General features: G+C 41.2%; 4 protein-coding genes across 5 annotated transcripts; 3 read left to right on the top strand and 1 right to left on the bottom strand.

Annotated features, from left to right (window-relative positions):
• The first annotated feature begins 322 nt into the window (after nucleotides 1-322).
• myo15aa (myosin XVAa) lies at nucleotides 323-40,326 on the top strand. Its single transcript, XM_042393828.1, has 68 exons — nucleotides 323-4,034; nucleotides 4,128-5,035; nucleotides 5,270-6,157; nucleotides 6,599-6,681; nucleotides 6,997-7,060; nucleotides 7,281-7,390; nucleotides 7,894-7,968; nucleotides 9,929-10,019; nucleotides 10,180-10,185; nucleotides 10,585-10,688; nucleotides 10,808-10,871; nucleotides 10,966-11,079; nucleotides 11,191-11,352; nucleotides 11,823-11,936; nucleotides 17,237-17,295; nucleotides 17,615-17,738; nucleotides 17,932-18,027; nucleotides 18,117-18,248; nucleotides 18,358-18,483; nucleotides 18,796-18,873; nucleotides 19,020-19,177; nucleotides 19,363-19,408; nucleotides 19,507-19,631; nucleotides 19,735-19,852; nucleotides 19,959-20,134; nucleotides 20,678-20,762; nucleotides 20,992-21,045; nucleotides 21,165-21,246; nucleotides 21,673-21,809; nucleotides 22,514-22,609; nucleotides 23,092-23,327; nucleotides 23,677-23,867; nucleotides 24,312-24,384; nucleotides 24,624-24,815; nucleotides 24,948-25,063; nucleotides 25,613-25,707; nucleotides 27,056-27,197; nucleotides 29,230-29,616; nucleotides 29,848-29,912; nucleotides 30,197-30,328; nucleotides 30,477-30,537; nucleotides 31,011-31,158; nucleotides 31,269-31,362; nucleotides 31,488-31,608; nucleotides 31,729-31,844; nucleotides 32,083-32,142; nucleotides 32,579-32,654; nucleotides 32,812-32,927; nucleotides 33,122-33,240; nucleotides 33,581-33,722; nucleotides 34,187-34,298; nucleotides 34,485-34,559; nucleotides 34,999-35,201; nucleotides 35,465-35,571; nucleotides 35,713-35,776; nucleotides 35,985-36,057; nucleotides 36,246-36,319; nucleotides 36,473-36,555; nucleotides 36,690-36,820; nucleotides 36,903-36,997; nucleotides 37,238-37,315; nucleotides 37,516-37,612; nucleotides 37,730-37,890; nucleotides 38,146-38,279; nucleotides 38,469-38,602; nucleotides 39,092-39,225; nucleotides 39,582-39,722; nucleotides 39,879-40,326. The coding sequence occupies exons 1-68, from the start codon at nucleotides 323-325 to the stop codon at nucleotides 39,978-39,980; spliced, it is 12,867 nt and encodes a 4,288-aa protein (XP_042249762.1). The 3' UTR covers nucleotides 39,981-40,326.
• Nucleotides 40,327-41,879: 1,553 nt separating this feature from the next.
• On the top strand, nucleotides 41,880-75,603 carry llgl1 (LLGL scribble cell polarity complex component 1). Its single transcript, XM_042393832.1, has 24 exons — nucleotides 41,880-42,428; nucleotides 45,816-45,913; nucleotides 56,811-56,892; nucleotides 56,990-57,150; nucleotides 57,252-57,398; nucleotides 61,273-61,435; nucleotides 61,950-62,085; nucleotides 62,569-62,623; nucleotides 63,409-63,563; nucleotides 63,774-63,994; nucleotides 65,176-65,243; nucleotides 66,852-67,026; nucleotides 68,423-68,527; nucleotides 69,412-69,704; nucleotides 69,883-70,033; nucleotides 70,142-70,280; nucleotides 70,416-70,729; nucleotides 70,839-71,030; nucleotides 71,181-71,253; nucleotides 71,598-71,712; nucleotides 72,183-72,247; nucleotides 73,124-73,259; nucleotides 73,360-73,442; nucleotides 75,198-75,603. Exons 1-23 carry the CDS (start codon nucleotides 42,348-42,350, stop codon nucleotides 73,436-73,438), a joined length of 3,204 nt encoding a protein of 1,067 aa, XP_042249766.1. The 5' UTR covers nucleotides 41,880-42,347; the 3' UTR covers nucleotides 73,439-73,442; nucleotides 75,198-75,603.
• Nucleotides 75,604-77,873: 2,270 nt separating this feature from the next.
• Nucleotides 77,874-92,429, bottom strand: flii (FLII actin remodeling protein). 2 transcript variants are annotated; one of them, XM_042393830.1, is made up of 31 exons: nucleotides 92,323-92,429; nucleotides 90,835-90,945; nucleotides 89,228-89,299; nucleotides 88,889-88,969; nucleotides 88,408-88,655; nucleotides 88,128-88,231; nucleotides 87,685-87,860; nucleotides 87,261-87,418; nucleotides 86,738-86,822; nucleotides 85,984-86,131; nucleotides 85,684-85,814; nucleotides 85,448-85,555; nucleotides 85,125-85,229; nucleotides 84,772-84,951; nucleotides 84,575-84,657; nucleotides 84,288-84,362; nucleotides 83,948-84,031; nucleotides 83,621-83,792; nucleotides 83,344-83,451; nucleotides 83,041-83,232; nucleotides 82,740-82,838; nucleotides 82,458-82,547; nucleotides 82,171-82,310; nucleotides 81,834-82,065; nucleotides 81,502-81,656; nucleotides 81,314-81,374; nucleotides 81,090-81,218; nucleotides 80,587-80,693; nucleotides 80,346-80,451; nucleotides 79,835-79,900; nucleotides 77,874-79,716 (listed from the first exon to the last, which is right to left on the bottom strand). In XM_042393830.1, exons 1-31 carry the CDS (start codon nucleotides 92,383-92,385, stop codon nucleotides 79,582-79,584), a joined length of 3,804 nt encoding a protein of 1,267 aa, XP_042249764.1. In that variant the 5' UTR covers nucleotides 92,386-92,429; the 3' UTR covers nucleotides 77,874-79,581. The 2 variants fall into 2 exon arrangements, with proteins under 2 accessions (XP_042249764.1, XP_042249765.1); XM_042393831.1 differs by lacking the exon at nucleotides 92,323-92,429 and adding an exon at nucleotides 91,713-92,196.
• Nucleotides 92,430-93,287: 858 nt separating this feature from the next.
• desi1a (desumoylating isopeptidase 1a) lies at nucleotides 93,288-98,357 on the top strand. The gene is made up of 6 exons (XM_042393833.1): nucleotides 93,288-93,803; nucleotides 94,137-94,158; nucleotides 94,665-94,734; nucleotides 95,894-96,003; nucleotides 96,536-96,658; nucleotides 97,625-98,357. The coding sequence occupies exons 1-6, from the start codon at nucleotides 93,713-93,715 to the stop codon at nucleotides 97,713-97,715; spliced, it is 507 nt and encodes a 168-aa protein (XP_042249767.1). The 5' UTR covers nucleotides 93,288-93,712; the 3' UTR covers nucleotides 97,716-98,357.
• The last annotated feature ends 23,539 nt before the right edge of the window (nucleotides 98,358-121,896 follow it).

Here is a 121,896-nt window from a genome sequence, read left to right as displayed (position 1 = left end):
CACTGATGGCTGAGATTCCGACTCCATTACTAGATCGTGTTTTGAAGCACTGTGGTTTGTGTTTGTCTCAGTGTGCATTATAGAACAACTGACTTGGGACAGAGTGTGCTTCAGTGTGTGCTTCTGGGGTGTCAAAAGAGATGGATCAGATGCAGGAAAAAGGAGAGAAGACATGAAAGAAATTGGGAATGACAGGATGCTGCTACTATTTGGACTCTTCTCAAGAGTACATATCAACACTGACATTGATACAGGCCTGCTTTAGCACATTTTGGGTTCTTGTCCTTCCTCTTGTTTAGAATGATTTGAGGCAGGAGACATCATGCCACCTAAAAAAGGTGACGCAAAATCAGCTGCCAAGAAAGGCAAGACAGAGGAGCCCAAGAAGGGAGGAAAGGAAGATAAGAAAGGAGGGAAAGATGACAAGAAAGGAGGAAAGAAAGTGGAGGAACCAGTTAAGGGGAAGGGGAAGGATGATGCAAAGACAGGAAAGGGAAAGAAACCTGTCAGTGAGTCAGAGGAGGGGTCAGAGGAAGAAGAAGAGGAGATGAAGACTGAAGAAGAGGGTGAAAACACCGAGGAAGAGGTAGTAACCAAGAAAGGGAAAGGGAAAACAGCACTGAAAGGTGCATCCAAAGCCATGGTTGTGAAGGGTTTTAAGCCCCTTCCTAAACATTCACGTCCATCTGATGATAAGGGGGAGGAAGAGAAAGGGAAACCGGTGAAGAAAGGGATGGGTGCAATAAACCTGAAAAAGATGAGTGATGTCCACATCAAAGGAGCCTCCAAGGCCATGATGGGCTTTGCATCAGAGGGACAGAAGAAGAATGCAGCAGCACCAAAAGTACAGAAGACAGTAGATGCGAGGAGTCACCTCAAAGGAGCCTCCAAAGCCCTCACAGGCATTAAAGGAAAGTCCTCTCCTTTTAGCATGCCTTCTAAACAAAAGCAGCCTGAGAAAGCAAAACCAAAGAGAAACTTTAAGAGCACTTCCCATCTATTCATTCGCCTCTCCAAGAAAAAGAAACCAACTGCTGGTGGTAAACCACTTCTAGGCGCCAGCAAGCTTTTTTCTGGGTTTGGGGCTAAATCCTCTTCCGCTGACAAAAAGCTGGGTCTGTCTGGCTTCAGCCAATTGAATAAAAAAGACAATGACGCAAAAGAAACCACACCTCCTAAAAAGACAGTAAACCTATCCAGTTTAGGGGCGAAGGGGAAAATGGCAACAGAGGCAAAGGGACTGGGAGGGAAGTTCAAAGGCATGTTTGGGAAAAAGAAAGCAGGATCAGAGTTTAAGACAAAAGGTTGGATGTTAGGAAGGATAGCTGCAGCAACTAACTGGTTGACAGGAAGGTTCCTAACTTCTAAGGGCCAAGGTCGGCTGGGAGTACGGGCAGGAGGACGTGAGCGAAAGCACCTGTCATTTACTAACAGGGACACTAGAGGGAGAGAAACACATTATTACAATGAGGCCTATGAGTATGATGATGATGAGTATGGATATGAGGAAGATTACCACAGCAGTTGGAGACCTAGAGGCTTCCTGAGACGTCCCCAGACCAATGACCCATATGGAGAGGAAATGGATTACTATGACGATGATGAATGGGAAGATGAATATGGTTACTATGATGAAGAGGGCAACTTTTATTATGATGATGAGTTTTACTATGATGATGACGAGGATTACTACAGTTACCCGTATGGCTATTTTGATGATGAGTATGAAGATTACTATGGGGATGAAGGGATGGAGTATTACTATGGTGAAGATGGAATGCTGTATGCAATGGAGCCAGAGCCATATGGTTACTATGGTAATGCAATGGATGGTTTCTATGATCCATATGATCCTGAGCTGTATGGAGATTACTTTGACCACGTTATGGATTATAACTATGAGATGTCAGATCCATATGGCATGATGAGTGGTGGTTATGATGTTGTTCCAGGGTTATACAATGACCCAATATTGGGATATACAGACCCTGCTGCTATTTATTACCCATACCAGCAACCTTTCTATATGGATGCTGGGCTGGATCCAGCTGAGACAGGACAGCTACTTGGACAGGAGCAGCTCTCTTACCCTCTTGCTGAGCCATTTTCTGCAGAGCAGTTCAGAGTCCCCAGGCCCCAGGTTAGGCTATTTGGAAAAGACAGACTAGAGGTGGAAACCCTGCCACCTCCTCATCATCATCATTCTCGTCCCTCCTCCCCAATGTTTCCCTCTCCCTCCCCAGCTCTTGCCCTCAATAATATGGCTATGGTGTCAGATATACAATATGAGCAGCCCCTTCCCACATACCTTCCTGCGCAGCCCCACTGCCCCACTGTTATGAACCAACAACAAACCCCTATTATTCCTATACAAGCCCCCATGCCAACAGCTGGGATCATTCAACAGGAACAATTCCCTCTCCCTCAGCCTTCTTTTGCTGTTTCCCCCAGTCATTTGTCCCCACAACAATTTGCCTCCCAAGTATACCAACCCTTCCTCCCCCAAGACCCGCATATGTTCCAAATTGGGCAAATGTCACCAATGGTCCCACCAGTACAGCCACCAATGCCTCCAATGATGCATTCACCACTGCATTCGCCAGTGGCCTCACCAAGGCCAGTGCGACGAATGAGTCCCCTTCCATCCCCACAGCTATCACCCAGGCCAGGATCAACTAGGGCAATAGCACCTCCTTCACCCCGCCTCTCATCACATAATATGGACTTCCAAGCAGGCATCCAGCCAGACCCCTACATTTCTCCCCGCTTACATAAAAGACGGCTCACCCAGCGGGCCTCAATGTCAGGCCAAAGGCCAGCTTCCCCACTTGGCAGGCGGAGACCACCCAGCCCACCTGCTTCTCCATCACACCACAGGAAAGGGATGTCAGTTAGAGCTCAGCCATCTCTAGCAAGAGGGAGGGGGGGATTTGGGTTGCGCAGGGCTCCATCAACTGTCCGACCCCAATCCCCACTTTCTAGCCCCCTAGCTTCACCCAGGGCATCGCTGAGGAAGAGAACAAGCCCACCACCTTCCCCAAGACTCTCTTTCAGGCAGCAACCCCCTCCAGATGCAGTGCCTCTGCCATCTACCAGACCTCATTTGTTCCAAGGCAGAAAACAAACATCCAAGATGAGGCATTCACCATCTCCTCCTCTACCATCCCCACAAAGACGGAGCCCTCCTCTACCTGAGAGAGCCCAGTCTCCCCCTCAAGCCTTTCGCCCCACCTCCCCCCATCATCCTCCTTCTCCTTCCCCATCTCGTATCACCAGTCGCCCTCTCCCCACCCGATCCTCTACTCGCAGGCTGAGAGGTGGTGCTGGAGGTCGAAGTCATGTGCCCATGGGGGCGGTGAAACCCTCCCCAGCTAACCCATACCTACAGAGACGCAGTAGACATGGACCTCCTGTCACTCAACATGTAGCCCCTTTCAGGTCCTCTATCCATAGTGGCCAAGCCCCTCCCTCAGGACAGATGGGAGATGTAGCTGGAGCCCCCATGCTAGCCAGGACAGGCTCCCGACCTACAGGGTTAAGGGAATCAAAGCGAATTGGTACTCCCCAAGGGGGTTTCCACAGACCTGTAGGTAGGGGGCAGCCACTAGTCCGTATGCCCAGAAATCAGCCTTCTCTTCCATCTAGACAGTCATTCAGAGCACCTCCTCCAGGGCCTCCTGTCTCTCCACAGCTTCCATTGAAACGGAGTGGCCCTCTTTCTCCCCAACCATCAGTGCGTAGGCTGCAGAGTAGACCTCAATCTCCACAACCACTGCAGCGTCCATCCCCCCTGCCCTCCCATTCAGCCTATCCTATGCACCATCTATCTCACCCACCCTCTCCCTTGCCCCACAGGGCTATGAGTCCCCAAAGTCTAGGGCCAACATCTTTTCAACCTCCAGTAGCTCACCCTAGTCTTTCCCCTGGTACCCCCTTTCCACCATCTCAGAGTATCACCCAGCATGACTACACAATGATGGAGCCAGGCCCATCCCCAATGCTTGCAAATGCTTTACCACAGCCTCGGGTTGTTGGTGCCCCCTTTCCTTCCTCTCCTCTTCCTTACTCCACCGCTGGTTACTCCTCTCCTTTACAGAGACCCTCCACTCCTCAAACACAGCATGAAGTCTACCCCCAAAACCTCCCTCCACCTGCACCCTCATCACCTTATCTAGGACACATGCTCCAGAACCCTTATTTGCAGAATGTTAGCAACACCACACCTTTACAGAGAAGCACTTCCCCCATACATGGTGGGGATGGGGAGATATTAGCTGATGTACAGGCAAGCCAGGAGATGAGCCCATATGCCACTTTTGGTCTATCCAATGCTTTAATGCAGAACTCCCGTCTGCGCAGTGCCTCCTACTCATCTCCTCTACAACGCAATGCCAATGTCTATACAAATGTCCTCACACCCCCTCATGCAGCAGCACCTCCTGTCCCCTCTGTCCCCTCCTCCCCCAACTTGTCCTCTGCTATGCTTACCTCCCAGCTACGTAATGCTTCCTTTGCCTCACCCCTTCAGCGACACCTCTCCCCCATGTCCCACGCTTCTCCTGTTGCTCCTTCCACCACATCTCAACAAGGGACTATCAGAGGTACCTCCCCACTTCTCTCTGGTGGACTGCAGACCTCCAAAATCCAGGGATCCATGTTCAGGCTTCCAGGTGGCACTTTGACAATGTCCCAGATCCCTGTTGAGCCCCCAGTAACCATTGATGGTGGGGGCGGTGGTGGGAGGCCTTCACCCACTGTGCTTTCCAATGCCCTGCAGAATCAAAGCCTACGTCAGGCCACTTATCGACTACCTGATGGCTCACTGGTCACTAGAACTGAACCTGCAGAACCTTCCTCAGGTCCATCTCCCCTCTCCTCCTCTATGCTGTCCTCTGCCTTGCTCAATCCCAGTTTGCGACAGGCCACATATCGTTTGCCTGATGGTACTCTAGTAACCAGGACAGAGCCCACACCTGTTCCCTCCCTTTCCTCACCTATGCTTTCCTCTGCACTGTTGAACCCCAATGTACGTAAGGCCACATACAGGCTGCCAGATGGAACTTTGATTACAAGAAATGAGCCAGTAAATGAGCCTGTCACAACCTCCTCCTCTGTACTCTCCTCTGCTCTTCTCAATGCTAATGTACGTAAGGCCACATATAGGCTGCCAGATGGAACTTTAATTACAAGAAATGAGCCAATGCCCGAGCCTGTCACAACCTCTTCTTCTGTGCTCTCCTCTGCTCTTCTTAATGATAATGTTCGTAAGGCCTCTTATCGATTACCAGATGGTTCAATTCTAACACATCCAGGAGGGGAGACGCAGAATCCTGAGAGTGCAGTATCATCCCCAGGGCTATCTAGCGCCCTGATGAATGCTAACCTGCGTAAGGCAAAGTTTCAGCTCCCAGGTGGATCATCATTGTTTTCACAGAACCAAACCCAAGTTCCCACCTCTGCCTCCTCCGGGCCTGCCCTCTCTGGTGCCTTGCTAAACACCAACATCCGTGGTGCCTCTTACAGACTCCCAAACACATCACTATTGATGCAACCTGGTTCTGCTGATGCCACCGAGTCACGCTCCCTCGACCTTTCCAGTGCTCTCCGCAACCAGAACCTCAAATCTGCCTCTTACCGTTTGCCAGAAGGAACTTTGATGACCCACCCCCAGCCCTCTTCTGCATCCCGATCACTTGACCTGTCTAATGCTTTGTCAAAAAATCCGAACCTTCGAGGGGCAAAATACCGTCTCCCAGATGGTAATATCATGACACGGCTAGGTGCCCCTAGCACCCCGGAACCCCGCTCGTTAAATCTCTCTGGTGCCCTGCAGAACCCTCACCTCAGGGGGGCCTCTTACCGCCTACCCTCCTCATATGCTGTAGTGTCACCCCAGGTCCAGGGATCTGGCCCTGAACAGCACTGGGCACATGGCCCTGGAGTTGAAGCTTTGGGTTTGCAGCAAGATGCGGATGTGTGGGGTGCAGAGAGGGTTCTACCTCATGGGACAGTGCAGAACCTCAATAAGTGGTCCATGTATAGAGACGGGGAGCTGCTGGACCCCCACAGCCTTATGGGAGAGGGACATGTGGGGCATGAACAAGGGGAGTGGAATCTCAGCAGGGAGGGGGAGCCACAAGGGCACTGGTTTGACAAGGTAAAAAAAATCTTGAATTATATGACATCTCACATTTCAAGAAGGCACAATAGCAAAAGTTGTTGGGCACTATACTGTAAAAATGTTTTTTTATGATGTAATCTTACTGCTGCAAGTGTAAGATTATGGTGAAAACCAGACACAGTTGCAGATTTTCAGTAGGGGATGAATAATCAAAGAGATCAGGTTATTCTAGTGTCTTAATCATATGTTAATGATGTTTAAAATAACTGAATGTATCATTACAATGTGATGGGCACAATGAATAAACAAGACAAAACACATTTCTTTGGTCAGAGAAGGGTCAAAATCAACATTAGAATAAAAAAGAGAAAGAATAAATATTTCCAAGTGAGTGAATGTGTGCATGTATTTATGCATGAAGAGCAGGGCTATGTATATGAATGTCTTCGTCCTTCAGTGTGTGTGTATGTATTTTAGATGTACTCAATCAGAAGCCTGCCCACCATGGCTCACCGGGAGCAACGTGAGGAAGATGGAGTGGAAGATATGACACAGCTAGAGTAAGTAGAAAGAGAAAATACTACTGCATATACAATGTGCTCAGTGGGATGCCTTGCAAACCAACAACTTGTTTTTGAAGCCTCAAAGACATGATGGATTACAAGATTCTGGATGAGTTTTATAGAAGCTGGAAAGAGTATTGTTGTGGTGGTGAGACATGACTATGATCGAGGGGATGGGTAAAATGCTTTTTGAAGAAAAAGGCCAGTATTGAATCCAGCACAGTGCAAACATGCAAAAATGTTTCGGGTGGTTGAGTGATTTAAGAAATTCTGTAATATCCTTAAATATCTTTGTCTTATTGCTCTGTCTAGAGAGATGCATGAAGGGGCTGTTCTGCTGAACCTGAGGAGAAGGTTTGAGAGGGAGCTTATTTATGTAAGTGTCTTTTTAAAGCTTGCATCCAGCAGTAACAACCTACACACAACCATTATACCTTTGAAAATTTCTTGAACCTATAAATGTAAAGTCAGATTTGTTTGTTTTGAGTTTGTGTGTTGATTTTACAAACTTATGTCTTCATCTCTCAGTTTCTCTTTTTTTAAACTTCCATTTCTTTCTCTTCTTCTCTATCTCTTCATTCCTTGTTTTCTTTCAGACATATATAGGTAGTATTCTGGTTTCTGTGAACCCATATAAGATGTATAACATCTATGGGACAGACATGGTGCTGCTGTACAAGGGTCATGCTCTGGGAGAGCACCCTCCGTAAGTCATTCTCACTCTCATACTGTTATCATAAATTCATTTCAATTATCGTGAAATCAAGGGATAGCAAAGCTGGTTACAAACTGAAAGTTAGAAATGTCAGTACATCATATTTTAAATACAACAGAATAGAAAATTTTGTTAATTGAGTTTCATCATCACCACGAATTAGTAATTATCATGTTCAATCCAAAAGCTCTTTGTTTGCTTTAACAACAAAAAAAAGATAAATTAAAGAAAAATCAAGAAAATAAAATAAGACAGATGATATTAAAGAAATGGAGAGGGGAAGGGAAAAATAAAAAAAAATCAAGGTGTAAAGGAAGCTGACAAGTAATAAGTAAAGAAATCAAGGAAGGAAAGAATTATGCAGGTAAATTACAATTATTAAGGATGAGAGAATAAAAGAAAATAAATACAGAGGACAGAATGGAAAGGACAGGATATAAAGAAATGAGGAAGAGTTTCAGTTAAGTCTGATGCAACTACTCCTTCTCCTTCAGGCATTTGTTTGCCATAGCAAACGCTGCTTATTCCAAAATGATGGATGCCAAACACAACCAGGTCATAATAATCAGGTAAGAGGCTGACATCAAAGTGCACATATTAAACATAGATTTCAAGTGGGTTTTCACTCTTTAAATTCTATTCATCACTTCATATGTGGCTGCAAATATTCCTTGCTGTTAATCATACATTACACCTGATATAGATTGATACATAGATGTTTTTTTACATGAAAATCTTGCACAGTGCATCAAGATATGTGCCTTTTGTATATCCTTAGAAACGTTTCAAGGTTATGTAACAGCTTAAGCTCAGTGTACACAATGTCCATGAAGCTTCTTGAACAGTCAGGTTTCCATCTCCACTTGGATTAGTGTTTGTAAATTCATGAGTGTCTGTCTGTGGTTTACTGGCCAGCAAACTTAAGACAAAACCTTCCCTCACTCCTCTCGTGCTTCATCTATCTGTCACCTAGGCGCCTTATTTCATTGTTAAAACACATATATACTCAGAGATAGCAGACATATACAGTACCTGCATTCAAATGTGAAATAATACACACATACACAGTACATCTACACGCATGCACATGCTTGTGCTTTTAGAAATGACCAGAACCAATCATATGAAATACACGGACACGTCCACACATGCACACACTCACACACACCTGGAACACTCAAGCCGTATTCGGAAGGAGACACCTGTAAGGAAAGCCCAGTCAGGTCTGGGCCAGGAACAGATTATGTTGCGGAGTGCATATGTGTGGACCCTGTTTGTGTGTGTGTCAGTGAGTGCGTGTTAAGGGGTAACTGAGGTCTGGTGTACAGTGACCAATAATGGCCTGGATTTTAGCTAACCAGCCCGTGAGTTGAAACCTTATGCTGGAATGTGGTCAAGGTGCCAGTGTCCCTAAATACACACACACACACACACCTCTGCCCCCCCTTTTGACTAAGCCCACATAATGATGGTATTTAGCATTAAGCTGTTGGCAGTGGTGCATGTGTGTGTGACCGTTTCAGGTGGTTTAACGGAAAAGTGGAATTGAGTCCTTACCTAATGCAAGATTAGCCTGGTCTCACATCACTTAGTAAATTAAAGCAAAGACTCTGCAAGCACATGTGTAGGAAGGTGAGAAGGATCAAATAATGGACTCTTAAGTGATTATTAAAAGCCGAGTGCAGTGGTGCCCAAACTGCGGATAATGTTCGCACTTTGGCCTTCGCAAGCTTCTACTTTGCTATCAAAGTAACTGGATTTTCCGCTACTTTATCTTTTAGCAAATAAGATTTTTTCAGCTCAGTATGCACATTGAAAAAAGTTTATCCTGCATTTTGGACTCAGGACCATGAAAGAATACTAATTTTGTCATGAGGGAATCCAAAAAAGTATGTCGAGACAGCTGCCTGCCATCGTTGTTTCAAATGTTGTTTTTTTTCTTTATTACAGTATTTGATCTGAATAAGGCACCAGCATAAACAGCTTGTCAGGTTCTAATTTCAAGATGTGACCAACCATCATTTGGACGTTTTCTGTTCACTTTATTTTTAATAGTTAAAAAATAATGATAGTTAACTTAATGCTTGTAACTGAACTCATCACTAGTGTCTGAAATGTTGTATGAAATTTCCTCTTTTGGCTGTTTGAACATAAAATTTTACTATACCAATAAAGGTTTCAAAACGTCACTGCCCTAATTTAGTGATTTTGAGTTTGTTTTTTTTTAATATAAAAATCATCCCACTTTTTAAGTTAAAAAAAAACAAAAAAAAACAAATGAAAAGAAAACATTGTAAACCTATTGGATTGCTGAAAAATGCATTGTCACAGAGCTGAAAATAGGCCGTTTTTCTTAGCTCATGAACAGTTGATAGTTTAGAGATACACGATTTTCATGCAAATATAAAAGCTGTGACCTCTTCAGGTCAGCAAAGGACTGTGACAAATCATTATATATACTGTATAAATCACTGAGCCATGTTGATGGGTGTTATCTCTGTCCAGTGAGTGTGTGTTACTGTGTTTCAGTGGGGAGAGCGGGTCTGGGAAAACAGAGGCCACCAAACTAGTCCTTCGCTACCTAGCAGCAATACATCACAAATGCAATCTTGCGCAACAGGTACACACACACATCTTGACACACACAAACTGCTGCCAGCAGATTTGGATACTTGTAAGCACTCACTCAAACACACACACCTGTCTTGAAGGATGACTAATGTCTCGGTGTTTCCTTTTTTCTATGTCTGTGTATCTCTGCTGTCTCTCCTTGGGTGCAGATTGAGGTAGTCGGGTTCCCTGCATGACTTGTGCTTTACATTTTACAACTCATCTTCACATATGGCCATAAGAATAGCAGGTTGCTGTGTTTTGCTGTGGTGTGTGACAATATTCATTAGAGATGTTGTGTTTTCTTGTGAATCTCTTTTTTCTTAGACTTGCTTTAAACTATCTGACTGACCAGGAATAATGGTCTAATTTAGCTAATGTTTAATCTCAACTGATCATTAAATATTCTTTAATTTGACCATATTTGACACAGAAACAACTTGCATTTTAACATTTATGCTATGGACTGGTCTGCTTTAAAATGGTGGTACTGTCATAGCAATATAACAGCATACTGTATTTGTCACCCAGCAGATAGAGGTTGTTGAGTTACTTTGTGTTTGAATGTCTGGTAGATACTTGAGGCAGCTCCTCTGCTGGAATCTTTTGGAAATGCCAAAACTGTACGGAATGATAATTCCAGTCGCTTCGGGAAATACATTGAAGTCTTTCTGGAGGAGTGAGTATGAAATAAATACACAAAGGTCTCAGTCTCTGTTCCCATCTCTCTCCATCTGTTCTGTAATCTAACTCTAATCTTGCTTTTGTGTTCTCTTTTCTCTTTCACTCACTGTCCAGTGGTGTGATTAGTGGTGCCATAACCTCTCAGTACCTACTGGAAAAGTCCCGCATCGTCTTCCAGGTGACACATGCAGACACATACGCGAGATGACACTTTGTATCTTATACTTTTCTGTACATGGACGTGTCGAGGTAAATGTGTGTTTCCCTTTCAGGCCAAAGATGAGAGGAACTATCATATCTTCTACGAGATGCTGGCAGGTCTTCCCTCGCAGCAGAAGCAGGCTTTCTATCTACAAGAGGCTGAGACCTACTATTACCTTAACCAGGTAGGAAGACAAAGTGCAGCATAATTGGGAAATCTTCCTCAGGGTGTTAATATTTGTGAGAAAGACTTTTCAGAAACATTGTTTTTGTTCATTCTCTCTCTCTCCATACAGGGAGGGGATTGTGGGATAACAGGAAAGAATGATGCAGAGGACTTCCTGCGTCTGCTTGCTGCCATGGAGATCCTCCACTTCACCCCTGAAGACCAGTCGGCCATCTTTAGACTTCTGTCTTCCATACTGCACCTGGGCAATGTCTATTTTCAGAGATATGAGGTAATGCTTCCAAAGGTATCTTTCTTTATATCTTTTAAAAAATATATATTTTCTCTTTTTAAAGAAATTTTCTCCATAAGCCTTCCACATGACATGCAGAGCATAATGCTTGTAGATTCACACTGCACTGTATCTGTACAGCACACCCTCTCTGCATCTTTCTTTGTTATTGATATTGGAGATGATTCAGGCAATTGAGATGCCACTGTACATATGTCATATACATGTATGTATATATTTATAGAACATTTTGGGTGTATTTTGGTCATCATGTCATAAAACAGCTATGTTAAGTGACTTATATGAAAATAATGAACTAATGATGAGAGATGAACTAAACTTTACTGTGAAAATTAGTTCATAATGACCATGAACAGAAAAAAAGCATAAGCCTTACTTAATTAGAGCAGGATTATTCCTGGCACAACAATCAGTATTTTTTGTCTTTCTATTTCCCTGCTGCACTACAGGCTGATGGCCAGGAGGTGGCGTCAGTGGTGAGCGCTCAGGAGATCAGAGTGGTGGCAGAGCTGCTGCAGATCTCTCCAGAGGGACTACAGAAAGCCATCACCTACAAAGTCACGGTCAGTATCAAACTGTGTTTCATATGCATGTGTAATAATATTTCAGTAATAATATTTCAGTATCTATATGGACAACTCTTCCTGTAAGATTAGCCTAAAACGCCTATCCAAGTAAACTGAAAGCTGTTCTTGAACCATTTGGACTACACACATGGTTTTGGTCTCTTTTGAAAGGTAACACTCAAGTTTTTTCCCCAACAGTCAGAATCACTGTAAGTGCTACTGGCATTGGGTAATAAGAGAAGTTTGAACACACTGAAGTTTTTTATTTTCGCCTGAATATTTTTTTGCAAACAGATGCCTGCAGATGACTATAGCTGGGACTTATTAGCTGGAAAACACAGAACACAATGGGACCAAAGTATGAAGACTCAGATTTGATAACCATAGGAAAAGGAATATTTTACACGTTTTTCTAAGGGTATATTTAGGAGTTTTCCAAACTAGGCCATTTGGAGACTCCAAAGGACCCTTGGGGACCGTGGTCACATACCTAAGATAAAAAGGCTACTAGTCTTGAACCCTCGAACGCACAGTCATTATTTTGGGCTTTATAGCTGGATAGAGGACGAAAATGGGCATACATCACTTCCCTATTGTCAGAACGACCAGCAGCTGTGTTGGATTTTGCACATCCAACAATTTAAAAAAACCCAGCAACACCCAGTTTACGATTTCCTTTGCTTCCCCAAAGAGCAAAGGACAGTAAAAAGGAGATCTGTGGCTTCAGGCCATCTGCAGAGATTATGAGAATGGTAAACTGTGGGATACATCTGTGGCAAACACGTCATCACAGTTAAAGTCAAAAGTTATAATGTTAAAAGTCAAAGTAGTGAACGTTGATGCTGCATTGAAAGTGAAACAAAAATCTGATATTACAGAGAACATTAAAGAACAAATTACAACTAAGGAATAATAACTCAAGGTTTGTTTGCAGGAGAAATGCGGCTTTAGAATATGAACATAAGGCAACTGGCAATCCTTCTTAGACATGAAAAAAAAAAATTTCCAAGTATTTGGTCAATAAAGTGACTTGAGTTATGAACTTAGATGAATAGGTAATTAGGGGAAATACACTTGCTGACCTGCCTGACCTCTGACCTGCTTGCTCTGTGGCCATACTGCTGCTCTCGCCTCCCTGTCAGCCGGTAGGATGTGCTCTGCAAAGCTTACATTCAGCTCCTTGCACACTGCAGAGCCCTTGATCAGATGCCAGAGCTCATCTCTGAAGTGTCTCATGGTGAACTGCATGACGACACGCCAATGTCTGCCTTCCTCCTTTATGCCCAGCTGATGTACTGAGTCAACAATGCTGTCGAATTTGTCAGTCAGTGACACCTTCTCTCTTGTGTTTTCATTTTCTTGCTCCTTGCGCCCACGCAGTTTGAAATTCCAGTGGTGTTTATAACACTCAAGCTGCAGGACTCTCTCAGACTGGCATTCTCTGTCTCGATTTTTGTAACCTCTTTTTCCAAAGTAACAGTTTAACTCACAGTCTTTTATTTCTTCGATGTTTAACCCCACACTTTTGGCCACTTCTGCAATCATGACAGTGTTGTGCTTCGTTTGCACATTAAGCTCTTGTATCATAGCAGGGAGGCTGTTGGATTGTTAAAGTGCATGCAGAAACAAAAAATAATTTCTCTTACTCTATGAAAAGAGGATACATATTTAAACCTCCCAAAAAAACAAACTTGTTGGAATTATAGTTTATTCTACCAGTGTCCAAGGACCAGATACTATTCACTTACCAAGGCAGAGGTGCATGAAGCATTATAGTGAATAATCTACTGAGGACACATAGTGATTCTTATTGGTAGAGAGGATTAGCCAAGAGCCTGATATCCTGAAAACTTTTGTTGTATGGTGCACTTAGCTAGAAAAGGTCCTCCACCAGAGGGAGTCAGGAGCACAGGACAACCACACAAGTAGATCAGTGACAGTAGCTTTGCCTCATTCTTTTCTTTCATTATTTCACTGTGTGTGGGATGAACAGGTGTGTATCCTTTGTGTCGGGGTAAACAGTGAATATGTGAGAGAGACATTGGCATACTGCCATGTTACCTCCCTGTCAGCATTCAGTCACCTCAACTTGAGTGACTGACAGAATAACAAATAAATAAGATATCCCTTGACTTAAGTAGCAGCAAAGTCTAACCCATCAAGAACTAACTATTTCAGTAGGAAATGAAAGTGGGAAAGAACAGGAAACCATGCACAGCTAAAACCTAAAAACTTGTTGTTGCTTACCCACTGTCATATAAAATAAAGCTGAATACTTGATTTTTTCTTTAAAATGTATAAATCAGTGGTTGATAAGTGCTCTTTGTTTGGATAGGCTTGTTGTCCACAGTCATCATTGATTAAATATTGTTAGAAGCATCATAAGACTCTTGGGACAACTGGAATCTATTCATTTTTTAAACTGGACTATGACAAATCTTGGAGCCAAGTCAAGTCAATTTAACAAATATCACAAATCACAAATTTGCCTCAAGGGGCTTTACAATCTGTACAGCATTCGACATCCTCTGTACTAAGACCCTCGAGCAAATTATTTATTACGAACCTTAATGCCGGTGCATCCAAAAGTTGGTGGCAGAAACAATAATAAACACCTATTTTATGATACGATTCTCACCCTGAGTTTTGTATTGTTGATTTTCACATCCTTTAAATAGTCATAATTAATAACATCAAGCATCGACTGCAGTTTCATCCACCTTGACACCTCTTTCAATCTACCTTACACATCACTCTGTCTTTGGGTTTCAGATTTCATTTACCAGTTTCCGTATGTGTCAAGTGTCTATCTTCTTCTGACCTCTTGCTATACCCTCATTCATTCATTCATTATGTTTTGAAACACAAATCTCAAATCAAATCTGACCTCATTTAGAGCAAAGCTGCTGGCCTGATTCTGTTTCCATGTGTGTCTGAGTGTAACTCAATCACCTCATAAAACAAAACAGTTTCACATTGATTGACTCTATAAGTCAGCATTGATTAGTATGGCCTATCACTTACACCAGATCTGTAACACACAAACAAGCATGAAAGTAAATACTTATACACAGTCACACACATCCCATAGACATAAGTACATACACACACTATTTACACATGAACACTATTGTAGTTTGCAGAGTAATGCTTCTGGCATCTCTTGAGTTCTTGTGTTCACAGCCTGTCACATTTATTTTCTATAAATAGCCACACACAGCAGAAGTGACACTTGTAATATCTTGAGGGATGCTTAAAGGAAAAGCAGAATTCACAGATTAATACTGTACAGATACTCACAATTTGTCTCACATCTTAGGAAGTCATTTGAAAACAGCAGCTTTTGTAGATAACCGGCCTCACTGGATTTTGTTTCCGCTATTAAATCAGCTGAAGACATGACACTCACATTAAAAAATCTTTAAGGACACATGAATAAAATGAATTGCTGTATTGTATTCCTTTGATTCAGGCAGAGTTTTCTGATGGTATTCATATTCATTGTTAACAGGATGGTTATCTAAAGCAGGACTTCAACCAGATTTAGTCTCCTTGAGAAAAAAAAGGCATCTAAACCATACCAGCTCTAGGCATGCAAGCAAAATAGGGACTATCCCTTTGGAATGGGTCATAAAATCAATCAATCAATCATAAAAACAATGCAGTGAATGAATTGACTATGTTTTCAACCAAATAAGTGTTGTAGTTTTCCGCCCACTGTATTTTCCTTGTTGCTTAATTTACATCAGCAGCTGACAAAGTAGAAATCCTGGAAAGTGGGGAAAAAAATCTTTCAGTTACCCAAACTCTCCTCTTGATAATCCTTTTTCAAACTATATTCTCTCATATCCCAGTCTGATTGAGCAACATCTTGTTTTACAGTCTGTTTTAAAAGAAGAGCAGAAGGAACAGATCCACTTGAGATGAGATGGAGAGAGAGAAACAGGAAGAATGAACTTAAAGTACATCTAATCATGGCACAACTTGTGTCATCCACGTACATATGCTCTACGCAAAGAGTCTTTTGTTTAATTGAATTTCTAATCACAAAGGTGGTTCCTATATGTAACAGGAGAGGAGTCAGCCTTGCCCAGTCATTTCCTTTGGCTGGATTAGGTGTGTGTGTGTTTTTTTTGTGCGTGTGCGTGTGTGTGTCTGTGTAAGTGTGTGCATGAGTGAAGTGCATTTATGCAAGATAAGGTCTCAAGTCTCAAAGCATTCTTTATCTGATTGGAAGTAAGTCCCAGACAGTAAGAGAGTAAAGCAGAAAGTTATGAAGGAAGCAGAGGAGAAGACAGCGAGGTAGAGTGGAAATGTAAGGAGTGAAGCAGATGAGAGAAAGTGGGGTGAAGTGAAGACAAAATAAACTAAGCTGCATGTTGAGGTTTGCCACTTTAGTGTAGTGTGTACATTTAATAATCAAGCCCCTAACCCTATGTCTAGTTTAGCTAAACAGGACTATTTTAATCCCTTTACAGGTTTAATTGGGCTGTAACAAAATATGTGGCAATCAGCTCTGCTTGCAGCACACAGCACCTAACATACTGTACCTGAGCTGTGGTGTCAGGCTGCAAGGATAAAATAATCCTCAAGGATGCATTTTTGATGCATTAGACATTTTATTTGTCCATAATGTGAGGATAATAATCAGGCTGCAGAACTCTACTATTTACTATTTATACTAGCAGTATGCTTTGACAAATAAACTTACAAAAGGCTTTAAAGGTCAAAGAGTTTCTTTACAAAATCCCTATATAAAAAGCAAAAAATACAGCATTTAAAGAACCTGCACACCCACACAGGTGTTTTCAATCACTCTGGCTGATTAGACTGTTGGAGTGAGATGATGCTATATCCAGGGAATCACATTTGTGTCACCAAACTCAAGCCTTTTTTTCAGAAGTCACAATAAGAAACGCACATGTGTAAATAATAAAATGAATGATGGCTGAATTTCATGTAACTGCTTTAGTTTCAGAGTCCTGGTATTGTACATGCTGGCTCCCTGTCTCAATGTCGTGACTTACTGGGGCACTTAAATATAATGGAGCCATCGTTAATGTGATCACTAACACCTGTGAAGGGGCTGTCAATCAAGCTCAGTCTGCACACATACAGTCATAATCAGGCAACATAAGTGAAAACACCTTGGGTGTAGTATGGGGGTTTAAATATTAAAATTTAAACATTAAGCAATAAAACATGTTACTGAAATTGTTCACCCAGTTCGCTCCTCTACATCCAATGTGTTGCATAAATGACTGCTGTGTTGCTAAACCCTCCTGTCTTCTTCACAGGAGACAATGAGGGACAAGATCTACACCCCACTGACTGTGGAAAGTGCTGTAGATGCCAGGTGACTAGACACTTACATACCCAACATGTATGAAAAATAATTATTTTTCCTCCAGTTGTATGGCTCATATAATACCATGGAAACTTGAAAGGAAAATACCGCTGAATGAGACATTTTGTTCCCATTAAAAGTATTTGTTTTTTGGTAAACTGACATGACATTCTGTGTGCCTGTTTCCATAAAAATACTTTCCCTGATTCCTAATCTGTGATGACAGTCCGATTCATATTTAACCAGAAAATATGCATGAGTTCTTCCATCCAATATTTCTGTCCCACACTCTGTCTGTCTTTTACACACTAATCTTTCTCTCCTCCAGAGATGCTGTTGCCAAGATCCTGTATTCGCTGCTCTTCCACTGGTTAACAGAGAGGATCAACGCTCAGGTGTACCCTCGCCAACACACTCTCTCCATCTCCATCCTGGACATTTACGGATTTGAGGTAAATTGGCTTTCTCATGTGTTTGTCCTCCTCCGACACAGACAGAGCATCTTATCACCTTTCAGTCACTTTCTTGTGTTACACGATAGAGAGACAGACTCCAGAATAATCACTCTTTAGTCGTGTAGATGAGACATTGAGAATCACTAGCCACGTGTGTGTGTCTGTGTGTGTGTGTGTGTGGGAACAACAGGATCTGGCCTTCAACAGCTTTGAGCAGCTTTGCATTAATTATGCAAACGAGTACCTGCAGTTCTTCTTCAACAGGATCGTATTCAGGGAAGAACAGGTGAGTGGACGTGCACACACCTGCAGGGACACTCAATAACACACATACACACTCCTCACATTGTATTGTATGTGATGATCTCCGTGCAGGAGGAGTACAGCAGGGAACAGATTCCCTGGCAGGACATCCCATTCAGTGACAACCAGCCCTGCATCGACCTCATCGCCTCTAAGCCTCATGGGATACTGAGGATTCTGGACGACCAGAGCTGTTTCCCACAGGTGGAGGACGGGAGAGAGGAAACTTAAACATGAACACACTTGCATATATGTCATACAGACAGATTCAGTTATTGCACATGTCATTTAGAGTCTGCTGATTTGTTGCTAGGCGACGGACCACACTTTCCTCCAAAAGTGTCACTATCACCATGGCAACAACCCACTGTATCTGAAGCCAAAGATGCCCCTCCCAGAGTTCACCATCAAGCACTTTGCTGGCCGGGTCACCTATCAGGTACACAGCTTCTCATTGGATCATCTCAGTTGACAAAACCTGCTATTGGCCAGCCAGTTGGCAATAAAATGGATTTGATTGGTTGGCATCCATATTTGTCTTTCATAGCATTGTATCTGTACAAAGAGTTTTGGATGTTTAAAAAAAAAAAAAAAAACATTGATGAAAAGGGTTGAAAAGTGTGTGAAACTTTTGATCAAATTCACAACTATCTACACAAGCTAATCAACCTCATAAAACCTGCTGGAAGAGAGGGAATCCTCCACTGATCTCTGACAGGTTTTCCAATAATTTGTGATGTCATCGATTCAGGTTCACAAGTTCCTCGATAAAAACTACGACCAGGTCCGACAGGATGTCCTGGACCTGTTCATTCAGAGCAAGAACAAGGTGAGAGGAGAGGAGCATCTTCATGTCAACATATGAATGAATGGTCATGTTACTCCTAAAGTCCTAATCCTAATAAACATAAACCACCGCGGTAAAATGTGTGAATGTTGTGTGTGAACATATGTGTCTTATTTGTGTGCGTCCAGATGGTGTCAAACCTCTTCATGGTTCACGCAGAGCTCATGGGTCAGCAGAAAGGAGGTCACATGAGGAAGAGCAGCACAGTCACCAGAAAATACCAAGCTCCCACCGTCAGCAACAAGTTCCAACAGTCTCTGCTCGAACTAGTGGAGAAGATGGAGAGGTAAAATAGAGAGAAATGGAGATATTTACTTTTAGAAAATAATTAATAGCACACAATCACTGTTCGCAAACTAGCACAATTTCTTTGAATGATTTCCTTACATTAATGCAAATTAGTTGCATTAAAATAAAGAAAATAAGCTGACATTATTGCTCACTTGGTTTACTTTTATTCTTCCATTTCAGGTGCAACCCTATTTTTGTTCGCTGCATTAAGCCAAATAATATGAAGGTATCTTTTTTAAACATTCTGTGTTTCTGACACTGATCATTTGCATGCATGATGTTTTTGAGCATACTTCTATGTGCATGTATACATCTGTGTTTTAGCAACCAGGTGTGTTTGAGGACGACCTGGTCAGCAGCCAGCTGCGACACTCTGGTGTCCTGGAGACCATCAGGATCCGCAGAGAGGGATATCCTGTCAGAATGCCATTCTACGTCTTCCTGTTCAGGTAACACACATACAATTTTTAATCAGCGGGTGGTGGTAAGCTATTTTGGTGCCTCTTTTAAGCAATAAAAAGTATCCCATGCATGTGAATGTGTCATCCTCAGGTATAAGTCCCTAGTGGGGATTCGAGAGCTTCCAGATGCAAATGGAGAAAACTGTGTGATAATGCTCAGTAAACTGTGTCCTCTCACACCAGGAGCCTACCATGTTGGCGTCACAAAGGTGAGGTTCAATTTATGCTGTATGTGCATTTTTAATTTTTTTTTTTTTTAATGATGCATATACTGTATATGAATGTGACACGTGTGTGTGTTTGTGTGACTGTCAGTTGTTTCTGAAGGAGGACATCTACCAGTTGTTGGAGTGCAAACGGGAGCGCTGCCGTGATCTGGCCGCTCTCACCCTGCAGCGTTACACCCGCATGTTCTTCGTCAGGAAACGCTTTGTGGCCTTTCGCAAAAAGATCATCGGGCTGCAGGCGCAGTGCCGAGGCTTCCTCACAAGGTGCATCATCAGCTTCTTTGGTTATCTTACAGTTTCATAACAGATGAACTGATTTATATTGTGATAAGCATTAAAAATAAATGACAGTACCTGTAAGACAGATACAAATACAGTACTTCAGTCACTTTTACTATGTTAAATATACACTGTAGCAGTGAGAAAGACACCAGTAGGGATCTTAAAATCTTAGTAAATATTACGTTACTCTTTTTAAGGACAGTGTGTAACTCAACTACAGTGGTAAAAACAGGTTTTGTAAAGCAAATATGGATTGTGCCTTAAGGAGAATGATCCCTGGAAACAGTCTTATACCCAAAATGTAAATTCCTGTTTATTAGAATAAAACTTATTTAGAAACTATGAATTTTAATCCTAACCAATAACACTGCTAGCATTTTAACAGTGACTTCTATAGCAAAAAATTTGTTGCTTGGTTATAAAGTCTGTTTGGTTTCTTAGGAAATTGGATCAACACAAATCTTGAAGTTAGGTATAAGACATGTGTTGACAGTGAGAAAATTAAATTTCCATTCTGACGTCTAGGAAGCGCTATGTGAAAATGAGGGAGAGTCTGGTTCGGTTCCGCTCCCTCGTCCACATGTACGTCAGCCGCAAGCGATACATCAAGGTACATGAAGTCTGCTTTAAAACATAATATTTTCTTTCCTATTGAGGGGACGCAACTTGATGACAGTCCTGTGAATCACTCATATGTGTGCTGTCTGATAACATCTGTAAATAGTTTAGCATAAATTGCACATTTAGACTTATTCCAGTTTTGTGCTTTTGCATCTACTTGTCCTGGATTGAACTGCAAATATTCAGTGTATGATTTTTGTGATCTGTTTTGTGATCAGATGAAGTTTGAAGCCCGGAGGAAAGCTGAAGAGGAGAGGAGGAAGAGAGAGATGGTAAGATGGAAGTTTTGAATTTCTTGTGTCTCTTACATTTTTTTTACAAAAATCAGTTTTAAGATTGTTCCAAATCCACTGTCATTTTGCAGATTAATTAAAACCGGTAACTCTTTCAGGAGCTGACCAAGAGGGAGGTGGTGAATGTCACACACTTGGTGATCCCTGCAGAGCTGGGTGCTTTACTGCAGACAGCAGGAGGTCTGTAGATGTCCGTCTGTCTGTCTGTCTGTTTGTCTCTCTTGCCCATTAGTGCTCATCACATGATGTACATACATATTATTCATCAGCCAAATGATGTTCAGTTCTATGAATGTGTCTCATCTCATCAGCACTGACAGTGTCAACTCAAGAAATGATTTGAGTAGTCAAGACAGAGTGAGACAGGAGCGGCTTTTTAGTTAATAAATAAACCATACAGTGAAAAATAACGACCCTAATGGCATTTAAAAAAGGACTTTGAAACAACTTCATGTCATAAATAACATCTCTAGTCATCTTACCAATAGAAAGTAATACAGTATATGTTCATATATATATTTCTAGTTGTTTAACTTCAGTTTTTGGTAGTTTTCACGCTCCTGTTTGTTTGCGTGTTGACCTTCATGTCTCTCTCTCTCTCTGCAGTCAGGAGGGAGCTGCACTCAGACTGCTTGGCTCTGCTTCAGGCTCCACATATCCAGGAGTCCTCCTCATATCAACTCACTCTGCCTCTGGACATCAACAACTACCCGTTCTACCGCTTTGTACAGATCTACTTCAGGGTGAGATGTATATCACTATACTTACAGTGTTACAGCTAGCGTCATGTATAACGTACTGTATATTTTCCTTTTAAACTGCCTTGTGGGTGTTAAACTGTCCTGTAAAAAATGTTACATATCCACTGAAGTCACTACCAGAGTGGAACTGATGAATTAGGACACAAATAGAAACATGACACTTATGTCAAGGAATTTACCTCTTATTGATAAATGACAGCACTAGCAGCACTAACATGGATCAGATACAGCAGTTTCATGTTGTTGTTATTGTTGGACTTGGACTATTCTTGCTGCACAGTAGCCTAATGTTGTTTTTTTCCCTGGAACTGATGCAATGCCAGACTGTAAAACTCTAGCCAAAGTCATTAAAGCATGCAGCCTAGTCCAAGAGGTGGTGATGTATATCTACTGAGAGTTTACTCTGACTCTGCTGGTATGCTAGTCCTGTATGACACCAGGCAAGAAACATGAAACCATTTAAATTTTACTTCAAAGGATCTTTATGGATTTCCTGCATCATATACAACAAAATTACCTTTTTTGGTAAGAAGTGAGGGAGGCCTGTTCCCCTGCACTAGCCCTACTTCACTCTTGTATTAAAGCAACCTGAAGTGGATTTGTTTCTAAAATCATGTAATATTCATGTAAGATATGTAGATTTTAGTCTGCTTCCTAAAAACACTGTAAATCTTTCATCATTGTAGGAACCAAAGTTTGGGATGTTGATGGCCCCTCTGGAGTCACCTCTGACCCGTGTAGAAGAGGACCTGAGAGAGGAAGCGCTGGAGCTTTTCATCATGGTAAGATGACCTCATATAAACTCTTTTCTTAAACTTCATTGACTCATGGATCTGGAATTCATATTCTTCCAGCACTGCACTACAGTATTTTACAATAATACAGATTTACACATCAGGGACAGTCTCCAGTGGCTCGCTTGCTTCTGCTGCCCAGATTTATCATCCAGCCCCGTGTTCGGTGTCTTTGTTGTTGAAAGAAATAAAACAACCATCCTCCATTGAAATAACGCTGCTATTCTTTTACCAACTAATAGAAAAGAAATTAAACATGAAATCAGTACACATTGTGACATCGCGTAGCGGGAAGGACATTAAAAATGTATTTTAATAGCATTTCCCTCTTGTCATTGCCAAATATAAATCACAACAAGGCAGAAATACACACAAACAATAATATAAAACACCCTATGAGCCAATAAGATATCACACAATCTAACAAGAGTTAGTCATGATGGTTTTTGCCTTCATTCTGATTGCTTCAGGTACTACGATTCATGGGGGACCCTCACCTGAACGGGGCGCAGGAAAACATGTTTGGGAATTACATCATCCAAAGGGGCCTGTTGTCTCCGGGGTTACGGGATGAGATCCTGGCTCAGGTTGTCAACCAGGTGTGGAGGAACATGAACGCTGACAACGCTGAGAGAGGCTGGCTGCTGCTGCTGGCGTGTGTCTGCAGCTTCGCCCCATCGCCCAAGATGGACAAATATCTGCTGAAGTAAGAAATCACTTCTTACACACGAGTACAGAATCATACCGATGAGAATCTTCATACGCAAGAACATGCAAATGGGGGTTAGATAGTAACTTAAAATTTTCTTTTTTAAAATTGAAAATCAATTTAAAAGAAATATAAACAGAACAAAACAAAATTTATGGAAACCTCCTCAACTTTGAAAATGAATGAAAATGATCAAATTACATTACATGATTTAGGTAATCCCTTTAAACATGGTACTACTACTGATACGTAACATGATTAATAACTGTAATGATAAACATAAACAAAAAGTGGTTGGGGACAGGTTTAGTTCAATGGAAAAAAAAATTTGTCGTTTCCTCTCCAGGTTTGTTTCTGACCACGCCCCCGCTGGTTGCCAGGCGCTGCTTCAACACAGACTCATCCAAGCCAATCAGAAGACACAGATAGGCTCAAGCTCCGCCCCTGAGACTGCACGCACCTATCCACTGTCACTGCTGGAGTGGACAGTCAATAGGAAAAAAGCTAACATGGTGTTGCATGTGCACTGTTTTGACGGTAAGCTTTTTTTTAACAAGACGAACAGGACAATGATGTCACACCAGGTTAAACTGCTCACTATGAAAACTACAACAAATCAAAAGCAATCGCAGCAAAAATCTTCCAAAATTTACTTTGCTTTCATATCTCACACTTTATTTCAAATGAGCACAAAAAAACAAGTTCAAGTGAACACAGCACTCAAAGAAAAGCAAGGAGTGCTGCGTGTCAGGCACTGTTGGCATCACTTTTATTGAGTGGGATCAATTACAGTCCCTGATCATTGATTATTCATTGCCAGTCAGGATCAGGTGATGGAACTTCAGGGCTCTCTGTGTGTGAGTTGCGCAATTTAATGCATTTTGCCCTTTAACACTCAACATTTGATGTGATTTCAAAATCACAATGGAAATAAACAAGTGAAGATGTTTGTTGATCTTATTGGTTCATCTCTGTCTGTAGGAGGGTCATTCCTGTGTCCCGTCCATTCATGGACCAGCGGAGAGGATTTGGCAGGAGACATCCTTCGCCACAGGTACTAATATGATAGTGATATGGTTCTTTTTCAGCTCAAGGTTTTGCTCAGATACTTCTGTGTAGTGGTATGTCCAATTTTTGTTTATTCAATGTTAATTTATCTGTTATATTTGTAATCTTAATGTCAATTAAACCCTTCATAATATTTACTGTTCTGTATTGTATTGTACAGTACAGAAAGCCTTGAGTACACTATGAACAGGTATAGGCTGGTATTTGAAGTGTGTGGTCTTATAGGGGAGTGTCTGACTGGTGGAGGGGGAGCTCAGTTCTGATGAAGGAGCACGGCCAGTGGGTGGAGTTAGCGGGTCATGACTATGTGATGGACCTGATTGCGGACCTGGAGCTTCCGACTGACTTCCCGAAGCAGAAGAGCTACTTCGTCATCAGCACCAACAATCCTGCTAGAGTCCGAGCTAATGCCAGCCTGTCAGTATAGAAAGGACACACACACTGTCACCACGTGCAGTACAGTACACGCATAAATAAATATTAGAAGTGAAGTGTAGATATTACATTTCATATAATTACAAAATAGACGATTCTTCTTTCCTCTGTCAGTGCTTTGTTTGGCAGTGGATTTGACTCAGATGAGGAGCTTCCTCCTTCCTTTCCTCTCAGCAGCAGCAGCAGACCAGCCTACAGTCTACCTGACTCTGATGGTTACTACAGCCATGGTACACACACACACACACACACACACACACACACACACAAATATGTCCTCCAATTTACTACTTTATATACAGTGCCAGTCAAAAGTAAAGATTGTACACACTTTCTCATTTAAGAGAATGTGAGTGTTTCCAACCTTTTGACTGGTACTGTGTGTGTTCATAAGAATATGCAGACGTCATACTGTAGGTTTATTGTAATGTAATAATTTGTTAGTTTTTTATGACAATTTCTTTCAATTTTTGATATGGGCAGCAGAAATGTATAAAATGATTAAAAAATGGAAATCCACTGGCCAAAATGTGAACCCTTCAATATGTAATAATTTGTTCTATCAGGAATATATGGTAGTATGATCCCTCTTCATTACCCAATTTTTACCCCATTATTAGACTATATCTGATTATCTGCAGACAATATCCTGATGCAAAACTAGAAAAGCTAATCTAATATTATTTCAGTTAGATAATTATTATTTCTGCTTAGTAAAAGCACTGAACATTAGGTGCAACAACATGTTTAAAGCCACTCAGCTTTCTGTCTGTGTCCAGTAGAGTCAGATGCTTTCAGTGACGGTCAGACACAGAGAGGAATGGATCGCTACCTGGACAGTCTGTTTGACCCTGTGTTGTCAGACAGCAGCATAGTGAGTATTGACACTGATCTACAGTAAACAACACATTTCAACTATACTTTCCTTTTTTTTGTTTTGGAAATACATAATTGATGATTTGATAATTGATTAAAGTTTTAAAGATTTAAGTTATTTATGTAGTAAAGACGACAAACACTGACTGGTCCCAGCTTGACAGATGTGAACATTTGCTGTTTTTCTCAGTTTCATATCATTTCAAATTTGGGTTTTGGACTATTGCACAGTCAAACAAGCCATTTGAAGATGTCACCTTCTGCTCTGGGAACATTTGATTGACCATTTTTCACATTTTCTGAATTAATGGAAAAAAATCTGATTAATACATCATGAAAATGATCATTAGCTGCAGTCAGGTCTTGCTCCCTCTCTACCTCATCTGTCATCTGAGTGTGAACGGAGGGGAGTATTGATGGACGGATTGAACATGTGATCCATGGCTTCTGTTTGTGTATGAATGGGGTAGACATGATCGCCCGGCAGGAGGGATGATTAGGTTACCGAGCAATCTACCGTATTTGACTGTAACAGCAGGCAGCATGCATGCACAGCTCTCTGGGGATTTTGCTAATCAGTAAAAGAAAAAAAGGCAAAAGGTTCTGTCATTGGGAGGAAGTGGGGAGAGCGTACAACCCATGCAGGTATGTTCAGGGCTTTGACCAAGAGTTCTGAAAGACACTGAAACAATGTAATATCCGTAATTGGTATTTTGTGAGCATTGGCTGCAAAAAGATTTTTTTCCAGTGTCTTTGTTTTTACATCTGCTGTCAAGTCAGTGTGGGAGACACAATGATATCCTTTATCTTGTTTCTCTTTGATGAAGTTTAAGTTTCTGCAAGGGACACTTTATTCTTTGACTTGTCGCTAATCATGTTGCTATTTGCATATTGAGCTGCTGCTCTTTGCAATGTAACAAGCATTTTCCAAGGAAAAGAGCTATTTGGTTTTGTTATGTTGGGACAATGAGGTCTATCATGCTGCAGAAAATGTTGCAGATTATTGTTTTGTGTTTATGAGTTTATGCCATTTATATGTTTTCATGTATTTATGTATGTGTGTGTGTGTGTGTGTGTGTGTGTGTTGGAGCATCTCCTCCAGTGCGTACGGTACTTCCTGGGGAGTATTTAGTTCCTACAGCTTTACTGACTCACTCAGAGAGGGTCTGAACCAACCAATACAATACACTCCCTCTCTCTTCTTCCTTTACTCTCTCTCTCTCTCTTTCTTATACGTACACTTTTTGCCCCACTCTTCATGTCTGTCAAACTCCACTTTCTCAACATCTGTAACCATCCTTTCCCCTCCGCTGAATCTCCGTTACTTGCTTGTCTCTGCCCATCAGGACATGGAAAAGACTGGAAGTTTGTCAGCGAGGATGAAGGGAGGAGGAGGTATAGGTATCACAGGAGGAGGAGGAGGAGGAGGAGAGGGGGAGAGTTATTCGGCTCCCAGTCGGCCTTATCCACCAGGAATACACCCTGGAGGTAAAACATCTGTGTGTTTCCTGTTTAGTTATGTTTGATCTTGGAGCAGTTTGTTAGTGTCCGTTAGTGTTTCCCTGGATTTGTATTTTTGTCATTCATGTCTTTCTCCTGTGTTGAACCGCAGGCTGTTGCAGACTCAAATATTTGCACTTGACCCTTTATTTTATCTTTCTTCTTTTTTATCTCTACTTTTCATCTCCAGCCCTTCTGTTGTCACGCCATCCATCCATCTATTCATCCTCTGTCAAACTCTTTCTCTCCACACTGACATCAATTATTCAGCTTCTTCTAAGTGGGTCTTAAATCGTCTGCGTTAGTGTCAGGTTGATAAATTGTTTTGCCTCCTTTCTCACAGCAGAGCTTCCGCTGAACCTTCACTTCCAAGTATTGATATCAAGTCAACAGCAAAAATGAACAAGCTAATAGAGAGACAAGTACAGAAATGAAAACTAATCATGTAATGCAGTTTCCAAATGCTTTAAAGGTTTCAAAACAGCTGATAAAGTCATCAGCAAAAGTAATTCAGCCATCATAAAAAAGGTGAAAAATGATTTTAAACAAAAAACAAAAGATCATTATTGTAATTATTTCCATATTGTGTCAAGGTGAAGGGTAATGTGTCTGTGTGAGTCTGAACATGACTGAAGTGTAAAGGTTCAGCAGTATGGTTCACCAACCTTAATCTGCCGCTTAGAGGCTGTAATGAGCAGCCTGACCTCATAGATAATGCATAGACCGCCATTCACTGTAACCACAGATGTCTCCTTTACCCTTCGTCTATAGGCACCTGTCACTCTCATTCTCTTTCTCTCGGTAAATGTTCTTTGTCTTGTTCTTTTCTTAATCAAGCACACTCACGCTGTCACTCAGTGTCTGTGTTCATTTTGTTACTGCTGTTTTGTTTGCATGTGTAAAGGTAAAGTTTTACATGTGACAGATGTATCACGTTCCAAACATCTGAAAATATTTATTAGCTATCTCTCTCTCTTTTTTTCACCAGTGGAGCAATAATTTTCTCCTGCCCCTTTTACTGTCTGTTCTTCACTCTGTCTTTGGGAAATCTGAGTGTTTTCAAGGTTCTCAATGTGCAGGTGTCAAGTTTTATGTCGCCCCTCATACCACAGACAGTCTTCTATAGAGTTACTAATCCATACTGGACAATGTGTAGTAGAGAGAGCAACAGCAGTGATGAGTGACAGGAAGAAAAAGGGATGAAGGAAAGGCTGCCTAAACTTTATTTCTATGCACACTATGCACCTGTGCATATTGTGTACAAATGAGTGTGTGAGTAGAAATGCTTCAAACTATATAATGAAGTTGTAGTGAAGTGTGTAGTAAAAATGGCGACACGGCCGTCCGAAGGCTACTACACAGTTTTCTCAGTCAATTTTAGAGAGTTTCATCAGGTATGGTATTGATATAGCATGGTATGGTAACCCTTCACCTGACTCTTCAAGTGCATTTTATAAGTGCGTGTGTGTACGTGTGTGCTTATTTGAAAAACATTGTTTTATGTATTGGATGTGATATATAATATGATTAAATTGATTTCAAATGTATAACAGGTTGCAGTGGTATTCAATACATGTTTTACAAACCGTCATGTATCTACTTCTTGGGGTCATGAGGAACCATCATGTTATTTGTAGTATGTCTGGACATTTCCTTTTCTTTTTTCATTATAAGGCCACTCCTAATCCTAGTATATCAGTTTAATACTAATCTCATTTACAGCTGTTATGTAATAAACTAACATATTGAGGGGAAACAAATTTGCACATCAAAAATAAATCCTTAAAAATATTCTCATCATATTTCTATTTACCAGTGAGCAGCAATTATTTAATAATTAATATATCTGTTGTGGGATTGTGTTTGGAGACTGTGTCACTCTCGTACAGTGAAGTGTTGATTGGCTTGTCAGGTCTTGTCTGTCCTGGATGACAAAACCAATTAAATCCATTTAAGACAGAGACATGCAGGCGACACTGTTCCTAACTCTTACCCTGTTCCCTGCCTGCTGCTCCTCAAGCTGTGCCAGTGCTTCCAGTAGCAGGAGGAATGATGCCACCCATACCTGCCATGCCAATCCCCTCCCACCATCATCACCATGAACAGCAACAGCAACAGCAACAACAGCAGCAGCAGCAACAACAACAGCAGCAGCCACAACAGTACCACCAGTACCACCAGTACAACCAGCCCCAACACCCCTACCAACAGGCTTCTTCCACCACCACTCCTGCCACACGTGTTGCACCCAACCCGTCATCCACTCACGCACCCTCTGCTGCCCCCGCTACTGTTACAGATGCTGATGTAGCATCCCATGTCACTGGTGTCCCCAGTTTGCCCGGGGTGCCCTCGCTCCCTGCCACGACTATGGTTCCAGGCTTGCCTGTGATGACAGGTGTGCCAGGTACAAAAATCACATCTGAGTTAGGTTTTTACCAGCATGTGTGGCCTGAAGGATTTGGGCATGATGGAGTTACCATAAATTCACTTCGTATTATATAAAAGCCTCTGCTGTGTGGTCTGTTTGAAGCGGAGAGGTCTACTGGGTGTATTTCAGTGGACTGTGTATGCTTCTACTGTTTTTTAATAATTTTTACTACATGGAGTCTATGTTTGTATTTTTATACCTCTCTAGGATCGGAGCAGGCAGTACTGACTCAGCAGCAACAGGCCATCATCAACCAGCAAGCTATCATTCTGGTCTGTCACATATCTTTCCTCTGAACAACTGCATTAAAGCTACAGTTAGTTAAAGCTACTAGGATTCAGCCAGCGGCCGGTTAGCATAGCTTAGCACAAAGACTACAAACAGGGGGAAACAGCTAGCCTGGCTCTGTCCAAAACAATTTAAACAAATCCAATTGATGAAGACAATTGACGAGAATTAACGTTAGATCAGTTGATACTAAGTGAAGTATTTACTTTTAGTCAGTTATAAATCCTAGCTAAAGGATTTTTAAAATATAAGTGTGTGTGTGTTGCAGGCCCAACAGATGACCATGCAGGCCATTGCAATCCAGCAGCAGATGTTGTCCTCCTTCCCCCCCGTGGCCCCGGCCCCCCAGTCTCCACCTTTACAGCATCACTCGCAGCCACGCTCCCACACACCCAGCCCTGTAAATGAGCACACACATACAGCCCATCGTGCTGTGGAGATGCATGAACACACATGTGGCGACACCTGCCAACCTATATGTACAAATCAGAAATATTGTCTTGCAAATAAATGCATACCCAGCTTTATCACTTCCTGTCTCACTGCAGACCAGAGAGAGAGAAGATTCACCGTACAAGCCTAGTCCTGCTGCTGTTCAGCGAAAAATGAGTATGTTTTGCACTCCCTGGGTTGAATTAACATGAGCATTTGTGCTATGTGGTGCGAATGTTATGATTAATGCTTCAGGATGCGTTATGATTTTCTTGCGGGGTTCTCTGAACTGAAAAGCTACTCAAGTAAAAGAAGTGGAAAGAAAACACTGATTCATCGTGACACAGTGCTTTGAAGCCTACTGCATCAAATTGAAAAGTTGGGATTGACTGAAATATTAGTACTGACAGCTGTCCACCTTGACTAAATCAATTACAGCTGCTTTTACAATTTACATCTTTAGAGCTGTTATATTTTTTGCGAGTATCAACATTATTCAAATTGAATGATTCAGTTTGTGGACATTATGCAAATTTTTTGATGCATGAAATCCCTGAAGAAATAGCTGAAATTGAATCCAACTGTTGTTGAATTAAGTGATTGGACATAGTATTTATGTGTGCTTGATCTAATAGAAAGTTCAATTCCAGGTCCAACGCGTCGCCCTCCTCCTGAGGACATGGTCCGATCCAGTGTGAATAACACCGAGCGCATGGAGCCCAGCCATGACATCAAAGACATCATCAAACAGCACCAGCCTGCTGGCACAACAACTTCTACTGGACCTGCCACACAAAAGTAACACGCACACATTACACACACACATGATTTACTAGCTGAATAGACTGAGGAGATTTCAGTGGTATTTTGTCTGTCAAGTTATTTTCATCTTTTTCGTGTGTGTGCAGGAAAGATGATGGAAAAATGTTTGCAAAGAAGCCAGATCCTCATGATGAAGCCATGGAGATCCTTAAAGACCAGATGGCAAACCCACCACAACCGGTACCCCACCTAACACACACACACACACACACACACACACACACACACACACACACACACACACACACACACACAAACACACACACACAAGCTAAAACAATCTCTGACCTTTTTTCATGTCTCAGAGTCAAAGGAAGCCTCCATCCTCCCAACCCAAAGAAGAGGTAGGAATTAAGGTTACCAAGACGACCAAGCCTCGCCCTGTGGGGCCAACCAGCTCCAACATAAGCCCTGCCCCTCCTCCAGGTGAGTTTTTCACATACTTTATAAATCCCCAGGAATAAACTGCAGAATGACAGACATACTTTTACTAATTTCATACGTGCATGTAAAGAAGAACTCTGTTTAAAAATAGTTTGTGTACAGTTTCTAGAGAGTTGCCAGTAGAGGAGGAGATCATACAGACTCAGCTCCACAGCAGGACTAGTGATGAATATTACACGTATACTAACGTCCCCTGGAAACTCTACATGAGGAAAGAGGTGTGTTTCATGCGTCCACACAGACACACACAAACACAGATGGATGAGACTAATACACATTGCCCTGAAATTTAACACAGTTACAATGAATTGCATGCTCGAGCTGTAATACCAATACCTTCTACACAGATCATCTTCTGCTGAACATTTAACTATATTACAATGCTTTAATATATTCATGTTTTATAATTATTTACTTATATAAATATTTCTATTGTCGATCTGTTTTGTTTTCCAGGTGTTTTATCCTAGAGAGAACTTCAACAATCCACTGATTCTGGACCTGATCTTCAGACAGGTTGATCTATGTATTCATTATTTATTTACATTTACCTCGTTTTTATGTAATTCATGTTAGATTTATTTGTTTATTTATCAATTTATATACAAGTATTTCAGGTTTAGTTTTTCATTCTAGCAGAAGCCTCAGATCATCTTTGTGTTTATGGTTATTATGGAATAAACTGGTGGTTTATAGCACAATAACCATATGGTGGTAATGATTTATTGACAATAAAATGCTAAACGTTGTATTTTAAATTAAATTAAAGGGTACACTTTTAGGTACTCAGTTTCATGTAGTCCTTGTAAAGCACTTTGTAATGTCTGGGTGTGATAATAACTATATAAATAAACTTTATTATTATTATTATGATTATTAATGCTCATACTCATTTATAGCAGCAATAAATATTTTCCATCAGAGTTCATATTCCTGTTCATGTGCTCTGCAGGTTGTACATGATACCTTCTCTGAGGCCTGCATCCGTATCACTCAGGAGGAGAGACAGAAGATGAGAGCTCTGTTTGGTATGAACACAAATCCTTCAAGGACTTTACATTGTGTAAAAATGTATATAAAAGCATTTTTATAACTCCACTTATGCAGGGTTTTGCCCCTCAGACGTCACTTCGCTCACTGGGTTCAATACTGTAGCTTAAACTCTTTCCTTGTTTTTTTAAACAGCGGAGAACAAGGTGGATCAGGTTTCAGGAACTCATGATGAGAACGTGAAGAAGAAAGTGGTCGCCATGGCAAGAGACTCGTGGGAGATCTACTTCTCCCGCCTCTTTCCAGCCTCTGTGAGTTCTTGTCTCTTTCTCAACATTTATTGAATTCAATATGAAGCCAAAGCCAACTAAGTTCCCACTGTGAATATTACATTATATTACATTCTTTTTCCTTCACTTGGTGTGTAGGACTTTTAATATGCTTTTATTTGACAATTTTCATAAGTGCCTGTACTTAGTTTCATATGTGTGTGTGTGTGTTCCAGGGCAGTGTGGGGACAGGAGTGCAAGTGCTGTCTGTGTCTCATAAAGGCATCAAGCTGCTGAAGATGGTGAAGAGCAGCTCCACGGCTCCAGATTACTTCAGAGTGCTGAGGCCTTACAGGTGGGACTCATAGACAGATTAACATGTACAGAGTATGTGTGATGTCAGCCGTAGGTAACCAAGCTAAAATTATAACTACACCTTTTCAACCTTCATACATTATTATCAAAACATCATTTTTAAAAAATGCCGCAAAGACGCACATTAGAAGAGGTGGAGTTAACTAAAAGAGCAGACTGTGCTCTCCTCATTCAAATAAAGGGTTATAAAATGTCAAATGACCTTATTCAACATTCACAACATCCTGTGCCAAGTGCTCAAGTGATTTGACCTCAGACCCCTCTCTTTTCTCTGTGACTTTATGTCGGCTTCCCGCTTTTGCATACTACTTCCTGTGCAGCTACTCAGACATCCTGTTTGTGTCGATTCCATCCAAGAACATGCTGGAATTCAACCTGATCAGCGAGAAGCTGATCTTGTTCTCCGCCAAGGCCCCGCAGGTCAAACACATGATCGACTACTTCCTCACAGAGCTCAAGAAGGTCAGAGGGCTTTTGTGTGAATGTGGGCATGTCTGCATATGTCTGTGTAGGTCTGGAAGTCCAACATATTTATACAAAACATATTTATATGTATAAGTGTATATTTTACGTGACACAACTGGAAATCAATAAGAGTAATTTTATTTATGTAGCACATGAGGAGCACAAAGTGATTTCTAGTGGGAGGGAAAATCAAACTGGTTTTTGTGATATTCTCATAAAAAAATAGACCTGTCCTGAACTTATTACCTACAACATGATGTTAAAACACAATTTAAATAAATTCTTAAATTGTTATCATGTTGTGACAGAAACAGAGGTAATTGTCTCAAACTCCACACACAAATGTAACCCAGTCCAATGTGATGACCTTGTTTTGGCTCACATCTCCCCCGGCTGCCAGTCACAGTGGACCGCTGCAGAATTTGCAGCATGTTGATGTCAACATGTCATGTCTCTGTCAGGACTCAGAGTATGTGGTGGCAGTGAGGAACTACATTACTGAGGACAGGACTCTGCTCAGCTTCCACAAAGGAGACATCATAAGACTACAGCACATGGATGGGCTGGAGGCGGGTGAGACAGACACACACACACACACAATCACTAGTATTGAGGACATGCACAATATCTCTATTCACTTGCTCTCTGCTTCTGTGAGTCATGTACAACCTGTCTCTGCTTCTCTGTGCTTCATGCCATGACTATCACTGTGTGTGCACATGTGTCCATATTTGTGTGTGCATATGTGTGTGTGTTCAGGCAAATATTACGGCTGCATAGTGAGGAAGAAGGTCATGCTTCTGGAAGAGCTAAAGAGAGACACTCCTGAGTTTGGTGGGTTTGACAGCCTGGTGAGATCTGCGTGTGTGTGTATGTGTGTGTGTGTGTTTGCTTTGCTGTTTGCCTTTTTCTTTTTTACTGGTTGGTTTAGGTTTACTGTGATAATAAGCCAGTACGTCACTCAACCCATCGGCTCCCAGGTATTTATCCTCATATAACTGTAGGGACATATCCCTAAACTAGCAGTGCCCTGCCCAAGGTGGCGTCTATGGTAAGATGTTATGATGCTTTTAAGTCAGCCTCTGTAGCCTCTTAGCTTCTTCTGCTTTCACTTAAGAAGTTTATTTCAGTTGGTTGCAGTTTGCGTGTTTTGCATGTGACATTTGTGGTTTTGGGTGTAACACTTGATGTGTGTCTACGTTCGTATATGAACCTCTCAGTGATTGTACATGTGTGCTTGTGTGTGTGTGTGTGTGTGTGTGTGTGTGTACAGGCTGGCGGTTTGGGGCTGTGTACGGGAAGTCAGGAGTGTTTCCCTGTGAGTACGTCCGACCTGTGGCCGCTCCAGACTTCCTGGTTCTCCCTGCTGAACGGCTGGAGCCTCGTGACAGACAGGGACGGGTTGCCGCCTCAGCTGCTGTTGCTGTAGCGATGGGCTCAGCAATAGCTGCCCATGAGCTTGATCTCTCCACAGAGGTGCAGACCAGGAAGTTCTCACTTACATTATGGCTGCATTTTTCTAAAATATTGTCCAAAAAAGAAAAATGATGCCTTTTATCAGCTTCTACACTATAACAGCTGCTCTAATACCCCTAGATTATGGTATCAGCCACTGTTTATACAATATATGTTGGAATGTTTTGGCTTGCAGAAATGGAAATGTTTTGTAGATTTAGTGTTCCCTTAAGCGACACAGCTACTTAGCTTATTTTTACTGTGGGTGTATGTGTGTGTATCAGGTGGTGAATGAGATCGGCGAAATGGACGATCTGCCTCTGCACAGCAGCCAGTACCACATGGCTGAGTTTGCCAAGAAGTACTTCAGAGAGGCGCAGAGGAACAGGAGGTCAGACACACACACACATATACACCTAAAGGTCTAAAGCTCAAATTGGTCGTCAAATTCGACAAAGTAAATGGACATATATACACACAAATGCACTGACACAACTGTGAACCGCTTCTGATCACTGTATTTTTCCAACAGTGATCAGAAAGCCAAAAAGGGGAAGGAGGGCAGAGACCCTGTTGACATGGTCAAATTCTCCAAGGTAGGACTCCCTCAAAGCAGAATCATGACAAAATGCCCATGTCTTCATATTCCTATATATGTTTATCTTAATTATTGTGTATTGCACTGCTGCACAAAACTGTGAGCGTGTTTTTCTTTGGTGCTTCATTCTCATAATTTACTAAACGCTAGAGATCTGAATGAAACATTTCAGGTTTTACTTCCTCGGTATGTGTTTGTTTCTCCAGTCTCCAATCCAGGAGTCTCTGATCGACTTCTCAGACAGCGGGATGAACAGAGTGGCTGCTGACATCTTCTTAGGTGAGAGGAGAGTAAAAAAGGAATGGATGGTGGAAGAGAGGAAGATTAAGAAGTAGTTAATGGCTACAGATATTATTATTTTAGACTTTTAGGTGACTGTTGGAGCACAAAATATGTATGAAGTATACAGAGAGCTTGACACATCTTTTGTTTCAATAACTGATTTGTGTCCATGTTTTTTTGTCCAGCTATAATGAAGTTCATGGGAGACTTCCCACTGAAAGGTCTGACTGAACAGGACCTCGTCACCAGTATACTGAAGGTACATACACATGAACAAAATGTGTACAGTAAGCCTGAAACAAACTCCACTGTTGATTTTTTTGTTTTCACTGATGCTTGAACTCATTCACGTGTGTCTGTGTGTACATGTGTATCTGTACATATTTGTCACATATTAATTCTCTAAATTAAGTTAAGTGGTGATCATGGTCTGATGAAGGATGAAGCCTATTGCCAGGTGATGAAGCAAGTCACTGCCAACACCAGCTCCAAACCGTAAGACTCTTCAACATTTTATCAGTGCTGGCACGCTTCATGGTGAACAGCCTGCGTGGAGTGAGAGAGTTTGTACTAAAGTGGTCCGTATAGAGATGTTTATTTGTAGTTGTGTGCGTGCGTATTTTGTGTAGGGACAGTTGTCAGAGAGGATGGAGGCTGCTGTACATCCTGACAGCTTTCCATCGTTGCTCTGATGTGATGAAGCCATTCCTGTTGAAGTTTCTGCAGGATGCCTGTACCAGCACCGGGGTGCAGTACCAAGGTAGACGATCTATCCATCCATCCATTCATCTATTGATTCTCAGTGATCCAAGTGTTGACTGGCTGCTGATCTTAATTGACAGGTATTGCCAAGGCATGCGAGCAGAATCTGAGGAGGACTTTTCAATATGGCGGGCGCGTACAGTATCCCAACAGCATGGAACTGAAAGCTATGCTGGTTAGTCTCTAAGTCCATGCATTTAACCTTTTGTAATGGTCAAATGTATCATGGAAAACATTTCTGCATCAATCATTAAGAAACAGCATGTAGATATTTTCAACCAAGGTTATAGATACTTTTCTACTTAAGGCATCTGTCATGTTTAAATGTGAGTTTGTTTAGCAGCTGCTTTCCTGCTCTCAGTAACAACTGTACTCGCAATGTGACTGCTCCCCCTGACTGGCTGTTTGTGCACAGGCTGGGCGGAGCTCCAAGAGACAGCTGTTCCTGCTGCCAGGTGGAATTGAAAGGCACTTGAAAATCAAGACGTGCTCTGTGAGTGGCATACACACACATAAAACACAGTGAAATGATATTGTACTGATTCTGAAGGAAATCATCATACTAGTGTGTGACATTGTTAGACCAAATAACAAGTAGACTGTAGTTGTTGTACATAACAAAACATGGATGCTGCATCTGTGGACCAACATGCTGTAAGAATTGCTCATTGTGTGTGTATTTATTCATTTTAGGTTGCGTTGGATGTCATTGAGGAGCTTTGCTATGAGATGGGCCTACACAGGGTGGAGGCTTTGGATGAATATGCCATCTTTTTGGTCACACACAGAGGTAATAAGGATCCAGCTTGTCAGAGTGAAGATCTAAAATGCAAACACTCTTAACAAGGTCCAGCATTTCATATAGTAACACATAAATAAATGATTACTAAACTGTTTTTCTGTGTAGGTCAGAATGTGCGTCCCCTGAACAAGCGTGAGTACATCCTGGATATTGCTACAGAGGCAGAACCAGTGGACGCCAACTACAGTCTGTGGTTCAGAAGAGTCATATGGAGTCTGGCTCTCAAACTTGACAATGAACTATATGTCACCATGCACTATAACCAGGTACAGATCTACCGTATGAAATGAAGAACAGCTCAGAGTCTGACACAGCTCTGGCAGTATACAAAATCTTTGGCTCAAATTCTTGCTGTGGTGTTATCACATTATGGAGGAAGATATTACTTCTGTAGTCCTTATGTAGTAAACCACCTGACTGACTATGAAAATGTAGATTTTACATTTCCATAAGTAAATGAATGGTGACATACAATGTAATAAACAACAACAAAAACTGCATCGTCTGTGTCTCTGTCCAAGGTGTTACCAGACTACCTTAAGGCCTTGCTGAGTGTGGTTCCTCAGGGTAAGGCCAGTGAACAGCATCTGCAGCAGATCGCCAGACTGGCTGCCCTACAGCACCGTGCCAAGGACACCATCTACCTGCCCACCATGTAAATATACACTGTTTATCTATGGCGTGCCACAGCTGAACCTACACAAACACATACAAAGTCACACATATATACTTACTCAGAGAACACCAGCTAGCATGCATCTGTATAATATATAACTGCTGCCTCTGAGGTATCCTTGGTTTGCTCTTGGTGTGTGTGTGTGTGTGTGTGTGTGTGTGCGTTTAGCCGTGAGCTGCAGGAGTGTGTCCCCTCACAGTTCTACAGCAAACAGGGTCCACAGCAGTGGCTGAATATGGCAACTCAACACATGCAGCAGGTCCAGCCTTTAAACCCACACCAGGCCCGTGCACAGTTCCTTGGTAAGACTGCAGATCTCTCTCTCTCTCTCTCTCTCTCTGTGGTGTTTCTCAAAGTAACACACAGTTTGTAAAAGTAGTCTCCACATATGTCCCTCATAAGTAATGGAATAGCCAAATTTGAATCCCAAGTAATTGTTTTTAGGGTAAAAAAAATCAAAAATTGTATAGGATAGTGATGAAGACATAAATTGTTTCAAGCTACACTGACTTCATAATAATAATAATAATAATAATAATAATACATTTTATATATACAGCGCTTTTAAAAGGCACTCAAAGATGCCTTACATAGATAAACATATTGACTAAAAGAAGTTACATACAACAACAACAGAGCAGCAGGAAATACACATTGTTAAAAGTAGGAAAGAAATGCAATAAAAGAGAATAAAAGACAAGAAAGACATCCTGAACAACACAAAAATAACTGACTCTTGGCTTGAACGTGTTGGCAGATTAGCAATGATCCTTTGTGTGTTTTTCCCCCAGGTCTGGTCAGTGCCTTCCCCATGTTCGGCTCCTCCTTCTTCTACATCCAGAGTTCTAGCTCGGCCTCCATCTACGCTCCGTGCATCCTGGCAGTAAATCTGAATGGACTGCACTTTCTTAACAAGGATACCCATGTATGTCACAATCACACATAACCAGTTGTGTAATGTTGTGAAAGCTTCACATTCCAGGACCAGCTGGAAGAATATGGTAGTGGGCAGCTGGATGTGTGTAACAGTGTGAGGACTGCACTCATTTGACTTTCCCTTGGGTCGATTTTAATTAAAATCAAACTACTGTAATAATTAAATTATTTCAAAATAAAACATTTGGCTCCCTCTGCTGGTTACACTGTTTGCTGTCCTCTACTGTCCTTCTATGTGTTTTGTAATTTCATAACCCACAAACCACACATAAGAGGAAATACAGCATGAAAGTGTATGTTTGTATGTGTATTCATGCATATGTTTGGTTTTGTGTGTGTGATTAGGAGGCCATGGTGCGTTTCCCTCTGAAGGAGGTCCAGTCAACTCGCACTCAGAGACCAACTTCAGGCTCCAGTTACCCGTACGTGGAGATCATGATAGGAGACCTGCTCAACCAGCGCATCACACAGCTTCAGCTGGAGCAGGTGTGTGTGCATGAGACAGACAGAGAGTTGATCAAAGAGATGTGATTAGAGAGCTGTGTTTACAACGTGTATGTGTAATTTTTCTGTGCATTTCACTCATCTTAAGTAGCTTAAGTGTTTCTATGTTTTTGGTGTGTGTGTGTGTGTGTTTTCCAGGGCCTGGAGCTGTGCCGAGTCATTGCCATGCACATGGAGAACATGCTATCTGTCAGAGAAAAGAGACTCACTTTGCCACCAAGCGAAATCACTCTGCTATAGCACAAACACGCACATGCACACACAGACAAATCACACCTTATGCCTCATTAATGTACTGTATCTACCTCTATTTTAAAAATAGAATATTTTTGATATTTAAAGCCCATATGTCTGTAATATGATGAATATATGGTGATGTATACAATTAAGTCTGCAACTGACAGAGATTTTCATTACGAATCAATCTGACAATTATTTTCTCCATTAATCATTTGGTTCATAAAATGTCAAAAAATTGTGAAAAATGATGATCACAAATCACCACCCAAGTTGACATGTTTAAATTGCTTGTTTTGTCCAACGAACAGTACAAAACCCAAAGATAATCTGTGCACTATCATAGAAGACTGAGAAAACCAGGAAGTATTCACATTGGAGAAGCTGGAGCCAGTGAATTTTTGGGTGTTTTTGCTTTTAAAAAATGACTTAAATGATTAATCAATTATTAGAATTGTTGCTGATTAATTTCCTGTTGATCCATTAATTAATTAGCAAACTAATCATTTCAGCTCTTTACTCATATTTAGGTGTTACACCCACAGCATTAAGTACATAAAGTACAGACAGGCACATTATTCACTCATCTTTCAGAAACCAAGAGTCAGACTTGAATACATGTTACAGATTGGACTCATTTATGTTTTTAGTTTGACATTTTAAGTTAGAACTGCTTAAGATCTTGTCTGCCATGGCTGCTTTCTAGGTCTGAGACTATGATGGATAAGGCTTCTTTAAAAGCACATCCCCACTTCTGAAGAATAGTATGATTTCATTAGCCTTGATCCTTCAGCAATATTGAATTTAAATAGCTGTGGTTTTGCATTGAACTGCATTGCTGCCAACAGTTGTTTCCCAGGCAGAGTATGTCGCTGTACAAATGAGCATGAACTGCATAATGAATACCAAGTACACTTTAGTATAACCTTATCTTTGCTTTAACATTAGTTGATACTTGTGGTTTGACATAATGTGTCATTTTTCATTAGGTTTGGGCCTATATGTGTAGTTTACAAACATTCTTTGTGAACCCATGAGATATTTTTTAAGTTGCTTTACCATTCAAAATTCAAACAAGAGAAGGCAGCCACAGGAACAAGCCACAAATTGAATTAATTCTCTTATTTTCTTCCCTTGCTATGAAATCAAGGGAAAGACACAACAGGGAACATATTTGGGGGGATACACTTTTTGGCCACATCACCGAATACTTTGCACTAAGTAAAATAATTATTTATATAATGTATTTTTGATTGTAAATAGCTATTGTACATAATAAATGCATGTGAATAATGTTGTACATTAAAGTTTGTAGCATAAATTATTCTGGTGTGTGAATTTGTCCCACTTCTACCCTTGTAAATTCAGTCAAAACAAGGAACCTAGAAAACCACTAATCTGACTGCTCACCTGGACTTTTATTATTTATTACATTGTCCATTGTATTTCAGATTCATATTTTGATAGATTTGTAGATTATTCAGGTATCAACATTTAGTACACTCACTTCTGACATCCATGGACAATCATGCACCTTACTACCATAGCAATATCCACTTGACCATCCTATTCTTTCTGTTATATTTATTAGATTAGTCAGTTATTGTATATAATTTAGCTGTTAATTACATTTGTTTCCTTTACCTTTTTTACTGTCGAAGTGTCCTTGAGCAAGACACTGATCTATCTATCTATCTATCTATCTATCTATCTATCTATCTATCTATCTATCTATCTATCTATAATTAAACGTAATGATAATAAGAAAACGTCATCCCAAAATGTTTTATTATAATTACAGACGTAAAACATCTTTAACAGTTTTCAACAATTGATTAAGTTCACTTGGTTTGCCGTTATTAACTGCTATTGGCTAGTTACTGTCTGACAGTTTGATTTTATATACCGGACTCACCGTTCATCCTCACATATTGCAGCATTTCGGTGGGACGTTCACTCGGTGCGTCCTGTGCTACAAACCGAACACCCCTCTCCGGAGCGCTTGACTGTGTGGGCGTTTCTGACTAAATTGCTCGCAGATTTCTTGGCTTTCATTGGTTAACAACAACGGGGTCCGTGTGAACCGGGAGGAGGAGGAGGGGAAGGGGGGCGGGGGACTGTGGTCAAACCCACCGCGACCTAAACAGCTCCAGGAGGGAGAGGAGGGAGGAGAGCCGCAGCCCGCAGCAGCAGCAGCAGCAGCAGCAGCAGCGTCGCAGCCTGCCAGCCCCGCTTTCAGCCTGCATGGGCTAGTCGTTTAGCTAGCTTATTAGCATCGCCCGACTACGCCGCACCGCCTCTCCTGCCGCCGAGGTTGTTATCTCCGTGTTTTCCTCCCCAGTCCCGTCTCCCCCCCTGCCCGGCTCCAAGATGATGAAGTTTAGGTTTCGTCGGCAGGGCACCGACCCGCAGAGAGAGAAGATAAAACAGGAGCTTTTCGCCTTCAACAAGGTAAAGTAACGGGACGGAGGAGAAGGAGGCAGGGGAGCGAGGGTTTCCTCCTCTTCTCTCCTCTTCTGCTGCTCCCCAAAAACCAAAGCTAGTCTTCTTCTTTTTTTTTCTCAAAACGGGACCACATTTGAAGTAGAGCACTCTCTGCAGCATTTGTCCTCTCTGTCGCTGTTTCTGTCCTGCTGGTGTCCAGCTACAAACACACATTAGCTGTAAACTGGTGCTGATGGTTTGTAGTGCAGGCTGGACTTGCTTTGTTGATGTGTTTCAGTTGTTTTCACGACCGCGTTAATTGGCGTTTATCCAAACGAGGCCCGCGTTTGAAGTGAACTCTGTGATACCATCAACAACTGATTATGCCAGTGATAGGGATTATTATTATGATGGGATAATCAGGGCTGCAGATTACCAAGATTAGTTCAAGTTGTTTTGCAGCAGTTTTTATGCTTCATGTGAGTAGTGTGACCCATATTTCAGATATTGATCAGTGGGATGCAGCTGCAGTGACAGTTATAACTCTCGTGCCCCTTTTTTAAAAATAGGTTTAGATCAAATTAACACTATTTTTTATGCATTCTGAGCAAATGAATTACATCTGCCTCTGTCAGTGAAAAATAAAAGTGCTTGCAGGATTCCTAAAGAAAACATGAAGCGAATGTAAACAAAAAATAAATACAGATGGTGAACATTCTCTGATCCTACTAACTTGGATTTCACATGTTATTCCAGTTTGTCAGTGCTTATTTTTTCATGTCAGGGTTTTTCGTGGAGGAAGACGAGCTGGTCAACATGCAGAGCTTCCAGGACACTTCTCTGTGCAGTCACGATGTCTGCCAATAGAAGCTACTGCAACATTTTATAATGCAAAGATTTGCAGATGTCTTCTCCTCGCTGTAGCTCAGAACTCTCCTTGTTTCAGTTTTTAGGGTCTGCGGGGGAAACAGAAATGAGTGTCAGGTTTCATGCAGCTCAACTCTGGCATCACATCCACATGGATATAAACCACTTCATGTTTAGTCAATCTCAGCTTCCTGTGCTTATCTCAGAAGCTCGAGTTAACATTGTCAGCCTTCCTCGTCGGCCAGTGCTGAGGTCCGTTTAAGAGCTCCGGGGCTGAACAAATTTCAGATCCACTTTCAGTTAACTGCATGTTGTCACCTTGACTACTGTTGCTAAACTGGTGGGGGACTAAAAGTAGGCTGCAGCGCCCATTTGTCAAGTCCGTGGAATGTATTGATACACGTGCATATCAAATATCAGTTTCAGGTAATCTTTTCGGATGAGCTGCGACTCGGTCAGCGGGGGTCTACATTTATATAGACTACTGTGCAAAGACAAACCGGTTGAGCGCTGCTGTGGCCTTGAACTTGGGTTAGTTGAGGCCGCTGTCTGTCTGCACAGTGTGTCACTCAAAAAGTGGAGCAGAGTGTTTCAGAGAGCAGGGTTGCCCAAACTTTTTGATGTTGAAAGCCACAATTCATCACGTACAGGGGCTGACAGGACCAAAACAACCCTGCTAGACTAGATTATCTAGAAATGCAATGCTCATAATGTGGGATACAAGCGAGGAGTGCTCCTTGATTATGGCGCCAGTGTTTTTCTCTTCCGATCAGAACTCTAATTAATGACAAATAAATATTTATTATACACAAGAGAAGCCTGCCTTCTCTTTTAATGCTTTGGCTAACGGCCTGAGTATTTATAAGGCTTCCAACAGTACAAATCAATAATTCAAATAAACACTTGAACTTGGCAGGCACTGAAACAACACAACAACACACACAAGCATATTTACTCTGCTGCTCACAAATGTCGAGCGGCTCGTCATGGCTTGTGGGGTCACACTTGTCCTGGTTGACCATCCCAGTTAGGAATTGATGCATTTTACGCCATGTTTGCATTTTAAGTATCAAAAGTGGCTCATGAGCCTTCGCCAAAACCCATCTTCACAGTTTGGTGCACTTTCCAACTTAGATCTGCAACGATTAGTCAATTGATTGATTAGTCAATTGACAGAATATTAATTGGTAACTGTTTGGATAATTGAGTAATCATCTAGTCTTTTTTTCCCCTCTGTGTTGAACATGAGAACAGACCGTTGATAGGACCAGGATTTCAGCGTCACATTGTGTAAAATCTTACAGATTTCAACTTTTAAATCATTGTGCAAGCCAACATCATGATTATTGAACGATTAGTTGTGCAGCCTTAATAAGTTTTATGTAATCAAGACACATATTTTGGTTTGCTGTGTTGGTTTTGAAGGGTTAACTGGTGAGTCGCTTCATGTCAGAATGTATCGAGGTGATGAGTGACAGCAGCAACAGAAAGGGGTTCGTTCCTTAACGGTTGAAAACTCATAGATATAAAAGTATCATTGCACTCAAAGTAGTGTATTCTGATTGGCTGAACGGTGTATCATGTCCAAAGTCCATGAACTGTTTGTTGCACTGTGACAACACACTTTTTTTTTAGGGTCAGGCACCAGCTGCCACAACTATCACAGAGGTGGTCTCTCAACAGGAGTGTTACTTTGATGTGACTTTATCTGTGTATGTGTGTGTGTGACCAGACCGGTACTTAAAAGAAGGAAAGAGTCGAGGTTAATGTCTTACCTCATAACTGAGTCCCAAGTAGGCCTGCAAGTAATTATTATTTTCTTGATAAACTGATTAGTTGTTTGATTTGTTTCCTAAAGGCCAAGATTCAATCTAAAATGTCTTGTTTTGTCCACAACCCAAAGATATTCAGTTCATAGGGGACTAAAGAAACCAGAACATTAAGTTAGAACCAGAGAATTTTGGCAAATGGCTCAAAACGATTAATTGATGATCCAAATAGTAGGCGATTAATTTTCTGCAGCTGTAGTCTCGGGCTAAATAAGTCATTTCCAGATTTCTTGGTCACAGAGCCTGGTCAGGGGTCCTTGGTGGCAAAACTTGAAAGACCCACTTGACCTTTTTAAAGCAGATTTAGGTTCATCTTCCTACAAGGTTTTTGCTCTTTTTTTTCCTCTCTCTGTAGATCTAAATGCTTTCCCAGCTGTCTCGTCCTCTCCTAACAGGGACAGGAGGAAAAGCTGTGAATTTATGTTAATCCCATTTAACAAGTTCTGCATGGCGTTGCAATAAAGCAATGCTGCTGCCATCGGTGCTTTTTAAGAACTTTCCTCAAACTTTATTAAGGGAATCCTCCCTTTTAGACGCCTCACTGACTATACAGTCTGACAGCCATAAAAAACGCGCACACACACACACAGACAGACATGGCAGGGTGTATCTTAGGGGAAAAATGTCAGACAAATGAATCTGGGTGTTTTTCATTTCATTGTCTTCTATCTTGTCTCTTCGGTTAATCTCTCTCTGTCTGTCTGTGTTTCTCTCATAGACTGTGGAGCATGGGTTCCCCCATCAGCCCAGTGCTTTGGCCTTTGACCCCAAGCTGCAGCTTATGGCCATCGGCACAAAGTCAGGAGCCATCAAAGTGTATCCTTTTATCATCGTGAAGCTGATGCATCTAACAGATTCAGGTTTTTTTTTTTTTTTTTGCAGGGGCCATCAGTCACAGTAAGGCTGGAATTACCAATTCAAGTGTACTCATATAACAGTTTTCAATAAGTAGTCAGAATTACATATAATTTAAACTGAGAATAGCTATAAAACCCAACGACATGGAACCAGATGTTTAACCAATCAATCAGCCCACAATCCAATAGTGGTTGTACTGCAGTGATCAAGAAACACAAATCAGAGGCGAGCGATCATGAGAAACGAAATACGAACTTACGTTTTGAAAACTGTTACGTGTATAATTAAACCAATTGTACAAATTTATAGTGATGATATATTTTTTAGATAACATTGACTATGTGTCCCTAAACTCAGCCGACTACGACTCGCACGAGAGAGAAAGAAACGATCTAAGAAACCCTCTGAACAGTTGAGTACAGAAACTGTCTTCCACTTGTGTCAGTTTACATCTTTGAAGTGCAGCTCTGTTTATCTCTCCATCATCTCTGCAGCGCAGCTACAGTGCCGTCTTCCGCTGGTTTGTGGGTAACGGGGGGTCAGCGCTTCATGCATCTGTCATACTCTTGATTTCATCTCCTTTAGCGTCTCCTGCGCGGGTGGGTGGATGAGAACTACTGAATCTTTCAAATTTGACAGAGCGCCGTGTCTGCACATAGAGTCCATGATATTTTGTGCTGTGTTGTTTTAGCACTTTCTGACAGTGCTGTTGGTTTTTTTTTCTTGCTCTGATGATGCCTCATAGTGAGGAAATACTGGTAGTTGTATCTGCAGCCGTGCTGTTTATATAACTTCAGTTCAGCGTTGCTCTGGGTGCTTTCTGTCTCTGTGGGAAGTTTGTCCGTCAGCACCATTCACTTCTAAGCTAATGGTAGTAGAGGAACATACTTACTGGAGAAACTGAAGGAAGACATTTAAATTATGTCTCAAACTGTCCTTTTGTAAACATTGATAACGTTACATTTACAGTTTTTCTGTACATTGGACATTTCAGGTGCGGCTCACTTTTAGAGTAATTTCCAAACAAGTGTTTTAGATAATACGGTTGAAATTGGGATTTGTTTACCACCTGACATCTGACTGTTTGTGTTCCTGCCCTGCTGCACTGTAGTTACAGTGCTGTCTCTATAACCCTACATCACTGCAATTAACTTTGTAAGATATTATCATAGCCAATAGGACTGTTGGCTAGAACTATGAAAATAAGGCCAAAAAGCAAAACAAAAACAGCATCATCATCATCACATGCGCCATTTGGCAGATGATTTCTGAGACTCAAAAATACCACCAATGCATTTCTTAGTGTGTGGTCAGCAGGACCTCCAACACCCGGCAGTAACAGTGCAAGACTCGTGTCGTTTGGAACGTTGAGGGAGGGAAGTTGCACCTGAAACAAGTATCGGTTCGGCTTGTGAGATGCTTTCCAGCAAATGCATAGTTTGGCTTAGTGTGTCAATGACACGTGTGTCAAAAAAAATCCCAGCAGAGGCTCACGCACTGTCCACATGACACAACTCCGACATGTTTATTGATCTCTCTTATCTCCGTCATCAGTCTGCTGCTGTGTTATTGTGAGTAGGTGTCGTTGATCAGTGTTAGGGTTTTACTTTTACTTTGTTTACTGATCAAGCTGGTGGAGTTTCAGCTCAGATTTATCTTTAGAAGAAGAAGAGCTTTGATGTTTTGAAGCGTATGTTAAGTGTGTTTCTTTTGCATGTTTGCCTCACATGTTTCATATTTGTCTCGCATGTTTCGTCTGCGAGTGTGTAAGCTGCAGAGAGGAGCATGTAACAGGATTTATCAACACAAACATGCCAGTGTTTGGATCTGAATGTATGTTCATAGCAACTGTGTATTGTTGTTTAGTCAGTGTGTACACATTTAGAAGCGTGTGGGAAGGGAGGCTGGGTGTATGTGTGTGTATGTATATGTGTGCGTGTTTTACGTGCAGATGCATCAGACTGGAGAATCAACTCTTTGAGATGCAGCTTTCAGAGAGAGAGAGAGAGAAGGAGAGAGAGAGGGAGGGGTGGAGAGAAAGGCTGGTACTACCAGGCACTTGCACTCCAGAGAGAGAGATGGATGGAGGGAGAAATGGAGGAGGGGAGAGATGGAGATAAACGGAGGCCACGAAGACAAGGGAGTGTGAAAGAGATGGAGGGGGAGGAAAAATAACTCAACTACACGGTTACATGGCTATACCTAGCGCAAAAGTCCCAGCTGCAGCTGGAATTTCTTGGAAAGTTGGTGTAAAACTGCTGCAGAGTCAAGAAATGTACACCCTCTCTGGGAATATCTGGAAATTATACAAATGAGTAATTTTTCAGGACTATAACAGAATTTTGTATCTTGTTTCACACATTCATTGCATTAGATCAGTGGTTACCAACACCCAACATGAGGGTCGGGACCCCCCAAAAGGTCCCAAGATAAACCTGTTTGGTTGCGATCAAAGGCATGAGAAAGGAAAACACAAAATTATATTCATTTTTTCTTTCTTCCTTGTAAAATAGTGGATAATTTTCACCTCGCTAAGCCTCTTAAATCATCGAGGTGAAGCGGTTTGAGTTGGAAAAATAGTCTTTTGTTGAACTCCTGGCGAAGGGTCGCTAGTAAACATCACTTTGCGTTCATGCCAGAAAAGACCGGGAACAACTGCATTAGATCACTTTGGAGCTGTTGTCATACACAAGCCAAATTGGAGTGGAAACCATCTTAGAAACAACAACACAAACCAGGCAGAAAGAGTGGTTTTAGTTTGTGAATGGTTTGGTTTTTGTTGTGAAGAATCCATGGGTCTTTATATCAGGGCAGAGTGCACCTTAGTTTTTCCAGAAAATCATGTTCAGTTGAAAAGATAGCCTTCATTTTTTAACAAGTATGGTTTTTTTGTGTGTGTGCCTTCACATTCCCTGATAATCTCGCAGACTCACTGACTTGGGTTTGACCTAAGCCACACACACACACACACACACACCCACACACACACACACACACTTAAAGTCTGTAGTGTCAGATGTGTGGTTCAACGCTCACACACAACATGACGCCTGTGTAGTGTACAGTGCGTGTTGAGCAGCAGAAGTAGATCAGAAGTCGGGACAAAAAAACCCGAAGAGAATGTCTGCTCGAGTAGAGATGTGGAGTTTATTGACTCTTGTTACAAAGGAGGAGTGGAGAACTGCAAAATTAGCGGTACTTGAGCGTGTTTTTGTTGTTCAAACTTCTGTTCTCTGCCCTGGCATGATTTCTCCTCCTCTTTTCAGCCTCGCGCTCGAATTTTTCACTTGTTCTTTTTTCTTTTCTGCTTCCCTCACTCTCTGTGTGTGTTTATAAAGGCAGAGTCATATTACGCCCTGAGAGTTTCTGCTTTGACCACAGACTGGGGCTCAGCAAAGGGAATGGGACAATGTGGTGGTGGGGTTTTTTTCGTGCGTGTGTGAATGTCGAGAGAGATAATGTGTGGGGGTGGTGGGGCGATCTTGAGGAGTCTGTCTCCTGTCGTGGAATGCATGTTGCGCTGCCCTGGGTTAACCCTCCCTCTGTGTGTGTGTGTATGTGTGTGCGTGCAGATTGGGTGAGAGCTTTGTTGGTGAGTCTAGTCTTAATAAAGGGAGCTTTTGAATTGGTTTCCAAGACAACCAGCGCAGTTGCCTGGGATGAGAAGTGCTTGCAGACCGGAGAGCTTTAAAAGTCTGTAGCTCGGCATATCTGACATCAGGATTTGTTGGTTAAAATGCGTTTGTTATGGGTAAAAAGTTCAGAAATCACTGCTAACACACACACACACACACACACTCATATCTGTGGGCTATAACTGTATGAAATTGCTCTGCTACAACTTTATCTGCACAATCCAATACGTGCAGAATCACACTGAAACTCTGTGACCATGAAGCTCCAGTATCGATGATCCAACAGCCAGAGGACGAGCTAATATTTACACACACACACACACACACACACGCAGCAGAGCTTTGATCTGTGTGTTTGTGGGTGTGTTCCAGCTGTCAGCTCTCCCTCTGTCTGTCTGACATCCTGTTGGTCACACACACACACACACACACACACTCCACACTGCACGGTCACCCCGTTTTATGTCGATTCATCAGATTTTGTCCCTCAACAAGTCGCTAACGCCGGAATGCGTTCGCCTGTAAAATCAGAAGCTTTGTTATCTCTCTATTTTTAATCGACATTTCTTCATGTTTTGCTGGTAGCTCACCGGGTTTTGCAGTCACTGTGATGTCATCAGGTCGCAGCTGGTCTGAAATTGCTGGGAAATGTGTACTTTCACACTGTGAGTCATGTGTGACAGCGCGGCCGAGTATCGAAATGAACGGTGAATGAATATCATTTTGAAAATTCATCTTTTCATCTTCCTTCGCATGGTGAGCTGAGAAACTGACCGTGACAGCTGCTTTAACTTAATGCGAAGGAATCTTGCCTCTTTTTTTTTTTTTTCAACCACAAAGTCAACACATTTTCTGTTGTTTTGTGGTGAAAACAGTAAATTCTCCATGTGCTTGTTTGGGTGTGTTTTTTTTAGTACCACACAATTCCTTTCCAATTGTAATACAGCTACAGCATTTCCTGTCCTCTCCCCCAACAGTTTCCAGCTTTTGATTTGTCCCAAGTCAAATTAATTTGTTTTGATGCTTAGCGGCACAGACTGCGGTTTGTATGGAGGCTCGTCTGTGGAAAAAAAAAAAAAAAAAAAAAAAATCACACGTTATGTAACCTGCTTTATTTCTTTCAGTTTAGCTCGACTCTGATTCACACTTTTAAATTCCTCTCATCCTTCACCTCTCCCTCCATCTTTCTCCTCTTGCCCACACACTGCCTACTCTGCTATCTCTGATAAATAAAGCACTTTCTCTCTCTCACTGCTCACTATCTTTGCTCCTCTATTCTTGTTTTCTCTCGTCACGTCTCTCTTTGCTTTGTTTCTCTGCCTCCCTCTGATTTTATTTCTCTCTGTTTATCTCTCTGTCACTCAGTCCCCTGACTATAACTCGTCCCTCATTGATATTCCTGGAGAACGGCAGGACCTTTTAAAATTCCCTCCTCTTCGCTGCTCTCTCTGTCTTGTCATAACTCACCCTCTTCTTTCCGCCGGGCCTCCTTCTCCTCCACCCTCACCCCCCACACCTACACACACTTACAGTTGAATGGACACACACTCACACTCATGCTCGCCCAGTTTTTCGGAGGGGGGTCCGCGTCGGGATAAAAGGGTGTGTGGGCTCACCGAGTCGGACAGAGTGGATCGGTTGTTGAATGGGAGAGTTGAGGAACAAAAAGGCGAGGAGGTGGACGAGAGGAGTACAACAAAGAGAACGCTCATCCGAACTGACAGATCAAAGTTGTGTAAAAATAATCAGTCCCTGAAGAGCTGAATGAGCGAGGATGGATGTAGTAAAGCAAGAGAAAGTCCATCTTTAGTGTTGGAGAAGAATAAAATGTAGAGTAATAGTATCTACATACTTGCTAGCTGTATCTTTTAAAGATGTAATAATATTAACTTCATTACATTGTCGTTTAAAATGTAGATGACAGTTTTAGTTTGTCATGCCCGTCAACAAAATCATTATAATTCATCCTCTGGAGACTATGAAAGTTTTTTGCATTACAGTCAAACATTGTGTAGTATTTTGTAGTGTTTTGTCGCTGATTTGAAAGTCAAGTATACTTCCCGCTGTGCTGTCGGTGGAGAGCACGCACTAAACAAGTGGGACAGAAAGGGGAGTGTGGGAGGTGGGGAGGTACGAGATGAGGGAGAGGATGCAAATGAGACGGGATTGTTTCTCTAGTGGGTGGGTGGAGTTGTTTGGCATGTCTCGTTGTAGACTGCTTTTTGCCAGACGTCTGAAGAGTTTGTGATTATGTGTGTGTGTGTGTGTGTGTGTGTGTGTTGCTATGTGTGTAAGGAGGAAAGGGAGTCGGGGGAAAACGCTCGCAGATGATGACTCAGAAGTTTAGATCGAAACCTATTTAGCTTGTTTTGTCTGAAGTCTGGCGTTAAAACTTCTCTTGGGTTTTAAAAATGTTGTGGCACAGACTAATTCTCTTTCTGTGCGTGTGTGTGTGTCTGTGTGGTCATCTTATATGTTCATCCTTGGGTCAAGCAATTCATCCTTCCTGCCTGCCTATTCCTATCTTCTGTCGTGTGTGTGTGTGTGTGCGTGTGTGTTAGCGAGTGTGCTGGCTGTTGTCTGTGTGTCCGCATGGAGGACAATGCCTTCTGTTTGTCTGTATTCAGACCGTGAAATCGCTTTATCCTTGCTAACGCTCTCTCTCTGCATCACCGGGCAATCGCACTGTGTGTGTGTGTGTGTGTGTGAGTGAGGAAGAGACAGTGATTCAGTGATTATGAGTTACTGTAGGCCTCCATTGTGTGCATTTCAGGGTTCTCTGGTGAGCAATGCAGCAAATCTTTGCCTGTTACACAGTCAGAGCGTGCAGGTTGATTGAATCGTTTCCTTGCACGGAGCATCACGGTTAAACCAGTGTGTCATTCAACAGGTTGCACAAAGATTCAAGTCTCCCATGTTGAATAAGATTCAGGGGGGAAAGAGGGTGGGCTAATCCGACATCTCTGTTTCTTGTTTTTGAACCTTTTATTTTATTTTTTAAGGACGTCTGCTGTCTCTGTTGGGTATTTCACTGCTTTTATGAGATGAACTGCTGAGTTTCTGTGGTTCATTTCATAGCTTTTTATTGATGCTTTTCAATTTTAATTTCCAAACTGGATTGAGGAGGCTGTTGAATTACTGCTTTGAGTCAGTGTTTCCAGCTCTTTACCGACTATTGACCTCACTGCCTTTTGGCCTTTTGTGTTCTGGCCTTGTGTGTGTGTATGTGTGTGTGTGTGTGTGTGTGTGTGCGTGTCTGTGGAAGACGCCTCTGATGTTCCTTCCTGGCGAGGCATCCTGAGAATTTGCAGCAGCTCCTTTCATCTGTCATTGCTGTTTTTTTTGTTTTTTTTAATCCTGATCTCTTAAATTTAGCCACGTCTTTATGTGGCATGTTTGAAATGAAGGGGAGTGTTACTGCATTTTTCATGTGTCCATTTTTCATGCCACTGTCCAACCAGAATCTCCCCTCGACTGATGATTTGGTCCAAAACAAAATGAATCTAAAAGTCTTTCATTTCCCAGATATTTGCTTTGGATATTCATGGTCCCCAGAGGAGGAGTCCTAATGTTTCATTAAGCCAATCTGACCTGTATTACAGTAAACCATCAATCAACACATAAAATAAATCTAATGGGGGGATTGCCATGTGTGACATATTCTGAGTATGTTCATGCTCCTCAGAGGATGAAACCTTCCCATGTGGGTAACTGTAATCAACACTGCAGCCTCTATGGGTCACTAGTGACACTTCAGACTTTTAGCCTCTTGTCTACTCATATTAATTCCAGTCAATCCCTTTCTAATCAGTTTATGTCTGATTACACTGCTTTGTCCTTTTTTCATGTTGGAATTTACTTGCTGTGCATGATGACCTCTTCATTATGCTGACTGGGCATAACAGACTGACTGACACAGAGTACAGGTAATAGGATTAGGATAATAATAGGATTGTTTTTTTGTCAGAAAAACCTGGATGCATGCCTACACAATGAGAGCAATAAAAGTACTTAGATAGGCAGCTAGAGGTGATGGCAACGTTTAGATAGTTTAGAAAAATATAAGCTACTTGCATTAAATTGATGTTTTAGTTTGTGTTAAGCTGCTAATGTGCACAAAGCTACTAGCCACTAGCTCACCATCGTCCCCTTTGTGTGAAAACAATGTTAATGCTCTGAAAATTGCTGTAAATCTCTTTATCTTTCTGTCAGTCACAGGGTGAAGTTCATGGTTAACCAGAGGTCAGTGTAGACTGGAAGCAGATTGATGAGGCTGCGACTGCATGTGTTTATTTGTGTGAATTGTAATTATTTATACTGTACATGCCAGCAAGGTTATATATCAGCGTTTAACAGCGAGGACGGGAGTGTGACACATTTTTACACGTTTATTATCTGCCCACTTCTATTGAGGAATTGTCGGCCAATGAACAGACCCCCTTGGGGGGGAAGGGAGCTTAATATAGAGGAGACACACATGCACACAAACTTGTAATGAGGTTAAAGCAAAAGGGGACTCCATCTACTGTACAGCTGTCCCTTGTGAGGAGGTGATGACATCATCACCGGGGAATCCCTCTACCAGCTGTCTTCTGACATCACCAGGACCAGGAAGCGTGTGTGTGTGTGTGTGTGTAGTGTGTGTGAACAATGTGCCACAGTTGAGCTGTTGGTGAGGTTTTGCAGTTGTCCTCATCACACCCTGGATTTGTTTGTCCTGCCTCTTAATAGCACTAAAGGTCTCTGCCCTGCTTTACAACTTTTCTGCTGCCTGTCTGGCATAATTATTTGGGGTTTGTGTGGAATGGCAAAGTTTGAAATTGGAGATGGTAGTGGCCTGGTTGCTGTCAGAGGTACTACAGACCAGCCAAGTGTCAAGGTTCTGACATAGTCTTAAATAGTCATTAGTGGTTTTATTTTTCTCCATGCACTGACAGCTTTCTTTGCACTCTTTTTTTTTTTTTTTTTTTTTTTTTTGCACAGCCTGCTTAAATTTGGGGCAAATGCTATATAGATTTGTGATGAATGAGCTGCGGTCACGCACAAACCACTTGTCCATCTGTCTTCAGGCCTTTTGATTTTTTTTTTTTTCACACAGCTGTGGATCTCTGATTTTTCCCTCACACTTACTTTCCTGTCACTTTTCTCACTTCTATCTTTTGAAACGCAGCAGAAAAAATGACTTTCCCTCATGTTGCACTGTCTCTTTCCAGCGTAGTTATTTCCTCTCAGTTTGTCAACCATACTTTTCACGTCTCATCTCCTTGTAACACAGCTGTTTGACACATTTTTTTTCTTGCTCTCACTTTAGTTTTTTTCTTCCTCTGGTTACATTAAGGGAGTTGAAATCTGCAAAACTCATTTTTATTAAATTGTGTTTTCGCTTCATTCGTCACTCTCTCACTTCTGCTCCCTGTCTTGGTGTCTACCTCCCCCCCTTTTATCTGGTTCATGACCCATCACAGACTTTTCGTCTCACACCTCCAGCTGTTTGAGGCATGTGTTATTGCGGGGAATAAAACCTGGGGACGGGAAGTGACAACACCGAGGAATGCTAGTATAACACTTGGATGGGCCTCCAGGGATTCAGCGTAGGGAGGGAGCAAGCAAGGAGGGAGGAATGAAGGGGTGAGAGGAGTGCAGGTATGTTTGTCAGAGCTTGAGAATCAGAGCTGGGTGGAGAGGAGGTAGAAGGAGGGTGGAGGGAATGAAGTCACTGATTTCCCTCACAGGGTTTAGTGCGGAGGGATAAAGGAAAAGAAAAGGAGAGTAGAGATGAAGATAAACTGATTTGGAGACAAGTCTTCCTGGAAAGGAAAAAGCCAGTTAATTAAAGATATAAATGGGAACGGAAAGAGGAGAATAATAATATATTATCTAGTTACACTGTTTTCCTTTTTAAGAGAAAAACTAGATAATAATGAAAAAGATAGTGGTAGAAATAGAGAAACCAACTCTACACAGTCGTATACAAACATGAGAACTCTCCAGATTTCCTCTTATTTTTCTGCATATTTAATCCACATTCCTACAGGCTTATGTAAGCAGTGTGCTTAAGTGTGTCAGTATTGCTCACAAGTGTGTGTGTGTGTGTGTGTGTGTGTGTGTGTGTGTGTGTGTGTTGCTCCTAGCGGGTGTGTGCTAATTCACAGTTTAGCCCAATTTAGCTGAGTTGTATACATGGCGTCGCAGTTCTTCAAGTGTAGCCTTTATTTTATCAGCTCAGCTTCATTTACTGGACTAACAAAGGCGAGGACTCTGTAAAGATTGCTGTTATTACTTACACGCACACTCACACACACACACACACACACACACACACACATATATACGCACATAAGAGTGGTGGTTTTGAGCATCTGCGTCATCTGGTGTTGGTAATTGCTATGAGCTTTCTGATAGCACTCTAATTTCTTCCCTATTATTGCACCAAACCGGTGTGTTTTTTTGGTTTACAGCTGAGAATTAACAGTTCTGAGTGTGTTAAGTGTCACGCTCTATCCTCCCTGTCACATTTAATCTATTTAAAAAAAAAAAAAAACATTTTGAAGATGGAAGGATGCCTTAAGATATTTCTATCTGCCTGCTGGCGTGAGGGGCTGATGATGCTGAGCTGTCACCAGCGTGTGTTAATGCTGTGTACATAATGTGTCAAAACTGTACAGATTGTGTTCTGGTGGCTGTAAACTGCCCAGAGAAGATGGACAGATACGATGTTTAATTTATTTTTGATTTCTGTAATCTGTTCGTTTGGAGAACACGACCTTCCACACAGCCAGAAACAAGGTCCGCCGTTTGGTTGGCACTTTTTCACCAAACTGTCCTACTGTACCGGTAATACGTATTTTTAAACCATGATTGCATGTCTACCCCTGGCAGTGTTAATGCCATGCTTGACATGTAGTGCTATACTGGGCTACAGTTATTAGAGTTCCAATGAGAGAGATTTAACAGGGAGAGAGAGAGAGAGATAAGGATATTAATGGTAAAAGTGGACTAATGCAGTGTGTCTCTGTTTGGATACAAACAGAGTATGACAATGGAGCTGGCAGATCCAAGTATATATATGTATTGAGAAATCAATGATGTGGGATTTTTGAAACTGGGATATGGTGTTTCCACTGGCTATGAACTGTAGTGCATAACTCTGCTCAGGTACTCGTCACTGTGCTGTGGAAAGGTTCGCTGTGTTGTGTATTTCCTTGACGGCATCCTCACAGCTATGGGGCGCCTGGTGTGGAGTTCACAGGACTACACAAAGACACCACTGCTGTCACACAGATCCACTTCCTGCCTGGACAGGTGAGCTCCGTGCCAGTATTTTCTGAATGTAAAAAAAAAAAAAAAAAATATGATAATGGTGGCCAGACTGATGTGTGACTTGTTTGCTCCATGATAGGGTCGTCTGCTGTCACTGCTGGATGACAACACGATTCACCTTTGGGAGCTGGTGGCTGCGGCCCCCAGGGAAGTAGGAGGTGTTAAGAGAGAGGGTGTGATCTGTCTACAGGAAGTGGGCAGCTACAGCCTCCCAGGAAGACCTGGCATTGAGAGCTGCAGGTACAGAGCCTGTTTATACTGTTTTAGATATGCAGTTACCCAGGAATTTAACACGGTAATTCATGACTCTTGCTTCATCTTCCCTCTCCTCTTCTTCCCAGTGCCACTCGGGTGACAGTCCTCCTCTTGCTGAGGTCGTGCGACCTGCTCTGCATTGGAACAGAGGGAGGGGGCGTGTACTTCCTGGATCTGCCTCGCCTCTTGCTGAAGGACAACCAGACGCTGCTCCAAGATCAGGTCACGCAGAGGTGAGACTGTCATGTAAATGACTTCAGAGAATGCAAAGGTCAACAAACGGATAAAAATATTAAACGCAGTGCGGGACTTTTGTCTCCCCCTTCTGGCAGCTTACGTAGAAGGTTCAGCTGTAGCCTACTTGTCACTACTGTTGCGGCTGTATAACGGTAAATAAATTGTTTTAAGCGTCACACAACCCTTGCAAAATGACTCCTTTCACTATCAGAATTTGATCTGTTTGGTCCAATAACATTTGGAAAGTCTAGAAGAGCCACAGGATTAAATTATTTTATCCCCATTCAAGTTAGCAGAGAGCTAACTGGAAGTTAGCCAGCTCTGCTGGCAGAACTTTCTAGTGCACATGCTCTGCTCATAGAACATCGACAGTATGCATACATCCAGCCAGTGTGGGAATGTCAAACCTGACACCAGATTTAAAACTCCATATACTGTGAAATACAGAGAGATTTATCTGGCGGTGATAAGCTTAATCAGCATTGTGTGAAATTGTTTAGCTTGATTGTAACGGACGTTCATTTATATGTAAAAGTTCTGCACTGCAGGTTAAGTAAATACAAAAATAAAAAGTAAAGCCAAGTAAGGATTGATAGATATTATATCGATATATATTTTTGTAGCCTGGTGTCATGTGACTCTTATAAAGTTTGTAAAGCAAACTGTAAAGCATTACATTAAGATTAATATTCTAGCTCTTTATATTGCACCTATACATTCATATATATACATATTATTCTATTATTCTCATTCACTGTCCTCATTCTCTCCTCTCCATCTGTGTCACAGTATGTCTTCTGTTTAGTTCAGTTCGGTTCAGTTTTATTTGTATAGAACCATCTCATACAAAATGAGTTCAAAGTGCTTTACGTAAAAACCAAAAAAAGAATAAAACAGCAATAATGTGCAAATAAACAGACACATCCATGCATACGTACACATAAAAACACATATATGACTCACATACAAACAAACATACTGTATAAATACTGTGTGTTCATTTAAGAAAATGCTTGACTGAATAGGAAGGTCTTTAGTTTGGTTTTGAAAGAACTCAGTGTTGGAGCAAGTCTAAGTTCAGCAGGCAAACTGTTCTATTCTTTAAGTGTATAAATACTGAATGCCATCTCACCAGACTTTGAAAGCGCTCTAGGCACATGGAGATTTCCACCTTGTGACTGGAGAGATCTGCTGGGGTTATAAACTGACAGCATGTCTGAGATGTACTGTGGCGCCACACCAGCAAGTGCTTTGTGAAGCAAAGTAGAATTTTAAATGTATTCTGAAAACAACAGGTAGCCAGTGAAGCTTTTGGAGGACTGGAGTTATGTGGTCTGAACTTTTGTCTTGGTATAATTCATGTGGCTGAATTCTGGATAAGTTGTAATCTATGGATTGTTTTGTTTGGAAGACCCATAAACTGAGAACTGCAATAATCCAGCCTGCTCATTTGTCATGAGTTTCTCTGAGTCAGACTGGGAAAGAAAACCTCTGATTCTGGAAATCACACTAAACACTTCCTTGACTCACAGCTCCAGCTGAGCAGGTCGGACACACACACACACACGCATGCAGAGACAAATATCCCTCCTGACCCTGGCAGCAGCAGCGGCAGCAGCAGCAGGCAGGTCAGGGTCATGTTGTTCACGGGGCCATGAGAACGTTCAGATCTCTTGTACGCTGTCGGGAGGGTAGAGGAAAGGGAGCAAGAAACATCATGTAAAACTGAAAAATAATACACTCTGCAAGATGTCAAGTTTACAGTATGTGATGCGAGCGAGGAGCAATGAATCAGATGCAGATATTTGAGTCTTTGGTTGGATTGGTGCACTCAAGGCCAAGATTGGCACATAATTGAGATGTTGAGGCATTTGTCTTGGGATACTGTTGCATTAAATATTGGATTAGAATGTGAACAGATGTTTTTTTGGACTAGAAGTTGTGGGAAAATGAGGGGTGGACAAAAAAAACAATACAGTAGAATAAAGTATAAATCTGTTAAGTGGGCTTTTAAATTGTATGGTGTTTCTGTTATTTTGTCCAGCCCCTCAACATTCATGCAGTATGGCGTCCAGCAGTGTACAGCCATGTGTGAGTGTTCAGCAGTGAACAAGAATAAAACACTGTGGGACAGTGGTGTCGCAGCATAAACGCAGATCCTCAGGATAAACTGGCAACGTGAAGTATTGTTTTGTTTTTGTTTTTTATGCATATATGAGAAAGTAGTCTTTATTTTGAATGCGGCAACTTTTCTTGCTGCATTCCTTGTCGATGCACTGGCAGTGTATCACAGAGCTTCTGTTGGGTGTCTTTTTATGCTCTATGACTGACTGTCTTACTGGTTGACCAAACCCCTCATTAACCAGGCCTGTTTAGGGAAGTGGGCAGAACTGAGGCCTAACGAGGGCCCTGATAAGGCTTTGTGTGTGTGTGTGTGTGTGTGTATGTGTGTGTGTGTGTGTATGGTGTGAGTAAAGGAGGGGAGGTTTTAGACAGTGAGGCTTTGTACCGGCTGCCAAAATGCGGTGTTCCGGTCGGGGAAGTGTTTCAGCTGAATCTCCAATGTGCGCACACACACACACACACACACGCACACACAGAGGCTCATCACCGGGACTCTGTAGCAGGATGCTGGATTCCCTAAAAATACTTGTGAACAGAGAGACAGAGACAATGGAATGCTTTGTTGGGAATGTTTCTGCCTCTGTGCTTCCGGAGAGGATCTTCCTCAGTGAACCCTACCAAAGCAGTCCGAAGTGACTGTGTGTGTGTGTGTGTGTGTGTGTGTGTGTGTGTGTGTGTGTGTGTGTGTGTGTGTGTGTGTGTGTGTGTGTGTGTGTGTGTGTGTGTGGGTGGGTGGGTGGGTGGGTGGGTGGGTGGAGGTTGGAGGGGGGGACACTGGCTGACTATCTCTTTTGCGATGGTTCTGCCTCATCCGACGCAAAGAGCCCAGAAAGCTGCAGTGCTTTCTTTTTTGTTTGTTTGTTTGTTTGTTAGATTTAATTTCTGCTGTCCTCTTCCACTGCTTTCCAACCACTATTGTTTCCTCCTCTCTGTTCTCTGTCCCTCTGTCCTTCGCTGAGGGAATCCTCTGACATCTCGAGGGTGTGTCCTGCTCTACATTCCTCTGCTGCCTCAGAGGAATGTCTAGTTCACAAGCTCAGCTCCAGCTCGATGTCGATTTCACTGTTGTTGTTGTTGGACGAGCAGTCTGCGCTGCAGTATTAAAGTTTATACTGATAGTTTTGCTCTCTTTGGCGATTCTGTTATACATTTATTTTAACACTGAATTTTCCAAAGATCTTTCCTCCATGCCTTGTGTCATCCTGCTCTATCCCAATTGTACCTTACATCATGAAGTCAGAATTCAGGCCTCCTCTCTAACAAAATGATCTTGAAAGTCTGAAGATTGATTTAACTTCTAACTTGATAACATGTATTTAAATGAACAAAATGAACACAACAGTCGTCATCACGTGACCCACGATTTAACTTTGGTCACATGATAACAGGTGGTTGTAAATGGCGGGAAGATTGTGACCCGTCCTTCTTGATCTTCCTCCGGACATCCACTGACTCCTGGTTGATGACTTTGACAGCTTCCCAGTCGATGCTGTGACCAGTTTTTTGTCTAGTGTGATGTCATACTTTAACTATGGATCCACCTTGTAGTCTTTACTCTGAATGTGTGAGAATGCAGGATGAACTACTTAATCACCCATCAATGATGCAGGCCCCTTCACTGACAATTATTTCAACCTGTTTTACCTGTAGGCATTTGTAATTTATAGCATGCTGGATAAGCAGATCCTTTCTGGTAAACAGGCGACAGATGTGGGAGGATGATGGGAAATGTTTTGTTTCTTCAAGCCTGCCAGAAGACTACAGATGTGGGAAATCCTTAGGGCCGGTGGAATCTCTTCAGGAACATCCTCAGCATGCAGGGAAGATTCTGATTGGCTACAGCCGAGGCCTGGTGGTCCTATGGGATCTGAGTACCCGTCATGCCGATCAGCTCTTCCTGGGAAAGCAGGTACCTGGTATATAGAATAAAGTTTAGTGTATACTGATGTACGTTTTCAATTTTCCATGATAAATCTTTCAGACTGGAACAATGAAGAACTTAAAAGTCTTTAGCAGCGTGTTACGTTATTTCTTGTAATTGTTACGTTGCTTTGGACACATCAGTGTTCACAAAAATACAGTAGCTGTCTTCCTAAAAGGTTTGCTTTTTAATTGGAATGATAAAAGTAATAATAAAATTACAAGTGACACAATTTAAAAAGTGTTAAAGCTAGCATGGCCTGCTACCAACAGTCTTCCAAGTTATCGACTCATCGGCAAGTAAAGTCCCAGCTGCTCAAAGATGCTCTGATCTCTGATATTAGTTCAGTGGAAACTCCTTCAGTAATCGACAGGTTGTCATTATTCGAGATATATATATAGTATGTGTGATTCTATTGCTATGTGACCTGGTGTGTGTGTGTGTGTGTGTGTGTGTGTGTGTGTGTGTGTGTGTGTGTGCACATGTGAACCCCCCCCTGCAGCAGCTGGAGAGCCTGGTGTGGGAACGTTCTGGAAACTTATTTGTCAGTTCCCATAGTGATGGTGGCTACTCCGTGTGGGCTGTTACCAGCGGCAACGCCTATAATCACCAGCCAGTGTCCTCCACCATCCCATACGGTGAGAAATGCATACATAACACACACACACACGCACACACACACACACACACATACACTTCTGTTTCCCAGCTAATAGATATTTGAGGCATGCAGTGTATTGTCATCCAGGTCTGGTGATGAAACTGTATTCTGGCATCATCTGGCCTAATCCTATCTAATTTAATCTGGAAGACTATGGCTGAATGAAGCGTGACTGGTGACATATTTGTGAGTCATAGTAGAGACTCGCAGTTACGGTTAGAATTGGGGTCAGCATTAGGGGGATCTGTCCGGTCAGCTTCCTTGTGGGAGTGACTCTGAGACGGTCTAGACAGTGATGATAATCCAGAATATGTATGGGAAAGTTTTAAGCATTTAACCTCCTTTTGCTCTAGATTTTTTTTTTCTCTCAGCTCTTCTTTTTCTTTTTCTTTGCCTCCTCTGGAATGTGGAATAGTTCACGTTTTTTAACTCCACTGTTGATGGTTGTCATCTATTGCAGGCCCATTTCCCTGTAAAGCCATCAACAAAATCCTGTGGAGGACAGCAGAGACAGGGTGAGTGACTCACTCTTATTTTGGGACACATTTTTCCTATTTGAGTGCACTTGATTTATGCACACAGACTTTCACAGTGCCAGTAAATCTTTACTTCTTTATTTTGTCTAATTAGATCTGAGACTTCTTTTTATTTTCTTCTTATTTTGTAGTCTTTGATTGTGCTTTCTAAATGAATTTTCACCTAGATTTTATGTTCCCTTTTATTCAAAAAGTTTACTCCTGCCCCAAGAAGACTATTTGCTTGAGTTTTCAGTAAGGAAGGTGCTAACAAGAAGCAGTAAAAAAATGGCAGACATTTGCCCATAATAAACAGCTCATTTGCATTTTCTCCCAGTTTTTCAAAGTAATTAACAACAACAACAACAATGTTGCAAGTGGTATTTTTATAAACTTTAAAATCCAAAATAAACATACTTCCCCGATCAAAAAATAGAAAATAATGAGCCCTAATTATATTAGAAACACCTGCTCTGTGTTTCCCCAGAGCAGCGGTTCCCAATCTGTTTGGCTTTTGCCCTTTTAAAATAAAGCAATATCACAAGTATTTGTGACAGTCTCACATATGTAGGGATTGTTACCAGGTCAACCAAAGAATGATTTTTTTCTGAAGTAATTCCAAAGAAAATAAAACAAAGATTAAAGGAATATGTGGACAAATTAATAGAATTTTGTGTGAATGTTTTTTTTTCTGCTTTTCTATCCTTTGAAACACGGATATGATGGCGGATAAAATTGACCTGATTAAAAATACTTTCCATATGTCTGTGTGTGCCTCACTCCAGCTCACCAGTGCTGTTATACAGCGGAGGGATGCCCAGAGCCAGCTACGGTGACCGCCACTGTCTGACCATTCAACAAGATAAAGACCACGTCACTCTCGACTTCACATCCCGAGTCATCGACTTCTTTACTGTCCACAGCATAGAGCAAGAGAAAGGTGAGGAGCTGGCCAGCATTAAAGATGTGTAACTGGTTGGCTTGTGCTTTGGTATCTTTTGATTCCTTACAGTGTTTTCTCTCCCTTTGATTCAAGAATTTACTTTCAGCATCTCTTTCAGCTAGACTAAACTAACGTGTTGTATAAAAAGTGTAGTCTAAATGTTGCAGAAGCATCAGCGCTTTATTTTCTGTCTTACCTCTTTTACAGAGTTTGACGACCCGTCGGCGTTGGTAGTGTTACTAGAAGAGGAGCTGGTCGTTATCGACCTCCAGACCCCCGGGTGGCCTTCTGTGCCCACTCCCTACCTGGCTCCTCTCCACTCCTCCGCCATCACCTGCTCCTGCCACATCTCCAGCGTCCCGCCCAAACTCTGGGAGAGGCTGGTCAACGCTGGTAAAGCACAGCAGGGCCGCCAACACACACACGGGGTGAGAAGCACACTGTGGAGCTGAGTTTGATAGATCACATCATAGACTGTAAAAATAATGGACGTAGCCACCGTGACGTCACCCAATGGTTTGTGGTCTCATGTTTCGAAGCCTCAAGTTTGGCATTTTGACCGTCGCCGTCTTGGATATTTGGAGCCAGAAGTGATGAGAAGTTACCATATGTGGATGAGAGGGTGGAGCTGAGTCTAATGCTAGCTGCTAGCATGGTTAGCACAGTGCATTTGCAGTCTATGGTTAACTGTGATGTCAGTCAAAGAACGTAGCTGTAGCTGTTGGCAGGATGCTACAGGATGACAGGATTATTCTGGACATTGGTTTATTCATGGCTGCAGGAATATTCACTTACAGGAAATCCGTGATGCATGTAAGCAGCTTAACCTGAGGATATCTTAAACAGAGTATGGCCAGTGGCCAGGGCTACTCATGCATGTACTTTAAATGTAGCCATCAACACTAATCAGTGTATATGCTTACTATACACACCTGCATGCTTATAGATTCAAGATACAAGTTTTTTATTTTGGCTTTCTACTGAGTTTCATATCAAGGCTCAGTTGCTGCATCTGTTTGCTAATGGAGAGCAGTATCAATAGGTCATTATTGAAATAGTTTTAAATTGATTCATTCAAGTAAGGATATTGTAGTTATTGCTCATGGTACTAGTTCATCTGAGCTCATACGCTGGCAGCTGGACAACCAGGAGGAAACCAGCGGAAGTTTGACCATCAGCCTGCTGGTGATTGTGTTAACTTTAAGAGCAGGTGTGGGCAGTTAAAGGCTTTGCAAAGGCTTTGTAGCTTAGATCAGCTATTTGATCAGTTGCACATTAGACTAACATCCACACACACACTCACACTCACAGCTGGTACGCTCGTAAATCGTTTGTCTGTCTGTGTGAGGCTGAACCAGAGAGACTGTCACTATAACAGAGCAAACCCAACAAAAGCACCGAGCTGCAGAGGCCAGAGAGTTTCTGTTTACACATGCTCATCCATGTGGGGCATGCCTGTGTGTCAGGGCTAGTACATTTTGAGCTGGGGTCATGATAAAATAGAAAGCGTCAGGAAATATGTTGTCAGTCAAAGTTCAGTATGTGAATTTTTTTTCTCCTGTAGCCTTTTAAGTTCTAACTTTTCTCTAATTTTTGTCTATCTGTGTAGAGTTGGCCCATATGTGGAGGGAAAAACCTGGCACCTCCACCCAAACAACAAGAGCTGCTATTGACAGGGTATCTATACACACACACACACTCACTCACTCACTCACTCACTCACTCACTCACTCACTCACTCACTCACTCACTCACTCACTCACACTGTATAACACACATTAACAGTCACAGGTCGTGTCCATCCTGCAGGTGGATCCAGTTTTCAACAGTTTCTTCATTACATAATCTGGCACAAATCTGATTCTCTCTAGTAAGTGTAAGTGATTAAATGCTGCATTAGAAACAATTCTGATGTGAACCACATGGACATCCTGCATAAAACGTGATCAACATGTGACATGTCCTGAAAAGCTGAAAGCAGTATTTGTCAGGATTTACTCTGGCAATAAACAAATCCTGAGACAACCGACAGACTTTTGCCAACTACAGATGTTTGGCAGAGTTAGTGTTGGCATGAAGCACAATGAGACACAACTACAACATATAAACACAGTTTAGCTAGATAGGTGCTAAAAAAGGATGGGACACCTTTTGTTATTGTAGCTTCTCACATTCATATTTTGATATCGCTGTTAGGTTTTATTAATGGAAATAAAGCTTGTAATCCAAAATACAGTTTCTATTCTATTAGGTGCACTTAGCTAAATCTAATAGAATACAGCTGGACTATATCAGAAACACATTTCAGTGTCATGGAATATAATTCAAAACCACCAAATCACATCCTCAAAATTAAGTCGAGTTGAATCAACACCACTTTGCGTTCTCAACAAAAGTGAGTATTATAAAGATTTATACCATGGTCTGGGTGAATACTCTTTTCTGATTGGCCGGCAGGTGTGCATTAAAACCGTTTGATGCACATGTAGTTCGGCTCAATTTTAATCACCGCTTTAAATTCATCCGCTACCCAACCTGTAACCATAGCAACATCAAAGAGCACAGCTGTCAAGGCTTACTCGTTATGAAGTTTTGAGTAAAGGGGACGCAGCAGAGGAAAAAGAGATGGAGAAGAAAAGAAAGAAACCAAGCGTAAAAAAAAAAAAAAAACAGCACAAGGAACTGACACCTGAGGATCTTAAAATGATTGAGGAAGAGGAGGATGAGATTAATACAAAAAAGGCAACAAAATGGGCAGTTAATATACTGAGAGACTTTGAAACACTGATTTGGAGACATACTCTGCGGTTATGCTTAATGACACCACGGTTTAGGCTGACAGCGAGTACAGTGAGGCAAGTTGTCATGACAACGGCAAGCTGGTGCTTCCTAACCTTTTGATTTTGAGTGCAAAACTTTAACCAGAAATTTGCGAATGCTTTTCTTTTATATTGTTGGCAAATGAGCATGGTATAAGCAGGATAATCAACTTGTAGGTGTGCATTTAACGGTTTTAAGGCACTTCGCCTCCACATCCAGCCCTAAAACTGTATAATGAACACCTATTAGTTGATTATCCCTTACGTAATGTATTGAAAGGTTATTGGATTGGATTGTATTAAATGTGGCTACATGTACTGTGTCCAATAAACCTCAAACTGTATTTTTGACCAAGCCAATCACATGATCAGATGTGCACAATCTTAATTGATTCGCACCAAATTACACTGAAAATTCAGATTGTATTTTCTGTTGCAATATTTCTTTAAATCTGTGTGTTCACAGACACGAGGATGGCACTGTGCGTTTCTGGGATGCGTCAGGTGTCGCTCTCACACCGCTATACAAACTCAGCACAGCCAACGTCTTCCACACCGACTGCGACCCTAGCGACGACCCTCAGGACCCTAGCGACGACCCCGACATGCAGCAGGAGGAGGAATGGCCGCCCTTCAGGAAGGTGAGAAGCGAGAAGGCTCGAGTGCGTGAAAGGAGGTGAAAGGAACAGGAGAGTTAAAGTCTTTCCTCTCAAGATCTTATTTTACAGGCTGTGGGAATAAAAACAATCTGTGTTTTAGACACACGCACAGTCAGTCCTGTAACACTACATCTGTGGCCTAATTTTCCCATCTGATTGTTTTCATGTGTTTGGTTTTCAGACAGGCCCACCCCATTGTTCCTGTTATTAAAACTTGACTCTGAAGGAACCACAGTCTGATTCAGTTTTAATGGCCTGTTTTCTGTACAGCGTTACATTTAAATGAACTGATTCAGCATCGGGAAGCAGAATTTCATGTCGAGGGGAATCTGGCCGAGCAGGACGGTTTTTTGGTAGATGTTGACAGGAAATGGAGATGGAAGAGCTCGATGAATATTTAAATGAATTTGAGTTGGAGATGTCGTTTCTCGTCGTTTCGGTCGGACGTCCAAGACAAGCGCATATGATCTGGGATCTCTTCTCTAGACAGGCAGAGATTACAGTGAAAGGAAGACGCATAACTGTTTTATTTGGTGTCTAATATCGCTCTTTGATTTCACACACGCACCTCTTAGGCTTGTTTTCCCATTCCTTTTACTCTTCTTTTCTTCCTCTTCGCTCTCCCACTCAGCCCCCCCAACCTTTCCTCATGTATCCTGTGGTAACAGAGCTGCATGTTCAGGAATGTGGCCCTCATATGGGATGAAGAGCCTTTCCCTTTTTTCTCCTCTGTAATGAAAACCAGACCCATCAGCCCACTCTTTCTGTGTATGTGTGCATTAGTGACCAACTTTTCCTACTCCTTGTTTTGCCAAGGCACAACTCCCATGTGAGGGGATTCTATTGGAATTCCTACTGTGTGTGTGTGTGTGACAGATTAATGCACATGTTTTGCTGAGTGTGGATGAGGGGGAAGGAGGGGGGGGGATTGTCCTGGCATTTGGTGGAGAATAAGAGTAAAGAGGCTGCCGTAGAGTGAAGAGGAAGAGGAGGAGGAGGAGGAAAGCTTAAGGATGGCATTTTGACATCGGTCTTCCTGAACTGAATTTGTTTGTGACCGATTCAGATCCAAGATTCTGAAGCTGTGATGTTGGAAGTGGAGAATTTAGAAGAAAACATCCTTTTGAATTTGTTTGCTTATTCAGCATGCTGCCATAGCTGCAGTAACATTCCTCTGAAGTGTCTTGGTGTCAGTGCATCATCTGTTTTTCTGTGATGGATCTAGAAAGCCACAGTGTTAACAGATACCGGAAAGAAAGGAAAACAAAGTTGATTTGCATAAACCACTAGTTCCAATGAATGCAAAGTAAACTATATGCAGGTTTCTGTAGTAACTAATCTTATTATTGTGTGTGTGTGTGTGTGTGTGTGTGTTTAGGTGGGGTGTTTTGACCCATATAGTGATGACCCCAGACTGGGCATCCAGAAGATCAGTCTGTGCAAATACAGTAACAAGCTGGTGGTGGCTGGGACTGCTGGACAGGTAAAAACCTTCTTACAGTACACACGAAAACAAACACACTGATGTCTGTCACACACTGTCTCAGGTCATTTCTAAAAGATGCAATACAACAAGTTCTTTTAGAAGTTATTATTCTGAAGACATTTTACGTGTGGATTAAAACCAACAAGTTTTAAGAGTTTTAGTCAAACAGTTACAATTAAATATAGAATAGAAAATCAGAATTTCTATTCACATTATGCAGGTGAATATAACACACATTGGAAGTTAACAATAAAGACCAATTATATCAACATTTACATATATTATATCTATTTACTATAATCTTTGCTAATGTTCACTAGGAAGTTAAATAGTTTTATGATGATTTTATTTTCCTTGAAGGAGATGAAGGCAGTTGATCAACTTGGTAGGTGTGACTGAAGTTGCACAAGTGCTCTTACACTGAATAGTTGCCCGGCCATGATAGGTACACCTGTGCTAAGTAGAGTTATGTTGATTTTTAACAGGACTAAAAGTTCAAAGCCTTACAAACTGGACACAACAAAAAGTGTTTGGCACAACAAACAACATAATGAGGATTATTGCTATTAGAGCTTCAGGAGTCGTGGGGTTAAAATGCACACAGGATTTTCCCACCGTGTTATCCTCCAGGACAAAGCTGACGTTTTAACTGAGCATGGCACTTTTATGCACCTTTTATGTATTGTCACTGGAGTGTGGCCTGACATTTTTAGTGCACTGAAAACATTCCACTTTTTGTTGAAGGTGAGCTGTTTTATGTGCCAGTAATTTGAACTTTTCGGTGGTCAGTTTCTAGTCGTGTGACATTTCACAGGAACACCATAAACCGAGTACTGAACGAGCCATTACAGTACGTTTCCTTCCACCTTTCATCTCTCCAGGTGATTGTGCTGGGTTTGAGCGACGAGCGTTCGGACCACTTGGTGGACGTATCGGTGGTTGACCTGCTGCAGGACAGGGAGGGCTTCACCTGGAAGGGCCATGACAGGCTGGAGCCGCGCCTTAAACCCGCCCCCTTCCCACCGGGCTTTCAGCCACTGGTGCTGGTGCAGTGCCTTCCACCTGCCTCTGTTACGGCGGTGGCGCTGCATGCCGAGTGGAACCTGATCTCCTTCGGGACCAGTCATGGATTTGGCCTGTTTGACTACCACAGACGAAACGCTGTGCTGGCCAGGTAGGAGCACACAGCCACAGCTTGGGATATTCATTTTCATTCTTGGGTGTTCACGGGCCAAAGCAGGGACGTTTCAGGATTTATACTCAGTCTCTGCTACCCCGCTCTTGCCTTTTTCTTTCCCTTCTGGAAAAGGTTATCTGATAAATTTATGAAATTCACCAAATTGTTCCCCTAGGTGTACCCTGCACCCTAATGACTCCTTGGCAATGGAGGGTCCCCTGTCCAGAGTCAAATCCTTGAAAAAGTCCTTACGACAGAGCTTCAGACGCATCCGCAAGAGCAGAGTGTCCGGGAAGAAACGCACCATCACCACACCCACCAGCAAGGTAAATGTCCGTCGATCTCTGGGAGCAAGTAGAGTTGAGAACAGTTGATTTCATTTCTGTATTTTGTGACTGTGTTTGTGTGTGTTTGTGTGTGTGTGTTATGTGCAGGTCCAAGAGGCAAATGCTGCTCTAGCAGAGCAGGAAGACGTGGCTCCGGTACAGCGAAGGATTGAACCCCGGTCAGCAGACGACTCATTGTCTGGAGTGGTCCGATGTCTCTGTTTCGCTGACACCTTTCTGCGTGACGGTGTGTTAACTTGCTCATCGAGATTATGAACTAAACTTGGAATTTCCTTTTATAAATTCAAGGACTTTAAAAAAAACCCAAACAAAACTGTCACCTGGAATTGACATATACATGACTTATCTCTGTATCTACCAGGTACGCACCACGGCCCCACACTATGGGCGGGCACCAACTCTGGCAGCGTGTACGCCTACGCTCTGGAGGTGCCCGGCGTCGGCTCAGGGCGTGTGTGTGAACGGGGCGGTGCGGGAGAGAGCAGTGTATGCGTGGAGGCGGTGTTGGGTAAAGAGATCCAGCTGATGCACAGGGCCCCCGTGGTGTCGATCTGCGTGTTGGACGGCCGGGGGAAACCGTTACCGGACCCGTACGAAGCCTCGCAGGACCTCGCCATCGCGCCGGATATGACCAACGCTCACTCTGTGCTCATCGCCTCGGAGGAACAGCTCAAGGTAACGGTTGAAAAAGATGTATTATGATGTAATAGACATAAAATGACTGTGGGGAATATACAGTTACAGTTTTTAATCGTGGCTGTCCTCCTCTGCTCTCTCTCTCTAGGTGTTCTCTCTTCCCAAAGTGAGCGCTAAGACCAAGTTCAAGCTGACGGCGCATGAAGGCTGTCGGGTGAGGAAGGTGGCTCTGGTGGTCTTCAACTCCACGGCTCAGGAAGACTACAGCGAACACACACTGGTCTGTCTGACCAACCTGGGTGACATGCACCTCTTTAACATACCTGGCCTCAGACCACAGGTAGAGTTTGTTTGTACGATTGTGTGTTTTTTAGGAGTATTTACAGTAATTGTGCAGTTTGATTGGTATATTAGAACACTTGCAACAGCACTTTCACTGGGTTTTTTTAATGATGCGCTGATATTTTACATATTGTTTGTGTGTTTTCAGGTGCGCTACGACTGCATCCGTAAAGAAGACATCAGTGGCATTGCATCCTGCGTCTTCACCAAGAATGGACAAGGTGAGGAGAAAACACTTTTAATGAAGGTGCAGTAAAATAATCAGACATTGAAAGTGGAAAAAAAAGCATTTTGATAATGAAATTTCAACACTGAAATAACAAGAAATAATCTCGGTAAAGATTGATTAAAATAAGGCAAGTTTTATTTGCCAAGGCTCTGAGACTTCTGCCTTCATCCCAGAACTGTGAAAGTGAATGGAAATGTGTAAAATACATTTTTTTTAAAAAAGAGTTAACCACAGCTCGTCTTTCCAGAAACAGTGTCCCTGCATAAACTACACACATCATGTGGACAGTTAATCACAAGTCTACCTGTCTAATTGTTGTCTGCTTGTTCCACACAGGGTTCTACCTGATCTCTCCTTCAGAGTACGAGAGATTCTCCTTGTCTGCCAAAGTCCTCACTGAACCGCTCTGCTCTGTTCAGCTGGACCGACCACTAGAGCCCACACCGGCCAGGTAACATAAACACATACACACTGACACAATCATATAGCAGCGGTGTACCTCGTTTTAGGACTCACAACCTCCATTCATCTACATGGTTACATCTGTGATGTATTTATTACCCACCACAGGGCCCCCAAATGTTTCCACGTCAGTGTCCTCCAATGTAAATGAACATGACGCCAAGATATTTTGTAATGACTAACTGAATTGCATATTATCTGAATCTGAGCAGTAAAATTAGTCAAATTAACCACATTTGCTGTGGACCCTTGTAAACCTGTCAATGACCCTTGGTGGTCCCTGGACCCCACATTGGGAACCACTAAGCCCTCTGTTCGTAATGCTTTCTAGTGGGTTACCACCAGCTCAAAGCACTCAGCTGCATGTGAAACCAAAGAAATGATACTTTTACTGTAACTGCTTTATTATTACTCCATCTATCGCCAAAGTAAATGGTGTGTGCTCATGTGTCTCCTCAGTGATGGCACGACGACGCAGCCGCAGGCCAACGGAACCCACAAGAACCAGATGGGTCAGGCTGAGGGTAGGTTTGAACACACACACACACACACACACACACACACATACATTTTCTTTTTACCCTTACTTCTCTCTCTAGCTTTCTCTCTTCTCCCTGTTGCTTTTCTTTCCTCTTCTTATTTCTCTCCAACTATTTATTCTCTCTCTTCTCTCTGTGAACCTCTTAAACTCTGAGCAGCCCTTGCAGGGGTTCCACTCTGGTCTCCATGGTAACCATTCAGTATGCCCCAGTTGCCTCTCCTGCCCAGCACCTCCTTCACTGGCAGGAAATGAAGGTTGTTGTGGAGACCAGAGTAGGGTTTGTTTATATCCTAGTGGGCCTATCACCTGCTTGCTTGTTCATTAACAACTTGTAAGCATTAATACACCATCACAAAGGTTATGTTTACAGGCAAAAATGCAGATTTATCAGACTTGGAAAATAGTTAATCTTCGCTTTTTGGCTCATCCACTTTTGATTTGCCACACCTTGTTGGGTTTTACAGAAGAGGAATCCATAACCAATCGTGCCCAGATAGGTGTAGATTTTGTGTTCTTAAAACATGAAATACTGTCAATTCTGAAAGAGGAGAGATGAGGAAGAAGATTTGATTAACTTTGGATGAAAAACAGAGGCATGCTATTGGGTACTAGAAATGTGAATTTCAGCAACAATTCATCTAAAAGTGAGGAAAGTAATAAACTTGTAATATTAGTCCAGCAGAGTCTACAATGCTAGCAACTCTGTGAGACTATACTTAGTCTGACATTACTGGGAAACTTTTCTGGGCCAGTTTGAGTCCTCCAACAACACACAACTATCAGTCACCCAGATGTACAACCAGCCTGCAGACACAGCAGAAACCTTCAGACTCTGACTGTCTGGCTGTCTCCCTCACAGGGCAAACGGAAGAGCCTGCGAGCACCCTGTCGTCTCCCATCCTGGACACCCCGCTGGACTCCCCCCTCAGCTGCGCTGACCTCACCCTCGACTCCACCGGAGAACTCACCGTGGAGGACGTCAGGGATTTCCTAACGTAGGCATACACACTAACATGTACATTTACACACAGCTCACACTGTTAAACTGGATTCTAAGACAATAATTAATTTGTGTTTTGTGCATCTGCTGTGCAGCACTGTGGACGAGGCAGAGAATAACCTGAAGAACATCAAAGAGGAGGAGGGACGCTCGACTGGCATCCTCATCAATTGAAGAGGTGAGAAACGTGCACTATAATGCTGTTACTTTAATGCACATTCAACACACCCGTACGAGCAGATGCATGAGCTCACACTTGCTTAGACAACACTGAGTATATGAGAGCAAGCGTGTAGACAAACTCCTCACACAGAGACAGACACCTGTTTCTAATGGAGCTGGTCCAGAGTGTGGAAACTTCAAAGATTTGTTCTGTCTGAGCGCTGCATTCCAATAACAAGCCCCGCACTCTGTTTTCCCCTCCACTCCATGTCTTTGAAAAGCCAGTGGAGCAGAAATCATTTCCAGTGAGGCAGACTGAAAAGACTGTGTGCTTTTCATACTGTAGCTCAGAGTTTCTTTGTACTGTACTTGGAGTTGGCCCAGGGCTCATTTGTGCAGCTTTATTCACTTTACTAGTTTGCCCAGATTAAATTCCTCATATTTATGTCTTGTCTTATTCAATTTTTGTTTTTAGTAGCCGTGACTAACCCTGCAGTAGAACAGGCAAATCCAAAATGGAGCAGCCTCTATACTAATATCAGTTTTTATTCAGCTGTTACCAACATGTTACCTCTGAAAATACAAATTTGGGGTATACAACACTGGATTTGACAAAATACAGGACGTTATCGTCATAGTTGTAACATATATTTGTATTTACTGCATGTTGATATTGAAAGCAAAGATGCATTTATGATTAAGTGAAACGGGGGAGCTGTGCCGGGTATGAAGTGATGAGTATATAGTGGAATCTTTTACCCTCTCTGCACTTATCGCACTCATCTGTTCAGTAATACGCAGTGCACTCATAGGAGTCATTACTCAGGAGGTGATGGTTGCTGACATCATCTCCCTCCTCCACCTCATTGTCAACATCTCTTCATCACTTTTTAACTCTCTGCTGCCCTCTGGAGGTGACATCTGAAAATACAGATACTACACTGTAAAAAGCACACTGTACTGCATTTACTTTATATTTTTAATTTGTAAAATGTCACATTTTATTTATTAATAATGCATATTTTTCAGTAATTTCGTACTTGCTATATAGGTTAATCATTATCATCAATGTATTAGTTATCTTTAATTAATCAATTTTCTTTTTTTAGTCCAAAAAATGTCAGAAAACGGTGAAAAATGTCCATCACAATTTGCCAGAACCCAAAATAACATCTTCAAGTCGATTATTTTGTCCAACCAACAGTCCAAAACTCAAATATATTCACAGTACAGTCATGAAAACAGAACAGCAGCAAACAGCAAGATGAAAACAACATGTGTGCCGTACTTTATGAAGTAATTTTATGTTGCCTTTTATGTTGCTTTTATTTTTATGTTTAGGAGTACTTTTATGTTATGTTTTTATGTTTTTACTGTAATCAGTTAATCCGCTAATTGTTTTAAACTCAAAGAATTCCAATAAACTCTTGTTCTGTCGTTGTATGACGAGCAGTAATAGAAATCAGATGTGGTGTGAGGTTGCCAGTGTCTCCTATTTAGATCTTAAAAGTTTAAAGAAATACACAATTTTAAGTAGTGGTTGTAGTAGTAGTAGTAGTAGTAGTACGTACTGTGGCCTTCTGTCAGACATCACACTGCGTCACACTGCATGCTAAAGAGTTAAATCCACAGACATCAGATTTTGGTGTCAGTGTTATCATCACTAATTGCCCCCAAAACTCCAATGACTCCTTTAGCTTTGAATCAAGCTGTGTCTTTATGTAAAGTGGTGATGATTGTCGCTCATGTTGTCCTCTGATTGTTGTTGAAGTTTTACAGGGAGGGGCTCAAGTGGTCTGGATGGACCGGATTTCAGTGCTGGACCACAAACATCTCCCATCAGCCCACTGGACGAGCCCCCGGCGGGCACTCTGCGCTCTCATGTTAGCCTGGCACAAACTGGGAGGAAAGTCTTCATACGGACAAAGAAAAACAACGTTAAAGACTCTGGTTGTGGCTCCTCCCGCTTGGAAGAACTGAATCCTCTTCTTTTATAACCACTTTGGAAACATGACATCACCTCCCACACGGAGACACTGAACTCTCACACAGCACAGCGTGGCGGCTGGACGGACATTCGAGGTGACGATTCTGATTTCAAGAACTAAAAGGCTGAAATTTCCGTCACGGCTGTGTTGCTGTGACTGCACCTCCTGAGCCCTTCCCCCCCTCCCCCCCACCCCGACAACTTGATGTTTATTCTCTCCAGCCAGTCGAGGCAGTCAGGCGTGATGACTGTGGCTCAGCTCACGAGGAAAGGGCTGTTACATCCCACACAGGAGAATTAACGGTGACGTTTCTGTTTTTTATTTTTCTACCCACGGTTTTGTGGCGTGCTAGGGGTCGGTCTGAGGTTTCCACACAGTTGGAACTGGAATCGGTGCTCAGTCGCCTAAATGCGCTTGTAGATTCCTTGCACACACTAGTGGATGCGTTGGATTGTTCTGCACATATCACAACACCACAGCCCTGTTTATGAACCGAGGATATCCAGCAGAGACTGAAAGGAAAAGGGAGCATCGTAGCGTTGAAGAGAGCAAAACTAGCAAATGAAGTATTTTGAATATTTGAGTATTGAGATTTGTAGCATTTATATTCTTTCCCCTTTTAGGTGCCAATAAGTGCAGTGAGGAAATATCATCACAAAGGTTTAAACAAGCTCTCTGTCTACTAAGCTCTTCGTATTAATGAAGAAAAAAAAAAAAAAAAGAGCGCTGGGTTAATGAAGGTGTTTTGTATTGCAAAGATTGATGCTAAATATGTTTTTGTATGGCTTTTGGGCAAAGTAAAGGTATTTTATAATGACGGATGCTGTAGAGCAGGAAGATGCAAGAAGAGAGTAGTCGAGCTTTAAGCCTGCGTTCACACATGATCACCAAGAGTGAAGCGAAGGTGTTGTTGCAGCTGTTTGGGACTAAAGCAGATTTAGATGAAATAATATTTTTGACGCCTTTTTGAAATACCTTAATTTCTACATGCATGGCCTCAATCGGAAATAGCATTCTTGTCTTAACTATAGTTTTCTATTTGTATCAGAATAATTTGGCCACATGTCATGTAAGGAGGAGGTGGGCGGCGATGTCACAGGAGCACAACATGGTACGACACACCCGCTGTGAATACTTTAAGCAGCCTCATATTGAGAGACATCTGTGAAACATTGGGCTGCTCTTCCAGTTTTAATCCCTCTTACATGTGACCCACGTGACATCACTGTCCTCTTCCAATAAGGAAGCTACGCTCACCGGGACCATGCGATGTGAAGTTACAGTATTGTCGAGAGGTCAACAGTAACGTCAGTGTTTTTGAGAATAAAGTTTCTGTTTTTATCCTCAATTTCTGCTCTACGTTTGGTAAAATCAGGACGGATGAAAAAGACGTATTTTCTCTACTCTGCTTATTTTCAGTGACTCAAACATTAAGAGAAGGGGACGAAGGTGAAGAATGTGGTGACACGAGGAGTCTTTGGTTAAATCCTCCCTCCTCTCGTAACGTTACATCATCTCATGCAGAAATCTTTTGACGGGACTCAGGGAAGTGTGGCGAGGGAGGCAAAGTCAGTGTGAATGCGAAGTGTAATGTACTGTGTACTATGATGCACCCAGGAGATTTCTTTGGGTTTCTGTGAATTGGTGCATTGTGGGTAATATTGGCTGGCTACAGAGCTTTGATCACCAGTATTTTTAACCCCCCCTCCCCCCTTTTTTTTAAAAAGGTTTTACTGTGTAAAATACAAAAATATATACAGTATCTATATCTAGGTTTACAGACAGGTTTATAACTGCAGGCCGATGATAGAGTAACATGTTAGAGCCTCCTACAAACCGCTCAGTATTCAAGCTTTTTGATCACATCACCTTAAACAATATAAGAAGTTAAAAAAAAGGGACCTCACTACTAACTTATGTAGCTCAACAGGTAGGAATCATGTTAATGCCTTTTTACTTTTGTGTTAGCTTTTGTCGGTGTTCTGGTTGACACTCAGATAATTAACCCTTTCATGCTACAGCTGGCACGATTTAGCTTTTTTAAAAATTCCACAATTAAGATGAATTTGTTTTTACTTTTGTCATTCAGTTTTGTGCGTAGGATTTTAATCGGGTCATTTAGCATTTTGGCTGATGAAGAATTGTGAATGTTAATAAAATTATTTACTCTCTCTAAGGGATTTGGTGTGCTGTGTTTGGTTTGTACTTAAAAAAAAAAAAAAGGTAAAATATTTCAGACAAGAGTTGTGGCTAATTTTAAAGGCTTTTTGTGCTTTAGTGGAGTTTATAACATGTGCGTCATAGTCTCACCTGAAAGTGAGACTATGTATGTTTGGAAATAAGAAATATCACATCTTAAAATTGTTGCTTCCCACCACTGCTTAAATGTAACATGCCATGACAGTTACAAGAGACTCAGATCACTAGATGGTAACTAAGAAAAGCCAGATGACAATATGTGATGTGAGATTTTATTTTAATATAAAATACATAAATAAAGCATCTGCAGGTGGCATCAGGAGCATGTACACATATTCATATACACACACGTGTGTGTGTGAGAGACTCAAACACACTAACAGGCATACAGTTCACCCCACAAAATATAGTATAAAGAAACAAAAACAAAGGTACTGTAGTTGCAGCCATTTGTGGACATATATAGATATACTGCTCGGACCAATGCCTGCATAACGCACAGGTCACATGATCATGAGCAGTTGTGTTATGTACTCCAAACGATCTGCTGTAGAACTAGTCAAACCGATCAGAAATCTGTTAACCATAAACGAAACTACTGTCCCTTTACTTGAGATATGTCTCTGATATGATGCACTAGATCTCCCATTAAAATTGCATTTAAAAAAAGTTACAAGTTTTGTTCCAAAATGAGAAACATATTTGAAAAAAGCAACACTTTTAAGTTGTAGCAAATTTAGATCAGTGTCTGACTAAAATGTCTAAACTTTAAACCTGTAGAATTTTGAACATCTTGCGTTAACCTTTTCAAAAATTCCATAAAATTTTGGAAAGAAACTCTTTAGCACTTTCTCATCCTCTTCTGAAATCCTAGCAAAGCTCCAGAAAAGCAAGAAAGAAGCTGAATGAAGCCTGTCGCGGTATTGTTGTTAATAAGTAAAGTTAATAAGTCAGGATCTCCCGGTTGTACTGATCGCACAACATTTTAAACATCTGACTTTAAACGTAAAAAACGAGGCTGTCTCACAAACTGTAACTTGCACGCTGACGTCTGCTGTGATTTCAGAAGTCAAACGTGTCTCTTTCAGGGTACATCTGGCAAGAAGCAACTGTCAGATCAGTGGACAACTTACAGAAGGTGAGACCAGACAGACTGGGAAAGGGGGCACACCCCGTTTCAGTGAAGGCGCATTGGGGTAAACACACACACATATCATGTATAGTCATACAACAGAAAAATATATATATATAAACCAACATTCCTCAGAAAAACAATTATAGTGCTGTTTTCTGTTCAGCTCCTCAGTAAAGAAAAAAATAATACAAACTGTAAAATCAACTTTTATCTGCCTTGAACTGCTTCGACTGAGCTGCGCAAAATGGCACTAAGCATGGAGGAGCGATCTATGTCCCTCATCCCCTGAAAAAACTATTGACCATGCAGCACAAGCCACGTGAAAGCAGCGGAACAGATCGATATGTCTGGGATTCACCTCCCTTTGGGTTTTTATAAAGCGTCTGTACACCTTCCTTTATCTCAAAACATAATTCTCTTCTTTCAACAGTATTTAGAGCTGCGGCTAGAAAAGCTTGTAGAAAAAAAATCTGATATTTTGCCGTCTTTCCCAAACAGCAGGAAACCGAGAAAGCCAGCAGCCTCTTGACCGGATGAATTTTCACTGAAAGGGATGTTCTGCTAAACTTAAAATCTGTACAGATGTTTTCAGTTGTTTTGGGGTGTGAGCTGTTATGCGATTAAGAAGACGTGAGCCTGAGAGGGAGAACTCTGCGAGGCTGTTGAGCAGCAGTGTTGAGCAGGATGAGGAGAAGGGAGGAAGTCAGGGTTCAGGTAAAGCTAAGTTAGGCATAGACATCATCATCATCATTATCATCTTACTGGAAGAAAATTACATGGCAGCAAATCAATTTAATGTACGTGTGAGCGTTTTTGTGCGTGTGAATGTTCGTCTATGCGGGGGGAGTTTTGAAAGCCCCCCAGGCGTGGAAGCAGCGTGTAAAGCAGTGAGGCTCGTTTCCCTTCCGCACCAGTCGCAGCTTCCTGGGGTGTTCGGTGTCCTTAGAGCGCATGTGCTGGATGTAAACCTGGAGAGAAGGAGGAGGAGGAGGAGGAGGATGATGATGAGATGGGTTAGTAAGATGTAGAGATGGATAAATAAAACCAACACCGGCACAAACATACAATCTGCAGTTTGTCACTGACCTGGCAGGCTTTGAGACTCAGTTTGATCTCCACCTGGCTGGTCTGAGTACCGACCCACATGTACACCTGAGAGAAGACAAGGAAGGGAAAAAGATGTAATCCAAGGCCCTGTTCACACCTGGCATTGACATGTGTGGTGATCCGATCGCAAGTGGACAGCTCCAAGTATGTCTGTTCACACCTGGCATTAGAGTGACTGTCTATATGCAAATAAACACGTACATCATTTCTTTCTGCAAACAAATGTGTTGTTGTTTTTAACCGGCAGGAGGCAGCAACACACTTCCCCTGCCTGGTCCGCCAGAAATTAAAGAAGACGACCTTGGCCGTAGGGAAAATCAAAACTCTTCACCCCAAATGGAAATCAGACAGCATGTTTCATGTGTACCCCACCCATGAGAATCCATTTTGCCTGTTGTTGTGGCTTCTTCTTGTTGTTTTGCACCTTAATATGATGCCAAACTGATTCCACTGTAGAAAGTCAAACAAATCCATGATCAATGATTATTACCTCTTTGCCGTTGTCCAGCAACATGATGTCATCATCAGCCAAGTCGTCCTGACAGAAGTCTGAGCATTTCTCTGACACAGAGAAATAACCTTTCTCATTAGAACACCTGAAGGAAGGAGAGGAGGAAAATACATAAATACATAAATAAATAGAGGGGAAGGAGAAAGAAGCAGACAGTATTACATATTCATTTATAATGACCTGATGATACCTACTTGTAAAACAGCTAACTGGCACTCACCTGAAGAGCCGAGCATATTTCATATAATCTGCATCTTCATCATACTGCTTCTGAGAACCAATCCCCACCCAGAAGAAGTTCTCTGGCTCCTCCCCCTCATTAATGACCTAAGGAGACAAAATTGATTAATTAGTTTTGACAAACTATACTTTCAAGCAAACATAAACAAACTACTATTGGTGTTTGTAGGAGACATGATTACATGCATGTAGACTGTGTGTACTCATAACAAGACATGCAGACAGACATGACATAAGCTAAAGCTTTAGCGCTGGTATAAGGGTGTTGTACCACTGGAACTGTCAGCTGACGAGTAAGCGCTGAAATCATCAGCTGAAGAATCAGAGTTAAAAGTAGCTGAAACGTCTATTGAAGAGTAAGAGATGAAAACAATATTTTTCAGGGTAGTTTTGAGGAATTCAAGTTGCACACAGAATGAAAATGACAAAGAAATCAATAAAGGAACCAATTCCTACTAAGTATTCACTCACACACACACTCACCTGTTTGCTGTATGTGTCATCAAACATGCTGTTCATGATGTCCTCGGCCAGTTTGGCTTCATCAGGGTCAGCAGCTCTGCCCACCCAGGTGTAAACGATGCCCTGATTGTCTGTGCTCTCAAATGGTACCTGCAGAAAACGTAGTGTTACACAGAAACCTACGAAGAAGTCTTTGTCAAAGAAGAAGACAGGACTGTCTTAGTAAGATAAAATAAAATCCCAACCTTGAGGATGAAGCAAAACTCTGAGTTGAGATTGCTGGAATCTGTTCCAATCTGGATGGTCCTAAGAGAGAGAGAGAGAGAGAGAGAGATGCAAGATGTGATGTGAGGACAGAAACTAATTCTTATGACCACTGTGTGTCAGAGCTGGTGTGAACAAATCTGATATAAAGGAGACATATTGTATTTACCTGGTGCAAAGTGCGCTGCCGTTGGTGCGTATGTGATAGAGGGAAGGCTGGGCGCCATCCGTCTTCTGTTTCCTTTTCCCTTTGTGGATGATGAACTTCCTCTTGAAGTGGGACAGGAACTTAAGGTTCTCCTGCTGCTGAGTCATACGCACCACCTGACCAGCGACACAGGAAAACAGTTTTCAGTTCAGAACAATATTATAAAAAACACAAAGAGCAGAGATCAGGCTTATACTGTGATGGATCTTAACTAAAACTTAAGATTCAACATTAAGAATAGATACATGATTATTTCCCAGATTAAAATGATGTACACAAATCTATCGCCATACCTTCAGTTTTCCAGGGAAGAGACTCTCAAACTTCTTCTGTAGGGAGAAAGTGAAGGTGAGCCAGCCCATGTTGGAGGCCTGTCTGCCCTGCCAGAAGTACACCACACACTGGAAGTCCTCCTCCGGCTGTTTGTCCTCCTCCTCTTCCTCTCCTTCACCGCCTCTGCTCTCCTTCTTTTCTTTCCCCTTATCCTTCTCCTCATCGTCCTCGTACTCCACAGGCACCCAGTATCTACAAAAGTACAGTGAGATAAGAGCATTAATTTCAAATGCAGAAAAATCACAGAGCATACACACCTCTGTTACCAGACATCAGCACACTCACACGCTCACTTACCTGCAGAGGAAGACGTAGCAGTCTTGAGTGAAGAAGTGTCCAAATTCCTCCTCTGGCAGGCGAGCAAACTTCTTTCCCTCCAAAACGAATCCTTCCATGCCGTCCAGATCCTCGTTCCACTCCTCCATCAGCTGTTCAGCCTAGACAGAAAAGATAAATATCCAAGAAGTGAAGGAAGAGTTTGTGCGCTTTACCTTGTTAAAATAGGGAGTTACACAGAAAGGAATAACCATCTGTCCGTGTGTGTGTGTGTGTGTGTGTGTGTGTGTGTGTGTGTGTGTTGTTACCTCAGTGAGAGGCATGGCCGGCTGCCTGGGCAGGAAAAGAGCTGTGAGGTCGGCTTTCATCTGGTCTTTCTGCTCTGCGTCCTTCTTCACCTGGGAGAAAAACACAGATAAACACACAAATAAAAAAAAAAAGCTGCCTGAATTTAACATTTGACATTTTATGTTTAAAAACAAGAATATTTTGAGAACATATTTTATGAATCACTGGACCCATTTCAGTTTATAAGTAGCATTTGACTGGCAGCCTGCTATCACACACACACACACACTCGTATCACTGACCTTGCCCTGTAGGTTGTCTCCCTGCTGTACAGTCTCAGCTGCTCTGGTGTAGTCCACCTTCAACACATCGTCCCAATTCTTAAACTTGGACTTGAACACCTGAGGAAGAAGACGAAGAGGAAGAAGAGAAGAGAGAGTGACGACGGTCAACTTCACACTGAGGTAAAGTACGTAAAACACAAATAAACTTCACACTATCATAGAATTTAAACAGTGTGTTTACCATTACATGAGACAACCCCAACACCGACCAAGACCAGTACAACAAAGCAGTTAAATCAAGTATAATATTTTTTCATACCTGACACTCGGTGCCCTCCAGGTTGCGGGTGACACAGGCGTGTTTGGGACGGTGCAGCATGGAGCAGATCTCCTGACCTAGTTTCAAGGCGGCAGCTCTGACGAGACGTGGAGACTTCCTCCCGATCCAGATGAAGACGTCAGACCAGCAGTCGAGGATGTACACGCACTTTGTGTCAAGCAGAGACTGCACCTGAGGAGAGAGAGATGGAAAGTGGGGGACAAAGGACAGTGGGTCAAATTTCATGAAAATAGATTTGATAAAAACTGAAAGAAATGATGTGATCATATTCCAGTGACATACCAGTCTTAGCTCTGGCAGAGTGTCCAGTTTGATCTTGTGGTCTTTGTGCTCGACTGACAGCTTGTAGTTAATCTGAGGCAGCTCCAGGTAGCCCAGACCCAAGCCCACCTACAGGACAATGATAGACATATGACTTCAAGCCAACACTGACCAGATGTACACTCATTTGCATTACACCTACACTATCTTAAAACTGCACTGCCACCGTAGTCCACAACAAGTAAAAATCACAGGATGAAGTCAGTTACAGAGTAGTAGTATTGTCTGAAGGATTTACCTTGTATAGTTTAGGTCTGACAGGAGAGAAATCATCTGGTACGTGTTTCTTGATCTCCTCTGGTTGTCCTCCCAGCGCCTCCCAGTACCCCGGAGGCTCCTGGTTCTGCATGATAGTGGTGATCTCTGCCTTCCCCTTCCGCTCATTCTTATTGATCTTCTCTGCAAATAACCTGAAAGATGAAACACAGGTTTGCATCGCTGCATTTATGAGCTGGAATCAGTCCCCAAGCTGAATTTTAACCCTAACTTTTGGGGTGTTTATAAAACTTTTGTTGCACTGAAGGATGTATGATTCCAGTGTGTTGGCGCTTGATCTGTGTCTTACCGTGCCTTCGTGGTGCCGCTCAGTGTAGCGTTGGCTCCTCTCCAGATAAAGATTTCCAGCCCTGTGTCCAACAGGAAGACATAGCTGCCAAGAGGAGAAAGACAGGATGTTGTGAACACAATGATCCAAGTTCCACATTAAATGAGTGTACATATCAAATAGCAGTAATAAAAAAAATGAGCGACTAATCGACTGCATATGTGCAATAAATGCAGAAACACGGAGGGAGCAGGCATACAAAGGCATTAGAAACCTGCATATATAAGGGACAGAGTGTGTGGCAAAATAAGACAGTGTGTATGTTGTGGTGTATATGGCAGAAAGGGTGTGTGAGAGTTACCGAGGATCGAGGGAGGAGGCCTTAGCAGGTACAGACTCCAGTCGGATGTTTTTCTTGCCATAAACTCTGTACAACCTGATAAAACACAAGAATTTAAAACTGTTTTCAGAAAAACTGCTCAAATAATTATGTATAAATGTGCAAGAGACAGACAAGACCCTGGATAGCAACGCAAACACATCTAAAGAAAGTACGATAATAAAGGAAATTTGAGTTGACTTATAAAGAAGACAACTGGATTTGATGTAAGGTGCGTATTCTAAAAAGATAAGTGTCTTCCAGTCTACCTGACAGAATAGTTTGTGTCCTCCACAGTGTAGAAGCCACTGGCTGTTCCTCCCTCAATGTAGGAGATCTCATTGTTGAACACCTGCACACAAGACAAACACATTCATCATTTACAACAGCACGTAGCAGTTTATGTGCAGTTTATGCTTATGCGCCTTGATTCATTTGCTTGTATGAACAGTGTGTTTATACGTACGGCGCTGAACTCCTCGCTCTCGTCTCCCATCTCTTCCCTTATTGTCCTGCACTCAGCTCCGAGGAAATTTCTGAGGTTGACTGCGTGGATGGCAGAGCCAGCCTTCTTGTCGATTGTGGATTCCTGGCCGATCCAGTAGTAGATCTCCCAGTTCAGCGCTCCGTTGTCATCCAGGAACGTCTACAATTGCAAAGAGAAGAATGCGGAAAGAATTAGAGGGATACAGGGAGAAAACATGCAGGCGTTCCAACAGTGGTCTAGACTGATCTATTTAGTTGTATTAATCCAATATGTCTGATGCAAATCTAATTAATATCCTCTGTAAATGATGGCAGATTGATAGCACGTGTTACCTTGAGGATGATATAGCAGTCAGCCTCGTAAAACTTGCCATGGAAAGCTTCTTCCACTTGCATGGGCACAAAGTTCTCTATCTGCCACACTGATACTCCTGGAACCTGTAGAGAGAAGGAAAAGAAGAGATATTTTTACTGATATTTGTACAATGAAAAGCAGCAAAATCTAATCTAACATATATACAATCAACACTTCACCCAATGATAGAAGAAGAGGGGAGTGTGTTTGGTGCCTTGTTCAAAGGCGCTGATTGGTTGCTGAAGACGGAGAGAGCACACACACACACACACACACACACACACACACACACACACATTACCTGGCCCACGTCTTCCATAAAGAACTCAGAGTAGTCCAGTTGAGGTTTCTCTAGACTCTTGTCCCAGCGCCGGATTTTTAAATCTGCATATTTCAAGTCCCCGTTTTCCTGCAAAATTAGCAGAGTTCTTGGTAAATGAAATGCAAATCAACCTTTTTGTATCCGCTATTCTTCCTCCATCGCAGCCATCACTCTCTCCACTGTCCTTTCATCCTCTGTTATCTTTTTCCCCTTACCTCCATGTTCTTTTTCTCCTGTGCAACGTCACTCATGCCCTTCAGCACCTGCTTTGCCTGATCGTCCTGAGCGCAGTCCTTCCTCCTCCTTAGCCTCATCTTCCTCGCCAGGGGATCTCGGGGGCTGGCTCCTGCACACATGAACAAACACGCTCACTTAAAGATAGTTGTTCATATGAGGATACAGACTTAACACACAAGTTCGGCTTTATGGTAGAACCGAAGACAGTGGATGTAAATGTTATATAACAAAATCCATTCATGTCTAAACTTTACACACACACACACACACACACACACCTCCTCCAGCAGCAGCTACAGTAGCCGGTGAGGCCCCAGCCAGCCGGAGCTGGTTCTGGAGGGAGAAGTCGATGTTGTACCACTCTGCTCCTCTGTCGACTGGTTTAGGAGGCATCACCAGGTTGGGGTTCTCACGCACATCCAGTATCTACAAAGAGGTACATTCATGTGAAAGGGTTTGTGTGTATCAGATTGTGATTCTTCTCCTACATCAGTAAGAATTTAGTAAGAATAAAGTGATATTTAACAAAATATACTACATACATATATATATTAAAGAAGAATTATGATTGAGTAAATATTACTCAAACTAAGTCAAACTAAAAAAAAACACACACCCAAAACACTTTTTGTTACTGAGCACTACTTGCTTCATAAATTCAAGTTGTGTGTAATATTCCTATAGGACGTTGAAATGCACTGTATATTGATTTTATTTAATTTTTAAAAATAATCATAGTCATTTCAAATAATTTACAGCATCAATATAATGACTAAAAACATTTTTTTCCTGTAGTGACCAATGACATTTCTGTCACTCAATATTGCTTGAACAAACTTTATCCTGTTTCTTTTCTCTATCATTTCTTATTGTTGTACATACTTTCCATTTTACTCAACAGTTTTCTCTGCGTACATGAGGGAGATTACAGCCACTCTTTTTCAGCAGCATTCACCCAATATACATGCTATATGTAGGTGCCTTGAGTGTAGTATTATCTGAGTAGTTTACTAGTGAGTTTAGTGTTTGTACCTCCAAGTCAGTCAAGAAGTGGATGGCCTCCGGCAGCGTTACCAGGCGGTTTTTATTCAGCACCAGCTTCTTCAGCTTGCCACACCTACACAACAACACAAAACCACATATTCACATAACCTCATATTCTTGTGTGGTGATAAAATGTGCCACACATACAGACTCTGTCAATACAAATCTATGTCGTCCTTTGGCTGTGTGAAATGAACTCTTCATAATGATTAACAATTAAGAAGTGCTGAACTCTAAACTATTTGGTTCTTGTGTCAGTTTGTGTTTAGATGGGAAACTTAAATTCAGTTTATAAGACCGACTCTTGCTGACTCTGAAAATCTGACTCTTGTTTTCTACAAAATAAGATTAACTTGTATGAACAGCCAATTCATAATATATCAGTCTAGCAACGAAAATTGCATGATTGGGACTGGCAGCTGATGAGTCAGAGCATCCACAATCCGCTGTCGGGTCCTGTTGGCCTCAGGTTGGGTATCCATCCTATAGTGTGTGTATGTGTTAAGCTCACCTGCAGAGTCCCTCGGGGATGAGTTCCAGGTTGTTGTTAGCGGCCATGAACTCAGTGAGGCTGGACAGTTTGCCCACACCTGGTGGAACGCCGTCAAAATCGAGTTTGTTCGAGTTTACGTACAGCTTCTTCAGTTTGGACAGCTTACAGATTGCAGACTGGATGGAGACACACAGGCAAACTTTGAAGGTTAGATATTTAAAAAAAAATATATATAACCACTTGGTCAACATAACTTGTGCCTAATAAGCCTTAGAGATATTTTTGGTTTCATTTGTCCAGATTATTAAATATGCATTTCTTAGATTTTTGCCACCACCCAAATATAACGGAGATGACTGAAATTTTGTTGTTTTCTTCCAAACATGTCTGCTAAACACTGGTAGAAAAAAGAAAGACACAATAATGTGATTATCATCCTTACAGGCAGTGAGGTGAGCTGGTTGCGGCTAAGGTTAAGTGTTTCCAGCTGGGTCCACTGGTCGATGCAGAGGGACAGTTCTGAGATCTGATTGCTGCTCAGGTTGAGTCTCTTCAGACTGCCCAGTGAATAGAGGCACTCTGGTACCCGAGTCAGGTCGTTACATGACAGGTCAACATCTGGAAGAGGACAGAAATAAAAGGGAACACATGTTTGTAACAAGTAGAAAACAAGTATGTATCACTGTGTGTGAATGTTGCTGGCAGTAACAGATAGATGAAGAGTGTGAGTATATATACAAAGCCACGCATGTATGAAAATCTGAATGTTACAAAAAAAATGTAGGTCTGGTGGCCAAGATGTGAAAGCAAGAGGGAAAACGTGTGATGTCACTAAATCAGTGGCCTAAAAGTAACAAAGGAAAAGTGTGTGTTTGTGTGTGTTACCTGCTAAATGTGTCAGTCCCTCCAGGCTGGTGGGCATGTTGCTCTGGGTCCTTTGGGTGTTCCTCAGGTGGAGAGTTTGTAAAGCCACCATGGCGGGCAGCTGGCTGCTCAGACACACAAAGAAAGCACAAAATAAATTCATATTCCTGTTTTCTAACCAAATTAACCACTTTGTTTCAGACCTAACATGGAACCTTGGAATCTGTGGTTGTTTGGGTAAAAGTGTGAGGAGGGGTCAGGATAGAGGCAGCACTGAAGAAACAAAGTCATGTCTTTTTACCGCAGCTGGGCATGCATCAGCGGGTTGTTGTTCAGTATGAGAGTCTGCAGGTGGACCAGGCGTCTCATCTGCGGTGGCAGGCTGTCCAGCTTGTTGTCGCTTAAGTCCAGATACAGCAGGTCTGTCAGGTTGATGAACAGCTGGTTGGGGATGGAGTCGACGCTGTTGTGGCTCAGATTAAGCACAAGCATGTTCCTGCTGTTCTCCAGGTCCCTGGGGATCTCTGTCAGCTGGTTGTAACTCAAGTCCTAATGGAAAAGAAGGGAAATGTGTAAAAACATAATATTGTTTTAGTTGTTAATATTGTCTGCATGACATATTTATTGTTTGGGGAGAGTAAAGTTTCATAATCAATTGCAAAAGAGGGATCACATGGATGTGGGTCAGGAGAGGTGATAGGTGTTAAGTGTGGGTGGACTGTAAAAATGTCTTTAAGGCTGTGTAGCAGAGAAGGGGAAATGTGTGTAAGATTCTTGTGTACCAGCACAGAGAGGTCATCAAGCTGAAAGATGTCATCTGGGACTCCAGAGTTTTTCAGGTTGTTGGCTCTAGCTACCACCGCCTGCACACACAGTCAAACACAATTAGGGCCCGGTTATAACTAAATAACACATTTTTATACATGTAAACAGTGACAGCACAAGTTAAGAGAGGTCATGGTGGTCAGGCCGGAAAACCCATGTGTAACATCCCTCAACAGTACAAACAAACAACTGATAACAGCTAGCATATCATTTACAAAGAAATCTAGGATATGTGTACTTTTTGTGTATTATTTTTCTTATGCGTGTGTGTGTGTGTGTGTGTGTGTGTCAGTTACCCGTAGGTTCGGTAAACTGGACAGTTCTCCATGTAAGGTGGTCAGGCTGTTGTGACTGACTGAAAGATGTTCCTAAAGAGAGAAAAACACAGTCACTGGTTTTGTGTGCACAAATAAAACCTCAATGACACAAATATGTCCTGCAAGCTGTGCACTAATGCCCAGTTGTCTGTAAATAGAATTACATAACTGGAAACAGGATAAAATCAAGGCAGATGTTCAGTTAAACACACTGTAGACACTGTGACTGCTAGTCATGATAACAGACTAATCTTATTTACCAACACATAAGATCAAGCATGTTAGCACAGATCATCTTTTCACCGTGGCCTGTTGAACACATCTTTGGAGGTTCAGATTAGATAATCCCGTCACAGATATTGAGGATCAAAGCAGGACTTTGCTTGTTCTTAATCAGGTGAGGTTTCACTAATGAGATGAAACAATCTGCTAGTGCGAGCTCCTCTGTTAACCACATTTATCATGAGATGAACAACACAGCTGTCAACAGTGCAGCGATGAATGGCGCACCAATTAAACCAATCCAAGCTAATATCATAGTACAAAACAACAAACAAAAGTTTAAAGCTGGAGTGCGGGACTTTTGTCTCCCCCTTCTGGCAGTGATAGTAAAGGGGGGCACTCGGCTGTGATTGCCTGACACAAGCATTCAGCGTGCTCTCATGCACACCCCAGATGACAGGCACACAGAGAGGGCCGGTAAAAACGGATATGATTTGATGGTCCACCAGCCCAAAGGGATTTGTCCCAAAACAGTATGCCTGATAGCCAGTACACCACTGGCCATAACCTACTGTTGCAGCTGTAAAGTGGTGGATAACTTGTTTTGAGTGTCAAAACAACCTGTCACAACCCCCACGAAATGACTTGTTTCACCATCAGAATTTGATCCATTCGGTCCTATAATATTTGGAAAGTCTAGAGGAGCCGCATGTTTAACAGGCAAACAGCCAGTGCAGGAGTGTTGCCCCTGACATGAGATTCATAACCTTCATATAGTGTGAAATACAGAGAGATTTATCTTGCAGTGATAGGCTTAATCTGTGTTGTGTGAACTCATTTGGCAAGGGCTTGAAGGTAGCAGACGTTCATTTGTATGTAAAAGTTCCACACTGCAGCTTTAATGAAAATAATCACCTATGACTACGATGTACCACTATTACTACTACTGATTATAAAAATGTTGTAATAGTGGTATAACTGTATTATGACAAACAATAAAATTTCACATGAATATGAGAAACATTGCTCATGTCTGTTCTGTCTTTACTGAATGGGATATACCGCTCCTCCACCACAAAATCTTCAGTGGGTCACCAATCAACATCATTTTTAAAAAACCTTTTGAACTTTCTCTGGATTCAAACTAATTCACTGGGAAATTCACATAGTGAAAAGAGAACAAAAGACAAAACCAAGTGGAGAAAAACTAAATTATATCAAAGGAGAAGAGTACTGATTAACTATAATAAGATCTGATTAGATGGGATGACAGAACAACAACACTAATGTTATGAATTAATGACTACATGTATAGAGATGTGAAACCAAGCCAATAACTAGAAAAATAGCTCTGAATGTCTCACCAGCTTCTGCAGAGAGGCCAGCTCCTCTGGGAGGTAACACAGTCCTGTCCTGTTCAGTTTCAGCCATCGTAGACTGCTCATACACTTGACATGCTCTGGGAAGTACCCACCCTGTAAAGATGGAGAGAAAGGAAGAGGTGGGAGATGAAGAAGAAGAAGATACATATTGTCAGGATGACGAATGAAACAAACTTTATTTACCAATGCTGTGTTTTTTTTCAGTACAGCAGTACTAAACTGTGATGAAGACCTTTAAAACACAACACTGATATTTATTTACATTAACCTGAAATATTTAGATAAGATCTAAGACGCAGTGTTACCACAGTACATGGAGATTTGTTCAATTACAAATGGCAGAGAACATTTCATACAATGCCAGCTAATAAAGTAAAAAAGACTCTGTCTTGACTGTAAACTTTTCTGAAATGTTCAACATCATTACTATTACAAAATGTGTGAAAACGTCTCACTTTTTACCTTATAAATGCAGGAGAATGAGAGCAGTAAATTTAGTGAATGTGTCTAAATACATGTTTAAGAGATGAAATTGCCCTTGTTGGTTTCACTCGTTCTTGAGTAAATGCAGAAAAAAATTCTGGCCATCTGTGATGTTAAGTGTACACTCAGGATAGGAAACATGGCAATTTCCGTTTACAGTCGTTATAAACTCAGACACATTGTGGCAAAAACTGATGTAATCATACATTCACTGAAAATAAGACATGAATCATCAGCTTCACACTGATAAATCAAGAAGTTATTTCACTAGCTTCTGTGGACTTAAGTCATACTGACATAGCAGGAAGCGTTAAGTAGCTAAACTCTACACAAATAGTCCTGTCAGTTCAAATCATAGATGTATTATAAGATCTTACATCCATGGTTAAAATAACGTTACATGCCAGGTGATCTCAGCTGTCACTGCTGCCAGCCCGGGCTGCTTTTCTTTCCCTATCTCCAAATTTAGGCCTGCAAAGTGTGTCAAAACCTAAAAATATGACGACATTGGGTAGCTGCAAGCCACTCAACAAACTCTGTAATGTTACATATTGTGTTTGGCCATAGCATTATCTAGCTGATAACATGTTCTGACACGGAGCTCAGACAGACGGAGTGAGCCAACAGTGAAGCTAAGTTAGCTAGCGTGACGCTGGAAATGAGAACCACCTCAGTTAACCTATCCCCGGCTACTCAGAATAATCAAAGTTAACAAACCCTTTCCCTTAAGACAAAAATCTGTTAACCGCCCGACAGGACGCTGTTGGCCGAGATCTGTGTGGCAACGCTTGTCCATGTTAAAAACCATCTGACAACTGGCTAACGCCCAATGCTAGTAACGCTGAGCTAAGCTAGTGTTGTAGCGAGCTTTAGCCGTTTGTTGTTCTGAGTCTCTCAACTTGGATTAACTTTAGGTGGTTCGCTAGGTGTGCTAGTTGCCAGAAAGTTATGGGCATAAAATCAACAAATATTGCTTAAAATCCTTACTTTAAAGTCGTTTCCACTGAGGTCTACCCCCCTTATAAAGGGAAGAACTCCGGTGGCAGCCATTTCTGGTTGATGTCAGCTGCTCTACCCTCACCAGTCTATTTTGGTCCGGTGGGCCAATTTTTGTTTTTTTTCTAGGATGGCGAAGTGATGACCCACCCTATTCTCTCTCTGATGGGCTAGTATTCGTTGCCTTCGTTGGTTGGGTTGGTTAGGTTTAGGCATGAGGAGTGAGATTGGTTAGGATTAGGGCAAGAACATCGGGATAAGCCAATCAAAAGCAGAGTAGGGCGGGTCATAACGTCGCCATCCTAGGAAAAAAAAATATCGCGGTAAATCTGTCTGCAGACTTGCAGACGACGGTTTTTTTTTTTTTTTGGTTTTTTTTTTAAAGATTTTTAGCGGCGCTTTCGGTGCAATATGGCCACATTTTTTGTTTTTATTATATAATTTAGAAAGCATCACTTACAACATGTGCGACATTGCTGTAAGACAACAACAGAAAACAATTCGGTATTATATTGAAGTAAAGATAATTTAACAGAAAAGGTAGCCAATATAATCAGATTCCTTTAGAGAAAATCTTGGAGCATACTGACTGTACGTGCGCATTTCTTATTTCAGACTCTAGACTCTTTTAAAACAGTCTTTTTTTTTCTTCATTCAGGATTTTTTTCATTTTAACAGTATAGCATTATATCATTGGCTACCAGCTTAATTGAATGGTTGGTTTGAGTGCCAAAATAATCCTAATTCTCCCCCTCAGAACCCTGCTGTATACTGACATTCATAAAATACATGATTAGTTGTGTTTCTTTACAAATGTATTTCACTACATCCATGAACGTGTCCCACTTTCAAAGGAGGACTTGCGAGTCAATCTGCCACAATGTTGAAAAGACGAGACGCAAAGTGATCAGTTTAACGTCATATAAAATTACCTTTATTCAAAAAACAACAAACAAACAAACAAAACTTATTTTTCTTCTTCCTCTCCTGAACTGTGGGGCACTAGATTGATAAAAAGTTGCAGAGAATACTTTGAGTTCAATGAAAAAGGACGACATATTGAACTATGTTTTTACTGGTGACAAGAAAGACCGTCAGCCGTTGCAATTTGTGTCAAGTCATCAGTAGCGAGGCTAGCTACAGGAAATTTACAGATTTCATTCAAAATAAAGCTATTTCTCAAGGACGCTTACAATGTGTTGCGGACGTTTCTCCGTAAAAGCTTTTACTTGGAAAGTTATGGAATCGGAAGTTTAGCACGTATTTTTTTACACGTAATGACATCACCATTGAAGGACCTCCCAGTCAGCTGTGCCATTAAGGGTCCCTAGCTCTAGCCCGCTAACAGGAGAAGAAAAAAGGCTATTTTAGGGCTTAAATTATGGATAAGAGTGCTACGAGATACAATGTACAGCTGTATATTTATGATCTATCCAGAGGAATGGCGCGCAGCCTCAGTCCTATCATGTTAGGTGAGTACAGATAAAGAAATCCGATGCAGCCTGGCCTTGGGGAAAATTAAGTAATAATAACAAATAACCGGATGGAGGTGTTTTCTATGCTGCTGTTACTATGCACTGTACAGATCTACGTAGTGATCAAGGTCTATTATTTTCGTTATTGTGCAAATAAATTGCGAAACGTGACGCGATTTATGTTACTACATCCTAAGAACTAGTTAAAAGGTCGTTACCGGGGTAAAAATGCCACTTGTTAGTTACAGCTCCACAAAGCTGTATAGTGTCTATTGTTAATATTCATCTGCCACCTCATTCTTCACACGACTTTTCTCCTTTCTGTTACAGGAAAGCAACTGGATGGTATATGGTATGAGTCTCCTTCCTGCTACTTTGACAGTTACTGGTCTGGGACCGTAAAGTCAGACTTCCTGGGTCATGTAAACTATGTTTTTCCTGTAATGAGTGGATCCATCAAACAAAAGGCCTGTGACCCATTTTTGGTCCCAGAGCAGATAAGATAGGCATTTAAAAACTGTAAAACACATGACTGTTAGGAACAGCTTCTGGCAGTGTGTCTATTTCTGTCCAAATTTTGTTTTTTTGGGGAGGGGAATTTAGGAGTGAAGCATAATTAGTCACAAGGGTTGTAGGATAGAGGGATACACTACAAAAATCAATTACAACACTTTGTCACAAAATAACAAATCACACCTCAATCAAACATGAAACTATCCAAGGCTAGATTGTTCCTTTAAAGTGTAGTAGTTATTAGTATAATAGTTTGAGACTGAGTTGTAACTTTACATAATGCTGGGTAATATCGAGTCATTCTGCCCTAGATTTACCACTGTGAAAATGTGCTTTTTTTTCCAGGCACACAGCCATAGTGGCATACGGTGATGAGTTCTTCTTCGGAGGGGAGGGGATCTCCAGCTGTTCGCCGGTGAGTCTGTAACAAGGGAAGAGACTCTTGTTTCACAAGTCTCATCAAACAAGCTCATGAAAGAAATGTAGGCCGTCTACCTCAGGCTGCTGCACACCGACAGAAGATAATGGACTGTCATAATTTCTTTTGGTGCTAAGTCCCTTCTATTTGATGTAAAATCATACACAGATACACAAAAAAGATACATAAAATTTCTAAGTGAACCAGAGAGAGTAACTATAGTCACAGCAGAGAGGCCTACAAACACCCAAAGGGTTCTGGGTTTGATTGCTATCACTCAGATTGTGTGTGTTGCGTTATGTGTGTTCTTATTTTCAACAAATCCCATGAAAAGACCAAAACTAGCAATGTGTTAGTCTCTTAATACTTTCTGATTTCCCTGCCTTGTCTGTGGCACTCAGCCTCAAGCCCATTAGTTCTTGCTGAAGATGTAAATTTTAAAAAATGGGTCATTGTTTTTACAACACTACAGCACAGTTTTTTTAGCAAACACTACTCAAACAGGAGTAATCAGTTTATGAGCGATATTTTGAGCTCTGTGACAGAGAAATAAGCTTTGGATACACACGCAATACTTAAGTCAGCAGCATAAATAAATGCGTCAGTAGTTTTGGTTATTTTTAACAGTTTAACTGTAAGAAAAATATAAAAATAACAGATATTTCCAGCCTTATTCTCTAACAAACCTGTTGCTGGAGTCTGAAATAGGACAGACAGAAAAAAGTCTGTTGGTAGAGAAACTGGTACACCATGGCAGCCTCCTCTGAGATCAGTTTCTTCCTACATGATTGTGCTAAATAGCAGGTTTAGAAAGATGCTTCTGCCCCTGATAAAACCTGATGTTTGAGATAGCTGAACTTTTTTTCTGCTATCAGATCACCGTTCCAACTGTGCTGCAAGTATTATCCCTTGATGATGATGTAATTTACCTTTTAGCAATCATCCACATACCAACAAACAATGGGTCTAGAATTGCTGTTCTTTTAAATTGCTGACATGCTATTGGTGCATGATCACAGTTCAGTTCATCCTCAGACGTCCTTTTGTGTCAGTAACTATCGAACTGATGAAACATCAGTGATTTGGTTTCTATTTCCAATCATTCTAATATAATATTTGAGTTTTGTGAGACATGTTCTTTGTGTGTGTTCGTCAGGGGGGGACAATGCTGGGTCCTCCAGACACAGTAGTGGAACTGGGTGAGACCGAGGTGTCTGAGGAGATCTTTATGGATTATCTCTCTTCCCTGGGAGAAAGCACATACAGGTTAAGTTACTGTTCTTCATCTCCTCCTTGCACAGTTTTTCCTCTTTCCCTCATACAGGAAAGCTACTAGTTCTTTCGGTCCAGGCCACTAAACTTTAGTAGTGAGAACAAAATTGACACTATCAGCGCTTGCAGTGAAAACCACCTTGTTTATATTCATATTCAACAAATTCTAAAACTTTGACCTATGCTTGTGCTTTGACAACTAGCTTTTCTCTCTTGTTTGTGCCTCGTGCAAATATTTCAATGAGCCACACTGAATTTAAAGAGTTTAATGTCCCACATGTTTAAATGACACATTCTTTGTAAAAATATAGTAATCCTCAAAAAAGTTGGAGTCTCAATACATTTCAAAGTTTGTTTATTGTAATGTGTAGTTAAATTTATAAGTCTGATCAGTTCAGTTTAGGTTAGATGAATCAGTCAAATCTAGTTAGGATTTTATACTTGTTACTCACTAGTCAGTGCAAGACATCTGTTGTGTAGCATCAACTGTGAAGCATCAACTCTCTTCCATTCTCTCTTGCCTCAGAGGTGACAGGTATCGCCTGTTCGAGCACAACTGCAACACCTTCACCAATGAGGTGGCTCAGTTCCTGACGGGCAGGTCCATCCCCTCTTACATCACCGACCTTCCGTCTGAAGTCCTCTCTACGTGAGTCTACACTCAGTCTGTCAAGATTTGTTTCTGTGTACCGATAGAATCTAAGCAAGACGGCAGCTCAGTAACAGCTAAAATTGTCATCATGCCTCTCTGCTCTCAGATACACTGAGATTTATAATTACATAGAACTAAATCATGTAACATATGGATTATTATAACACAGGAAACATGTGGTCTGTGCATCTATTTCAATATGCTGTCATGCAATCTTGAACGAAGTTGCACAAATGTCAAACTTGTGAGCCAAAAAGTAAACGTGATATGGCTCTCAGAGGAGTTTGGGTTTATACTGGTCACCAGTAGAACTGTTTTGAAGGCTCACTTCAGTCTTTTTTTACATTCACATGGCCAATCATAGAGGAGCCTCAAGTTCTACTGCAAAGTCAGTGTGACTTTGCTGCATATATCAGAAAACAGGCAGCACTAGTTGCTGCTGTAATAGTGCAGATTACAATAGATGGATAATTGGTGACAATGATCTGAGCTTCAGCTGCAATAAGAATACAGTAAACTAGGCCCATATGTTATATTGGAGCTGCTGGCATATATATTTATTAACATGCCTTCTGAAGTTTGTTTCATAAGTGATAACTCTATTCAGATGCACCAGTGAATGGTAGCATAGAGTGTTACAGAGTGGACTACTGTCTGTAAATGTCACATTAAATATGGTGGTTTCCTCACATATTTTCTCTGGCAAGACCTTGAAAGAACAGCTACTCAATTGTGAGTCAAAAATTCACCATAAAAGCCGATTCAAATGACATTTCTTAAGTAGAAAGATCTCATAATCCCACCACAAAACAAAAATATGTTTGTGTCTGGTGTAGCTGCAGACACAGTCTGTTAATATGCAGGGACATATTAGGTTTAAATTTATGGGATAGACCTAAAATGCAAAAATTGTATACTGATTCAGTTCAAAACATGGATGAAATCTCCTTCTTTCATCTTCAGACCGTTTGGCCAGATACTGCGGCCCATTCTGGACTCCATCCACATCGCCCCTCCAGGAGGTAACGTCATCAACGGGGGAAGAAACATCTAACATGGGAGAGCAGCGATGTCATAAAGTGTTTTTAAGGTCACTTCCATTGTAGTCAGTCAGTGAGAAGTCTCAAATTCATCATGATTTATCATACTTTATAATTTCCTCCATAAAGTGTAGCTGGTATCGTGAATGCTACTTAGGAAGAACTGACTGCCCACTTCATGAAGTTTGATTTATTCATTGGTTAGGTCAAATGCAATGTGATGATAAGTACTCAGACAGTAGAAAAAAGCTAATGGAATTTCAGGTTATAATAGTCAGATATGCTAACTAAAAATTAAGTTTGAGGAATGTTGCCTCTTTAAAAGTACATCTGTGGAAAGTCAGATTATTAAACTTTTTCAGAAGTGAAGAGTAACAAAATATATTTCATCTACTAATATACTGAACAAAACTGAGGCACTGCAACTTTATTTAGCATTTACATTTTGTAAGACTATAGTTTTACTCATTGACTGTATAAAATATGGACGTCATGACAGCACCCCAAAAGTGAAGCCAAAACATCTCAATCACCCACTGGTGGCTGCAGTATAGGTCATAAATCTCGCCCCCTCCATCTCAGCAGATGGGACATGAGCCAAACTAAAAAATCAAAGGACACATCAGGTCAATTTTTCCCAAAGATTGTTTCTGTCATTTCAGGTAGTTCTTGTCACGCTGATGTTTGTCCATGTGTTAATTTTTCTGATAAGTTTGTTTTTAATTAGTTAATTGATAATATAAAAAGGGGGTGTGAGGTCATGATTGACAGCTGTGACAGCTGCTCTCAAACCTCCGTCAGGTGGCGGGACGGCTGAGGGTGCGTGTCCTGTGGACCGCCATCCCACCACCCGATTCTACTGCTCAGAATCTGGCTCCAAATGACGTTACACAAGCAAAATGGCCGCTCTTGGAAAGGAGATATTTTGGCTTCACTTTTGCATAGCGGCAGGAGACGCATCGTCCATATTTATATACAGTCAATGGTTTTACTCCACAACATGGAACTATTGCACTATTTTCTTTGCTTCATTTATCTAATAGCTGTGATTAAACCTACAACATTAAAATACCTCTTGCACATTGGTGCATAAAGCTAATTTAGTACTTCTAAAGGTGCAAAACACTCCTTTTAAATTGATTGTTGAAGTTGAAACTTTAAGTATTTTCCCTTTTTAGGTATTACAATGTTTATTTAATACAATTATTTTTTGACCACTGACATTATTATACTGAATCATCCTCTGCTGACTACAATGGAATTAATCTGAGTTTGCATAGATATGTTTAATATATTGATTTTCAATAGATACAGGTTTATGGAAAGCAAGAACAGGATAGTTGCATTTTGGAAAGTCTTTTAATGTCAATCATTTTTTCAATTATGCACTTTTATGTTTTATTTTACTTTTTTTGTTATTTTGTAGCTTCTAGTTAATTTCATTTTGTACTTGTTATATTTGTCTCTTCTGTTTCTGTTTGATTCAGCCCAACTGTGGTCACCTACTTACCTTATATTATCATTCCATTGGTCACACAGTTTGTGATGTGACATGCAGCAGGTGATTGATGCCTAATTCAAGATTAGAGGTGATATCAAAACTTGTCGAGTCTATATCTCTACAGCAGGGCTGGGATCAGTTCACTGTAAATTCTAGTTATTTCTGTTTATATGAAAGTAAACCCTGGATATTATTTGTTAATGGCTGAGTTGATTACAAAAGTATATATAGCAAGCAGGACAAGAAGAAACAAGCCCTCGCAGTTCCACAGTGTTGTAAATCATTTCACAGACAATCCTCATCCCCTTTTCTTTGAAAACAAAAACAGCATTCTTCATTATTTCTCAATAAGTTGAACAAAATTAAGAAAGTATGAGTTTTGGTTTTAAATCTACCCTCTAATATCGGTGAAAGTGAACTGCATCACAGCCCTGTTATATGACATACGTTGTCAAAGGTGCCTCTTGGCTTGTGTTACCAGCTCCAGAGGGAGACGCAGTGATTATAGATACATTTTGTTATACTTTTTTTAATCCATAGTTGCCATCTGATTAATTCTAAACAGCACAACAGATGTTTTTAATGTAAATGTGACCATATCTAGAACAGTGTCCTAAACACTGCTTTGTGTATAGTCAACTTAATATCAACCTGCTTAAGTCCTTTATTAGCCACCAGAGTGTGTTTGATATACAATACACCTCTGTGCCTTCATTTCCCTCTGCTTGGCTACAGTCATACTGTTTGGGAGTTGGTTTGGTTATCATATAGAACAGATGGTATCTTTCAGTGCAGTCTGTGTTAAGAATCTGATGGTTAGTTTTAGAGTATGAAAACTCCAGAAAAACCTTTTATGAATAAACCTTAAGTACACTATTTAGCCGAAAGGTGTTAGAAATAGTAACCTTCAACTCAGTGAAGCAGATCAATGTCTGACTCACCATACGATCAAAACCATGGATTAAATTCTTAACTGTAGGAAATTACGCAACATCTGGATCCAGTAACACTCGCAGCCTATAATCTCAGTGCATTATACTCTGCCATCAGAAAGAACACATACAGTAGCTGTCTAATGTCAAGAGAATACATGGATCACATGCATTAAGGGTTTATCTGATTAAGATAATGATACACACATGAACCACATTGAACCTCATGAGCCTTTTCCCTGCTGATACAGAGTGGAGGATGAAAAAAAGCACAGCAAAACAAGATATCTCAAAGACTGATTAAACCAGCATTGACTTTCATCTTTTCATGTTCTCCTGCAATAAATGACCTTTACACACACTGTACCTTCCAAGCAGTCACCATCACTTGGCACTCGAGGCTTGATTATCTCTCTAGTGTACATGCACAAAAAGATTGGATGCACAAGCATTTCAAAACTTAATTTTAAAAAAGTTTAACCAAGTATTGGGCTTTTTTAGAGATTAACAAATTGAGCTTAATTCCCCCCCCGAAGAGGCTAGAAAGCTCAGGTAAATCTGGGTTGTGTAGTTTTGCCTTCCGCTAACCAACTAACTGAGATGCTAACCTGACCACAGAAATGTATTACTGCACAAGTTACCCTTTGTTGCTCTGATGTATGTTGCTGCCGGCTGCTACCTGTAATGTGACATTGCAACAGATATTTATGGATATTATTCCCTATTTAAGTAATCTAAGTATGGTAGATATGTTTATGCATATTGTTTGTGTAATTGTTTTTGTAATTCTACCTATACATAAAGCCATTGACTGCAAAGTTGAGAATCTCTGGTGTTATTTTTGACCACTACGAACAGCTTCTGGCTATTTTCAGTGTTTTAAAGTGCACCTCCAAAGCTTTGCGCATGCATGTTTTATGTTTTGTTATATGATAGAAATACATGTAATTACACTGTAATTTGCATGCATGTGTGCGATGAGACTTAAATAATTTATGTTTAAAGTTGTCAGTCATAAGAAAGTAAAAATAGTCCAAGTGCAGCCGTACAGCAGTTCTTTGAGCATCCACAAAGAGGCAGTGTTGCTCTTTCTCTAGCTTGAGATGCTCTAGGATGGAGATGGATTAACCATTAAAATTTTAACCAAAAATTAAGTCTATATTGCTACTACATCCCTCCCTGTATTCATAAATTGCTATCAAGACCTATTGATCAAGGCTCTTCACTGCTAATCGGTCCAGATGACCAATAACCAGCACTAAATGAATGATGTTCTCATGAATTAACACTTGGCTATGAGTGAGTGTGTTTTGAAGACAGAGAATGCAATCTCAGCTAAACTCGCCCTTGGAAAAGCAAAAGGTTGATGAGAAAAGGAAACGCACAGAAAATTAAAATGTCTGGATTTGATACGGACTAACAGCTATATTAATAAGTGATAATTAAAATTTTGACAGCATAATGGAAAGAAATATTTAACATTTGACTAATTTCTTTGCTTCACAATGTTGGCAATGCCCTGTGGACCTAATTATTTCCCCTTTTCTCACTTTACTTGTTCTTTAAAACAACTTCTTCTACCCTGAACAAGCAGTGAGCAGCTTTACATCTGGCAGGAGTTGACAACAATAATTGAAGTCCATCATTGTTCGGTCATTTAACATCCATCACAAAAATAAACCAGATCTCGTCTGTGCATACAGTTCTATCATTATGTCAACTTAACTCTGTGGTATCAATCATGTTGTCAAAGAAGATGTCACTTCTCCAGATGGCGAATATATCACCGTTGAGCAAAACTGTTGTGCAAACAGATGTGAAGCAGACTTGTTCCATGGCCTTTAGATCAGCACCCCTCCTAAGAGAGAGTGGATAATAAATGCATACAGACCTAGCCCGTCTTTGCTCCCTGCGGGTGAGTAGCTGAATCAGCTCAGTTAGTAGCACAATTATGAGTGTCCATGTGACTTTGGCAAATGTTAACCTTCTCTCCAACTTCAAGGGTACTGTCAGGCTGGGCCAAAGTTGTTAGCGCGGAAGTACCTCTGTGACAAAACTCAGTGAGTCACACTGACCCTCCTGCTGTGGTGACAAATCCTTCCATGACACATAGGGGTGACTTGGCTTCTCTTCCTATAGGCTCAGCTGTAGTGCAAAGTGCATTTTACAATTACTACTGCAAAACATTAAAGCCAGGTGCCCTACAGTTCAGCTAATGTGTCCTTAAAAAACTATTACATTTTGGATGGGTCTGACTGTGAAAATAAAATGAATGAATTTGACATAACATAATAACATAATTTGCATCATGTTATTATGCTATTAGCAATTACTACGGCTAAGTTACATAATACACACAATGTAACATAACAGTAGAATTTGAAAATGAATAAATGGATGCAACCTCAGAACCTTAAACTTGCATTTATTAATTTTTTTTGGCCACTAACAAGCTGTGACGACATTGACATTATCACTCTGTAAGTAGTTATTGTGAATGTATTAGCAAACAGCCTATTTACACATCCAGCAGAGACCAAGCAACATTATCATTCATATGGAATTGTGCTTGTGTACACCTGATGAATGTAAGTCCATTATTTCCTCTCCTTTTAGCTCTGTTTTGGTCCCAACCAGCTCTTTAGGGAAACATCTGACTCTTTTAACGTGTAACAGCTCTTTTCACTTATTGAATATATCTTGATTGTCATGCACCACAACACCAAGCAAATTTCCTGTATGTGCAAACCTACTTGGCAATAAACCTGTTTCTGATTCTGATTTAGCTGCTAAAGCTGCACTTTCATCAAGAGGTCTAGATTTGCTTTTCTCAATATGCTACATAACAGTGTCCTCAAAGTGTGTGTGTGTGTGTGTGTGTTGATGTCTGTATCTGTGGAGGTGAGAGACAGAGAAAAGAGGGAAGCTTTTAACAGTTAAGTGTTTAAAAGCTGCATTTTCATGAGCTCTCCTGAAGGTTTTGCAGGGAGAACTACATCCCTACTGCTTAATGTTTCATTTAGCGTTGATATGCATAATTAAGGGATTCATGTACCATTTTTGAAGGTTACCTTGCCACTTCGAGCAAGGAATAATTAATGTATGCAGTGCACAGTAACAGAGTGTCTTAGTTTTTGGGTAACTGCAAGTCGACAATTTGTCACGTATCCTGCATTTGGTGTTTTTTTGAGGGAGGAAAAGACTGAAGATAATCCCAAATCTCATTTACAAATCAGCACGCTTGAAAAGCACTATGCAAAAGCTTGTACATATCCAATATCGAACCACATTTTCTGTGCACTCTTAGCCAAGGCAGTTGAATAAACTTGCCTGGTGCTTAAATAATCTGTTAAAATATGTATCACAGATACTTTCTTATGTTGTCACGACAGTTGTCTCCGCATTTAATTGAGTTCAGTCTCAAAGGAGTCTGGCTAAATGTTGTATGATATAACGATAATTATGCTTGTCCAGTCGTACTTGCTCAGACATGGTTTCATCTCTGCTGCAGTTTGTGGCAGCAGCCTCTTTTGGCATGTACGAAAACAGGATATCCTTCACTTCACTCTTTAACCCTCTTGCTTCTTCTCCTTGCCTCCCCTTGCTCCCTTTTCCTTCTCTCTATCATCCATCTCCATCTTTATTTTTCCCTGGTATATCTTTCTCGTCATCCTCTTTTACCTCCGCTCATCTGCCCTACGGTTACCAAACATGCTTACCTTCTCTTCCTCTATTCAGACCTCTATCTCCTCCTTCTGCTCATCTTTCATCCTCCTGCACCCACATTTCCGTCCTTTTCATCCCTCCCCCCTGATTTGTTCTTGAAATCCTTAATTACCCAGGGAGTTTTTGCTCGGCTGCACCTCCTCCGCTTTTCCAGACCTCCTCTCATTTCTCTCTTCGCCTCCTCTCTCCTGACTCTCTCGACCTTCCTCAACCTCAACCTCCCATCCTCAACCTTTATCATTTTTCATCATTCATTTTGCTTTCTCGTTGTGATGGGCTAAGACTTTTGCAGACTATTACAAAGCAGTCTGTTAAGTTTTTAAAGATAAATTTAGACACGCACTTGCTCAAAAGCAAAAGCACATAAACAACCAGGCACGCATCACATCGCTGGGTTTTTCATCTGTAATGGTTTTTGTTTTGTCACGCACATGCATGCAAACACACTCACAGCCAGAATATTCATTTATGAGTTATGAGTTGCTTCTGCTCTGTTTTTATCTCATGCAGAAACAGATTTAAATAGTTAGACAATTTGCATCCTAAGGGTTAAGGCTGTGACATTTTATCATCCCTAAAGTCATCCCTGAGTTGCAGAGGAAACAAGGGTGTGACAGATTTGCTTTTCCTGTGTTCCCGCTCTGAATCTGTGTGTCTATCTGTTCCTTCGGACCACCTCTACCTCCACTTCCTTTACTTCCTCCTCTAACTTGTCAGTTCCCTCCACGGGCGACCAGTACTGAACGGCCAACCAGCTGGCCAGGTCGCCGTTTTTTGCAATAACTCGGGTCAACAGCTGCTGTGTGTTCCTTGTCTGTGTCAAGCCAAGGCCAGGATAACCGCCATGTCCTTGCATAAATACATAGATGCATAAATACATGCGAACTGTCCTCAAGACCTTCTGCCGCATCAGTCACCATTTACAGCCGTTTCCTGGAATGCCCTTGGGTTGTCCCATCTGGACACTGTGTGTGTGTGTGTGTGTGTGTTTGTGTGTGTGTGCTGGTGAGTACATGTGTATCTGCTTGCATGTGTAAGTGTCCAAGTGAGGATTTATCTGTGTGTGTACCTGTGTGCACTATTTTGTACTTTGAGTGACCTCAACTGGCTTTTTGACCATCATAAGATCAGTCTACGGTGAGCAAGTATTCCAAACACAAGTAGGTCAAACAATCTGAAAGCATTGTGCACATGCAGCCCCTGTCCAGGAAATTGCCTTTGTGTATCTTTCTCACTACCAACACACACACACACACATTTCTACAGCTAAATCGATCTACAGTTGTATCCACTATAGAACCGGTGTTGCAGTTGAATCAAGACTGGAAACCCATTTTGTCCCTCATTAGGGGAAGTGTGTAGTTGCACAACTGTGTCGTCTGAGTCTACAGGGACTTGATTTGGTGCCTGTGGACCTGGAAGGCTGAGGGGGGAAGGCAGAGAGAGAGGGCTGAGGTATGGAGATGTAGAAAGGATGTAAAGAAAGAGAGAAAAGAGCAGGAGGTAAGAGAAAGGAATCGATGTTGGAGGTTGGAGAAAAAAAAAATGGTGAAAAATTAGATGGATGAGAAAAAAAGAGCAAAGTTTAACCACACCAGGTTCTTACTGGCCTCAGAACCAGAATGATAACATAATAGCTGAGGACTGAATGGTCATTAATGGACATCTTGGTTGCAACAATGAGACCTGTTTTAGTTTTTTCTCACTGGCCCACCCACTCTCACCAAATACTATGCATATTTTCGAAAGGAATTCGAAAGAAACTCCTAGGCAGCATATCAAGGCAGTTTCACTCATGTTGGCATAGTAGAGGCTGTTTTGATTCAGACTACGATATACTAAAATTAGACAAGCCTGGAAGCTTTAAATTCCCCAGCAGCAGCAGCAGCAGTACCAGTTTATTATTTTGCATTACTCACATTTTCCACTTGATGCCACCAGCTCAGAGCAGTGCTTACCACAAACAATATTTTGGATACAGAAGTAATATGCAGCTGTTATGGTGGTAATTTCAGCTGAACATTGATTGTGTTTGTCTGGAAGGTATACCCCAGGGATTTTTTTCAAAATTTGTTTGGGTTTTCTTAATATGAATCCCACCAAACAGAAAGGCATCATAGGCATGCATAAGAGAAAAACCTCCTACGCTGCAAGTTTATAATAACGCTGCTTATTATAAACTAATAACTCTGTTTATAATAACTGACCACATCCGGCTGGGATACCTAGCAAGACTGTTTGAAGTTGTAACACTCATTGACCCCAGACTGAAGTGAATCATAATATAGAAACTATAAATCCCTTGGGGTTTAAGGTTCATTTCAAACATTTTGAATTCTGATTAAGAATGAAAATGCTGAAAGTTTTAGTCTTACTAGGTTGACTTCTCTTAGTGTACTATTTTCTCCTATAGTGTATATATCATTCAGTGTTTGCATCTAGACTAGATTGTTTGGATCCTCCATTTGAATCTGATATGGTTATTGCAGTCCTCCTTTACATCTATGTTTGTCTTGTTTGTCAGTGTAACACAATCTTTTGCATGTTGTAACTCTTTATAACTTGAATGATACCATATATAACTGAAATGAAATTTTAGCGGTTAAACTCAGACTTATTCAGCGTAACTGTTTTGTTAGCAACACCCAGCAAACATTGAGGAAACTGTAAAAAAGGGTTGATTTGTAAACTCATGGTCTTGTTGGGATTTTTAAAATGGATTTCAATTGCTAACATGAGACACAAGGAAAGTGCTTTGTTGTTGTTATTGGCAGAGATTATTTATGACAAATATATTCATTATATAATCAGTCATTCACTTATAGGATGAGGTTTGTTTAAATTAAATATCATATTCATCCAGTTATGAGTTGATAAAGTGGCTTTGATATCATTTTAGTTCCAGTTAGATAGCGCACTCCATCCTTGCTTCATCCTTTTACACGAATAGTTCAACCTACTTGCAGACACTTAGGTCAGTAGATTGATACCACTCTTATGTGTGTTTGATAAATATGAAACTAATGCCAGCAGCCAGTTAACTTAGCTTAGCATAGAGACTGAAAAAAGGGGGAAACAGCTAGCCTGGTTCTGTCTGGAGGAAACAAAATTTGCCTATCAGCACCAATAAAGCTCACTACTTAACATATTTTATGTTGTTTATTTGGAATGCACAAAAACTGAAGGAGTTAAAAAAAAACAAACAAAAAAAACAAAACAACATATTGTAGTTTCACAGGGGATTATGTGACGGACTATTTCTTGGCCAGACGTAGTAATTTGTGCTAAGCTAAGCTAAAAGGCTGCTGACTGTAGCCAAATGCTTCTATTAATGGGTGCAATAGACGGGAAGTTGCACACTGTATACATACGGTATATCCTCATTTGACACTAAAATGTGGACATGTTCTCCAGTTTGTAGAGGAAAACTGCACAAGCGTTTAGTACAATTTGACTCAGCTACAGCACATATACACTCTGTGCTCACTCATGTGGACACTGAGAGATAAATGTTTTTGCAACCTGTAACTAGGGGTGTCATTTTAGACCATCTGCAAAGATATGACACTGCTGCCTCCACTCCAATGCATCAGATAAGTGCACACTGTGAAGAGCTAGCTGTGAAGATTTGTTGGGAGAGAAGGCACACTGAAGGTAGAAATAATCTGTTAAAAGACAATGTAGAGCTACACATAAATGCAGAGTAATGAGCAGGTCTGCCAAGTTTTGAATTTGGCTTAGAGTGAGATTTGTTCCCATGTGGGTACTCTGGTAGTACTTATTTTTGTTCATAATTCATAATAATAAAATGAGCATAATTCATGGTCAAATAACCAACTCAACCTCTCTCTGGCCTTATGAACCAACACCTTTAGATACCATAAGACTTTTTCTTTTTGCTAATTTGTGTTTGGGTAGCTTTTCTAATATACATTCCAGATATTACACATACTTTTATTCAAAACATAGGATAAGAAGGATCTATGCTCCTTACCATGGATGCCTGGTTATGTTTCAAATGGGGGAACAAACTTGGAAAGATACATAATTGGTGGGGAGGTCTGGAGGTCCTCCCCAAGAAAAAAAATGTAATTTAAAACAAATTTTCCGCATTTCTACACCACCTAACCTCTTGGATTAAGTCAAGAAACAGCCACCTGCACTAGTCTAGATTAGTTAGATTGAGGATGCTATGAAAACCAAGAATGCATCAAGTACAGGATATAATTGGGTGGATCAGGACAGGAATCAGAAGAAGAATGGGTATTTCATATTTGAAATCATATTTATAAAAAGATTATGTGGCCCAAATGGTAGTAGGTTGCAGGTTACTAGGTCATCTTCAAGGTCAAACAAGGATAAATAATTTATATAAGTGAAATAGCCTTACAACACATCACAATATTATTTGGATAATTGAACCTGCAAACAATGTTAAACCTGAGGGTTGCTATTCTGAATACTCATTAGGCCATCTTCAAAGTCTACCAACGCAGTACAAACAATTTGGATGAATAAAATGGTCTCACAACAACTATCTAATTCCAACCCTACCTCTTTATTTTACACACAGGCTCTAGTGGTTCTATTGTCAATAGGAATCGCAAGAAGGTTTCACAGCATGAAGAGCTGCTGACTGAGATTACTCTGAGCAGCATGCATAGGAATAAATTACGATATAACAGATTTGTGTATATTTCTTGCTTTTCCCCTGATGGCCTGAATAACTTGCTGCCGCACAGTGCTCCTGTTGTGCTGCTCTGTCTTCTCTGTCTGTGCGCTGAGAATGTTCTCTTTTCTCGCTGCAAAGTTATCAGTTATGAATTTGTTTTTCAACGCATGAGAAAATGGACATGTGGAAAAATGTCAATCATGTGAGTCATACGGTCAATATGTGAGACTTGGCAACCCTTGTAATGAGACCAAATTTAACTAGCAAAAGAAGCCCTGCACTTTTGCCATTAAAGTAATCACATTTGTATTATTATTTAAACACAATGCAATCCAATACAACAACCCTGTAATTAATACTACCTTTTGTTAAACTAGTTTCTAGTGAAGCTAGTTTCTAATAATGCAAGCAGGATGGCAATGTTGGTCTGTCAGTGAGTTCACCACTTTGGCCCAGAATGAAATATGTCAACAATTGGGTGAATTGCCATGCAATTTTTCACAGACAGTTATCAACAGAAGATGAAGCCTACTCCCCAATCAAACTAAAATGGTGAACATGGTAAACATTATACCTGGGAAATATCGCATTGTCACTGTGAGCATGTTAGTGTGCTTAAATTAGCATTTAGCTCAAAGCACCGCTGAGTACAACTGCAGAGAAAACTTTTGGTTTTTGGTAACACTTTTGAGTTTTTACATTTTTACATGCGTCATATGCAGCATCATAGCTAGAGGTGTTTCTGGTCATGATACAATATATCATCTTTTTTGCACCCTGACAAGTGTGACACTGAGAAATGATAAATTGTAGGATGGAAGCTGAACACTGAGTGCTATATTATCATAGGCTATACATACATATGTTGAATAGAAGATCTGCAATTTTCTATATATATATATAACAGGAAAGGAGTGATTTTATAGAATAATCACCTTCAGCCTTCAACTGACAGCTGCAGTGTGTTTTGAATAACTTTTTTTTTTTTACACTGACAAGGCCATGGACGTCTGAGTTAATGCTGGGTGCAGACAGGCTAAGAGTGCAGCTAGTGGGCTACCAAATCTCTGACAGGAAGGAGAAACCAGAGGAAGAGAGCGTGGACAGATTCTGGGGCATTTTAGGGAAAGATGAGAGATTCAGCCAGCTGGCAGTCCTCATGAAGGCAAATCTCTGCAACCCACACAGTGATGTCTCCTCAGAGAGAGAGGAAAAATTGTCACTGAAAATAGATTGAGCCTAGACAATGACAATCTCTATTCTCTTCTGTCCTGCAAGATCAAGAAACATTGGCTACAAATACACTAAGAGACCAGAAAGAGCTGCCAAATCTGATACCTATAATTACAACAGTTTTCTGTGTGAAAGGTAACAGCTTAACACACATGCATGCATGCACGCACGCACGCACACACACACACACACATCTTAGTTATTTGTCATTTTACAATAATCATTACCAATGCATCTGTTTTATGGTAACAGTTATCAAAATTAAGTATGTGGCCCAATATGTTTTCATTGGCAACATCTGACAAGTCACAGGGAATACAAAGTAACAGACTAAGAAACAGGGATAAGTGAAAGAGAGACAGTACCTCTGTTGACAATAAATAGAAAGCATTTTTACCATGTACTTTCAGATCTTCCCTTCACATCCTTTCACAGAAAGAATACATTTACAGAGACATTTTTATATGCATGTATGTGCTGCGATACTGGGTAATAGCTATGTATTACAGTACCTGTCCTTTCACAATGAGGTTCTGTCATTGAGCCATTATTAATAGCTCTACTTTCCACTGCAAGAGGTAGTTTGAGCTGCAGAGATCCAGCCCAAAGTGAGGACTAGGCAGTTACACACACACACACACACACACACACACACACACACACACACACACACACACACACACACACGGGTTGCAGTCATTGAATAGACATACACTCTCTCTCACACATACAAATTCAGTGACAGGTGGGTAGAGTTTGGACCAAAGGTAATGACTTGCATGGGCAGGTGGGTAGTGGAGCGTTTTGGAGCGTGTCCATCGGAAAGACGAGGGCACGACACGCAACAACATCCTGACAGACATGGTTTCACTGGGTCGGCAGAGAACTGAAGCTGTTCAGAGGGCACAGTCAGAGGGATAGCAGGGATACAAATGCATGAGAGTAGCGTACTGCTGAACTCTTTTATTAAGACCATGATGGACAATAAATGATAACCGTCAACCTCTTCTTTCTGTGTCTATTTGTTAACCCAAATGATGTGAAAGCAATACAACAAGAAAAGGCCAGAGACAGCGGCAACCATGCAGGGAGTATGAGTGTGAAACCTGAAAAGGTTAAAGAATAAAACCATATTTGCTTCAAATACCTTAAAAGGACAGAGGAGAAAGGGTAGAGAAGACAAATTATAAGTAAGACCAGGTGCCACACATGGGGATAGTGATAGACAACCTCCACAAAGCAGGGTAAAGTAAGTAGAAGTACATGAGAGAAAAACTAAGTTTAAAAAAGTTAAACAGTGTCCCTAGATGACAACAAAATAAAGAAGCAAACAAGATCAAGAGCAAGAAATAGGGAGAGAAGTTCTAGCTGTTTGGAGGCAAAGATGCATAAGAAATAGTGAACAGACAAGTTGTAATGTTAAACAACTTTTTTGAAAGCATTTGTCCCTTTTGGATAGTCTACCTTCTTTTTAGTGCCGAATTCCTGTAATGTAAACTGAGGATATATCCGCCTCTAAAAGTATGGTTATGTTGCAAAAGTTAAAAAAAGAGTTGTAACTGCTGCCAAAAATATTTTGCTCCTGAGCGAGCCACAATCCTCTCGCCACACAGTAAACCACACAATCATTTATCCTAGAATATCTGTTGAAAGAGTTACAGGACGACTTCCAGCAATCATGAAGTATGCATTTCCACACTGCCAAGAGAGTGTCCTCTAAAGAAAAACATTAGAATTAGTGCCCCACAATGACATATGTTAATTTTTGCAGTAGGACTTCATGAGTGAAATTAATTTGTAGCTTCCATTTATTATTATTATTCATTATTCCATTTATTTACAGCACACCTGGATACAGCCACATGCACATATAAAAGCCAACCAGTGTCCGAGCATCTGTCTGATGATCTCCTTCAAAAAATAAATGCTGCTTTTACATTGACTACACTTATCTGAGATTAGGACAAAAATTTATATTGGTCATGTCTCTCATTCATTTTCATTTTCCTGCTGCTTTTGGTTTTGTTTTTACAATTTGAGAAGAACATGTAACTTTTACACTAGAGCTACTTGCACAGACTGATGACATAACTTACTTACTACAACAGAATTGTGAAGCATGTTGACATGCATTAACATTTGACATTTTATCATACAATAGTTATAACTATTTGAAAAAACGTAGTGATATTAGCCTGCTGTTACTTTGCATTAAACAGAAGTATTTTATTGGATAGACCTCTCCCCACAATATATAATACAGTTAATACAGTTTTGGAAGGCAAAGACAAATAATGTCATCCTGCTGACAGGGGCATCAAATCCAAAAATAATAATGGGAAATTACAAACGATGTATTTTGTTGTTAAATATGCAGGACTTATTTTAAAGTTATAACACTTTTCAACAGACAACAGGATGGAGTACATTTTGTTATGCAGCTGAAATACATCTCAACGATGAGAAAATGTAAGATCTTTGAAACTGCGGTGTTGTTGCTTATGCGATAGATAAATTTAGCAGCTGGGTCCGTAGAAACTTTGGTTATTTACTCAGATAAGAGCAAAGAGTCAGAGAGCTACAGAGAGTCCGAGCCCTGTGCTGTATAGTTGACTTTACTGATGAGCTGAAACAAGTAGCCCTGAGCAACTAAGTGACAGTACAGCGAGCAAAAGATACGGAGGCACACAGAAGAAATGAAGAGCTGAGTCAAGAGAACGAGAAAGAGGAGGACACAAAGAGAATTAGATAGAGGCACACAAAGAAACAGACCTAAGGGGAAGGATACATACATAAATAAATACATAAAAAGCCAGTTTTGGACAAATTCAAACCTCTGTTCTATATACAGTATGTATCTCCATTTGTACATTCTCCATTTGCTTACCACTATCTGCATTTATGCTATATACTGCACATGCACATTGCGTGTGTTGTCAGTCATTTGCACATTTTTCTGTATTTATTGTATGAAGTGACAGTGTTGTCGTTCATATACCCAAATTTTGTCCATTCCTATTTTCACAATCATCTTCTTTGCCGTAGCCTTTCACTATTTGCTGTTGCAATGTGGCATTTTCATCTAACCCAGATCATGAAAGATTGATCTTATCACAGACAGACAGAGGGAGGGAGAGAAAAAAAAGAGAGAGAATTGGATAGCGGGGAAGTAAGAAACACTGAGCTGCAGCATCTCTGACTTAGTATTCTGCTGCTGTCATGTGTTGCTGTTTTAATTGGAGCAAAACCCAGCTCAACACAGCAGTCAAATCCTCTCAACCTGACCCCAAAAGAACAGATACATACCTGCCCAACCTACCCACCCATACACACCCACACACACCCACGCACACCCATACACATGGAGATAGACACAGCCAATGATAGGCATGGACTGGATGGCAGAGAAGACAGAAAGACAGAGAAATGCAGGTGCAAATGAGAAAGACTGACTGGGGCTGAGTGATGAAATCCTCTAGAGAGAAAGAGAGAATGAATGACAAACAGGTTAACAGAATGGATAAGATAAGTCAGTCTAAATCAAATCAGTTGGGCTTCTTCTAAAGTTATAACCATTTTAGTATGAATTTGTGTCTATGTGCTGCAACTTCAGTGTTTGCACTCCGCTTGGTTTGACCTATTCAGACTGCTGAAGCCTCATATTACTATGGGTTTGGCTGAACTTTTGAATGCATTTTTGCACAAAACAATGACTGCAGATTTTGTCCTGCATTGCTTACATTGGAATTATGTTATAAATTATCTCTTCAGAGTTAGTATGGACAGGAGGAACATTTGCAGCATCTCACAACTCTTTCAACTTACATCATATATAAGACTTGAAAATGATCTTTAAGAGGACGTATCATGCACATTTCCAGGTCTATATTTTTATTCTGGGAATTATTCTAATGGAAAATCTTTGCATGATCTACAATTCAAAAAACTTATTTAAACTTCATCTTATACTGGCCCTTTAAGCAGCCCCTCAGTTCAGCCTCTGTCTGAAACAGGCAGTTTTAGCTCCTGTCTCTTTAAGGCCCTCTCCTGGTGACCCCACTCTCATCTGATTGGCCAGCTTCTGGAAGCTGCCCCTCGGCTGACTTCTCAGCTACGTAAACAAACAATAGTAGTCAGATTTTGCTTCTTTTTCCCATTCTTTACAAAGAATATAAATTTCTAAAATACATCTGTACATGTTGAAGCTAAAATCTGATCCAAATTATGCAAGTGGACAACGCAAACAGCCCATGAAACAACCTTAGCGACAAAGACTATGGAGTGGACGGCTGTTTGTGAGTATGTGCAAACAATGTGATGTCAGTTTGATGGGGAAGTTGAGGTAACTTTGCAAATGGAGCATTCAGAGCAGGTTGAAAGCCTGGGCTTTTGACTTGAAGGTGGCAAGGACCTCAGGTTTTGGAACTTTGTTTAACATAGACATCCGACATTATGACATTATGATGTATATAAATTACAGAAAATCACAAAAAGGATGTTATGTTCACTTTAAGACAGACTTGAAAAAAATAAATGTGAACTTATCATTTAAGTGTTTTTGCAAAACATTAACTATGTACATTTTGATCTGGTTACTTTAAATAACCAGTTGACAAGAGAGTGAACCCCCAATCCACTCCCTACTAACTCTCCATGTTTTAGTGACATGCTCTGATAATAATTATCTAAGATAAGCTTACCATGCTATTTACAAGTTATGAACACTGGCATGTGTCACAATAATCTGCATGATTGCAATCTTTAATCTGTAATCCTCCACTATGAGAGGGGATGGGATTCATTTGGTCTCTAAAACAATGTTGATTATGTGCTTGAATGCCTTGGCATTATTGTTTCTCATTCAGCAATCACAAAGACAGCTGGATCGAATTGATTTAAAGTCAAGTGAATGGGATCGAATTGCACATTGTGGCCGAGAGGGAGAGCCAGGCCAACTGACTGAGTCTAATAAATTAATTCAGCTGCTCGCAGGTGCCAGATGTATTGCCAAGTGTGGCTGATTAAAAGGTGGGACTTGCATGGGGAATCAGAACAATGGTGCTTTGTAAATCTTTATGTAAATCTAATCTGATGTTCCATTTAAAAAAAATAGACCACTTTGAATGGAAAATGTGTGGAAGAAATGTGGAAGCTGGTTTATTATTGGCGTGCCTACAGTAATTAATCTTTTAACTGGTGTTCTGTAATCTTAAAGGAAACATTTGCCACAGAATTCTGTTTAATTGTCAACAGAGGGTATTTTTGTTTGTGTTGTGCACAGCTTATCAAGTTATTTTTAGATGTTGTAAGTGTTGTTACAACATCTTACAACTGTGGCTTAGGAGGTAGAGTGGTTCATCCACTAATCAGAAGATGTTCTTCAGGTGAGAAGAAGTGAGAGTGAAGAAAGTTGTCTCATTCCAATTTCAAAAATGAAGACGCTAGTTTACCTTGTTTCCAGTATAAGTAGCGGGTCTGCAAAGAAGCTTGCTCTTTGATTCTGAGAGGTAAACACCAGATTCAATTCGATCATCACTAAACGCTGGTGGTGACATGATGGATGACGTACTGCAATTTGGGCAGTGCTTGGTTTTGGCTCATCCCTTTTCAACATGGTGGCTGGGTCACAAACTTTCTCATTTTAAAGCTAAACAGTACACTAAAATATGTTTCTCAAAACATTTGAGGTGAGAAATAGGCAATGCAGTAACAGAAACTTTATTCATATTTGATCAGCACTGACTAGTTTTACTCCTCCTTGGTTCCAGCACACAGCTTGACAATGGTGTTAGTGGGTTTAGATGTGGTTTTGATTGGCTAATCGTTAGTCCCCCCATAGTGCTCATTGAATTGATCACTTTTTCAACTGAGAATCCGCTGTTTCATGTCATGATGCCAGACCAACAGAATCAGTGAACTCAACTCGATGGAGTGGGCAGATTCAAAGGTCAGGACCCAGGCAACATCACTTTTTACGTTACTTTTCACCCATCTGTGTGTTACTGACGGGGTTGAAGGTAACAATGTGTAATTTCCATTCAAAGACAAATTATACTGAAGTCATTCTGCATTTGTACAAAATAGCACCAGATATTGATAGAACACGTGTTAGTTGTTGATCACAACAAAAATTAGTTTCTGTCAGTAAAGTTATCTTTTAAAATGATGTTTATCTGAAAAGTGTTACTTTTGTCCCGATTCTCCCCTACCTGTAGATACCATATGTTTATTTGCTTTGTCAGAAAGTTTAGCTTTCTACTATAAGAGAGCTGCTTGACTGAATTGCTGTGGGAGACAGGTTAGTTATTGCAGAGAGGGAACATAAAAGCTTCAGATGAAGCAGATTAATGGTGGTAATTGAGTGGAAAAATTGCAGCTCCTGCAATCGTGAGAGACTGTAGTGGTGCCGTGGTGTATTAGTTCAAAGCGACAGTAATAGGGTAGTGATGGAGAGTGACAGGATTCAGTTATAATCACTGAGCGATTGCTCACTGATAATTTCTATTGTGCTGCTGTAAATTGTATTTAGTACCTATGTGGGTTGGAGCAAAATAAGAGCATTGTGTGTTTGTTGAAATCAAAAAACAGAGAAGGTAGGAAAACAAATTGTTTTCCTTATAAGAGGAGGAGGACATGACTGTTCTGAAAATCTATGTCTGGTGCTGACTACTTAGGGAAGAGTGTATTGACTCATGTTGACTCATTAGTTCTGAATCATTTGCATAACACATTAAGCCACACATTAGCAGATACATTTAATGTGTTTTGTCTGTTTTTTGATTTTTATTTTCAGTTTTCTGGTTGTGTGAACATTCAAGTTTTACTTCAGTGATTTAGTGAATTTTAGTCTCTAGTAGGGGTCAACTCCCAAAACAAAATCCAGACAGTTTGGAAAGCTTCTCTAGAGCTACAGAGTACATGGGAAATATATATAATTGGTGGAATGCCTCTTTAATCAAAATGGTCTGTGAGGCTGCTGAAGCATCTGCAGATAAGCAGTGGTGCCATTACAAAACTTTAACTTATTCTACATGTGTCTCATTCTTTTAATTACTTGAGATGGAAATGATTGTCCAGCTACTGTAATTGCATTCATGCAAATGCAAGATTTTAAGTGTCACTCCAGGGCCTTTGAGGCTTTAAGATTTCCTTTCACCTTGAGGCAACTGTTCAGCTGAATCTGAATTTAATTTCAGATTCACCTCACATACTATCCCTTCACATCCCTTCACTGCAGCTCAACAAGGAAACACTGTCTAGGGAAGCACAAAATTTTAGATTAAAAATACAAAATTTGATATCCACTGTCAACTCATCTTGCCAAGCTAAAATTTGGAATACATTTTTGCAGGGAATGAAGACTGTGGATTTTGCACCCCATCACTTTCATTGGAAGTGTGCCAATGACAAGCAAAAGCTGTTACAGTGGTTATATATACACCTGAATATTGTTTTAAAACTGACTTGAAAAATTGTTAATCTGTTGATGGCACGATAGGAAAAGTTAGTGGATCACCAAAGTCATTAGGATTGAGAGTCTGGGAACCACAAACTTCTGTACCAGTTTTATTTGCCAATCCATCCAGTGAATATTGAAATATTTCATTGGATAAGTGAAAACTTTGACCTGCTGGGGGCACTAGAAGAAAAGCGAGGAATCACCAGTCATTTGGTGTGATCCAATGGGAACCATCAATGTCTGTGGATTTCATGGCATCCATCCAATAGTTGTTGAGATATTTAAGTCTGGACCAAAGTGGTGGACCAACTGACCAACCAACAGATCAGCACTGCAATCCAAAGGGCTACACTGCTAGAATAAGTCATGCAAGTCAACTGGAAGTCAGACAACTGGAGATTTGCCAGGAACCTTGAGGAAATGAGTCAGGTTTTCGACTGGAAGATTGGCGATATAATCCCCATGCAGGCTAGAAAACTGAATGAGGTGTGCTCTTCCCTCTCTCAGCAATTACAGCTGTTGTTTCCTTAAGCAACGTGCCAAGCACCCAGCTGGTCAGAGGGCAACAGCAGGTAGCACGACAGTAAGAATGTGAAGAAAGATGGTGCTGCAGGAGCCGACTCAGCAAATCTTTCCTGGAGAAATAAAATCTAACATATGGGAATAAACCCTCCCAGCCCACAGTCGCTGATTGATTGAGGTTGATTTCCAGGTCAGGTCAAAGTGACTGACTACTGTACAGACTAGAGTGGTCTGCTACCCAGTGACTGACTGGTTTACTGGCTGAGTTACTGACTGGGAGTGAGGTACTTTACTTCCAAAGAGTTAATTTAAAAGAGCACTCATCAGGCGGACACACAAACACACCACACTCATTTTCCAGCTACACACACCCTGTCTTATTCTGTAGCTGTGATAAGACCGCCATCCATTATACACACACACACACACACACACAAACACACACACACACACACACACACACACACACACACACACACACACACACACACACACACACACACAGATCAAGCCAGAGTAATTATGGATGTGTCCAATCACCATGAATTTCCTTAAGTTTAATTAATTTTGTGCGGTAGGTCTTGGTTCTATCTATCCATCAGGTTTTATGTGCTGTCTGCCGCCCACCTCTCCATCTCCCATCATTTCCCCTTTAAAGCAGATGTATTGATTGGGGCTTGTCGGGGTTTTATGAAGTAGTCCGGAGTGCTTGTCTCTGTTTTTTTTTCTCCTTTTATATCTCCTGTTGTTCTGGTGCTGAAAGCAAGTGGAATTTGACTTGTCACTGAGGTAATAAAAACAGACATCCCTTAATATAAGCCATCAAATTTGGCCTTAAATGACATTTGTTTTTGACTGAAAGTAAGCAAAGAAATTAAGGATTTAAGAATCAGATAAGTGCTGCAAAACCTGGATCTGTTTTTTTACTTCAAGTCATGATAAACGAGGTCAACAAAAGGTGTCAAGTAGATGATCTATCAACAGTAGTGATATTTTTAATTTCCTTTGTTATATTGCCTCTCACAGTTGAGGCAGGGCGTGCTGTTGACAAGGGAAACGGTGGAGAATTTGTGACACAGACCGGTAGATTTCCCACCAGATCCGAGAGGGAGGGATGGAGATAGAGATTTAGATGGAGAAGGAGAGTGTTCCTCCTGAGGAAGCCTGCAGTTTAATTGAGTTTATGAAGCAGTGGATGGAGCAGATTGATGGAGGACATCCATCTAATAGCACCATGATCTCTGTGGAACTCTGTCTTCCTTCTCGCTCTCTATCTTTCATCTGATCTTTTTCTCCCTTCTTCTCCTTTATTCCTCCTCTATTCATCTCACTTACTGTCCTGCCTCTTTCCATCTTTCTCCCTCTTTCCTCGTTTTTTTTCTCCTTGTTTCAAGATCCATCTTTCCTCCTACTCCTACCTTCTCTACCACCTCACGCTCTCTTTATTACTGTCTGGCTAGATACTTCACATCCATCCCCACCTTTACACTCTGCACCATCTCTTCTTATTCTCCGTATGGCCCTTCTTTTCTACATGATTCATTTCTATTCTCTGTTTCCACTCTCAGCTTTGTTCTCTACCTTTTTCTCCTACATTTTTCTTTTCACCCCATTTCATCTCCTCATTTTCCTCCTTTCCCCGCACCTTTCTCAGACTCTATCCATTTTAAGCCCTTTCTCCTCATGACACACCTCCGTCTTTGTTTCCATCTGAATTGCCAGGATGCAGTGTGCATTTTTGTCGGCAGAGAAAGTTTATTGTAGAAGCACATAGGAATAAATGCACTTGTATGTGTGCAAGTTTACCATGCAGACATAGACATATGCTGGTTTATGTATGCTTAATCATATCCATGTACAGTAAGTTGCACAATTGCACACACACGCACTTAAACCTTCTTTGTCAGCCTGTTACACTCCCGACTGTGTGTCGACAGCTGGTTGCAGACCGAGAGTTGACCAGATTGATGGAGCCGTCGCTGGCCAGGCCTGCAGAGTTGCAGATTCACATGGGTGTATGTGTGTGTGTGTATGTGGCTGGCTGTGCTAGTTTCTGTGAATGCATGTGTTTGTGTGCTTGAATGAGAGAGAATTTATCGATTGAAGATTAGATAGCAAGGAAGAAAGAGACCGATGTCTGTGGGATGCCCAGCAATGAGAAAGATGGAAAATGATATGTTAATGAATGCATATTGTATGAATAAAAGAGCAGAGAGTGAATATGTGTGCGAATATAGTGAAAAGGCTGTGTGAGTGTGCACCAGCATGTCTTTTCATGTGCACATGGATTGACAGTTTCCTTCTGTTCCAGATGATATTCAGTGTCACATTGTTACCCTTGTGATTATAATTTCCTGCACATATCTCAGTGCCTCAGTACTTCTTATTAACTCTTATTTAACCCTACTAGTTCTGTTGAGCTTCTTTTTCATGGTCGGACGTTTAAGAATTAAGGCTGCCAATTGTATTCATTATGCAGAATACGAATATACCTGATCTGACAAAACAGTGAAGACCAGGATATAAATCCATACATAAACATATGAATAGACGAAACAAAAGAGGAGAAAATGGAACAAAAGGGTGTAGGAAAGGAAGAAAAAATCCTCATAATGATATTATATAATTATGTTAAAGTGGAATATCAACACACACCCACATTTTTGGCCCTCCGTGTCACTTAGCCCCCTGAACTACCAGGCTCGGCACTTCCTCAGCTCTTCATGGCCCCATTTTCCAGCTGTGAACTCCCCAGTCAACTGGAGCATTAGCTGGATTAACCTCCACACTCCTGCTGCTCATTCTGGTTGTCTGTCTCTCTCCTGAAGCACCAGACGTAAAGCTTTCCTTTGGTTCCTCCTGCCTCTGCCTCTGCCAGTCGAGCTCTCCTTGGCTTTCCACAGCTTATGTTACATTCTGTTAGTTCTGCAGCAAACGCACGCCTCTTGCCTTCTTTCTCCCTGTGCAGCTGGAAATGTCATCTCCCTTTTCTCTCTGAATTCTTTTGTCCTTCCTTTCTTCTCCCGGTATTATCTAACGCAGTCTCATTCTTGCGATCATTCTCTTTCTGACAATAATTCTTCAGAGAGAGGATATTTTCCTACCCTTTTCCCTCCCCTCTCTCACCCTCCTCCTCTGGCTTTTTAGTGTTTTTTTTCCTTCATTTATTTGTTTTTCTATCCTGTCATTATCGACTGCAGTGAGAGGCTCTGTGTGGCCGCTCCTGTCTTATCTGGTTCTGTCAGGTGCCGGTTAAATTCCATTCATCCGTAGGATGCACAAAGGTGAGCTGGTAAAATGCCAGTGCTGCCTCCATCTGGGAGGAACATTTTTTGGATGGACACAGTAAATGTGTCTTGATTCCCTCTTCCTCTCACTCAGTTTATCTTCATTTGATATACCTGTCTATCAACAGTGGAAGAAACCGTGTGTCTCTGTGCCTGTACTATTTCTTTTACCTCAAGAATGCCTTAACTTTACTTATACTGTAAATGTTAAAGGCTATCTGTTATGCTACAATGTCCTGTAAATCTATATGCACATAGCACATATTTTCACAAGGATTTTCTTTTCCTATGAACAGAAACTTAGGCTATATGGTCCAATACAAGTCTGATATTCACTCTGGTTTTGGTCTCCACCAGCTCTGCAGAAATATATCTTTCTCTTTACATGCTAAATGCTCCATTACATCCACTAGCTAGTCGCTATAACTTCTTTAACTCTGCTGTTTAGGGCTTGGCAGGTAGGTTTTTTTTTTATGGGGGGGGGTTTGGATGAAAATAGCTGTCTGCTGGTGCAGGAAAACAAGGTTGACAAGAGCGGGGAGTGTGAACCGAAAGAGAAAAAATGTTCCTAATATTTTGTCCCCCTCATGTAAGTTAATGGAGTGGAAAAAATATTAGGAACACTTTTCAATATAATGCACTTCAGTGCACCACCACCCACTATGACCTCAATAATAAACATAAAGTAGAATTATCATCTTTCTGACAATGTCAACAAAAACTGAAAAATTTGTAGGCTTCGTAAAAGTTTATGGCAGGGCTGTTGTATTGGATTAGGTGTTCCTAATAAAGTGCTTGTGAGTGTATATACACGGTCCTTTGATGATAATATACTGTAAAGAAATAGATTAGTCCAGCTGTAA

The sequence above is a fragment of the Thunnus maccoyii genome, chromosome 18 (assembly GCF_910596095.1).
Source record: "Thunnus maccoyii chromosome 18, fThuMac1.1, whole genome shotgun sequence".
Classification (NCBI taxonomy): Eukaryota; Metazoa; Chordata; class Actinopteri; order Scombriformes; family Scombridae; genus Thunnus; species Thunnus maccoyii.
This window is presented reverse-complemented; position numbering and strand designations above follow the sequence as displayed.

Bases quoted from the DNA above. Each gene is read 5' to 3' on its own strand.
- myo15aa (XM_042393828.1), top strand. From the start codon at position 323: ATGCCACCTAAAAAAGGTGACGCAAAATCAGCTGCCAAGAAAGGCAAG. The intron at 7,061-7,280 runs GTAAGTGTCTTT...GTTTTCTTTCAG, and splicing joins TTGAGAGGGAGCTTATTTAT to ACATATATAGGTAGTATTCT. The intron at 33,241-33,580 runs GTGGGACTCATA...CTTCCTGTGCAG, and splicing joins AGAGTGCTGAGGCCTTACAG to CTACTCAGACATCCTGTTTG.
- llgl1 (XM_042393832.1), top strand. From the start codon at position 42,348: ATGATGAAGTTTAGGTTTCGTCGGCAGGGCACCGACCCGCAGAGAGAG. The intron at 70,034-70,141 runs GTAAATGTCCGT...TGTTATGTGCAG, and splicing joins TCACCACACCCACCAGCAAG to GTCCAAGAGGCAAATGCTGC. The intron at 71,254-71,597 runs GTGAGGAGAAAA...TGTTCCACACAG, and splicing joins CTTCACCAAGAATGGACAAG to GGTTCTACCTGATCTCTCCT.
- flii (XM_042393830.1), bottom strand. From the start codon at position 92,385: ATGGCTGCCACCGGAGTTCTTCCCTTTATAAGGGGGGTAGACCTCAGT. The intron at 90,946-92,322 runs GTAAGGATTTTA...CCATCTTTACAG, and splicing joins TCAGTGGAAACGACTTTAAA to GGTGGGTACTTCCCAGAGCA. The intron at 88,232-88,407 runs GTAAAAAGACAT...GTGTCTGAGCAG, and splicing joins CTGATGCATGCCCAGCTGCG to CCAGCTGCCCGCCATGGTGG.
- desi1a (XM_042393833.1), top strand. From the start codon at position 93,713: ATGGATAAGAGTGCTACGAGATACAATGTACAGCTGTATATTTATGAT. The intron at 93,804-94,136 runs GTGAGTACAGAT...TTTCTGTTACAG, and splicing joins CCTCAGTCCTATCATGTTAG to GAAAGCAACTGGATGGTATA. The intron at 96,004-96,535 runs GTTAAGTTACTG...CTCTTGCCTCAG, and splicing joins CTGGGAGAAAGCACATACAG to AGGTGACAGGTATCGCCTGT.